This window comes from Cupressus sempervirens, chromosome 5 (genome assembly GCF_028749045.1).
Source record: "Cupressus sempervirens isolate cs-2001-9-10 chromosome 5, ASM2874904v1, whole genome shotgun sequence".
In the NCBI taxonomy this organism is placed as follows: domain Eukaryota; kingdom Viridiplantae; phylum Streptophyta; class Pinopsida; order Cupressales; family Cupressaceae; genus Cupressus; species Cupressus sempervirens.
The window spans coordinates 1,037,969,623-1,038,113,801 of NC_143122.1; the positions used below are offsets into that span (position 1 = coordinate 1,037,969,623).

A 144,179-nucleotide genomic window follows, 5' to 3' on the forward strand; every position below is an offset into this window, starting at 1 on the left:
ACTACAGTAACGAAGTTTTGTGGGTATCATCCCCACCCCAATTTTACTTTCTATTTGGAAGGTTTCTTGGTTACCAAATCACTGTGTACATGTGTTATGGATGTTTGATTTCTCATATATGTAGTAGATTAGATGAATGAATGGTGAATAGTATATATGGTTAAAGTGCTAAATTGTTTAAAGTTTTTTGAGTTACTGATTCACCCCTCCCCTCTCAGTAACCTATCATATCTTAAATATTTCTAACACAATCTCCATCCAATGATCTTCATTTCACCTTCCTCCTCTATATCTCTTTGTAGTTCTTTCCACCAAAGAGCAGCATGTCCTTTCAACTTAGTTTGTGCCAACCTTACTTTGAGCTAGCCTTACTTTGAGCAGATCTCCAATATCCTCTAGCTCAAAGTAGTCTTCTAATTCACCAATCCAAGCAATCAGATCTTCAAGAGCCAAAGTACTTGAGAAATTAGAAACCTCAATCTTATGCTTCAACTTCAATTGAGATCCATGTCTAGAAAACTAACCAACCCTAATTCCAATAGTTCTCTCCACACGATCAGTTTTGTCCTCACCACTAGATCCAGCAATTTCTCAGTCTTCAAAACCTTCCTCATAACCATATTCAGTACCCACATGCCTAGGTACACCACCTAAAGCACTCATAATTTCAAAATTCATGTCACTCTTCATCAATGCCATCTCAGATCTAAAAATGGCTTTAACCTCCTCCATTTCAGATCTTAAATCTGCTTTAACCTTCTCTGAGATCCTTTCTTCTACAACATCATTAAGATCATCAATTGCCCTAAGGTCCAATCTTCTTGGAGGCATCATTCAAGATTTTCGCAAACCCAAAGCAATAGATCCATGAATCCAGAAGATCAATCAACTCCACCAGATCAACCTTCTCTTCTAGCCTTCACCTAAGTCCTGGTGCAAACTGCCTCAGCTTTGGTGCTCAATTTACACACATAGGAACACCTTCACTTTGATACCACCTGATGGAGTGCAAGGTAAGAGAATCCCCAAAGGAGATGTCCTAACCCCCAGCAAACAACCACATAGTGGAAACACAACAACAATGCAAGATCTGTTACCTAATCATAATTGTTTACATGCAATGTGTCGAGTTGTAAGGTCTTCCTAGTTAGGGCCAAATACAACAACAAATACAAAACAATTCTACAAGATCCAACAAGATCCAACTCATTATCTTAATCCTAGCTAGTCCAGATTTGCGCTCTAGAAGAAAACCTCCAAGGAAATCTTGAGTTGCGTTGGTGAGCCTACCAAGCAATCTCCTTGTTTCCCAAGCCTCAGCTACTAGCCCTTCTCAAAGTTCACTTGATCGACTCCTCCGAATGAATGAATGCCTAAAGACTCCACAAGACCCCCCTACTTATACCCAACTAAGCCACAGGTCGGCATAGTTCATTACAAATTAAACTAAATCCTAACATTAAATATATTTTGAGCCACAAGTCGGCCTCCAACAGATATTAAATACCAAAACGCCTTAAAAGACTTACACCACAAATTAAATGCACATAAGAGAGAGAACCAAGACCCAAATAGGTCCACACAAACTCCTAGATCAATCCACGTCACAATCACACACACTACATGCATTAAATGTACCAAATCAAACAAGAAAATCTACAAGAACTCCAGTCGGCACCAACATACTGCCAAGTGTTAGCAAACTCCTAAGCATTGCCAAACAACCAACACATGTCGAGCAAAAAATAAATGCCGAGCACACAGAGAGTGCCGAGCAATAGAAGATGTCAAACTCCAACAACAACCGAGCCCCTTCAATGATCGAGCTCCTGGCCATAACTATACCCTTTAGCGACCGAGCACCCTTGTTTGACGACCAAGTCCATAACTCCCAGCCAAAATACTTCCAACATGCATGATTGTTAAAAACCCTAGGATGCTCTTGCATTAGTTTAAGTCTACTTGAACTTAATAATAATAATAATATTTTTATATAATATTATACAGTAAATAAAATTATTAGATAATAATATATTGTTACTAATAAATAATATAATAAAATGTATATGAAAAATGAAATAACTATAATATATTAATAATATATTAGTTATATAAAACCAAATATAATTAAATAAGTAAAACTTAATATTATAGTCATTAACAATAAATAATAATTTTTCTAGTTATTTGTAATATACTTAATTTTTTAATTTAGTAATTAAAAAATATCGTACATGACAAATGCATCTCTGGTTAAAATAAGTGCACCAATAGAGTGCTTGGATAGATGCCCACTTTTCCCTGGCATTTATATTTTCCCATCTTCACCATGACAGCAATTTCTCCCTTGCTTGCTTTTTTCCGTAACAAGTTTACAGCAGCTCACTTTTCCAAAACAACTTTGTCTCCTGCATTACATGCTTTCACCTCTGCAATATTTTCGATGGCACAAACAGACCAAGTGGCTTTCGTACAATTAGGCGAATTCTTTTCTGCTCTGCTTTTCTTTCACATCTCGGAATTCGTATTGGCGATCATCATTCACGGACCTTCGAGAGTAAATAGCTCATGTAAGGTGTTTTATACCATCACTTCAGATCAAAGTATGGTTTATTAAAATTTATTAGAAGAGTGATTTAGCAGACTGAAACCTTCTTATTCATTTCGCAGCTGTATTGTAAATTAAGAGTAACATTAAAATATATCTACTTGGTTTTTTTCCTAAGTTTTATATACATTTCAGGTTCTATGTGAAAAAGTTCCAACCAAAATTGTGAGCATTGTATAAAATAGGCTGTTGAAATTGTAAGCATGCTCAACTGACTGCGGATAGGGTATTTTTAGATCTCTACATCCATTGGTGTGGAGTTTGCTTATGTTTGATCGTCATATTTATGAATTTCGTTTAAGGAAGGGTGTAAAATTGAGTTTTCACGTAATTTTTTTTATCGAAATTCTGGGCACTGTATTAAAAAGCTATTTAAATTGTCAGCTTGCTCCAGAAACAGCCTGTAGGGCATTTATGGAACTCCTCATTACTGATTGAGGGGTGAGCTGACCCTCAGTTCTCGATCTTGTCTACCTTCTGAAGTTTGCTGAGTACCTAATCAAATTTATGAGTTTTCTAAGGTTTATTTTAAACTTAGGTTGAATAGGAAATAATTCCTGTCAAATTTGCAAGTTTTGTGTACAATTAGCTATAAGAATTGTGATTGTGCATGACAAACTCTATAGGGCTTTTAGGTATTTCATCCTTGCCAACTAAGGGTTTCAACTTTCACTTATACTCACTTGTGGCTGTTGTCAGGTTTCTAAACTCAGTCTCAGTGCTTAATTAAATTTACGAGTTTTCTGAGTTTCACTGTGAAGTTTAGGATTTATGTGAAAATAATTCTGCCAAATTTATGAGTACTATGTAAAAAAACTATTGAAATAGTGGGGATGCTTGATCAATGCCTGTAGAGCGTTATTTACCCCTTCATGACTGGTTAAGGAGTTTTCTTATGCTCACTCCTCAATCTCATCAACCTTCTAAAATTTTGGAATGCCTAAAGGTCATCTTCCTTCAGTTAATGTTTCTATGTTACAAGGATTGGCAAGTTTAAGGGATGTTTTATTCTTGAATAGAACTTGGTACAGATCCATGCATTGGTACGCATTGGGTTTGTATGAGAGAACTTGGAAAACAATGCATTTTCAAAGAAATGATTTTCATAACATTGAATATCTATAAATTTTCTTTTTGTAAATTTCCGTGACCTGAATCCTAATTGGTGATATACCACAGTTCCAAGCACACTACCAACACCTTTTTGCTTGAGCAAATGTCACATCCATTCAAGGAAGGTTTTATTGAGATTTCAGGCAGAGTAAACTGAAAACTGTACATAAGAAACATATTATCTTTCCAATTCATGTTTCTTCGACAATTCATATGTAAATTTATAGGAATTTGCTTAGCTATATTATAGGGGAGTTCTTATAACAGTTACCTAAATTTATGTGTTGTTTTTACCTTAAACACTATAATCTGCGAAAAATTTCAACTATACCCAATTAATCTTGAATCCTGGAGCCAGCTGATTTTTTCCCTGAACAAATCCTGATTCATTAAAAAATGTTGACCACTTGTGGACTTGAATTTCAATATATTTTGGATGTAAAATTGCTATTAAATCATGTTAACATCCCTAAAAATGGCAAAAAAGTGGAAAAATCCTTGCAATAACCTGCAAAATCTTGCAAAACTCATGAAATTGTTGAATTACTCATAAATAGGGCCAATTCCAGGACAAGGTTGAAGTCAGTGCAGAATCAGCATGAAAACTATTTGTTATTTTGTTAATAGTTTTCTTTCCAACCCTTGGGAAACCCTACTCAGAGAACTAGGAGGAGCAATGGCAATCATCAACTAAATTTGAAAGGACCTCACTTATCCTAAATTATGGGAGACATTGAGATGGTGTTGTGATCTGCTCTAAATCGTGGCTTCTATATGACTCGATCTGCACTGCCCCATTTATTCTGATACAAACATGTTTAGAACTAGCATTTGCATCAACAATGTACAGTGGTTTCACCGATAGTAAGATATGAGTAAATTACTATATTGGATTGAACAAATTGAAGAAAATGGTTTCATTAATTTGTAAGACATTTTTCATAAACATAAGTTCTCTAACATCTAAAATCAGTAGGTATTAAAAATCTTTTATAATTGTAAAGTTCTAAGAGTTACATTAATCTGTCTATGCATCCACAATTTGCACACATGTTTAATATTTTTTATTCATTTAAAATTTAAGTGAATATTAAGATTCCTTCCAATTTAGAAAAGCCTAGGGCAATCAGTAAGTCAGGAAGAGTTGTTGCAATTGAGCTTCCTCCTTTTTCCTTATGATGGTGTATAAATTGTTCTACATTTTGGAGTATCTCTCGAAGGACAACATTGGTTGCCTCACTCTAGATATGACTGTGAATGTGATCCCTTGTCTTTTTAGTTTTGCCAATGTTGATTGTCTCTTTCTACAGGGTCAGTCCTTGGGATTTTTCTATGTTTAAAGCCCACACCATTCTGAGCGGCATTTGCCTTCAACTGCCCAGTGATACAAGAACTGTTAATGTATAGATTAGTTGGAGAGTTATTCATAACTCTTATAATTATACTTATGTCATCTTATATATGTGATATTTGATAAACGTATATATATATATACTGTTATTCTAAATATAAACCAAAGACTTAAGTTATGATTATATATCTATTCACATTAAATTAGAGGTTCATCAGTATTAAATATAAACCTGACTTATCATTATCAGGTGTCAGTTTATATTAGACTCGGTATATGTTATCGAGCGCTTGCATTTGTTTTCACATATGTTATCGGGCACATATATTATATCAACTGCACTTAGTTATGAATAGCCACGACTAATAGACGTGACTCAAATATGAGTCACAGCTATTAGTCGTGACTCCTCTATATACTGCCCGTATATATATCCATCGATCTCCTCTGCTTTTAAATACAATGAACACAGAAATAATTAAGTCTTCAAGTTATTGAAAGCAGGGAAATTCTGAATATCGACTTCCAGGATATTAGAGTGCTGGAAACATTTCACACCATATTCAATCCTTCATCATATTCTGATCTTGAACAAGTGATTCAGCAAAATATAATAATTAAGTCTGATACAATAACATGGTATCAGAGCAGGCTTAAAAGAAGTATCCTGATATCAGACTATAATTTTCTAGGTTATAGAAGCATCAGATATTGTTAATAAAATGGTGAATGGCATGAGACTTGAAGATAGGCTAGAAGGTGATTTAGATTTTGCAGGCTGGAAGCTACGTCTGAAACTTATACTTAAAGAACATGGTTTAAATAAGTTTATTGAAAAATCTAACCCGTCACCTAAAGGAAATGATGAAATAGAAAAATGGGAAAGTGATAACAATAAAGCTATGAAAATTATTGTGGACGGTGTTAAAACTCATCTACTTCCTGTAATCTCAGAACTAGACACTGCACATGAGATGTACAATGCTCTTGAAAATATGTTTGAGATAAACAATACTGTTCGGATCATTACATTAAAGGATAGAATGTCAAATATTAAAATGAATAAAGGAGAGAAAATTTTCTCTTACTTCATGAGAATAACCGATCTTCGAAATCAACTTTCTTCTGTAGGACATATATGTGATGGAAAGGAGTTAACAATAATGGCTCTAAAAGGTCTTCCATCATCATGGGATACCTTTAGACAAGGGGTATGCTCTCGGTCTAAGTTACCTAAATTTGAAAGACTAAAAGCTGACTGTATACAAGAAGAGTGTATGCAAGTAGCTCGAGGTCAAAATGTTTCCTCCTCAAAAGAAGAAGTACATGCTCTATCCACTCAAGTAAATAAGAAGAAAAGAAAATTCAAAGGAAGGAAAAAGCACACCAACTTCTCCAAAATGCAATGTTATAGGTGTGATAAATTTGGACATCCAACATCTAGATGTCCTGATAGAATTAAGACTTAAGCTTCATTTGCAACCACTCAAAACTCTAATGGGAATTCTAAACATAATGCCTTCTATTCAGCACTCTCCAGTGAATCATCAAGTAGATCAAGCACTTGGGTAATTGATAGTGAAGCCTCTCAACATATCACAGGTTTTAAAGGGCAGTTAGACTCTCTACAAGAAGACTATGTTGATGAAGTAACCATTGGAGATGATACAAGCTACCCTGTAATGGGAATAGGAACATGTACCATTCATCTGAAATCAGGGAAAACAGTTGAACTTACTAAGGGTACTATATGTACCCGGCATAAAAAGAAACTTGCTTTCTATCTTTGCTCTTGAAGATGAAGGACTTAGAATTACATTTATGGAAGGAAAGGTCTTAGCTTGGCCTAATAACTCTAACATAAAAAATGCATACAAAATTGGCTCAAGACATGGATGTCTTTATCAAGTTAACTCTGTCTCTTATTCAGCTCTAATTCATGATTCCTTCAAAGAAAATGAAATCTGGCACAGGAGATTAGGTCATCTTCATTTTCGAGGACTATCTTCTATAGGAAAAATGGTAACAGGTATATCTAAGCTTAATCCATATCATGAAGGAACTTGTAAAGGTTGTGCTCTAGGAAAGAATATCAAAACTACATTCCATAATAGTCAAACCAAATCCAAAGAAATTCTAGAACTTATTCATTCAAACTTATGTGGTCATATGTCAGTTCCATCTCTAGGAGGGTCTCTATACTACATCATATTTGTGGATGATTTATCTAGGAAGACATGGCTCTATTTTCTTAAAAGTAAAGAATCTGAGGAAATCCTTTCTAAATTTAAAGAGTTTAAAGCCATTGTAGAAAACCTTTCTAGAAAGAAAATAAAAGTATTAAGAACAGACAATGGTAAAGAGTACATTTCTGATATCTTTATAGACTATTATAAAATTGTTGGGATCAAGAGGGAGTGTTCTGTTCCTTACAATCCGCAACAAAATGTAATAGCTGAGAGAAAAAAATAGATCTATAGTTCATTCTGCCAAAGCAATGCTTCATGATCAAAGTCTTGAAACTTTTCTTTGGGGTGAAGCTTCAAATATTGCTGTTTACCTTCAAAATAGATGTCCCCACTCTTATCTTGAATTTAAAATTCCTAAAGAAGTATTTACCGGGAAGAAACCTGATCGTAAGCACCTAAGAATTTTTGGTTGTCCTGTCTATGTACATATTCCTAAAGAAAAGAGAACCAAATTAGAGCCCTTAGGAAAGAAAGGAATCTTTGTAGGTTATAGTGAAACCTCAAAAGCATATCGCATCTATATCTCGGGACAAAGGAATATTGAACTAAGTCGAGATGTAATATTTGATGAAGATTTGGCCTACAAAGGATCTAAAGATGAATCAAATTCAGAAGAAACTCTAGAAGGACAAAACCCTGATAATGAGAGGGGGTCTCTAATGGAGGAAGATAAACAAATTGAACCTATGGACATTACTCACACCTCCGAGGAAAGGAAAAGACCTTTATGGGCCAAAAAGCTAATTGAAGAAAATAATTCCATTCCTTCAGATTTCATTAGGGAGAGGAAATGTCCTACTATATACTCAAGTTACATTGCATTAATGAGTGAAATTTCCAAATCTGAACCATTTGATGTAAAAGAAGCCATAAAACATCAACATTGGAAAGATGCCATGACAGAAGAATATAACTCTATACTTAAGAATGATGTTTGGGATATTGTTCCTAGACCGAAAAATAAATCAGTTGTCTCCTCCAAATGGATATTTAAAATAAAACATGCTGCAGATGAAAGTATTGACAAATACAAAGCTAGGTTTGTTGCTAGAGGATTCTCCCAAAAGGAAGAAATAGACTATGATGAAACTTTTGCTCCAGTAGCCAAATATACCTCAGTCAAAATTGTTTTAGCCATTGCTGCATCCAAGGGATGAAAAATTGATCAAATGGATGTAAAAACTGCATTTTTGAATGGTGTTATAGAAGAGGAAGTTTATCTTGAACAACCAGAAGGATTTGAAGTGTACAATAAACAAACTCATGTATGCAAATTGAAAAAGGCTTTAGATGGATTGAAACAAGCTCCCCGAGCTTGGTATGAACAGATAGATCAGCATCTAACCAAACTTGACTTCTCTAAGAATAGTGCAATCCAAATTTATATTACAAAGTAATACAGGGGGATATGTTAATTATGGTTTTATATGTTGATGATCTGTTGATTACAAGAGAAGATCATTTAATTGAAAAATGTAAACAAGCTCTCATATCTGAATTTGAAATGAAAGATCTAGGAATACTACACTATTTCTTAGGACTTGAAGTATGGCAGCATTCAAAAGAGATCTTCCTAAATCAAGGCAAGAACACTCTGGATATACTTAACAAATTTGGCATGTTGGATAGCAAGGCAATGAAAACTCCTATGGAAACAAATCTCCTGAAACTAAAAGAAGCAACTAAAGATTCTGAAAGTGTTGATCCTACTCTATATCGATAGATAATTGGTTCTTTAATGTATTTGGTGAACACAAGACCTGATATTTGTTATGCTGTAAATGTTCTTAGTCAGTTCATGTGCAAACCTAAACAAACCCATTTGGTGGCAGCAAGGCACATTCTCAGATATCTCAGTGGTACTATTGGATATGGTCTCAAATACTCTAAAACTGAATTAAATTTGAAGGGATACACAGATTCTGATTGGGCAGGAAATTCAGAGAATTGTAAGAGCATTTCAGGATGTTGTTTTACTTTGGGCTCAGCAATGATATCTTGGTTTAGTCAGAAGCAATCTTCAGTAGCACAGAGTTCTACAGAAGCCGAGTACATAGCTGCATCTATGGGAGCAAGAGAAGCTGTATGGTTGAGGAAACTTCTATTTGGATTATTTGGGAAGCCACTTCCACCTACTACTATTTATTGTGACAACCAGAGCTGCATCAAGCTATCTCTTAATCCTGTGTTTCATAACATATCAAAACATATCGAGATACCTTACCATTATGTTCGAGACATGGTTGAGAAGGATGTAATCAAGCTGGAATATATTAGTACAGAGGATCAAATTGCAGACATTCTTACCAAACCACTTGCTAAGACAAAGGTGGAATTTTTCCGTAAAGAACTTGGTATGATTGTAAAATCTGAGGACATGTCTAAGAGAAATTGATTATTGTACATTATATATATTATAAATAAAACTTGTGTTAATTCTTAAGAAGTGACGACTTCAAAAGGGTTTTCACTTGTATCAGGAGAAGTTGTTGTAAAGTGACGTCCTTACAATAACTTGTAGCATGATTCATTTTTGTGAAAGTGTTTCATGTAAGGGCTTTATCTTGTAAATCAAACAACAAGGCGGTTGATATCATTAATTTGGTTATCTACAAGTTTTTCGTATAGATATATTTTCGGTACTTGGTGTATATCATGCCCTGATATTTTGATAGGCCATTACCACAGTGAGCATTTGGCGATCATCATTAAGTTGATGTTTCTGATAGGCCATTGCTTTTGAGAGATTGGTGAATATCATGAAATTGATATTCTTGTAGGCCAAACTCTCACGTGTTACAATGTTTTATATTTGACATTGGATAAAAGAAGTCTTTTGATCAAAGACCTCTTATACGTGTTTACCCTACTAATCTAAGAGGGAGTGTTTATGTATAGATTAGTTGGAGAGTTATTCATAACTCTTATAATTATACTTATGTCATCTTATATATGTGATATTTGATAAACATATATATATATATGCTGTTATTCTAAATATAAACCAAAGACTTAAGTTATGATTATATATCTATTCACATTAAATTAGAGGTTCATCGGTATTAAATATGAACTTGACTTATCATTATTAGGTGTCAGTTTATATTAGACTCGGTATATGTTATCGAGCGCTTGCATTTGTTTTCACATATGTTATGGGGCACATATATTATATCAACTGCACTTAGTTATGAATAGCCACGACTAATAGACGTGACTCAAATATGAGTCACGGCTATTAGTCGTGGCTCCTCTACATATTGCCCGTATATATATCCATCGATCTCCTCTGCTTTTAAATACAACGAACATAGAAATAATTAAGTCTTCAAGTTATTGAAAGCAGGGAAATTCTGAATATCGACTTCCAGGATATTAGAGTGCTGGAAACATTTCACACCATATTCAATCCTTCATCATATTCTGATCCTGAACAAGTGATTCAACAAAATATAATAATTAAGTCTAATACAATAACAAGAACTATTGGTATTATGGCCTATCATTATTTTTTGATTGTTGTGGCAACATACATCATAACATTAGGTGGTCTAGAGCCAAGGCGATATTGTTAATAACTTCGTCGAGGGCTCCACTTATGGGCCTTGCTTTGTCCACATGTTTGTTAAGAGCATGATGCGTTGAACTTTGCAAAGTAGTACTTTTTGTTTCAAGTTGTTCTTTAACAGCTGCATCTTTCTTTCTGCTTCTGGTGCTTGTCTCTTTACTTGTGGCAATTGGACAGTTCAATAGTTTCAACATTCTTTATTGTCTAGGTCAACTAGATCATTGGTAGCAAATGGATGCACCAAGCTGTCAAATTCTTCCTTTTCATTTTAATGGAATTCCTTTATCTGTATGTTTCATCATGAGCTTCCAGTCTTCTTGTGTTGGTTTTGCATTTCGTATGTTATGAAACAAATGTTAAAATTGTGCCTGTGATGTACTTTCACCTCATTGTCAGAACATTATTTGTAAGGTGACAATTGTTATGAATTGTCCAATGTCTTGACAAAAGAATGGGATGTGTATATAAGCTTGCCCATTAGAGGGGGTAACTGGGCAAGATTAACAACCAATATTATGGAGACTTTGCTAAAGCATAGTTGTTGATTTAGAGGAAATGTTGAGCACAGTCTACTATCAATTTTCAGCAATAGGTTTGGCCCAATGAAGCTCAACTCATCACGAAGGATATATTTTGTATTTTGTAATTCCTCCTGGAATGTTGTCAGTGCTTGCCCTTACAATGGGTGCATTTCTTTAATAGTAATCCTGAGCACTAAACATATAGTCAATGCATGTATGTTGAATGCCACAACTCTTGTAGGAGCCAATTTGAGTAGTTTTTTTTTGCTGTTGCAAGGCCTTAGTGTTGAGAATGTTTCCCTATGCAAGCAATTAACTAGGATTTTTTTGTACCTAGTATACCCTAATCGATCATGTACAATGGTCTAGTGGACAAACATTTATTGTGGTTTGTAATTTTGTGAGTGCTAGATGTTGCTTTGTTGATAATGCATAGCTTGGAATGTCAAAGTTAGATAAGATAATTTTATGAATGTCCAACAAGAGATTGCAAATGAGTTGAAGGGACTGAAAGCGTACAACAAGACCACAACCATCAATGAGAGCACGAAACAGTGTCTATGGAAAGAACAAAACAGGAAAGCAAAAAGATGTTGAGGATCTTTTTATCTATTGCACTTCTTTTTTTTGCATTTATGAATTGTGTTGCAATTTTGTGTAGATGTTGGGATATGCCAATTGTTTACCGTACAGGGTAAACGAATAGTTTATTGCATTCAAAGACTAGAATATAACATAGAACAAGATAGTACTCTATTCATATAAGCAGAGTATACAATCACAAGTACAATGATGATTCATAGTTCCATTCGGACGATGTACATATATATTCCGAAGGGGTGACTCAACTATCATGCAACCTTTTGGACATAAACTAATCTTGTTGGTTGTGCTTAGACTTTTTTCGACAACATATCCTCCCCAAAAGAAAATTCGTCTCCAGGCGACAAAATAGAGACAACTAAGTACATCAAAACAAGACTAAGAAGAAGAAGTGTGTGTCCTTGGTGGTGCGGGTGTGGTAGCCTTCGACTGTGCCCGTAACTCGTTTAGCTATGCCTGCAACTCGTGCACCTGCTGGGTCCGGGTGTTCAGATCCACCTTAGCCTACATCTGAATTTCTAAGGCCCTCTTCATCATCTTAGCTATGTTTTGGAGCTCCACCTGTTTTGAATCCGACTCCATCTATAGCCGACTATTGGCTTGCTTTGCTTCCTCTAACTGAGATACGAAGGTTGCTTCTTTGATTCCCTCTCAGCAATGAGTGCTTCCCGCTCTGTCTCCCAAGCTAACTGTTGCGTGGCCAAGCTGACTTCTACTGCCACTAATCTGGTAGATGTCTCCTCCCAAGCCTTCTATGCTGCTACCCAATCTGCCTAACTCTTCTATAGAGCATAGTATGCATCCCGATATACCTGTACTATTTCCCACGTCAGGTTTTCCACTCGGCTCTCTACTACGGGCTCTATTGGTGGATATTTTGCAACCGACAATTTTGAGTAAAAATCTAATCATATAATAGGATGACCAGCCACAGTGTGTGAGATAGAGTCTCTCCTACCTTAAAGGGAAGGCTACCCCTTCTCACCATTCGTTGGATCAACTCAAGGTAAGCAAGAAGTCGAGAGATATTATAAAATGGGTGTTACCAATATCCTTTCTTCTTATCTTTCAAGAAAGAATCCACTTACTCGTAGAACGAATAATGGGCAGGGTGAATCTCTAATTACACTTCTATCAAGAGCTGGAAATAGTGATATCGATAAACCTTCACTAACTCAAAGACTAGCTGAAAATGTACTGGTTTTGCTCTAAGTCCCGTCGTACTTCTATATGGAAAAGCTTTAGAATTAGGGCACAAGGATGACTAAAAGTAAGAATAACTTAACTATTTTGCGAATTAAGAAAGAAATATAAGATACAAACAAAGCTTCTAGCTATATCTTTCCACAACCACTCCCAGCCAAAGCTTCGGCTCGGATTGCTTCTTAAATCACTATGCTCTTTTATTGAACACACAATAATAACATGAATCAAGAAAATAGGCACAAATTACAGTCAAAGCTTCTAATTTGCTCTATCACAATTGCTTCCAGTCAAAGCTTCGAATTCAATTGCTTCTTTTATTCACTTTTCTTCCAAATTTGTACTACACAATCAAAGTTATGCTTGCACAAATGTGGAAGAGCTTTCTTGCATACAACAAAAGATGATTTTTACAACAGGGGGGCACTCCTTTATATAGGCACAGGAGTTGCGAAAAATTGTTGTCAAAGCTTCAACATTTGTCAGATGAGATGTGAAGTGTTGTGGCATGAAAAATGGAAGTGGAATGTGATGATGCTTTCACATGAAATGGAAAGTGGAGTGAAGTGAAACGTGCTCAAGTTTTTGGGAAAGAACTTACAATCTCTTCCAAAATGGAGAAAAAACCAAAATGCAAACAAGCAAAACACAAAAGCAAACACAAAACAAACACATGCCTTGGGCAAAAGACTCATTGTCAAGATGCAATGCACTTCAACATGCAATTTCTAATTTGGAGTGTGAGGAAACTCCAAAAGTGTGAAAATGAGAGTTTTTATCATTTTAAAAGGTAAAATGCACTTTTCATGGCATATATATGGACAAATGTGCAATTTCAAGCTAAAATATGCATGGAAATAGCAAGATAAGCATGAATTGATGAGCAAGTTTTAAAATGTCCACTTGGAGGTTAAAGAGCCAAAATAGCAAGAATCATAGAATTTGAAGACCAATTCTTCCTCAAATCCGGATTTTCAAATAGCTTTTTGACTTTTTGGGTACTTGCATTTAACAAAAATTAATGAGCAACAAGGGTCGAATTTGACATGAAAGTGCCAAATACATGGTCTCCAAAGACAATATCATGCATTTAAAACTCAAAAACAATCCCTCTTGATCAAAGGTATGGGCTGAAAGCCTAGAAATGCATTTTTTTGAGTTTTTTGAACAAAAACATGACTTTTTAATGCAAAAATCTGGGCCGTTTTTTCAAAAATGTGGCCTAAAAATGCATATTTTTGACTTGTGAATGCAAAAAGACTCTCCCAAATGTATATACATGGATCAAAATGCAAAAATGTGACTCCAAAATGCAAAAATGTGGATAAAAACCCCAATTTTCTGGGCTTTTTAGCAAAAACGTGATTCTTAAAAGGCATGAAATGGAAACGTTTTTGGCTTCTAAGTGCAAAAAATGTGAGCCAAGATGTATTGCAAATTATTGAAGATGCCAACACTCCTCTTTTCCTTGTAAAAACGTGATTTAAATCACTCGAAATGGATTTATTTGAAGAATTTTCCAAAAATGTGCCCTTGGAAGGAGTTTAAATAATTGTTTTTTAGCAAGATAAATCCACTTTTGAAGTTAGAAAATCTATTGCCAAGCAAAAAGGACCCTAATGGAAAAAATTTCATGCAAAACCATTGTTGTCGGTAAATTCTAGAGTAAAACCTACGTGAGAAGTAGTTATGGAGGAAAACCCCTTGCAGGCACAGGAGGTGGAGCCGACACAGGATGAGGGACTACCGCATAGTGCTGTTGCGTGGATGGCAGAAGCAGTAGAGAGGGCTATGGGTGTGCAGCAAGAGCATCTAGTAGCGCTAGAGATAGGGATGAGAGAGGCATTCTTCGCTGAGATAGTAGCTCTAGCAACTCGGGCTCACCAGGTTGTGGCATCTACAGAGATTCAGAGTTTAGACTCACTAGTAAAGGAGCTGGAGGGAGTAGTATCCTTCATGAGAGTAGGATGCCTGACTGCCTTTACAGTCTGTTTCGAGGAACGGGGATAGTCGAGTGTAGAGATTGCAGAGATGCAACAGAATGAGGCCACGGCGGGAGGTCTTGGTATGGAGAGCCGAGTAGAGGCCTTGACTTAGGAGATAGTGGAGATATACAGGGAGGCATATAACACCCTTTGGAGGAGCCAGGCAAATGAGGTAGCAGCTAAGAGGGCTTGGGAGGAGTCAACTGCCAAGCTAGCCATGGAGAGTGTAGCCTGGGAATCCGAGAGGGTAGCCTTGTTAGACAGATAGAGTTAGCTACAGAAATTGGTAGTGGAGAATAGATAGTAGCAAAGAAAGAGAGAGTAGCAGATGAGAAGGAGAAAGAGCTGGGAGAGATTGCTGGGATGATGCAGTCAGCTTTGGAACTTCATATGGAGGTGGAAGTGGAATTGGAAGTTTTGAAGGAGCAAGTCTATAGGCTACCGGCGGAGCTAAACGAATTAAGGGCACGAACGACCACTACACCAGGGACGCATCCCTTTGCTTAGTATCTATACGATGTAATCAGTTGTTTATTTTGAGTTTTGTTGTATTGTCGTCTGGAGACAACTGTTGTTTTTGGGGGAGATGATGTTGTCGGTAAATTCTATATTGTAGCTGACAGGTAGAATTGTATCTAAATGGGCGCGTGACGGTTGAGTCACCCCTTCGGGAAAGTATATGTACACCGTTCGGAAGGGACTTTGGATCATGATCATCATTGGAATCATTGTAATGAGCATATTGCGAATATGAATAAAGTATCTGTTCTGTGTTATATCTTATTGTACTACATGCGATAGGTATCCTTTTACCCTGTACGATAAACAACCATCAAGTAAATCTCTCACAATGATCAAAATCGGGTTCTTGGGAGGCAAAGACATGTGCTTCTTCAAAAATGACTTTTTGAATGTCATTGTATATATTAAAACATGTTTTTGGATCAAAATCGGACCTTTTTGGATCACTTACATATTTTAAAATATGCATCTCATGAAAATCACACTTTTTGGGTGCTATTACATGTTTTAAAATATGCTCAAGCAAAATCGGACCTTTTGGGGGAGGATGCATGTTTTAAAATGCATTGCACTATTTAGAGGTAAAAGCATAAAACTTCACTTTTGATGTAGTAGCATCAAGAAGGTCCACTTATGATAGACTTTTGATGTAATAACATCAAAAAGGTCCACCAAAATGAACTTTATATGCAGTGACATGTAAGATGTCCACTTTTGATGGATTTTACATGTAATTGCATATAAAATGTCCACTTTTGATGACTTAAATATGCAAAGACATGGAAAAGGTTCACTTTTAATATATTAATACTTTTAAGTTGAAAATTATATGCAATGGCATGTAAAAAGTTCACTTTTGATGGATTTTACATGTAATGACATACAAAATGTCCACTTTTGATGACTTTAAGAAATTAAATAAGCACATATCAATTTAAATTCATTAAAATATTACTTAAGTGGGACATAAATTATATTTACATATCTTATTAATTATATAACATGTAAATACCATTTTAAAAGTAATATTTACTAGAGCATTTGATTTAAATGCTAAAAATTAAATTGAATTATATAGTTAAAATAGTCACTTAAGTGAAAAATAAAAAAGTAACTCAACTAAAAAATATAACATAAAGTGCACTATAGTTACTTTAAGTGAAAATTTAAAAGATAAAGTAACTTAAAAACATAACATAAAGTGAATTTAAGTTATATTTTTCAAAAAGTGAATGTCAAATTAGAAATAACATGATATTTTTAATTCGTGTTATTGCATAAAAAATGTCCACTTTTAGGCACTAAAATGGCCATATCTCTTGATTGACAACTTCGATTGAGCTCTAGGTTAGACCGAATCGAAGGGAAAACCGAAAGTCATGACTTGAGCAAGACCAAAGGATTATAAACTAACAAACACAAACCCAAAAGTAAAGAAAGGACGATGAAGGCCTCAAAAATCAAGCAAAGGCTCGACAAAAAGCAAAACGGAAAAGATTTGACAAAGGCCTTTAGTAAAAAGATTCATTATATCAATTGGTACTGATTGGTGGATCAACACTAACCAATTAAATAACGAACTAAACTCAGAGAAATGCAAAACTAAGTTGAAAAAGTTTCGTATTGTTACTTGCATTTTGTGGTGACAAAATGCAGGACAAGCAGCTCTCTAGTGGTCCACTCCTGCCGCATCTTTGGAGTCTCTGTGTTTGGCCATCCTTGTACCTCGAAGCATAATGAAAAGGCAGTTGGGCAACCAATTCGCGTGAAGGAGAGAACTTGCTCCAACTCTTGCACCACTGTCTCCAATATGCGTGTCTATGCAGAAGTCACTACTTGGCAACCTCGAGTCACCATGTCAGCCAAGTATGCCTCTACATCCTCCCTTATGGCTGTGAATGAGCTTGATGTGGGCCGCTTCTGTGTGCCCATCATTGCCTCTAACATCCTCTCAACAGTACTGCTCGACGGAGGTGGAGGTGGTAGCTCAACTGCACCAGTGGGGTGACTTCTCCTTTGGGGCTATTAGATCCATCTCCTAGGATACTTCTCTCATAGACTAGAGAATAGTACATGTTGGCGCTATTCGTCTAATGCTAAACCTCTGACTCAAGTATGCACTCAAGTCCTGCGCTGTACTTGCCCTACGAGTACCCTTATTGGTAGCCAATAACACAGTATCTATAGTGACCACAACATTTGAACCAACAACCTCTAGTTGAACTTGAGGTGCCCTTTTCAAAGTCATGTCTACCCAACATCAAGTTCGTTTAAGTTAATTTTATTTGAGGTTCCCATTTGTGAAAACAATTTCCATCCATTCATCCCTACTATTTATTGCATGTTGTTTCACCAACACTATCCTCTTCTCGTTAATCTAAAGTGGCTTTCTTTAGGATGATGTGGTTGACATGCCATACATCATATTTGGTTGCATTCATGTTCTTCCAATTTGCAATTATTGAATCTTTAGAGAGTCCTATGTCATTTCCTATATCTCGAAAATATTTATGTAAGAATAGCTCGCTCCAACAAAATATTTTGAACTGATTGGAGTCCTCATATGGAATGCTATATAACTTTGAGTAAACATTGATAATGGCTTGTACCTGTCTCTCTTTCCACTTGTATTGTTTATGACTCGCAAAGGAGGAGTAAGATCTTGTAGATTCAAGAATTGTTGTTGGTCTCAAGCTCTGAAGGTTGTTTAATGTAGGTTTGCAAGTAGGTAGAACATATTTAGCTTTCTCCTGTTGTCTTTGTTATTCGCTGAAACAGTTTTTGACTGACATTCAAAGATGTGAAAGGACGATTACAAACAAGGGGCAGTTTTTGAAGCATGTGACATGTTTCTTGTGCCCCCATGTCATGCTGAGATACAATCTTGGTTATGAACTTTCTATATGTTACAGGAGATGGGCCATTTGCTTCTTGGAATGCATATATTCTTGCTAATATATTAGTGTAAGTTTTAGATTTCCTCTCCACTTTTGATGCATACTTGGCAATGTATTTGAGTAGGAGTGCCTGTGAGCTAATAGGCTCTTAGTCTATGTTGGCTCTCCATATCAACAACATTTCTCAATTGTATATGTAAAGTCTGTCATCATTTCTTGCAGGTTCATATTTTCTATTCCCGTCATTATCAAATGCCAAGGTGGATCTATTTTTTTCTTTCCATGGAGCTTTGTGTTGACACTTTTTTACTTCTTTCATAAGCATGTGCCCTCTCTGTATTTTGTATGTCTATAAACACAATTAATTAATTATTCGAAGTCATTAGTGGGTTCTGCAGGGAATATCTCATCTATATTGAGCAAGCATGGATCATCTAGCAGAGATCGAAACATCATGTTGTTTTTACCTGATACATCATGAGGGTTCTAAGTGCTGACATACACATCAAAAAACCTTCGCGCTCTTTCAAGTTTTACAGAATTGCTCCAAACGAGTTTATCCATCTCTGGTGCATTTCAGATCCAAAGAAGCCTATGCACATACACAATACCTCTATGTTAACACTCATCTATACCGATAGTTTTCTATGTTGGGGAGTTTTTCGATCACTTATTCACAAAAGACTGTAAACCACTAGTGCAAGTACAATGCTATGGTATGAGGGTTATTGATTATGCTCTCCAAACATTTTTTTGTTTGATAACATTTAGATGGTGGTGTCATTTGAGAGTTATTGATGTAAATCTGGCTACTTTGTGTTTGTTGTAGTTAGTGTGAAGAATAGAGTGAGTGATCCTATTTGGTTGATCAGTTTCGTTCATTTGAATGACACTTGTTTCAATATGGTCCTGTACCATGGATTAAAGATCCAAAGTGCAGGAGCTCCTTAGCAAGTTGTTTATCTGGTAGATTTGGGAGGTGTGTACAGACTTTCGATGGTGGCTGGTATGTTTTATTCCAGATTTCTCTTTATGAATATAACTGGAGGTGCTTGGCTATGATGCCTCACCATGAGATCGAAGATGAAATTCAAAAGTAGGGATGCCTTCTAAACTTGTGGTTGTCAAACCTCATTAAATGTAGAGCAAACTCATGGATTTGCACTTCTTTAAGTGGTGGTTTCATGTGTTGTGTAGATCCATTTGGAAGAGATTGGGAAATGCCATATTGAGTAAACCCCCAGTGGTGTATTCGTTTACTGAAGAAGAGTCAATTTGAGACCAACTTGAAGAGCACACAAATATACAGAGAGGGGGATTGAATCAGTATATTAATGATTTTTGCCAATTTTAAAACTTTTATTCAAAACATTATTTTAGATATAGAAATCAACAATTATGCAGTTCAACACAATAACAGAATATTACGTGGAAACCCAACGTGGGAGAAAACCATGGCAAATAATTGCTCTTCTATAACTTTGAATCTTTTTACAATATGTTTGTAGGCTCTAACCTACAAGAGACTCCAACCTCGATTTTACGAGCACCAACCCGCTGGAAGCTACAACTCCCACAGTTCATACGCTTCAACCCACTGGAAGCACCTACTCCCACTTCTGATGTTAAATCTGAGACTCCACCTTTTATATGGTTGCTTACTCAACCTATTGATGGATATAATTTGTTTCTTAATTCTGAAAATATACTCCCCCTTTTGTCAGCCATTAACTCTGCAAAAATATGTCTTCTTTTATATCCCTCTTACTCCCTTAGTATTCTGATAAATATATCAGATTAAAAATCTGAATATATATTTCTTTCTTTAGGCACTTACTTCTTCTTATTCAATCTGCTGACACACTTTTCATAAATGAAATAATCTCTTACTTATATTTGATGTTGTTATCTTTCAGGAGTCACCTCTCCTCCCTTTATTTATTTTAAACAAACTAAATTAAGAGCTTGTAATATACATTTTATAATCATAGTACTCATCACAATGTTTTGGTGAAATATGCTTCATCTAGAAACTCACGATATTAATTCCTCTGCAGGTACCACTTTTATAATTTATATTACAACTTCAATGTTTGTTTGAGGGCATCATTATATTCTTTGTGTCTGGATACTTTCGTGGTGTCTCCTTTCAATATGAATTTGAGACGAATTTTTTCTTTTCATACTCACGTTATTTTATGATGTGTGGCTCTGTTTGCTTTATCCACCTCTACTGAAGATACATATCCCGCTTTCATTAGAAACACTCTTATCGGAGATATATGGCGAATCTTCAATGTCGGATGTTCTGCCACTGGGATTTCACCTTGCTACCGTTCTGTACAGATACATCTTCTGTCGGGCTCCATAGACATGTTTGATACAAGGACCTTTGCTCTGTCACTCTTCTTAACAACCAACAACGATACCTGAATCGATGTTTTTATTCCAACGCTATTAACATGTCCATCCATGTTGGACTTCTCTTTGAATCTATATCACTGCATATTCTTTGACACAAACTATATTTGTCAATACCTTTGTCTATTATGTGCGACCAAGATTCCCACGTTAAATAGTACTGCCCAAATTTGTAATTATTATATGTGGAGATTTTGATTGGTAAATATCTTTTGTCTTTTTATATGTGATGGCTCATATTGCTGCTTCCTTCGAATTCATCTGCTGCTTTCATTTCATGTCATCTATACTTGGCCATTGTAGTTAATTATATTTTCAATTCTATCGGGGCCTAAAAGATATATTGCTTCTGCTCTTTACTGCTGCTCTTCATTGTATTTTGTGATTGCCGTGAAACTCTGTTGACTCGAATTTCAATCTCCTTTAAACTCTACTACCTTCGATATCCTTGTATGCTGTGACTCTGATCAAACTAATAGACTTGATGTTATAAATTGCCATTGTATTGCTGAAGAAGCTATCTCTGCATTTTGAATGTATATAGACAGGTGTATGTCGGGCTCTGTTTGTCTTGCACATATATTGACATTCCTCACCATCATATGCGATTAAATACAATTTGAGGCTCCTTCACGAACTCACAGGGAATGATACTCAAAAATTTCCATATCTTCTGAGATTTTTACAGTACAGATTTTCATTGATATTAATACCAACGTATGACTTGACAAGGCTAATAAAGTGGCTGACATAGAACTCTCCATGCTGACTATACCATCTTAAATGACTTCACTCCTGTTCACTTGTTTATATTTTGACTAATACCAACGTATGACTTGACAAGGCTAATAAAGTGGCTGACATAGAACTCTCGATGCTGACTATACCATCTTAAATGACTTCGCTCCTGTGCACTTGTTTATATTTTGACTTTGTGTTAGTCTGATGCAGAGATCTTTCAATTGCAGAAGATGCTTTAATGTTTTTATCGAAAACTTCCCAAATTCAATGGGCTTAAGCAAATATCTTTCACTGAACCTTTTGTCTTTGTCATACTGAGCACCATGGTTACCACACATAGATTATGGTTGCTGTAGAAACTTCAGACTTGACTGAAAATGTCTTATAGAAAGGATCATCTTTTTTTTGTGTGTATATACTATAGACAGGTTTGTCTTCATAAAACTTATTACTATTTGCATCTATAGCTGTCTTCTTTACTTCATGAAAAACCATCCTGAAACTTTTGATATCAATTTGACAAACTTCCAACATAAGTATCCTGACATCAATGACAATCTTTTCATCACAACTAATGATGTTGTCTCTGTTATCACCAAGTTCCAGTGTTTGCTTAATAATTTCTATCTCACGACATCTTTTTTGTTGTCTAGACATAAATGATGATGTGTAGATGTACTGTTTTCATTTGGGTCTTCATTAAGTCTATTTTGTTGTTTGGTGCCACCATGCCTTCATCTGTTTTAATGCTATTAAGCATGCTTGAAATGTTTGTTCTTGTTTCAGGATCTTTGCTAGATATTCAACATTAATGGTAACATTGTTATAGTATGGGTCATATTTGATCTTGTAGTGCAATGCATCTTTGATGCGGCTTCCGCTGACATAACAGTCGTAATAATAGCCTTGTGTATGCAATCTCCAAACTACGAGTACATTTAATTCTTCTATTCTACATGGAAGCACCTTTGCAATGTTTTTATATTCTTTGCAATGCTTATTGTGTGACCCCGATATTTGTACTGGCTTTCAAAGTTCTGAGTCGCAATAGTGGGTTCACTCTTGTAATGAGTATTTTTTCCACCGTGGTTAGTCTTTTCAATAAATGTTGTTCTCCTGGGTCCACGTGTTTAGGGATGAGAATTGGTTCATGCCTTTCTCGTTGAAGCATCTTTTGGAAGTGGGAGTATCATTTGATGATTGAAAGAGCATGCTTGGGTAACAATCTTTGCATGTAGTGCAGTTTCACAAGTTGGTTGTTGGGTCCCTTTGAATGCTGGTAACACTAGTAGGTTGTGGCCACAGTTGACAAAAAATGGCCGATAAAGAACAATGGAAGAAGATAAGAATATAAGCGGTGATCCAAGATTCTTTGTCTTTTGCTAATCTTGTTAAGCCTGACAAATGTTGGAGTACATTCTCATCTACTTCTTCAGAGTCTTATAGATCCAAGCTCTTCTTCAAGAAGGAAACCAGAAAGCCAACACGTCGTTGTGGCTGTTGGCGACAGTCATAGTTTCTCAGGTGAGCCTAGTCGCAGGTTGCAGGACAAGCCAAGGAATGAATGAAGAAAACCTACCTTGGTCGCAGGTCACAGGGATGGAGAAAGTCAGAAGATTCTTGAGGCTTCAAAAGCTGCAATCATAACTGCAAGTCAATCACAATTGGGGTGATTGGTTTTATTTTGTAAATGTTACTGCCATTAGGATATATGGATTTGAAAGTGCTCACCATGTATCGAAAAAAAATACCAAAAAGGATTTCTTTTTTAGAGATTATGTGGCAAATGAATGAGTCTTGTAAGACTTATTTCAGGAATTTTTAGAAGATTTATTTTCTGCCTTTTACTGTCTCATTCTCTTATTCTCAAATCACTGCAAAAGAAGGTTTTGAGCTTCTATCTTCAAAGTTGGCACCTTACAGGCTGAAAATAGATGTGGGAGGATGTGTGATCTTAAAAGATTCATTCATAATTCTAGAGTAGCTAACAAGTCATGTGGATGTGAACATGATTTCTGCCCAATTAAGGACCTAAGAAGAAATTGTGGTACTGAGGCTGAGGTGGCAAGGAGGAGAGAGATGTGGGAAAAAAGTCAAGTTGCTGAAGAAAAGAGTTTGAGGGAAAACCTCTCAGATAAAGTAGGTGCCTATATGGAAATTGAAGATCTGGTTCATAAAATTAGGGTAATGTTCTAGAACAAGACACAATTGCTCACCAATGTACCTAAATTTCCAAGGAGTTCTTTGACCTCATCAACATCTGCCCCTTCCACATTGCAACAAATAATCAGGCTAGATAGCCTAACTTGTGATACACCTTTGCATCAAGTGTCACCTCTTCCTTCACCAACTCTGGTTATCCCCTCATCGATGATAATTTATTGCAGTTGCCAAAAATAAGGGATATTGTAAACCCTCTTCCCAGGGTTGAGATAGAATATCCCCTTGAAGAAATGATGGTTTTAACTTTTAACTCTTAAGCTTTGAAACTTCAGATCAGCTCTTAGATGATGTGAGACCATTGGCTAGTGATAAGTTTATGACAAATGATCAATTTGTGTCTACAAAAGAGTTTAGGAACTTTGTCCTTAAGATTTAAAGAGAACAAATCAGAAAACAAGTCAAAGAAATCACCCCTGAAAAAAAGGATAAAGCCATCTCAGATTTTTGGGCTAAAGTTAAAAAGGATATGGAAAGAGACTCCGGAGAAAGGCAGACAATTTGTTAGGAAGGGTGGCTGTCTACTCTTATCAGTTTGGGATGTGTCATCTGTCATTGCATTTGACACTTGCAGGAGGCATGAGGGTTGTGACTCATTGATCAATGAGGAACAAGCTAATGATATGTATTTTGACCCAAATGCCTTGCCCATATGGGCAATTTCTCCAGCTACAGATCAACCTATGGGCATCTAGAGCTCAACTCAGTTGAGTGGAGAAGCCTCACTGTCGAGAGGTTGGGAGACACAAGTGCCACTCAAGCTGCTAGTTTAGCAGTACATTCTGTAATGTTTATAGAGGCAGCAGTTAAAAAGTTGCAAGCTGATCTTGACAAGGCAATAGATGGAATATGGGATTACATGAAAGATTAAATGTTGCAATGAGTGCTCTTCCCCCAGTCTCACTCCCTTTACCCAGAAGAGAAAAAAGGAGTCTTGCAAATGAGTTGGAAGAAGCTAAAGATAGGGAGGAAAAGCTATAGAACAATTGAAGTAAGTAAAGCCTGGCTTTTTTACAGGTCTGCTAAGCAGAAAATTGTATAAAATTATGGAACATGTTGATAAAACCTAGGAAAGTTACCATGCTTTAAGGAGCATATTTGTGGAACATCGTGGGGTGGAAATTAAGTTCAAATGCTGGGAGAAGCATATGGCCCTCAAGATTAAGGTTTTCAACATTTTTTTGAGTTATAATGCCTTGATGCAGATTCTTTGCACATTTAAAGAACATATGCGGTAATTTTAAGTTGGCTAAAAGTTTGTTCATACATCATAATAAATTGCATGATTTTACATCCAGAAAATTAAATTATTTTGAAAGTCTAGAGGGTTCCCCTATGCCATCATTTTGGAAAGAGGATGGGACATTAAAAAGCCATGCAGAGTAGAAAAATGAGTTTTCACAAATTACTGCCTCCTTGATTCTTTCTATTAATGAAGATGAAGACAGATTGCTTGATAACTCTTGTGCAGCCTTGGATGGGTTATCAGAATTAGATTTTGGTGTCACAGTCGCTACGTCAACTAGCCAAGTCACTGGTAAGGAATATGATCACAAGGCCAGTGTTAACCAAATCGTCTCCATAAATGTAAACGGAGAAAAGTGAAATGCAATATTATTTGCATTTTAATGAGTTACCAGGTTACCAATGACACATCTTAATCAATGATGACATATCAGGAGGAATATTCTTTTGAATTGCACACCATCTTGGCTGTTTTGTTGTTTTGGGTCCATTGCGCAACAAGCTGGTATGAGCAGGTCATCATCAAGGCAAGTTCAAACAGTTTTAACATCTTCAAGGACCTTAATAGTCTGCAGCAAGCATGAAGTGCTGTTGTTTATTCTAGTGGTTGGTTATGCCTTGCTGGCATGTTCACTTTTGTCATCTGCATTTTGGCTTTAGGTATGTTCACCCCCCTTTTGTTTTAAAATGGGATCGCAAGCCAATGCAAAGGGTTCTTAATTGTACTTTAGGGTCGGAAATTCTCATATTATATCTAGAGTCTAGAGTCTATAGATGACAGTTACTATCTGTATAGCAATTTCAAATCAGACCATAAATGTAAATGGAATTGTTATTGCAAAATCGTCTAGATGATGTACACTTAAAAATTTACATGAATACAAAGAATATTTTGAATTCTTCTTTGCAGTATTTATGTACTTTATTTTGTTTATGGCCTTCTTCCAAGGAAAGAATCAAACAAACAGATTACAATAATTTTGAGTTGTATGTCGTGGATCTAAAAAAGAATTTCTGTGATTTCGATACCGAGGATTCATTAATGTAAGCATCCACTGATTTGAGTTAATTTGCTAGAAGGATACATTTGTTTTCTGCAATTTGTCTCTGAAACTTAGAATAGGAACAGATCTATTAATTAATCCGTACATTTGTTCAAAAACAATCTTCAAATGTTGAATCGTTTTTAGCATTTATGTTGTTTTAAGAGTAGATTAAATAAGTAGCATCCTCAAAGTTAACAAACCTTTGGTTTCCAAGAATGAAGCCAATTTAGATAAGATAAGATGAATTTAGTACTGTTGAACAAGAGACCACAAGGGTCTAAGGGACTGAAAAACGTACAACCAAGGCAACAACCAACAAAGGGAGCACCAAATGATGTCTGTGGAAAGAGCAAACAGGAAAGCAAAAGAGTAGAACAAGAAAAGACTAGATACTTCTCATAGGTGAGTAGTAGTCCAGAACTGAGGGTCATCTGAGAGAACCACTAGAGATGTGATGATGTTGCCAATAGTACCCCTTGCGAGGCCTCAAAGATCTAGTGGCCCTTGAAGAATGACCAAGTGACAGCTTTGCCACCCGTGTAGGAGACCCAAGAGCGAAGGAGGTGATTAGCTGGTCAGAAGTTTGTCTTGATGGGAATTGAAGCTGCAGAGCGCGGTCTTGAAGCCGCATGGCTTCCTGGATATAAAGGACAAGACACTGCTGATCAGTGTATCAAAAAAATAAAGAGAGGATTTGTACTTTCTGAACAAGCATTAGAATCTCCCCTTGATCTTGTATTAGATGGGGTAATGAAAAACAAAATGAGTCTCTGTCTCCACCTCTTCCAAGGGACAAGTACAAAAAATTCTATCCTCCTTGTCAATTTGGTGGTCAGTCTGTATGTGTAGCCAATGGGAGCCAACTATAAAAGATGCCGAGATGAGGAGGGCATGAGTCCAATGGTGAGTGAGGTACGAAGGGCACACAATAACCCTTATCTATGTAGTGCTCAACATAGAAGGCCATCCTCAAATGAAGCCCCCCAGGAGGTTTACTCCATGTCATGATAATATATTGTCTATAGATGTCAAGCTTGACATGCTCATTCAGCTCCTGCTGGGAAGGAAGGAGGCGAGGGGGGCGTCTAGAGAGAATTGAAGGGGGGAAGGTGGTCCATCGTGATCCCAACAAAGTCAAGTGGAAGATATGTTACATTTCCTTGATATATTTTCATTGAGAAGCTGTCTATTATTAATAATATTAAGTCATAATATGATGAAATCCATATATATTGTTAAAGAGAACCCACCCAGGTTTTCCAACACTTGACTAGTAGAAGTTAACAATCCTGGGATCATTTTTTGTTAAAATGTCCTTGAACTGAGGTTGCATAGAGCCCTCAATTAGTAAATTACGTGCAGCTATTCATGTGTCATGAATCTGGGACATCTCATTTAGTCTAACTAAATGATGTTAATGAACTCCACTTAACTGGAATCCTTTCAACAAATCTAATGTATAGCAGTTGGTAAGATAATTACGATGAAAATGTTATTTACCGGAGACGGGGTTGCTATGAGAATGATTATCATCAGTGTGTGTGGTTAAGGGTTGTTTAAATACAAGGGTGCTAGGTAGCACATTCCTTCATTGTGATCATTATTTATCTAAGTATTTTGGTGACATTTATTTTCTTTTATTTGTCATATTTATTGAACCATTGTCATTAGTATTTTTTCACACAAACCCATCTCTAATGAGGATGATTCGCCTACTTAGCACATATTGCATCTAGGTAATGCTCACAATGATGAAACATTGTAGCAAACTAAGTGAGCTTGACCTTGGGGGAACTTCGTGGTAAGTGTGAGTTGGAGTAGTGCTAGGATGAGTGACCTTCTGGGAAGTCCCGATAGTTGACACCTGTAAGCATCGCTTAGATTCAATAGATGCTAAGTAGGCCATTCATTTGAGATGGATTTGTGTGAACCACCACTCATGAAATCTAGGTCAATGTGTCTGACTAAAAAAATTACATAGTTTAACCAGAAATAAATTTCATAATTTGACATGCTTTGGAAAATACCTTCTTCACACTCGAATTTTTATTTTATTTTCATTCTCTTTTCTGAACATCTGCAGAAAATAATTATACACAGACATGCCTTACTGTTGAAAGTTTGATTCCTATCATAGGTGAAAAATTCAAAAATGTGGTATTTAATTATATTTCTTTTTCCCGTTTCGGAATTTCATTTTTGTTTGAAAATGTGCAGTTGACATTTTTTAACTTTGACTGCAGCATTACTTATCAGCAAGCCTTACGTGATTGCTATGATTTGTGGGCTGATAGAATATTCAATAGAAACTATTTTTGTACCAAAGATGAAGACACATTGGTGGGTAAACTACACAGGCCTCGTAATGGTTGTGACTGGAGAAGTTATCAGAAAAAGTGGTATACTTACTGCTCGGAGCAGTTTTACCCATGATATTAAAAAATATCTTCGACATGACCATGAGCTAGTCACTTACGGGATTTATAGGTAAATTTCTATCTAGATAAGAAATTCCAGCAGTTTAACTAAAATGTTATCTAGTCATATGAGAATAATTTAGCTTTATGGAAATTAAATTTTCTTAATCTTATTAAAATGGAGGCCATTTTTTACCAAACTTATTATACGCCTGTTCTTCTAGTTGAGTATGTCTTTTGTGTATGTCAAGGGCGAGGGTGAGGAATAAAATACATGGAAAGGGTATACATCTCTTACTTTTGACTATGAAAACTTGATTCTTTTCCATATATCTCAATCTTCCGGGTTTGGTTCTGCTCAGTGATGTCTTCATAAATGCAGTTGTGTTGTTAACTCAATGTGAAGAATAGTGTGGTTTCACAAATAAAAAGTTTCCTTGTTTCAATTTTATATGCAAAAGTTTTGTCCATTGAAATAACTAGATCAGAAATAGTCGTGAAGTGGCAAATGTGTATTCATTAGTGGTGAGTTGTCAAGATGGTGGCGAACTCTTTGTTGATCCTATCAAACTTGCCAGAAAGCGGCAAACTCATTGTGATACAAGGTAGTCACTAGATGAAGAGTTTTCAGATTTTATATAGCTTGGACCAATGTCTTTAGGCTTTCCCATGGTCATGGAAGGCTGAGAGGAGTCTATATTTGATCTTTTCACTTACGTGCATGGATTGGCTCTTTGAACAAACACCTAGTTTTGTGGCTTTGTCGATTCTTATATTGGATCACGTTTCATTTGTGGAAGAAAATTTAAGCTTTATTAGGTTTAGAAAACTGTGATTTGAGGTCAGGCTCTTTTTATGATAAATAGAACAAAAACCACCATAAGATTCACAGTTCTACTTTGATGTCAATTTAACAAACTGGAATTTCATGATAGATCTTCATTATTCAACATTAAAATTAATAATATCAGCAATCAATATTATACGGGTCTTAGCAAAGTTCAACCTTCTAGTTATTGTCATTAGATTGTATTGGTAGAATAGACATTTCACAAGGAGTGTGATTGGTTCTCTCACTAAATGTATGCTAGCTATATAAATCAAGGAATGAAGAATTTTGGGTAGTGGAAGCATCCAACTCATCTTGTTTTGAGTCTATATCCCATTGTTCCTTATAGTCATTTTGTTTGCATGAAAGAAGATGCAAATTGGAATGTACCTAATTTAACTCCATTGCCTTTTGTGTTGCCAATCTGTTGTGCTTTATTGGGACAAAGTTAGAGAGTGAGAGTTACAAAATTATAATGAAACTTCAAACTTGGAAAAAAATTACTATCTAAATAATGAAAGTAAATCTAAAATGAGTTTCAACAAATAGGTGCTACCTATTGATGCGAGTTTTATAACCACTCAACATGCAGAATAAAATGCCAAGTATTCTATCCTCTCTTGAACAATGAAATATCATATGCTAAACAATCTGTCGATAATGTGATCAAATAAGGTAACCCCATGGTTCACACTGCGAACTAGCGACTTTGTGTTGGATATAACATAGTTTTGTAATGTGATTTGATATAACCATATAGGGACTTATGTTATTCATTCAATGGACATAAAATTTCTAGATGTGAATGATTTGGAAATTTGAGCTCTTTGACCATGTCGAATGAAACAAACTGTAAAAAGAATTGAGTTTTAGGAATCTAAGCTAATCTTAACAATGCAAGAAACTATTGATGGGGTGAAACTAAAATAGTCCTTGCTTCACCAAATCAACTATGCGATGGAGGGTGCAATCTTATAAGAATGTGTGGATGAATTTCATATTGTTAACCCTCACTAAAACATCCAAAACCTATGTTTGCCCCTTTGGGTAAGAGTTTAATGCATATGAGAATATATAGTAACAAAAAGAAATGTAATTCAATGCAAAGTATCAGAGGACTCATCAAGCAATTTTCATTAATATTAGAAAATGTTTACAACCATATATCAGACATACTCATAATGATTGCACCACAATCATTATTCTCGGACCCTAGTACATCATATCTAAGTGTCAAGGGTTGCGCCTACCAACTGTCAAGGTCAGCTAATATTAATAATATCTAATTTTATAGACATCACCCCCCCCGCCTCCCCCAAAAAAAGAAAAAAAGAAAAAGAAGGAAATGTCTCACGATGACACAGAATAAAATGGGAGAATCATCCCTAAGGAGGTGGTTTGGAAGCTGCCAACTGCTCTCTAAGTCAGCATACCTACTCAGTCCAATACTTCTGGTTACTCTCTACTACCAAATGATGTTCCCGTGTTCTGAATTCACCATGTAGATTTGGTTTCACATTGGATGATATTGAGTTGAATGAGTAGTCATCGCTAGTACCAAGAGAAGCTAGAGGTGGAGCTACATCTAGGATGGAGAATGAGCCACAGACCGAGTTAGACATACTGAGCAAGGATGCATAGTCATGCCTAGTACAGACTTCTAGGATTAGACCCTCTAGATCTACCTCTCTTAGTTTTTAATAGAGATGAGCAAAGGAAAATGCAATTGGAATGATGTATTTACTTTGACTTTTACATAAATGTTTAATTGTTTTACTTCCAGCCATCAAAATAAAGAGCACACAATTATATTGAGAAGGGGGGTGAATTAGTAGAATAACAACTTTTGCAATTTAAACATTTATCCAAACAATAACGTCAAATGCTGAAATAAACAATTGTGCTCGTGAACACCGTGACACAATGATTTACGTGGAAACCCAATGCGGGAGAAAACCACGACAAATAAATGCTTTCTTATATAAACTGTTCTTTTACAATGTTTTGTAGGCTATGACCTACTAGAGGCCCCAACCCCTAAGTTTATGAGCACTGACTCACTGGAAGCTTCAACTCCCACACTTCGCAGGCACTGACCTACTGGAAGCACCAACTTCCTCTGCTTGTCTTCGTGAGCACCAACCTATTGCAAGTAAACTTCATTTCCCACCTTGATACTGTTGCTTGCTTCAATTGATGATGGACACTCTCTTAGCACAATTTCTTCTCTTCAAGTCAATATGTATATTTGCATCAAGACTACATTCACTTCTACAAATATCTCCCCTTTTTATATTGTCTTTAATAGAGCAGCAATCTTTCGTGTGTGTGTGTGTGTGTGTGTATATATATATATATATCAGATTTAACAAATCTGAATATATATTAAACTATATTCCTTACTTTATCAATTTGCTCCACACATTTTCCTAATTTTTCAAGTATATCTTTACATACTTTCACTCTTCAGCATAAATTATTTTTATGTTCTTAATTTTCTTCACGTTCTTTTATTTCCTATGTCCACTTTCACATTCTCACTTCTCCACAGCTTACTCTTTCATGCTTTTTATCTGCATTATATATATATTTCAAATTTTATTCTTAATTCGTATTATCCATTTGCTTTCTTATATTCCCTCTTTCACACTTTTGTGAAATGATTTTGATTTTCAATATAGCTTTTGATTCTAAAGGTCATGCCTTTTAGAATGAAAAGGCATTTCTTATTTTTCTTAAAATGTCATTTATTCTTTTAATCACTTTTTATGAAAAAGTCTCTAAATACAAACTATAATCTTTTTGGCCATCCTTTATCTTTAATGTGATATTATCTAGTACTATTTGTTTCATTCACGATAATCTCCTATTGGCTGCCTAGCGCATATATGTTATAATGAACCATGGTTTATCTTTGTCTCTGCTCTGTCTTTAAATTGCTGCATACATATTAATAAATTTTAATGTTTCTTGGAGTCCCCTATTCAACATCTAGCAAGGCAATTCTAGATATATCTTGGATAGTCATATCCAAGTCAAAAGTCTCGGGTAGTACATCCCACAACTTCTTTGGTCCTTTCTTATATCCTAGATCCTTGTGTGATAGGAGGTGCTAGTTGTTGTGAATAAATACCAAGTCCTCTACTTTCTTCGAACCCAATCGGTTACACTTCACTGAGTGGATAAAGGAGTATGTACTCTAATTTCGCTTAGCAGCAGAAGAGCTCGCAACCTAGAGAGACAACCAACACAATTTAAAAAAATTAGAAATTGTAATTTTACAATTCAATAGGAATTTAAGAGTGCTAATTCGGCAAGCTAAGTGGCCATAAGAAAAGGACAAAAAACTTAAATACATACTTGTGACAAGATATTAATGGCAAGAGGTTGGAGGTATATGTAACTTTGCCCATGTAAGTACCACCATCCAATGGCTTCCATTCTACTTTGGTCATTGATTGCATTAGGGTTTGCATTTTTGCCTGAGACAAAATCTACAAACTCTCTCCTAACATTCAATGCCACATCAGGATCACTAAAGAGCCTGCTAAATGCCCTCTTATACCCAGTAGCAACTTCAGGATCTCTATATGGTGCCACTCTACTAGGAATAGGAAGTATCTCACTACAATAATATCTTGGAGAAAGTGCATATGCCAAGAGGTGTAAAGGTGTAGTCATCTTGTTCCAGCGATGTAGAACAATTTTCTTCACCTTATTGTACAAGGTATCCTCAGGATCTTGCTCTCTCCTTTGAATGACCTGGGATGTCAAATGATGTACATGTAAGTTCTCTTGATGTAGTGTTAATAACTTAATTAAAATCAAAAATCAAAATCTCTCAATAAACAAGGATAGAGTATTGTATAAAAATTTAAACTTACTGATTTCATTCTTTCTAGCATGGAGTCTATGGCATCATATATGTCCCCCAAACAAGACTCATCAGTGTCGGCATACCAAAGCATAGACTTGATGGGCTCGGTGAGTTCTAATGCATATTCCACCCTATTCCAAAAATCATCACTCAAGATCAAATCCTTTATAGTTTTAGCCTTTTGTGTATTAGCTTGCTTCCATCCACCCCATTTGTTGCTAATAACCATTTGACACAATGCTTCTTTCACCCTCACAAGTCGTCTAAGGATGATTGTGTGTGAAGCAAACCTTGTTTCAGCAACCAATTATCATGTTAATTCAAATTGTAAGTTAATATAATAACACAAAAATTTAAAAATATGTATTAAATTATGTAAAGTATGACACAAAAATTAAAATGATAAATGAAGCTAAATAAAGTTTAAAATTTACCTTCAATAATTCCAAGCGGGAGAAAGTTTTGAAAATTGCTTGTGACATATGGTGGTTTGTCACAAACATTTGGATCTGCTCACCCTCCTCGTACACTTTTTTCATCCATTCAATTTGGGTGCCAATTGCTTTCATCACCAAGTTTAAGGAGTGGACAGTGCATGGTGTCCAAAAGATATGCTCATATCGTGCTTCTACCAAAGCACCTGTAGCCTTACAAACTTCAGCATTATCTATTATTACTTGGACAACATTGTCAACTCCCACGGACTTTATGGATTCAATGAGAAGTTTGGCAATAAAATTTGCATCCTTTACCTGCCCTTCACAATCAACCGCCCTCAAAAACATCGCCCCCTTGGGGCAAACAGCAATCACATTTATTAATGGATGGTTTTTGCAATGTTTCCATCCATCAGAGACAATGCTCAACACTGAGTTACAACAAGTTGCTAGTAAGATGATGTTGGAGCACTTTGATGGTATTGGGAGAGTTACAACTCAAGTTTGGATTCATAAGCTTGACACATATTTGGCTTTGCGTCCTATGTCAGAGGTGGACGCTATTAGATTTGGAGTGCTGCATCTAGATGGAGCTGCCCATGACTGGTGGTACTATGGATTAGTTTCTTTGCAACATGATCAAATCACTTCCTATTAGAAGTTCATGGATCGCCTGATCGAGAGATTTGATAGGAAGGATCCGAAGGTGTACTTCCATGAGTTGGCTCAACTAAAGCAGTTTGGTGGATTGGAGAGCTACATTAGTGAGTTCAAGAGCTTTCAGTCATGGTTTATGATATTTCGGAGCGCAAACGAGCGATGTTATTTATGGAGGGATTGACTGAGCCACTTTGTGGATGGGTGAAGTCTTTGGACTCATTTTCTCTATAGGTAGCGATGAGGAAGGCACAAGACTTGGAGTCCTCTTCTCGAAGCAAGGTTGCTTGGCAATCTTTTGTTCTTCTGCTCGATTAGTCCCCACCAGTTGTTGAGGACAAGGGTAAGTTAGTGGGGAGGTCCGATGATATTTCTAGAGAGGATTTAAGGAGGCCTCAGCTTTGCTGTTGGTACAAGGGGCCTTTCTCTAAAAGTCATATTTGTGCGTTGAGGCCGAAGGGAGCAGCGAATCGTGGTATGTGGGTTTACACTGACATGATTGAGGATGAGTCATCACAATAGCATGAGGATGCCGATGGAGATGATCATACTGATGATAGTGTTTATACTACGATGAGTATTTATAGTTTGGTATTAGACTTACACGTTCAGGATTTGCATCGGGTACAAAGTTGGTCTGAGCTTAAGCTGGATTGCCTGCAGGATGATTGGGTAGGTATAATGGAGAGTATGTTGAGATCTATTGATTTGTCTATTAGTGATGTTCCGACTTTTACATCACCAACACAGGTAGTCGATGCTATGTTGCAGGTCATGTTATTAGGTTTGATGGTGTTATTGGCATTCAATTGGTTTAATGAGGACAGGGACATCATTTGATTCTTATGGGATCCCGATGGAGGTTTTTGTATGTCGGATTGCTTGAGGGCAAGCAATTTCAAGGAGGGAGGATTGTAATGTCCTTGTTTTTGGCAAGTCTATGCAGTTGATGGAGTTAGCTCATCATAGCGACCCTTGTGAGCTGACAGGGTGTTTTGGGGGTCCTAGTTGTGGACTTGCTATTTTTGGCAGTTGCTATTTATGGCAGTGAAGTGGGTGGCTTTGGTCGTTGGTCGTCACCCGCAATAAATAAGGTTAATAATTGCATGAGCTCTTATTTATTCATTAATTATTGAGTTGCATTATTATAATAATATTTATGTTATTATAATAATGTCATTAAGAGATTTCTAAAAAGTGTGTTGGAAAGTCTCAAGTGTTGAGTTCTTTTGGGAAACTTCCACAAGTTTTGAAGTGAAGTTTTTTAGGAAACTTTGGCCGACAAAGGATTATAAATTGGAGCTCATTTTATTGGGAAATGCACGCTTGAAAATTAATTTGCTTTTGTTGCCTTTGTGGCTTTTTCCTATGTTCTGATTTCTTCGCCCTTGCTGTGGTATAAGGGTCTGAAGTTGAGTGGGCAATTCGCTGCTGAGATATAGTGATTGGTTCCGAATATTTATTATATCTCCCTAACTGTGTTTCTTGTGGCTGGGAGTTATTGTCTTGTTGAAAGATTGAATTTTGAAAGTGGTTTAAGAATTGCATTTGCAAATATATTCGATCTTTTCTCCTACTGTAACTACTATGGCTAAGGAGACCAATTTACTGAAGGAAGTTAATTGTGTTTGCACATCCAATGATGGCAATTGAAGTTGGGGTGCTATTTGGAGAATTTTGATGCTGTCGTTTTAACCCTAAGATCACGTATGGACTCACTAATATTCAAAAATTCATATCAGAGAGGGAACACCCATATTCAAGGCTGGGCGGATTGTCTGAGAGCAAAATTTTGTGATACGAGGATCACGTTTACAGGCCCAGCAGCCCGAATGCTTCACTTGCGTTTTGTTTGAGTGTTTGCATTTTGATTGGGAGGTTCGGCAATTATCTGAATTGTCTGGGGTCAACAATTGGGAACTGAAATACAGTTGCAGACCTGTGCGATTTATTTCTTGGGGCTGGAAATTGAAATAAGAGGCGGCTAGGGCAGTGGAAGGGAGCTGCACTGACATCCCAGTCTGGCAACTTCATTATTCTAGTGGTTTTACTATCCCACAAGGTAGTGCAAGGGACTGGCATTATATGATCAGGTTCTTGGCGTTAAATAAATCATTGTTGTGCATATTGTTAGAGCAAAATCATATTAAATGAACTTAGAAATTAAATGTAAAACCTTGCCATTCCAAAGATTATTAATTTGCAAGACATTCATAGGGAAAAATCATATGTCGAAATGGCATTCATCTAATTTCTTGTGAGCATTGATTGCATTATGTAGCTTGAATTTGGAACTTTATTTTTTGTGATATCCAAGAAGCCTACCAAGTGTTTGACGAAATGTCAAAGCCATAAGTTAGTAGGAAGAAGTTGTTGTTTAAGTTAGGTATAACCAAACAGGGTTACTACAGATATGGTGCCTAGAGACGAGCTATGGAAAAGAATGGAAGAATTAGGCATCCCGAATGTGTACAGAGCAGCAGTGCATAGACTTTATAAGGAAGTTAGAGAAAAAATTAGAACTAAAGAGGGAATGTTCGAGTGTGTTGTGAGTGATATTGGTGTGAAGCAAGGATGCCCATTATCCCCCACTTTGTTTGGCTTATATATTGATAAACCAAAAATTTAGCTAGATGCAATTGATGGCGAAGGGGTTTAATTAGCTGGCTATGTGGTGAAGCTTCTTCTTTATGCAGATGATCTAATCTTAATATCAACAATTTCGTAGGGATTAAAAGATCACTTAAAAGCCTTAGAGCACTTCTGTCAGGAAGTGGGAATGCAGGTGAATAATTCCAAGAGGAAAATCATAATTTTTTCTTTGAAAAGAAAGGAGGATCATTTGGGTTTTTGTTTTGAAGGCAGCCCATTAGAAAAGGTGAAAGAATACAAATATTTAGGGATTGACTTCAACCATAGGCTTCGTTGGGAGGCTTGTAGAGTTAAAAAGATATAGGGGGGATGGAAAATGCTATATCTGTTGCACAACAGATGTAGGAATACCGAGCTATGGGACTAGAAGACCAAGAAAACTCTATTTGGTTTGCTGGTCACTCCAGTAGTTCTTTATGGTTGTGAGGTTTGGGGGGGCAACATGACAAAGTGTGGGTGGAGACAACTAGAGAGGATCCAGAAACACCTAATCACTACTAATATCAAGGTCAAAGCCTTTGTATCTTATGAAATCCTGTTAGCGGAAATTAGTATGTACCCATTGGAGGCGGCTGCCATAACTCAGCTAATAAGTTATTTAAGGAAACTTGATAGCATGGATAGCTAATGTTGGCCCAAAATTGCAATGAAAGAGGATTTGGCTCGTAGGAAGAAGACTTGGATGAAACAAAACATAAAGTGGTTGAACACGTGGAATATCAAGTTGCAAGAGTGTCCTAACACCAACATGGAAATAAAGAAGTTTGTCATGGGAAGATTTCAAATTGTCATGTGGTCTCTTAACATGGGTCAGAAAAAGACACACTATATTAAAGTTTTCAATCCTTCTAGGGGGCATGGGGATCAAGCATATCTGGGGTTAGCTATTAATAGTAAGGCTAGGATGTTAATTGCTCAGTTGAGGACTGAATCACATCTCAGATGCGAGACTGGTACATGGGAGAAGCCTAAAGAGGAGTGGGAGGGAGGATCTAGAGGTTGTACGAAAAAGGGGCGGTTGACATGGAATGTCACTTTCTTACTGATTGCAAGGCATATGAGGATATTCGGGGCCAATACAGGGTCATCTTAGGGGATGGCATAAGCTTACACAGTTTGTTCGATGATGATAAGATATGACAGATTGCTGGTTTGATTGTCAAGATTCATAGCAGGAGGTTGGATCTGGAAAAGAATCAGGATTAATGCTTCTGATTTGTGGTCCCTTAGACTGATGGTCTTGTGGACATCATTAAAATCCTTCATTCATTCATTCATTCTTAGCATTGACTTAGACAACTTCACCTTCTTCTCTTCATCCACATCCTCCAACTCAAAATGATTCTCTAGTGCCTCTATCCATCCAAGCACTTCCTCATTGTCCATTCTACCTTGGTATATAGGTAGATCCATACTTCCTCTTCTGCCCGTCCCTTGTACTGCTTTGACCAATCTAACAAGCCAACTTTCCTCAACATCATCCTCTTCATGCCTAGGCTGCTCATGCTCTTTCCTTTCTTCATGTTCCTCATCATTAGTTTGATCCACTTCTCTTCTTGGTTCTTCTCTTTCTTTTTTTGAGGCCTCTATCCTTGCAAGTAGTTGAAGCCTCTCCCTTCTATTCCATCTATCCTCTTGCCCTTGCAGCTTCTAATTCCCTTCTCTCCCTTTACAAGATTTCTTCTAATTCCTCTATCATTCTTGCCATTTGATTTTTAGGTGCCATCTCTCTCAAACTCTTAACTTCTCTTCCCTCAAAGATTTACTCACTGCTCTGATACCACTTGATGCAAAGGGTATGGGGCTTTAAGGCTCTAAGGACAAATTTGTTAATTAAATATCAAATGTCCCTATGCTCCCTTGCTTTGTAATAATGACACTTTAAAGCTATAAAAGGGAAAACTTCAAATTATCACTTGTCTATGACTCCCAATGATCCCAAACACCTATTCCAACCTAACAAGGTTTGATTGAAGTGGTTTAAAGGTTCTAGCCCTCTATCTTGCATACAAACTCCAAATTCCTCTTTTTAGGCCTAGTAGCCCAATTAAGCCTTCATTTTCTGTTTTTGGCTGTTTTCTTGAAATCTTCCCAAAACACTTGGCAAACGAATCAGCTTTTTGGATACCCTTTTCAGAGTATTACGACATATCCAAAGCTTGCATACTGTTGTTTTGGACCATACCCTGTTGTCCACACACCTGACACTATTTTTAGGGGTAAAATAACCCACTTTTACAAAGGAAGTACCCCTGAAACTTATTCTCAAACCTTTTGGCTTTGTACAGAGTCGTAATATGATTGCAATTAGAGATTTATCAAGCAATTTGGTTCTATGAGTTCATTGCATATAAAATCTTTCTAATTGGATGCCCTCCAAACACTTCTGTGATCAAATGTATGGCCCCACCTTCTCCTTGATCGTATAAGACTATTCCAATCATTAAAACACTACCTTATTAAGGCAGATCTCCTGCTGCTGTAAGGTAGCTACCAAAACCATGCACTTTCCTTCACTCAAACTATGGGATATCCCTGCAACAGTCAACTCTTCTGCAATTTTTGTGTGAGAAATATATAATACATGTTAATAAGAGTCCATCCTATGATTTTCAGGCCTTCATTCATAGAATGGACCAAGTTCTAATTGATTCTATCAAAACTGTTGTTAGAAAACCTCAAATCATTATGGCACAATCAGCACACAATGGAAACTTTGATTCAAACTGATCTAATAAACATACTGTTTACCGCATAGATTAATTGATTGATGCACACAGACAATAGATGGAAATAGCAGAACTTCTTCCGTAATTCGCCTCTGCCAAAACATTACATTATGCTCGATGATATTTGATGATTACAATGCTTCCCGAAGGGGGTATAAATACTTATCGAAGGGCCTTTCAGAAGGTTCCCGAAGGAACTCGTCAGGCACAAGTCGGCTACATAACAAATAATACATACTATCCTACCCGTCGGCTCATTCACAATTATTTACTGACTACATCATCCCCCCCAAAAAAAAAGTCCTCTCCTGACGACGATACAACAAAATTGTGCAAGTAATGACCAAGATGCTACGTAGGGGGACGGGTCCGTGCTCTTAGATCGCTCAACTCAACCCGAAGCTTGTAGACCTGTTCCTTCCGAACCTTTAGCTCCGCTTTTGCTTCCATCTGAAGCTCCAACACGGACTGCATCATCGCTCCAACTTTACCCTCTCCTCCTTGTCCGCTGCTGTCTGCACCTTCTCTGCTGCCAATTGCTCCTTCTCTGCTAATAGGGCTTGTCTCTTGGATTGCCAGGCCGCCCTCTCGGATTCCCAGGCTGCTCTCTGTGAAGCCAACCTGGCAGCTAACTCCTCCTAAGCTCTCTCAGCTGCTACTCGATTCGCCTGCACCTTCCAAAGAGTGTAGTATGCCTGCTTGTGCAACCTCACTATCTCTTGGAACAAAACCTCAACACGGCTGTCCACACCAAAACTTGCCATGGTGGCCCAGTCTTGAAGCATCTCATCAGTCTCTACATCCGGCCAACCTCGCTCTTCAAAACAGACCGTGAAGGCAGCTGGGCATCCAAGTCGCACGAATGAGATGACTCCCTCCAACTCCTTCACAATTGAATCCAATGCCTGAGTCTCCATGGAATCCAACACCTGATGAGCCCATGAGGCTAGAGCTGCGAAGTTGGCAAGAAATGCCTCCTTCATTCCTACCTCCCATGCTGATGAATGTCCCTGCATCACCATCTCCACGGCGTCGGCCATACACTCAACAGTACAATGCGACGGTCCAATATCCGGAACGGGCTATGCTACTTGTGGCTGAGTGTCTACCTCGGAAATATCATCTCGTGTAGGAGTCGGTACATAAGTCATCCAAGGAGTCGGAGCACGGTGGAACTGCATGCTCAAAAAAGCATTGACCTCCCGAATACGACTCTATCACGCTGTGGTGATGCCAAAAGTGCTGCATCACCCGTCACCATTGCATCATATCCTACGACATCCAAGTGTACACCCAAAGTACTCTATCTGTTTGCTAACTCCGGTGCTAGAAGACCGGCTACCTCCATGGCCATCTCCTCCCCTCTATCCGGTACGTTCTCTATTGAAGGTTCCTGAACTCCTGCTGGTTGTGCCTCGGAAACTCTTGCTTGTTGTGCTATAGGAACTTCTGCTGGTTGCGCTATAGCAACATCGGCTGCTGGCTGAGATACATCAGGTGCCATGGGTGCTGCTATCGGAAGTGCTTCAATAGGGGCTGAAAAAGTCCCTCAGCTGACGGGTGCTATCGTCTGAGCAGACCCTACGGCAAATCCAACTCTCGGCCAGATAGGAGAAGGTCTTACTCCGTGCTGCCATGGTGTTGCTATTGTGACTGCCTGCTGGGTTGCACCGGTCATCAGTACCAGCCGCCTTGCTTGTCCAAACCCTGGAATGTGAGCCATGCGCAGACCTGCTGGCACCAAACAGGGAGTAACAGGCACTGTACTGTGCGAAAACAACAAGGGGGTAGCTGTGACAACCTGAACCTCCTCATCATCATCTTCTTCCCCTTCTTCGTCCCCTACACTGTTCTCCTACGAAGATGTCTCCTGACGGCCGCTGTCCGTATCACCACCCCCCGTGTCCAATCGAGGCCTCTTCTGTCTTGCAGCGCCTTTCTGCCCCGTGGTTGTATCCAAGTGCTTCTACCGCATGATCGGGGGTTTTCCAGGAGCAAGTGGTCCCAGTTTTGCCTCCAACTCGTCTGCTGGAATCATCCGTGCAGCCACATCAAGGAAGAGGCCAGTGGCATAGTGAGGCATATAGAATGTCTTATGCTGGAGGGTCATGAACTCATACATACGCTCGGCTAGCACGGACGCCCAATCGTACACCTTTCAACTCATTATTCCATTCATCGTAGACACCTGTGGAAATGAAGTATTGGATGTCTTAGGTGATCCTGTAAGCCTGCTTTTGACCAAGTCCATTAGGCATCGCCATGGTCCTTCCTGAATGTCTGTTTTCTTTAAACCCCTCCCCTTTGTTGTCGCAGCCAATGCCACCTGCTCTGGTTCCGTCATATCTCCACATACCAGTCTAATAAAAAATAGCTTTACCTCCTTAGAAATTTTCTTCGGTTGAACCTTTTTGCCCTGTGGCCCTGGAATACCAAAGACTTGCGTGAAATCAACTGCCTTGAATGAGACCACCAAGTACCTGTCTAAATACTCAAATGTGCTCCTTCGTGAAGCTTTGCCATAGGTCTCAATCATGGCATGGAGGAACCCTTCATAGTCTCGAATGCAAAAAATAGGCATTCGAATAGCCCATTCTATTTGTGCTCTTTTGATGCTGGCTTTTACTGGATGCATATCAGGGGTTTCTTGCCACCATCTTCTGCAGTCTATTCCACTCAACCCCTCAAATTTTATAGTTTGTGGTGTGATTTCCGCTGTTATAGGTGTCGTAGGCTTACGCTTCTGCTTGCTACTGCTTGTGCCTTCATTTTGATTACTTGCACATGACATATTCATGCCCTCCTCAACTTCAGACTGTTCTAGTTGCCTTCTCCACTTTCGTTTGCCTGTAGACTCCATATTCCTGTAGGTCAGTTATTATACTCTTCTTCCTCCAAACGTACGGAACCGTATGGCAATGTGCGGCAATAATATTTTAATTCAATATGGTGGTAATTTCCCTACACTCCAAGGCCAACTGAGGTTGCAATCCGTTTGCTGAAATGGTACACTAAAATCCATACAGCAAGGAAATGGCTCTCAAGTTTGTATGTTGGTGCTAAAATACATATAGTAGGATGTTGCAAAAAGCCGTATTCCAATCTTGCAAGGCAAATCCGTACATTGAAGAAGTTAAAAAATTAAATAACAAAACCGTACATCAGAAGGATAACAAATCCGTATAGTGGCTTTCCTCAAAAATCTGTATGGTGAGTCATACGAATTTTGTGGTTGCTCTCTGAACTCGTACGGCAGACTGCAAGGTGTGCAATTGAATCAAGTTGGAATCCGTACGGCAACTTGAATCTGTGTGACTGGACTTAAGAGTCGTACAGTAACTTTCACCATAGAAATCCGTCATAGAAATCCGTACATTAGCTGATGAAATCCATACGGTCACTATATTGAAAAATCCGTACAATAACTGTTTAAAAAAATCCGTATTGAGATCTCTAAATGCCATACGGCAATTGATGTGTACCCAATGAAATCCGTATGGTTAATATAGTTGTGGAAGCCGTACGACTTCAATGAGACTAGAAAGTTTGTACGCTAGCAAAAAAAAATCCATATGCTCTTGTGCAAAAAAATCCGTACGGTCTTGTACCAAATTCAGACTTTATAATATGAATCCTCCAAAAACCATACGGTGAGCAAGGTTAAAAATCCGTACGGTTCCATTTTTTTTCAATTTAAAATTTTTTTTTTCGATACAATACTATTACTCCTTCACAGTTCGGGGTGGCGAAGGCGTGCGATAAATTTTTAACTTGCACCTATTGACTATGTCGGGAACTTCTTGTCCATCGAGTGTCCATAACTTGATCGCTTCATTGTCGCCTACCTCCCGGATCTGATACAGCTTGATCCACTTAACCTTGAACTTGCTTAGTTTGATCTCATTTCGGCCATCGTACTTCAACACCCATTGTCCGGGTTGAAACCTATTCAGTTTCAAGTGCTTATCGTGCCATGCCTTTTGCCTGTTTTGTGTTACCTGAGTCGTCCACTGCACCAATAATCGCTTCTCCTCCAGCCTGTTCAATTTGTATAGCCGCTCCCTTAAGCTTTCCATGTCTCCCAACTTGTTTTCCGGTGCAATCCTCAAGCTTGGTATCATGAATTCCGTTGGTACTACGGTCTCCTGTCCGAACATCAGTTGAAACGACATGTGCCCCATTGTAACTTTATACGCCGTGCGGTAAGCCCAAAGGGCGGAGGGTAATTTTTCCTCCCAGTCCTCGCCTTCAATCGCGTAGGATTTGTATATAATCGAGACCAGGACTTTATTGGTAGCCTCGGCCTGTCCGTTTGCTCTTGGGTAGTACGGGCTTGATAACGAATGATAAATTTTGAACTCCGTGGTGAGCAGACGGATAACATGGTTTACAAAATGTCCTCTATCACTCGTTAACTGCAATGGGATCCCATACCTAGTAATAATTTGATCATAAATAAACTTTGTTGTGCTTACCGCTAAGTTGTCTGGTAGTGCGTGTGCCTCCACCCATTTGGTCAAGTACTCCGTCGCAACGACGACGTAACGACACCTTCTGGTTCTACTCGTCTTCAAAGCTCCGATGAAGTCCAAACCCCATCATTCAAAGAGCTCCTGAGCACGAGAGGGATTTAGAGGCATGAAGTCTCTCTTCAAAGGTTTCCCAACTTGCTGACATGTATTGCATGCAATGACCCACTCCCTGGCATCGTTGTGTACCGTTGGCCACCATAGTCTTGCTAAGAGTATCTTCTGTGCAGTTGTGTCTGGCCCCATGTGTCCTCCTGCCAGTCCTTCATGTGCTTCCTTTAGTACCCGTGGGATCTCTTCCTCTAAGACACATCGCCTCAAGATCTGATCGGGTCCCATTTTATACAACAGCTCATTAATTAGCTGAAATGTTTGGCTCCGTATCACCAACTTTCGTCTTTCATTCGGTGGCATGCTACTTGGAAATTGTCCTATTGACAAGTACTCACTGATGCCTGTGTACCACTTCGATAGTGCAGCAATCTGAAACAACTGTGTATCGGGAAAGGCATCATTCACACCGTCTGCCAATTCTCCTGTTCTGATACGTGACAGATGATCTACGCTTATGTGTTTCTTCCCTGGCCGTACGATGATCTTGAAGGTAAACTCCTGCAACAGGAGTAACCAGCGGCTGATCCTTCCTTGAATGACAGGTTTGTTGATCATATACAGTAGAACCTGATGGTCGACATAGAAGACGAACGGTGTTGCCAACAAGTAATGACGAAATTTTTGTACTACGTAGACCATCCCCAAAGCTTCCCGTTCGGTCGTACTGTAATTCTGTTCAGCTTTTGATAGTAGTCGACTGGCAAAGTAGATCGAGTGATCCAGCTTGTGGGTACCTGTTTGCGCCAGGGTTGCTCCAATTGCATAGTTGGACGCGTCGACATGTACATGAAATTCTTTGCTCCAATTCGGATACGCCAGGATGGGTGTCGTAGCCAACCGCACTTTGAGCCCTTCAAATGCTTCATCTTGATCCTTTTCCCATCGGAATGATTCTCCCTTGCACGTTAACTTGTCCAACGGATATGCTACCTTGGCAAAAATTTTGATGAAGCGTCTGTAATAGCCTATATGTCCGAGGAAAGATTTTACCTCCGTTACATTGGTAGACGGCTGCATCTCCAATATCACTCTCACCTTATTTGGATCTATCACAGTGTAATAACCCCAACAGGTTATAACTCCTTCAAACACCAAAAATCTTTATACTTCAGTTGTTTGACATTTTGTCAAACACTTTGCAAGCAAGCTCTGATACCACTGTAATAACCCTCCTCAAATCTGCTTTCAAAAATGCTAATGAAAGCTCAAGGAATTTCATCAAACAATTCACATGCAAGGGACGTATGACTGATATAGTTTTTCAACTGGCTTTAAATGACTTTTTTTTTTCAATTTGCATTAATGAGATTCTTATGCTAGAAGACTCCAAATGGACTACACAATGGCCTAACATGAGTGTGCTACTAATTTTGACAATATTCAGTGCATATATGTGATCTAAGCATGAGAAATGAACACCTACAGCCAACTGACATTTTTACAAACAGTTGGTATGGAAACTAACCTGCTGATAAATAATGATATTGTATTGCTTAAATGACACCAGCAACTATTATCTTATTAATTTGCAATGAAATTTTCTAATACAATGCTCATGAAATATGGCCAAGACTTTTGGCATTTACATGGATTTCAAAATGATAATGCTGGTGTAATGCACACTTACAGCTGAAACTTATAACACCCTAAAAAGCAATATTAACAAAGGAACCTGGTTGTAGATGGCTGTAATAATTTCCTTCAATGCTGCCCCTTCTGTTTTGCTTTTTCGGATCCGCTTTTTGAACTGCTTTTACGGATTGCTTTTTCCGCCTGCTTTTTCGGTTCCGCTTTTTCGGGCTGCTTTTTCGTATCTGCTTTTTTCAAACTGCTACCATGTTGAATCTCAAGACCATATCTTTCAATGGCGTCAAGATTTCTAGCTTGAAGGGATTTCGTCCTTTAAACTATTGAGACAATCTCTAGAAAATTTCCCAATTTCTTTGATATTTCCAAGTATGCATAAAAGAAGCTCTTTCATTTCTTTTATAGTGTTCTCACAAGAGCTCCATCCTTCGTTTTCTCAATGTGGGATAAAACATAACTCCCTTTATGTAACTTACGTCTCCAATGTGTTATAAAATAAAGGGGACTGTTTTAATTTAAATATTTCCCACAAACTATAGTCTATGCATTAATAAAGTTAAATATTTAAATTTAACTTTATAAAATAGTTTTATCAATGCATAACAAATCTTATTAATGATTAAACAAGTCTTCTTGTCGATTTTAAACAATTACCATCGACATACTGCTGCCATTGGATGTCCGACCATGTCCAAGATGACTTACTATAAATAGTAAGTATGCCCAAAGTTGCCTCAAAACCCATCAGAAAGACCTGCAACTAAAACTATCTAGGCCAAATGGCCTCGAAGTCCCTTTAATGTCCTGGTTAGCCTACAGGACAGTGGGGAAATAGGCCAACGACAACAACATGCTATGAATGCTAAAAAAGGAACATTACACACAGACTATGGAAAAACCATCCATAAATGAGTAGATCTTGTGTCCCACTACCTCCTCCAGGATGCTGTCTGTGAATGGGATTGGGAATGGATCCTTGATGGTGATTACATTCAAGCATCTGAAATCAACGCATATCCGGATCTGAGTGGTATCCTTCTTTAGTGAGATTACTATCAGGGACACCCATTCGTTGGTCTGCACCTTGAAGATAATGCCGGCCTCCAGCATCCGGTTGATTTCTTCCGTAACCCGTGCCGCATAGTTCTTGTTCATCCTGTAGGGCCGCTGCCGTACAGGTACAGCGCCTTCGATCAACAGGATGTGGTGCACACATAGTTCTGGGGGTACTCCTTTCAGGTCCTTGTATGTCCATGCAAACACATCATTATACTCCAAAAATATCCTAAATGCTGTTGCCTTTAGTACTGGGTCCTAGTTATCTCCCACCAATATGTTCCGTGGTTCGGCTTCATCTCCTAAATTCATGGTTTGTAGCGTGGCTTCATTATATTTGATGGGTTCCCCTTCAGTGAACTTATGTGCGGGTGTCACATCCAATGGCGCATCTCCTTCCTTCATCTTGGTGAATTCCTTTGGAAATTCATCAGCACTGTGTCCTTCTATCATCAGTACGTTGCAACTCTGAAACAGTTCATAGTCCTCTATCTGCCAATGGTAAAGACCATTTACTGAATCCAAATCGTCATCTCCTTCCAATCGTAGGACTCCCTGCTAATCTGGTTCCTTACTCTGCCTCCTCTCATCCTCTTCTCCTTCAGAATTTGACGATAGAGCTTCTTCGCCAACCATTTGAGTGTGTAGATTGATGACATACTTCCGACCTTTGCTTTCAAGTGATAAAGTATTTTTCTTCCAATTGTGCTTTGCCTTGGCTTTTATCAGCCACCCCCGACCCAGAATAGCATGGTATCCTTTCCGCTTTAGTGGGATCACGACAAAGTCCAATAGGAACGGTTGTGTTCCAATCGTCACTGGTTGGGCTGTGAGTACTCCCAATGGCTTGATTCCATGTTGAGTGGCTGTTAGCAACTGGAAAGTAGGTGGCCACAATTTCGGCTGTCCTAACTTTTTCCAGGTATCCTCTGGCAGCACATTGACACCAGATCCTCCGTCCACAATCGTGTTTGTTAGCACAGTCCCAAGAATGCCCATTTCGACAACCGCCAAATAGCGTCCGGATGAAAGAGCTAATAGCATCGAGTCTTCTACACTTGCGCCCCCCTATTTCTCCTTTTCTTGCTCCACTGGTTGCTTAGTATTTGGGACTATATTCGTGAGTGCCGTACAGAGTTGAGGCATAGTGAGTAATAGGTCATTTATCTTGACAGGTACCTCAGCTTGCAATATTTGCCGTACGATGTTTTATTGTGCATAGTTCCGTACGGAGGTACCAGGCGTGTCCTTCAGGTGTGTCGTTTCTACCTGCGTTGCTGTCTGGATCTCTGTCCGTGCTTCCTCCAGTCTCTTCTTTTCCTCTGTCAAATTAGGGTAGAGCCTCGCCTACTTCGGAGTGATTGCCAGAACTTCTTCCTTATCAATCCCAATAGTAATCAAGTTTATTTCGGACTTCGGGCACTTAGCATCGTCATGATCGCTAGGTCCACACCATCGGCATAGCAACTTCGGTGTGTTCGCCGTTGTGCACTCTCGGGCAAAGTGATGCAGGAGCATCCAGAGGTATAAGGGCAATCCTGTGTCACCCAAAAAATGTACTTAGACTTAGTTTCTGTTTCATGTGTTTTCATTTTTGGACACCCATTTGGGTCAAATAAAGATTTCAACTCTCACAGTTCAACTATCAGTGTGCTAGAAAATCCCGAAAAAATAGGAGCATGCAATTTGGCCATCATTTTGGTGACCTAGAAGGTGTGAATTGGCCAAATGAATGTAATTGTGATTTAGAGCATTCCAGAAAAAGAATCAGGTCAAAAGGCCCCACGGTTTGAAAGTTATTGCAGTTTTTCGAGTTTTGGAGACCTCCTAAGAATGCTTCAAAGTCAGGTTAGGGGCATTAAATGACCTTGAAAAGGGCCGAAAAATGGGGGACGAGCGAAGCTGGTCCATAGGGTTATAGAGCGCTTCGAGAGCTTTTCGAAAATGTAAACGGTTCGTCAATCGAAGCTACGGTTCAAAAGTTATGCCTCCCGGAAGTTCGGTTACCATTTTTGGATTCTTCTAGATTTGCACCGACTTCTAACGCAGCTTCTGGAACCTTCTATTTGGTCGGTGGATGCCTACTAGCACTTTCTAGAATATACTCCTAGTCCTTAACCCTCCGGGGTCTATTTAAGGAGATTTCTGGCATTGTAAAAGGCAGTTCGGAGTGGAGTTTGAGAGGGGGTACTGAAAGGAGAAATTATCTCCAGATTTATGCTATTGTAAGCCCTTAGGGCATGTTTTGAAGTTTATTTTCTCTGTACTATTTGTACTAGCTTATTTTCTCAGTTAATATAATTTTCCCCTTTCAGTTGTGTCTATTTTGTTCTTGGGTTGTGTCTCCATCAAGTGGTATCAGAGCAGGTTTTCCTGAGTGTGTAGACAGAGTGCCGATTGTGAGGCAGTTTGCACCAGGACTGTGTGGTTGTGGGATCGAGTTAGAAGATGCCTCCACGAAGAGAGCGTGGCGAAAGGGCCAGAGCTATTAATCCTGAGCAGGTTAGAGCCCTCCAAAGGCAGGTGCAGGCATTGCAAGAGGAGCTCCGTAGAGGAGCAAATGTTGCCGCAGGTGACGACAGTGAGGATGACATTGAAGAAGAAGTAATGGAACCAGAAGGGGAATTTGACGGGGAAGTTCTGAATCATGCAGAGGAAAGGCTTTTTAGGGCCATTACTAAGTTTGGGAAAAGACCCACAATTGAAGTGGGTGTATTTTCAGGAAATCTGAAACCAAATGAGTTGATCGATTGGATCAATGAACTGGAAGAATACTTTGAGTATGAGGATATAAGGGACCCAGATAGGGTTAAGTTTGCAAAGGCCAAAATGAAAGGCCATGCCAAAATCTGGTGGCAAGAGGTTCAATTGGAAAGAAACAGAAGAGGAAAGGAGAAGATCACAAGATGAGATCGCATGGTGGACAAATTGAAGAAGTAGTTCATTCATGTGGACTACGAGCTTGATTTGTTTAAGAAGATGCATGGGTTAAAGCAAGCAGGAAGATCAGTCCAAGAATATACAGAGGAATTTTATCGACTCTTGATTAGAGCGGGGCATGCAGAAGCAAATAAGGAGAAGGTTGCTCGTTATATCAATGGGTTGCGACCTAGCATCCAGGAGGAATTAAGTTTGGTAAGAATGACTAGCGTTGAAAAGGCATACCAGTTTGCCCTACGAGTTGAAGAGAAGCTGAATAAAAGGTTTGAAGGAAGACAAAGAGGGCGCGGTCAAGGAGGAAGGGGAAGCGGTAGATCATCTGGAGGCCGCAATGAAACCCAAAAGAAAAATGAAGATGTGGGTACTAGCAGGAACCAGAGGAATGAGGGTTTCAACCGCTCTCATGATGAAGACTTTGGAAATCAAAGAGGAAGAGGTAGAGGACGTGGACAAGGAAAGATCTGATTCCAGGAGCTAGTTTGCCTAACAAGGCTGCTCACAGGATGACTCCTACTGAGATAGAGAAGCTAAATAGACAGGTTCAGGAGCTGTTGAGGAAGGGCTTGATTCGAGAGAGCCTGAGTCCATGTGCAGTACCTGCACTACTCGCACCAAAGAAGGATGGAGAGTGGAGGATGTGTACAGATTCTCGAGCTATAAATAGGATAACCATCAAGTACCGGTTTCCTTTGCCAAGGATGGATGATCTTATGGACTGCTTGAGTGGAGCTCAGTACTTCACAAAGATAGATCTGAAGAGTGGTTATCACCAGATACGGATTCGAGAAGGAGACGAGTGGAAAACAGCCTTCAAAACCAAGGAGGGTCTTTATGAGTGGTTAGTCATGTCCTTTGGATTGACGAACGACCCAAGCACCTTCATGCGGCTCATGAATGAGGTACTTAAAAAGTTCTTGGAAAAATTTGTTATTGTCTATTTGGATGATATTTTAATTTTCAGCAAGACTTTGGAAGAACATTTACTGCATATTCGTAGTGTCCTTGAAAGGCTAAGGGAAGAGAAACTGTTAATTAATCTGAAGAAGTGTATCTTTGCAAAAAGGGAGTTAGTCTATTTGGGGTTTGTTATATCACCTGAAGGTCTCAAAATGGATCCAGAGAAGGTAAAAGCCATCTTGGAATGGCCTACTCCAAGGCCTGCTACTGAGGTAAGATCATTTCATGGTCTGGTTAGTTTTTACAGGAAGTTTATTAAGAATTTCAGTGGCATATGTGCACCCCTAACTGATACAATAAGAGGGGATAGAAAAGAGTTCAAATGGACTGCAGCAGCTGCGAGAAGTTTTGAATTGCTGAAGAAGAAGGTGACAAAACAGCCTGTGTTGGCACTTCCAGATTTTAGAAAGGTTTTCCAGGTGGATTGTGATGCCAATGGCAGCGCTATTGGGGCTGTATTAAGCCTATTGCATATTTTAGTGAAAAATTGAATGATGCAAAGAAGAAGTATTCTGTTTATGATCAAGAGTTTTATGCAATAGTTCAGGCCTTAAAGAAACGTAGGCGTTATTTATTGCCAAAGGAATTTGTTTTGTATACTGATCATCAGGCATTACAGTACCTAAATAGCCAAGGTAAATTGAATTAGAGGCATATGAAGTGGGTAGAGTTCTTGCAGAGCTATACATTTGTGTTGAAGCATAGAAGTGGAAAATCTAACAGGGTTGCAGATGCACTAAGTAGGAGACAGTTGTTACTTACAGTAATGCAGGTTGAAGTAGTTGGGTTTGATGAACTCAAGAATTTGTACCCCGAGGATCCTGATTTTGCTGAAGCATGGAAACCTTGTAAAGAGCCTGTTGCTGTAGATAGAACCAAGTGGTTAGATTATTTGATTCAGGATGGCATGTTGTTCAAGGGTAGTCAATTGTGCATTCCAAGGAGTTCCATGAGGGAAAATCTGATTAAGAAGAAACATAGTGGAGGGATGGCAGGACATTTTGGTCGAGATAAGACCATTGCCATTCTTAGAGAACATTATTTTTGGCCTCAAATTTCACAGGATGTGAAGAAGTTTGTACAGAGTTGCTAGGTTTGTCAAGTTGCCAAGGGGTTTAGTCACAATACTGGCCTATATCAGCCATTGCCTGTTCCATCAAGGCCATGGGAGGACATAAGTATGGATTTTGTTCTTGGATTGCCAAGGACACAAAGGGGTAATGACTCAGTATTCGTGGTGGTTGATAGGTTCTCCAAAATGGCACATTTCATTCCATGTCACAAAACTCATGATGCTGTCCATATTGCAGACTTGTTTTTCAAAGAGGTGGTAAGACTACATGGTCTTCCAAGGAGCATAGTTTCTAACAGAGATACTAAATTTGTGGGGTATTTCTTGAGGACATTGTGGAAAAAGTTGAGAACAGACTTGAAATTCAGTTCCATGCATCACCCACAAACTGATGGCCAAACAGAAGTGGTAAACAGAAGTCTGGGCAATTTGCTGAGATGTTTAGTTGGGGATAAGCCCAAGGGATGGGATTTGATTCTACCACAAGCAGAGTTTGCTTACAATAACTCTATAAATAGGAGTACTGGAAAATCACCATTCCAAATTGTATATGGGAATAGCCCAAGGACTGCAGCAGAATTAAAGAAGATAGAGCAAGGGGAGACGACAAGTGCTGAAGCGGAAGAATTTGCTGAACATATCAAGCATCTACATGAGGAGGTTCAGGCACACATTACCAAGATGAATCAAGAGTATAAAGCTAGGGCTAATCAAAGGAGAAGACATAAGGAATTCCAAGTAGGGGATCTAGTCATGGTGCACTTACGAAAAGAAAGATTTCCAGTCGGTACTTACAACAAGCTGAAAATGAAAAAATTTGGCCCCTGCAAAGTTTTGAAGAAACATGACTTAGGAAATGCATATGAGGTGGAGCTGCCAGATGGTATTCACATTTCTCCCATTTTCAACATTGCAGATTTAACAGAGTATCATGATGATGGTGCAGATGAGGAGCTGGTGTTAGAGCCATGTCCAATTCCTGCTTCTAAGAAGGAGATAGAAGACATTCTAGATCATCGTGTGGGTAGGAGTACCAGAAACAGGCAGTATGAAGAGTATTTGGTCAAATGAAAAGGACGACCGATCGAGGATTCAACTTGGATTTCAGCAGCTGAGGTTTCCCATTTGGGATTTCCTCTACCATTCATAAAGTGACAGGGTCACTTTTCAATCTACCCTAGGTGTCTGATGCAGGAGCATCTAGAGGTATAAGGGCAATCCTGTGTCACCCAAAAAATGTACTTAGACTTAGTTTCTGTTTCATGTGTTTTCATTTTTCGACACCCATTTGGGTCAAATAAAGGTTCTAACTCTCACAGTTCAACTATCAGTGTGCTAGAAAATCCCGAAAAAATAGGAGCATGCAATTTGGCCATCATTTTGGTGACCTAGAAGGTGTGAATTGGCCAGATGAATGTAATTGTGATTTAGAGCATTCCAAAAAAAGAATCAGGTCAAAAGGCCCCACGGTTTGAAAGTTATTGCAGTTTTTCGGGTTTTGGAGACCTCCTAAGAATGCTTCAAAGTTAGGTTAGGGGCATTAAATGATCTCGAAAAGGGCCGAAAAATGGGGGACGAGCGAAGCTGGTCCATAGGGCTATAGAGCGCTTCGAGAGCTTTCCGAAAATGTAAACGGTTCGTCAATCGAAGCTACGGTTCAAAAGTTATGCCTCTCGGAAGTTCGGTTACCATTTCTGGATTCTTCTAGATTTGCACCGACTTCTAATGCAGCTTCTGGAACCTTCTATTTGGTCGGTGGATGCCTACTAGCACTTTCTAGAATGTACTCCTAGTCCTTAACCCTCCGGGGTCTATTTAAGGAGATTTCTGGCATTGTAAAAGGCAGTTCGGAGTGGAGTTTGAGGGGGTACTGAAAGGAGAAATTATCTCCAGATTTATGCTATTGTAAGCCCTTAGGGCATGTTTTGAAGTTTATTTTCTCTGTACTATTTGTACTAGCTTATTTTCTCAGTTAATATAATTTTCCCCTTTCAGTTGTGTCTATTCTGTTCTTGGGGTGTGTCTCCATCACAAAGTGACCCCACAAGTTGCATGCGCAACATTGAACTATTGGCTGGCCATTTGCATCATATTGAATTCGACTCCTCTCGCCATTATTGTTGTTGTCGGTATTGTTGTTGTTTTTTTTATCGTGCCGGTTGTTTCTGTATCCGCCTGTTGTGGCACCTTCCGTACTGGTGTTCCCGCTCCCTCCTGACGCGGACGCTTCTTGCATGAGGAACACTTGCTGTGTTGCTCTTGATTTCAGGTTGAAAGGGCATTCCTTTATCGAGTGTCCCAGAATCTGGCAAATCTCACAAAATTGATCTTTCAGGCAGGATCCCTTCGTATGGCCTTCTTTCTTGCACTCCGTGCACCATAGCTCATTGCCCTTAGTCTCCTTGTTCATGTCCGTGAACTCCTTCATCATCCGAATCATGTCCTTCTGGAGGGCACGGACCTTCTTGCTGCTGCCCTCATCATCGCTGCTATCTTCTCCTGAAGATGCGTCGTCATCTGAATCAGATGAGTTGCTCTTCTTCTTCTTCTTTCTCTTCTGCTCACTTTCGAGGTTCATTGCCCGATTGTACGCTTCAATATATGTCGATGGTGGCATGATCTTCATCCTCTTTCGCAGCTTCGGGTGAAGGCCTTCAATGAACCATCTCTTTTGTAGCCCATCAACCAGCTTATTTTCCATCTTATTGATCAGGTCTTTCAACTTCTTGGCGAAGACTCTGACTGTTTTATTCTTCCCTTGCTTTTTATTGAATATCTCTACTACAATCTCATTATCGTCGCGCAATATTTGAAATTCTACAATAAATTCCTTCTTAATATTATCTCAACTGTTTAACTTTTGTAGATCTATCTCAGTAAACCAATCAATCGCAACACCTCGTAGGGTAGTGGGAAACTGTTGGATCCATTCGTTTGTATCTGTTATGCCATTCGCCCTCCAGATTGTTTCACATGTTTTATAATGTCGGATTAGATTGGGAGTTCCTTCACCATCAAATTTAGGCAACTTTTCTTTTGGTCCTGCCATTATTACTAGATGTTGTGGGTTTTGTTGTGTACCTATGCTGTTTTGTACTCCCGTGTTGTTTTGCACTCCTGCGTTGTTTTGCATTCCCGCGTTGTTCTGCACACTTGTGCTATTTTCTACACCTGCGTTGTTCTGCACACCCGTGCTATTCTGCACACCCTCGCTATTTTCAATACCCGCACTGTTTTTCACACCTGCGTTGTTTTCCACACCCGCACTGTTTTCGATACCCGTGCTGTTTTGTGAAGGGTTTTCGTCAACTGAAACTGTCTGTTCCGGAAGTATATCTCGGACGAAGAGTTCACTCCACGCTCATGCTCCCTCGGCACTTCGAGCCGTGCGAGTCGATCTCCTTCCATTTGGATTCTCTTCCCTCGACGTATACAGGTTCAGAAACTCTTCCCTTGCTTCTTCCACCAAATTGAGCCGCTGTTGAGTCTCTTCCAACAATTTTTCAGTGCTTCTGTGTCCGTTGGTAATTTGCTGAAATCTCCGTTTGCGTTCAGCCTGTTGTGCCAAAATTAAATTTTCCTGCGCTGCGCGTAATTCATCCTTTTCCTTCTACTTATTCTTATTCTTGTTCAACTGATTCGGCATTTAGTCTTCATTTGCTTGCCTTTCCAGGTCCATCGGGCAATGGCGCCAAATGTTTACCGCATAGATTAATTGATTGATGCACACAGACAATAGATGGAAATAGCAGAACTTCTTCCGTTATTCGCCTATGCCAGAACATTACATTATGCTTGATGATATTTGATGATTACAATGCTTCCCAAAGGGGGTTATAAATACTCACCGAAGGAACCCGTCGGGCACAAGTTGGCTACATAACAAATAATACATACTATCCTACCCGTCGGCTCATTTACAATTATTTACTGACTACACATATAAGGACTTAAAGGATGTAAGAAATGATGTAATCAAACAATTTATGCAATTAGAGCAATCACCAAATTCAAATGATCACCAAACTTGCAAGAAGTATTATTTTATTGCCAAAACCCTTGAACAGTCTGTACAGTCACATGTATTATTGTTTCCTTGACCTTCCAACACCTTGTTCATACTTAAATAGGTGTAATTCAACCTCCCAAACTGTCTCCAATTGGTTGGAAATCATTAAACACAAAAACAAACTCAAAACTTAAATTCCCTCCTAAAAGGCTAAATGTAACTAACCATTTCAATTCGAAATTTTGAATTTGTAACTTTATTTTAAATGACTTCTTCTGGCTTCTAGCCTATCAAATCAAGGTGTTTGATTCTTCTAGGATCATTTTACATCTCTATTGACCTTATACATCATATTTGACTCTTTGGGGCACTATTGGCCCATTTTACATCAAGTTTTGGGATCCTTATTAGGACCTTTAGGACAATTAACAATTACATCTTTCTCATTGCTTCCAAAGGCCATTATTGGCTCTAATAGGCCCCAATTGACCCTTACACCTTCAAAATCTCCTCCATGGTTTTAAAAAGTCTTCTTGTTCCATATCAGTGTTACCTCGGCGTGGGGGTGCGGGGGGACATTGGGACGAGTTTCGGGTGCGGGAAAAAAATAGCCTCAATTTGGGGACGGCGGGGGTGCAGCGGCGAGGGAGGGGAGGGGGGGTTCGGGGGGGGGGGGGGAGGAGAGGGAGTGGGGAGAGGGGGTTGCATAGTATATATATAATATTATTAATATATATGATTGAAAATGCTAATTATGAAATGATACTTCAATATATTATATAACAATGTAACATTAACATACCAAATATGGTTGACTACAATGAATAGAGAATTAAAATGCGATTCACAAACCATAAGTTCAAACTTGATTTTTGAAACTTGAAATTTGAAATTTCATAACCATTACTATTACTAATGACCATTTGACAAATTAACTTAGTTCAAGATGCAAGATTCAAAATTCATTGTTCAAATATGATTTTATGAATATCATATATCATAAAGATGCTCATGATGACAATGAGCCGAATAGCATGAAATAGTGAAATAATAATAATGTATCATAGCCATATCAAAGTGAGTATAATCAACAAAATGACAAAATGCCAATAATGAGAATGGAATCATGATATCATCTCAAGTGCTCTATAATCATCCCCTATGCCGAAGTCCTCATCACTGGAACTACTAGACTCCTCGTGGGTAAGATCCTGATCCTCTAAAGGAACACCAACTAGCCCTACAGTGGCTTCTGCATCGGCATCCTCATCAATCTGAGCTGGATCCATTGGCTCCACATCCCATCTTGCTGTAGGGCTCTCCTTGTACTCGCGTGTCTTGCGATCTTTGAGCCGCAAGTGACCATGTACAGCAACCAGCTTCTCCGCTCTCTTAGAGGTAAGTCTGTTCCTCTTAAGAGACTGAATGAAGCTATAGGTGGACCAATTCCTCTCTACAGCTGAGGAGCTAGACACCTGAGATAACAAAGTTGAAAGTTACAACTTACAAGTTACAAACAAATGTTCATACAATTTGTAACAAATGATAAATGGTAAATCGATGATTAGTAATTATTGAATCAATGAATCATAAATTAAAATCAACAAGGTAAAACTCTTCAAGTTAAGATTATAAAGGGCTGGAATTAGTTATTAGTATTACAAACCTGAGAAAGCAGTCGAATAGCTAGTGAGGTGATCTTTAACTTTTGTGACCCATGACATTTCCACCACAAAATGGGATTCTTTTGTGCCATGGTTTTGAGATCCACCTTTGCAATATCCGAGTATCCTACAAGTTACAAGTTTTAAAGTTTACAACATAATATTAAAATTATAAATAACTTAAATAAAGTTATAACTTATAAGTAAAGTTACAATTAATTATTAAAAAAACTTATAATTATAAAGAGTTTAGAGCACTGAATCAAGATTTAAGGATTACCTGAAAGACTAGCAAATTCGGACCACTCGGTGCGAATCTCACTAGCAGTCTCAGTATCATACATTTTGGCAATGCATCGAAAGAACCCATTCTTCACCTCATCATCCCGAAGTGGTGTGACTCTACCAGGCCTAGGTATGTACCACTTCGGGTTCAATGCATAGGCAGCCATGTGCAAAGGAGTGTTCAACTTCTCCCACCTGCGGTGAATGATAGGCTCAATGTGCTCCATATAGAATGCTACAGTGGGGTCTCTCTCACGCACAGCAGCCCTCATCTGCCCAAGCATGGAATCAATGCACTCATAAACCTCTCCAAGGCTAGGTGAATCTGCATCTCCATATCTGATCACCTGAAACACTGGAGTAATGATGGAGACTATGTATTTTGCATCACTCCAAAACTGATCACTCTTCACTGTCTCCTTTACCCTCTTCCCCTGCTCTGTTCTAAACTCCGGTCATCGATTCCATTCTTGTGTAATAACCATGAGTTGCAATGGCTCTTGCAACTCAATCATTCTCTCCAAGAGAATATAATATGATGCATACTTGGTCTCAATTGGTTTTAGGAATTGCTTCTTTGCGAAGCTCTTGAAAAGTGCATGTGATGTATGGTGATTGCAGATAAACATCTGCACCGCTCTCCCATCATTGACCACCTTTCTAATCCACTCTATTTTTCCCATGTCTTTGAGTGCATTGTTCATGGCATGCACACGACATGGAGTCCACCAAATATGCCTATAAGCTGCCTCAACAAGCCTCCCTGCAGCTTTGCACACATTTGCTGCATCTGTCACAACTTGGACCACATTTTGTGGTCCAACCTCCTCAATGGCTTCCCTAAGCACATGAAACTGAAAATCAGCATCTTTACGATGCCCTGAACAATCAACTGCCTTCAAAAAGTATGGGCCCTCCGTGCATGTAACCATAATGTTGATGAGTGGACGATGACTAATGTCCGTCCACCCATCCATGATAATGCTGCAACCTGACTCCATCTAACATGCTTTCATTTGCTCCATCAAGATCCCAACCTTGTCATAAGCTCTATCCAACACTGTAGTCTTCAGCTTGTGGTCACCTAGTGGCAAATATGATGGCTCTCCCTCATTCACTGCCATGGTCATCATCCTCACAAAATAGGGAGATCGAGCCACATGTGTAGAGATGCCATTGGAAAAGAAGAAATCACCAACAGCATCATCTAACCGGTCCCTTGCATGCATGTTAAATAAATGAGCAATGGGGTTACTATCACTACGACTTGTAGTTGCTTTCCGTTTCCTCCTACTGCTGTCCCCTCTTGAATTGTGTGTAGGTGAGGAGAATGATGGTGTAGGTGACATAGTCCCTACTCTCTGATGCAAGATATGAGTAGATGTATCTCGCTGCCCCTGTAACTGCTGTATATGCTGTACCTGTTGCCTAGCAGACAAAGATCTAGGCACTGGAACTTCACTATCATCAGGAATGCCCCATAACTTATTCACTTCAATTCTGTATTTGACATTCTCAGGATATGACAAGAATATGCATGGGTTCACACCATAGCCACTCCAAAAAAGGAGGTGTGAATTAACTCTTGTAATGCTGCCAAACCATTCTGCTCCACATATATTGCACTTCCATTTGCGTGTGCCACCTCCTGAAAGTGTAGGACGTGTAATTTTTGTAGCAAACTGTTTAAGAGGGGACTTTGGGTCATAAGGACCCCTAGCATACTTCCTCAAAGTCGCTGAAGGGCAATCAATAGAAGGCACCGCTGGTGCAACATAAGGAGTCTCAGGCACCTACATCAGCCCCATGATCACTTCCTTCAGGCTCAGGTTCAGGCTCATAATCAGATGCACTTGGCTCATTAATTTCCATGTCTTCTGCACTTTGGTCGGATTTAGAAGTCATTTATAAAACTGCATTTCACAAAATGAAAATAAAATTATAAAAATGATCATGATACATTTCAGCCCAAGTAAAAATAATTTAAAACTTAAAACTTTACATATGCTGAAACGTTTTACTAAGTTACTTTCAAGTTTCAAGTTTCATTCTTGAATCTTGTTAATAGTTGATAGTTCTTAGTTCTATGATTCAGATTTTTTAAATTTTTATTTTTATCTATATTAATTTTTAATTTTTTTTATTGTTCTTAAAATAAAATAATGGCAATATGGCATATGCTGAAACGTATTTAGTAAAAGACGTTTCAGCATATGCCATATTGATATTTTTATTTTAAGAACAATGAAAAAAATTAAAATTTAATATAGATAATAAAATAAAAACTCATAGAACTAAGAACTATCAAGATTCAACTATCAACAAGATTCAAGAATGAAACTTGAAAGTAACTTAGTAAAACTAAATACTAAATACTAAATTTAAAAATTATAAATTGATTTTTGAAACAAAAAAAACTAAGTAAAATTAAAAAACCCTACCTTGAAAGCTTGAACTTGAGGAGACACTTGCCAAATCAAACCTTCTTGCTCCTCTTGCTCTTGCAATCCCTTGCAAAAACACCCACTAATCTCTCACAAGCTCCTCCAAACAATCTTTCTCACTTAGCTCCTTGCTGCTCCAAAATGGTGAAATGAAAATGAGATCTATTGGTCTTATTAAGCCTTCAAATAGACCACATGGGACCCACACCCAATTAGGGTAAGCAAACTTAAAAAACAATAACAAAAAAAATTGCAAACACATTTTTTAAAACTTTTTTGGGCCTCTTCTCGGAGCACCCCGCGAGCACCCGAGAAGCACCCGCGCACCCGCGCACCTGGGAAGCACCCGAGCACCACATCCCACCCGAGTGCTCGACGGGTGTGGCGGCAGAAAAGGTGTTGGCGGGGGTGCTCGGGTGCGTGACGCACCCGCACCGGGTGCGCCGGGGTTTTGACCCGGGTGCGCGCACCCGGGTAACACTGTTCCATATTGATGCATTGGGTGCTCCTGCACCACAAAGACTCTGATTTGTGCACATCTGGTGTCTGATCTGTTTTTAATTTACTTACTATTCAAATTGCAAGAGCCTCCACGCAACCCTGCTCTCAGCCTCCACACAAGGAAAAGGCCGCTCATCGCAGTAGACTCCATTTGTGAACAGGGGTGAAGCCTCGAAAAACAGAAGGGAGGGCATAAGTGACAGGGAATCAGGCGCCACTAGACAAGCCCGACTCGTCCCAAACAGAGAATCAAGCTGCTGCAACACAGAGAAGGGAGCTCCAGAAAAGCTAAAGAACTCCCCAACTGGCTGCTCCCAAATATAGAAAAACAAAAATTGAGTGCAACACAAAACAACAAACCGAGAGGGGATCATCACCTCTCAATCGTCGTCTTCCTGATCACCAGATCCAAGTTTTGCACGTTTTCAAAACACCAGAAACCCTAGCAAGGCCTCATTTCCTGCCTCTCTTTCACATCCCTCTCTTAGAGCAAACCCAAACCATCATGAATATTACAACTTGCCCATCAATCATCTAAGTCAACTTGTTATTCAAAAATAGTTTCTCTTTTATTGATTGATTGCATCTTAATTTGGATAATATATTCTTTGAAGATTCCTACTTGAAATTTTTATAGTGATATATTTACTTTTTTCTTTATCATACTGAGATGAAAATATGTTAATCGTAGTTGTTTTGAGGTCTTATTAACTTTTCAAAGTTTTAAAGTTTTTATAGTTATCATATTGCAGTCTCTATGAGTAGACATTCTTTTGATTTTAAGCTCCTTAGAGGACCTAAGTTCCAGTCCCGTTTGGTACGAGTTCAAGGTTGGGGTCTGGTTCTCCATCAATGTAGCCAAGGCTCGTTATTTGGCCATAGATTTGTCCTGGACGAATTGGGAGAACCTGCATTGAATTTCTCATTCTTTCTTCACTTTGTCATAGGTTTCGATGCCCACTTTCACTGGGTGGCTTCTCTTCTTGTCCAACATCTTTTGACAATGGTGTTAGATATTGCTTTAGGCCTTTGGCCTGCATTTTGGATGCATAGACAACATTTAACCTCTTGTTGCATCCCCTTTCCAACACACAACTGACATTTTGTCTACATCAATTGGCATGTGCAGTGCCCTTTCTCCCACTAGAAAGAACAATGGCGAACCCTATTTGCCTATATCATATTTTATATTTTATTAAACCATATTTATATATAATAATATGAATAAACTAATTATTAATCTTAAAAGTTTAATGTTAATATTAATATAAATATTCATGTTAATGTGTTTAATATGTATATATTTTATATTAATATTTTTTATATTTCATAAATTATATTTGTATATTAAATTTTAATAAACCAAATAAAATTTAATTATTATGTTAATAGATAAACTTTATAAAATTAATGTTAATGTATTTTACATTTATATATTTTTCAGACTGAGCCTGAACCAGGACCGGAATTGCAATATTGTTGGTGACCTATATTTAGGCAAGGAACTACTGTTCCCAGTTGCCAACACAATTAATTTTTATATTCAGAATTGATGACCTAAGGTTAAAAAACAGTTTTAATTTTAATTTAATTTTTAATCATTTATTTGATAGTTCTCTGTTTTGATCGACCCATATGAATTTTAGTGGGGTAATATTGATTTATTGAGACACAAAATAAATAAATAAAAAGTTTTGGAAACTTCCCCCACTGAGAGTGTCACTAGAGGAGCAGTTTTAGATCATTGGCTGCAGAGGACCTTTCATACTGCAGATGTTACTACATTAGTTTTCATTAATAAAGTTCTGAGAGCAAAGTGCATGATGAATTCTTTAAGGCCTCCTATGTAGTAGCATCCCTTACAGAATTCTATTATAGCACCCCTTACAGATGCTACTATGTTAGGTTTCATTTTTAACATTCCCATGGTCCCCAGCCATGTACTACTGCGTAGCACTCAGCCTCACTTTTACTCCTAACTTTGGCTTATCATCCTTCCTAATTAGTGCTCAATTTTCTGTCTGAATTTGTCATATTTATTTTATTTAATTTCAATTGCTATGTATTGTTGCATACGTGTAGATTTGTTGAAAAGACATAACAACTTCCTTAAAATAGTGTATGGATTCAAGCCCATATCCCTCTCCGAGCTGATTGATGTGATGAACCCTTTCATCCTCTCATCTGAGCTTTGATGTGATGAAATGCTTTAAGCTGAAGCTCAGAGCACAGGAGGAGCAGAAGGGGGAATGGCTTCATGGGCCAGTGCCTCAGCAGGAGTGGGACTAGAAGAAGGTGCCATTTCAGGGGTAGGAGCAGGTGCAGGAGGCACACCCAAGATCTTAGTGGGCAGAAAAAGTTTGTTAATGGTGTACAAAGCAATGGGCTGATCATCCTTCAGAGTATTTGTAACAGTACTCTTGGTAAGCCCACTACTCAGAGTTACTGTATTGCCAGCAGAAGAGATCGACTATGCATACTTCACCGCTCCACTGGTAGCCAGAGTGCTGACCTGTCCGTTGGATGTCTTGAGAGTTTCCATGGAACTATACTCAGGCAGAGCATGGTATTCCATAGCATCAATCTGCTGGGCACTGGAAAGTTTCTTCAACTTAGACATTACGGGCCCACTGAATGCCTCATTTGTGAGGGCAAACAAAGTGAATCCATTGGCAAAGGCATCCTCATTGGTATTCAAAACCCCAGTACTGGTTATCAGCTGCACAAAAATCTTACATCCAGCCTTGTCAAGCACTTGGGTAATGCTAAGATTGGACGCAGAAGAAGCAGGGGCTGTTAGTTTGTGGTGACTGATCAGGAAAGTACTGTATATACTTAATAAAAATTTTGGGCCCTATTTTATCGGGATTTTGGACCGACATGTAATTATTAATTATAACCTCTTGGCAAAGGCATCCTCATAGGTATTCAGAACCCCAATACTGGTTATAATGCTAAGATTGGACGCAAAAGAAGCAGGGGCTGTTAGTTTGTGGTGACTGATCAAGAAAGTACTGTACATACTTCATAATTTTTTTGGTCCCTATTTTATTGGGATTTTGGGCCGACATGTAATTATTAATTATAACCCTAAAGTGGTAAAAATACTTGTATAAAAAGGCTTAGTGTTGGGAATTGTTTCATAGTAGTGATGTGAAAATTGGTTTTTGCAGTGGTATTGAGCTATAAGAGATTACAGATTGTAATCAAGTTGTAATTACTGGATCATAATAATATCGGACTTGCTGTTTGATGGACATAGCCCAGGGATTGGGTGAACCACATTAAATCTTGGTGTCTTGTGTTCTTTTCTGTGTGATCTATTATTTTCTAATATTGGTTATATTTGCATGTAATTGTTATTTCTGTCTGTGGTTTAATCCTAACAGGGGCAGCCAGATCAGAGGGCAAAATTGCCTTGCTGATCTTGATAACGTATATATTGTAGGGCACCTCCTTTGAGGACTTCACAGGTTGAATCCAACTACACCTTGGAACCAGGGGTAATTGCCCCAAATCCCACTTTGTCACCCTTCATGTCGGTTATGTTCAAAAACCCACTATTTCCCTCTGCATTCTCCGTCATCTGGTGCAATGTAGTCGAAAGTACCAACCCATTGTTGATATCAAGCAACTTGTGGGGATCAAAGTAGTCCAACAGAACATTTTAACTAACAACGTTCTTGATGGCTGGCAGACCTAGATTCTTGCTGGTGATGGCCGACATGGCATCATTGTTCAGCGCCAGGACTGTGATGGTCATCCTACTATTTATCTCATCGACAAGCTTCGTCTGGGTCAGATACCGATTGAAAACACTGCAATCTGGAATGCCATTCAGAATCTTGGTTATGTTGTGTGCATCCCCACAAGCACAGAAATGTTCATAGGAATGAAATTCCCCTGTGATGAATAGAAATAAAATGAATGAAGTGCAATACACTCCAGAAACCCTAATGCCCAATCCAGAGCCAAGAAGACAGGCAGAGCAGTATCTGAAACAGGCAACCAATTACCTAGTAGTGGAGGAGCAAGTTAGACAGGCGGTCACAGTGGATTTCAAGAACTATGTAAGATACAGATGGGCATTGCAGGCTGCGGATTCATCTCAGTGCACCATATAATATCCATTTTTTGACTTTAGTCTGATCATTATTTTACCGTTTGTTCTGAAGTTTGTAGTTTACACATGGTGGTGAAGAGAAGATAATTCTTTTGTTTTGTATAATCGGTGGGAAGATAAAAATAAGGTCACTTTCTTTATACATGAACAAATACTAAGCTTTTAAGTCCATCCACATGATTCAAAAATAGCTTATGCTTATCAAACTGTAATGGATACACATTGGAGCAAATTATTAATTAAATGAGTTCAATTAATTTAATTGTATTTGGTTTAATTAGTTTTAATAAGAGTCAATGCTCACTGAAAATCTAGTTTAAATATTAGTTGGTGATTTATTTAAAACTGTAATATAAGATTATTTAACTTAATTTAATAGTATAATAAAACAAACTTATCAAAAGAAAATAATATAATATTTATTATTATTAGGAGTTGGAATACAATATCAAAATGGCTTAATATAATTAAATTAAGATTTTTTAGCTTAATTTAATAGTATAATAAAATAATAATATAGTATTTGTTAATTTTCAAGGAATTTGAATACAATATCAAATTCGTTTAATATAATTAAAAAATGATTTTCATATAAAATGATTTTAAAATAATATATAGGTTATATTTATTGATGTAAATTTTCAAATTGATTTAACAATCTTTCTAATAGACTATTACAAGAAATAATCTTTTGATTTCACAGCAATTTTAATATCTTCAAATACTATAAATTGAAACTCTATTTGTCGCATCTATCTCCTAATCCTTCTAAAAGGCAGGAACAAACTCTTCCAGAGCTCTTCACATGATTGAACAGAGCTAGATCCTATCATTCAATGGACTGTTTTATAATTTATTGTTAAACTAATAATAACTTTTTTAAGTTAATACGGAAGTGACCAAAAAAATCAATTAGTAGCAAAGCTTGGATATTTTTAGAAAATGGGCTCTCTATTTTGCTCTTTATATCTCCAAGCTTACCAAAGAATCATTTTATCTTTTGAATGTAAAGCATGTTCCCTTCAGAATTACGTACCTTAAATATCAGTATTTGTATGATCTTAACCACCTGCCTTTCTCTTTTTTTGATCTTAGCGTATGATAAAATGATGCATATTTTCTTGATAGGTATATGCGGCATCCTGGGTATTCTGGATTTTTCATCTGGTCCATTGGAACACAAGTGACACTTTGTAACCCTTTCTGCATAGTTGCCTATGCAGTGGTTACATGGCGTTTCTTTCGGAATCGAATTCTGTATCCAAACACACTGCAATGTTATATTCTGTTCATAAAATAATTTTTCTTTCCCCTTTGTCATCTTTGATATATACCTGCTTTTACTTTAGAGACATTTTATTTATACTGAAGAAACTTCCCGTCTTTCCTTGACTCCAATGGAAAAGATACGAAGAGTTCTTCTTGCGACAGTTCTTTGGTCATCGGTACATCGAATATGCAGGGAGAGTACCTTCTGGAATACCTTTTATGAGATGATTTGCCCAACCTTGTGAGTAATTTAAGACCCATGTTTTTATATATTTTCAATATTATCGGTCTATGATTGGCTAAGATGAAACCTCTATTAGACAGAATATTTTACCATTCTTACTAAACTTGACATTGATGACTTTAGGGTATGACTATGAAATCACTACTTCTAGGAGGACATGAATGTACAGGTGCAATCCTCTTTTTGACGTGGCTTTACGTTCAACACACCTGGAAGAGACCCACTGCATACTCCCAAGGTGACAATCATGTTATGCTTCTCAACAGTGGATTATAACTGTCACGTACATAAGGGCATCTTTGGAATTTATATCATAACTCCTGATAGTTAGATACAGATATCTAGTTGAGGGATCAATTGAATTCCGCTTCTTATCATAAGCCTTGGAAGAGTTCTTTAATATAATTTCCTTTTTCTATTTTTTTTAAAGAAAATATGGATTGGGGAAGACCACGTATAGGGCAATGGCCAAAAAACAGAATCTTGAATCTGAAGTGTGAAATGAAATTCTATGACAGCAGCTTTCATTAGCTAGGACTTTCATGTGTATATGACATTCTACTCTTTTTGGTACTTGTATAACAATTGGTTCCTCTTCAATTACAGATTGTCGTCTTGTAAAATGCAAACAACATATCAGAAAGACCAGAAAGACCACGTATAAATATTATGGCTTCTAGAGTAGTTTATTTAACTGACTAGTACCATCGTATCATACAATAAGTTTGCGTCCCTTTCAGACTGTGTCACTCTTGCAAGTTGATCCTTTGCTTTACACAAACCCTGTATTAGTGGACACTGGTTTTTGGGGAAGGCCTCAAATTACATCTTTAAACTAATGTTTCCATGGGTTGCTACTTTTTAATTAACTTAAACCATTTTTTAATGGCCTCTCTGATCTAGTCTTTCCATGAGTGCTGCTTTTTAATTAATTAGATTTTTTTTTTTATAAAAGGCTATTCATTCCAGGATGTCGAGCTTTTGTCTCAGGTTTACAGGGCTCAAGTCTAATGGGCTTTGAGCCTAGGTTATTTGGATGGGGATGCCCCATCTCAACTATCTGACGCGGATCGTTACAAATGTTTGATCTCCATGTACCGGCCTCTCTCGAATATTTACTATGTCCTCATATGTTGTTATTTTCATTGTAATATTTTGGTGTGATATATTTCATTTTTTTGCAGGAGTTTAGCACTTCAACAGTCTTAGAGGTCGCTATTCCCAGTTGGATGTAGCAGTGATAAAATTAATACTAAGGAATCAATAGATTATATTATATCTCCTAGTTAATTCTAAAGCTTCGTTAATTCTGAGGGTGATTCGAAACACGGAATATTTGCATTAGTCACTAGCAGAATAGAGTTGTTCATTTCAAGATCTATTATCCTTTTATATTGCAGAATCATCATTTTTTATCTCATTACAAATTAAAAGTCTTTGAGTGTGAAAATAGATATATTATAAGCCACACTTACTTGTTTTTAACTAATTAATTAAGTATTTTGTGAATGAGCATTCATTTATATTAATTAATAAAAATAGAATACATCAGTTCACAAATAAAGTTAATGGAATGCCATCACACTTTAGTAAGTGTGTGGTTTTATGGAGCGTTGCTTCCTAAAAAAATTCATTAGGTGCTACTGAGACATTTTAGGATTGTTTTCCAGTGGGAGGTCCCATGAATTTTGTAGTGGATAAGAGTTTAACCTACACAATTTATGGAAGTTAGTAGTTTCATGAATTATTAAATTTGACATTTTCAATTTACATGACTAAATAATTAAAAAGAATATATCATTGACAAGTGGCAAAAATTGGTCAGGGAATTTCTAGCCCCCACCTCCTCAAATTTGTACCCTAAAAAGTAGGGGCTGCTATTTTTGAGGCAAGGATTCCAGTTAATCTTGTAGCTTTATTTTTTCACAGCATGGGACCTTACACTCCATAAAAATAGATCCAAACCCCCTCATGGGATTGCATCCTAAGAGAGAAGAGTGGTCAAGTTTGTAAGCAACAAGTGTTACTGAAGTGAAAGGACGTGGTGGATCTCTTGAAGAGGATCTTGCTAAGCACGAAGGTCCTAAATATTTGGAAATCTCTTGCTATGTTATCATACCTGCATTGTTTTAATAAGGCTTAGCCATGGGAATTCACCATAGTTAGGCTTGACACAAGCTTGAGAAGCAATAGACCAACCAAGTGTTAATTATAGTGAACCATATCCTTTATGTTGAATAGAGCTAGGTGAGAATTGCTAGATTTATTATAATAGCTATAACAATGTTCATGACCTCCTAGAGAGGATGCCTTGCTTAATAGGAAGGAGACCACGAGTAATATATAGAGAACTTTTCGTTATGCTCAACAAGATACTAGGGCAACTATGTTTACACCCAAAAATTGTAGCAATGCATTAAAGCAAATCAATGTTTTTAATACAATGATAAATACAAATGCATAGAAATTCTAAAAAACGTAGTTGAACTTTTTGTCTTTTCAAATATTGAAAAGAATTGACTCCTTGAAATCATGCTAAATGTGGGTGAATTTCATTGGAATTTTTAGTCAATGACTTGTAAGAATCACATGGTTGAAAAAGGGTCCAGTCAAAATATGAATCTAATCCATGCACTTGAGTCCATGGTAAAACTAAATAAGTTATTCAAGAGTTTGGATAACAACAAAAAAGAAGGATTAGAAAAATATCTAAATGAATCAAATGAGATCCAACAAGGATATGTTAGTGTTGAGGTATTGGGCAAAACAACCTTAGCAATGAGGTACCAAGCAAAATGAACAAGATTTGGGTGTAGAATAGTAGACCAAATTTAATGAAATTTGTGTTGAGAATGATTGGCATTGACTTGAAAGCCCCATTTATCTTAGAGTTATGAAATTATTTGTAGATTTAGTGAAAGCTAGAATAGCTTTTATGAGCCTTGTGATTGCAGAAAAAGATAAATTTGAATCCATTCATGAGGGTTTGGTACATCTAGTCTAGCTTGAAAGCATTTTAGGAGGAATAGATTACATAGAGATTTAAAAAGACTGATGATCCCAACCAACTCCTAATGTCTATCTTGGCAAGTGAGCACGAGAGACCACCAAAGAGATTGTTCTAATTTATTCTTATTTTGGAGCAATTAAGGTTTAGACTTGTAGTACAACACTTCATTGTACGTATGAATAATTTTCAATCCTTCCATATATTTGTGGCAACACAAGTGGCCTAAGTTTGAATTTTCTCTGTAAAAAGAATTCTATGAAGCCTAAAGCATGTTTTTGAGCGAAAAACGTTAGTAATCAACACATAAAGAGTAGGAGAGTGTAGGCAACCTTGATGAATATAATTGAGGAGCCCTAAAAATAAAAATTCTCTCTATTAATGGTGAGTTAGAATGAGACATTTGTAAACAACCCTTGAATGGACTAAAGAGATTTGGTACCAAACTGAAGACTCTAGAGTATGATGGGAATAAAATACCATAAAATATGACCATAAGTTAAAGACAGCCAGTTCTGATGAAAATGGGTGGTTTTGAGAGTGATGAGAGCATTCCATAGATTCATAGACCATAATGGTATTGTCTAGGATGTACTTGCTTGTAATGATAAACATTCATTCCATAAGGAACTAGTAAATTTGGACCTATTTTTCTACGCGTTTCCATTGAAATTTTGACTCATAAACATCAAAAACTATTGTCGCTAAACTGGAGTCGAAAGTTCGACACATTAGATAGGTGTCGATAAATCGACAACAAATTTTGTTGAAAATTATTGCCATCATTGTCACATGGTGGCATCAGACAACTAGTTCAAAACATTGAAATATTGACGACCGAGAGATGGTTCGACGGGTATTGCACATCATTGACGACTAGATTCATTGAACTATGGATGACCGCAAGAGATGTTTCGACGAGTCTATCATACTCTCAATGACAAGATGCGTCAAAATAGAGATGACTTGTAGAGATGTTTTCATGGGTTGCTTATATTGTTGATGGTAGTAAGCGTTGAAATATCGACAATAGTTAGAGTTTTTAAAAAAAATTAAAAAAATCTTACCCTTTGACACTAATCGATTTGATTGTCGTTGACGGGCCATATCTTTGAATGAGAAACCAAAGTCAGTTGTGTGCTCAAGGGCCAATTTTATGATTGCATTTTCCAAGTCCAATAGTGGCGAAATGACAGTGGCAAGTTACTTCGTAGGGTCATTCCATGCCAAATAATTAAATGTTTTCATGACATACAACACCATCGTGGCAAACAAAAATAAACATCATTATATATCATTGCCACTAGTTATGACAATAACTAAAATAAAGTAATGATGCACACTTTTTGCATACTAACAAAGGCATGTTGTTGTCTTCACAACCTATAGAATTCTTGACATTTTTCTCTCAATATAGACATAAATTTTGCTATGACGGACTTTAAGGAGTTTGAAGAGAACAGGGATCTCGGGGTTTCTTTTTTATTTTTGCTAAAATAAGGATGATAATAAATTAAAATTTGGAAGAAACTCTTAGTATCAACTAAATAAACTTTATGGTCTGTGGTGTCTAATACTCTCATACCCCTCCAATCTCGGAGTCATCTTTCATTGTACGATCTACATTCATTCACCTTCATTTGACTTTTACAGATTCATAGCTCATACTTGTAGAGAGTCTCATAAGATATTGATAGTAACAAAGATAGTATAACAAACCTGAAGCTAGTAAACTTAGAAGATTAATAAACCTCAATATTGACAATCAAATACTTTCTCCTCCTTGGTGGACAAGTGTGATACACAATTTCTTGCGAGAGTAGCTCCATGTTTGTGTACAACTTATAGAGAAAGCAACATGTCCATTTCTACCAAAGAAGCAATTGGTAATCAACAATAAATCATAATCTACATACAACTTATAGAGAAAGCAACATGTTGTAATTCATAGTACTTATGTTAAGGCCATTTTAAGGCATTCACCTGAAACTTACTATGTTCACCCACTAAAAGAAAGTACCATGTTGGAGACTTCAAAGTTCGAGCATCCCCATGATCTACAATAATGACAATAATGCATGTGAGAGACAATAATGACACGATACAAAAATAAGTTGTAACTAAAATGCTTTTAACAAGTTTAGTTTGAGCTTCACTTGGTTTCGAGAATCCTTTCATATTCTCTACTTAACAAGGACAACCACGTGCAGGTGGAAACTCATTTGGCCTCTCCCCCCACCCCCCCACCATAATCACTCTAAATTGCCCATTAACAGTTAAGTAAATATTTCATTTATTCATTTTAGAAGTATATCATTGAATCATTATAATCACATAACATACATTAAAATGACATACAATTAATTAATACTTATAAAGATTCATCAATAATTTGTGAACACATCAATCATTATAATCACATAACATTCATTGACATGACATATAATTTATTAATATGTATAAACAGTTATCCATAATTCGTGAACACGTCAATCATTATAATCACATAATAATATTCAATAACATGACATAAAATTCAACAACATTCATCATCAATAAGCAACATTCATAAAAATCCATCACCACATTCATCATCAAACAAGGTTTTTAATATTCATTTCTTCTTTTTTTGTTTTGTTTTTTTTTTAAAGATAAAGGCTAATAGGCACATCTTGACTATCATTGGCATCATGTGGCTCTTATGGTTCTAATCTTATGACATGAGGCTTCCTCTTCTTTCGTTGAGGACAAGGCTGATGCGCCCCTGCAATAAGAAATAAATGAGTTAAATTATTTTTATTTTTAAAATGTTATAAGTATTTCATTAATCTAAAGAACATAACATGGATTTTTCTTTACCTAATAGTGCCACATCATCTACTGTCACATTTTGTTCAGCCACAACCTTAACATGCTCAACACTAACATCACACTTTGCATACTCAAAAATTAACACATAAAGGTTACACCAATTGCAATTCAAGATGTTAAATTTTATTAACAATTACAAGATTTATTTTCAATAGAAATTGAATATGTGCCTATATCATTGTAATGCACATTGAGGTCTTCGTCATGTGTAGGATCCGTGCCTTCGTCATCATGAGTAAGATCTATGTCAGGAGTAGTAGGCTGTAGTGAAATGTCATGTGTGCATTGTTATCATTGTTCAAAATTAACATCAAATAGATTATTTGTCATGAAGTTCTCAATTACTGTTATTATTCTGTTAGCCTATTTTCCTGTGTCAGCCGCTGCACTAGAATCTTCTACACCTGTTTGGCCATTAGAATTTTTGGGATGACGAGCAACCACTACTTTATAGCCTTACTTGAAGCTAATTTTTTTGTCCTCTTCTATGGGCGCTAGATTAAATTCAATGCCCTACATTTTTTGCATAATATCGTCAATAATTAATGTAATGCTTATTTGTAATTTTATATATAAAACAATTGATATGAAATTTCATTTAATGCTACTTACAAGGCATGAGTGAATTTTCATATATCCACCATAACCAAGATGGTGTTGACCAACCTTCTTTTTTCTAGCTTGTGTCGCCTTCGATGTGTCCTGCAAATTGTATATGTAAACTTTGAAATATGTTAGAAATATGTTAAGATTATATAAATCCACAATCACACTTCTAGAAATATGTTAGATTATATAAATCCACAAATGAATTAAACATGTAAATTGTTAAAAAAAAAAGTAATGGCTCTGTCCTCTCTTAGTATGAAATCATCATGATATTATTTCATGCCTTAATGATTGGCTATGATACATGATCTTTCTCTCCTATGCTATATTCTAGCACTGCTATGAAACTTCAGCGATTGTTCCTTCACTCCATACCTTTGACTCCTACAACATTCCTCAAACACGCTTACGAGTCATGTGAAAAGGCTTAAAAAATGATCAAGAACCTCCTTGGGATGTTGGAGAAGTTCTTATAGGACAATGCACTAATCTTCTTATCAATAACATGTAATGGCAAAAGGCCTCACTGCTCATTGTTAGACAATAATTACTGTGCAAATTCAGAATGAAGAATACATTGATTGTATGATTCTCATTGTATGGGGATTAGGGAAGTTGTTAATTGTTTCTTGGTTGTCTTGATAGTTATCTTATGGGTTTGAATGATAACCATTGCTCCTTGTGAAGAGTTGACCGCAAATCAACATGTTAACTCATGTTGTTGCAAGCAAAAATGGTGAATCAACATTCTTGAAAAAAACATGACAGAGGCCTGATTATGGTGTGCATGTGTGTTTGAAGGTTGGTACGCATTCATGAGATGTTGAAGATTCTCTTGGAAGGATGGAATAGATGAGAGACTAAAGTTTATGAGACACGTACTTATTTTTGTCGGGTGGCAGGTTAATTCCTTATCCCTTAGTCTCTTCTCTTTTGCATCTTCAATAATTTCATTCCACTCTAGTTGTGGCACCATAGGAGGACGCTCGTACTTTAGGTTGAGCTTTTGAGCCCTTTTGTACTAGTCTCTCACATTCTTTAGATGTTTGCAAGCTTTTTTTTAGAAGAGGGGCTCTATTCAAAATATATTGACCAAAGAACTCCTCCATAGTTTTTATGAGATGATCTTTTAATTCAGGGGCTTGGTCAATCCAACTTTTAACAAAAAACAAAATTGCTAGATAAAAAAATTAGTTCAATCTATGTACGTTGAATATATTACAACAAATGGATGAACGGAAAAATGTAGCAACCAATTGTATCAAGCTACATATCTTTTATGTAATGTGGGCCCAAATATCTTCAATATTGAATCATAAATATCGTTTCTTGCAAAATCATCATTACATCATTAGTAAAAACTGAGTTATGAATAAGTAAACTACAATTACGCTCTAAATAATTACAATTTTAAAGTACTTGGAGGCTTAGGCAATTTTAAAGAAATCATATCTTTCTCAGCCATCAACAATGATGCCTCCAACGATCCAGTACAAGTAACACATGCTACTCTAGGAAAGGCTAGTAAATTATCAGTAGTACTAGTATCAGTTCTATCATCACCATGAGAAGGTGTACCTATCCCTGCACAAAGTTAATCAATGTCATAATATACTGAAATGAACAAGAAAGTACAAATATTATTATATTTAACACATAACAAAGTGTAGCAAAACAAGGTTTTACCAGCTTTAGTTGTAGCAGGTGTGGATGTTTGCATGCTCCTTGTTGTCGATCCTACAGTCGGCAGTCTTAGAGTGTTGGTCGGCCTCGTGGAAGTAGGTGTATGGAAATCATCAACACCTAAAATATATATATATATATATATATATATTGCAGTTGGCAATCTCGAAGTGTTGGCCAGCCTTGTGGAAGTAGGCTTATGGAAATCATCAGCACCTGAAAAAGAATCATATATATATATATATATATATACAATGTATTTGTCATGTCCCCTAATGGGGGAAACTCCCCACCCATAAGTCATTTCAAATAAATATTATCAAGTCAAGGGTAAGCATTATACCACTATAAATAGACCCAAACCTATAGCAATATATTAGGAGCATTAGATCATCATATCACAATAAGAAATATTTGAAAGATAATTGCATATGTTTAAAGATCAAAATCAGACACATCAATAGTATCATTGAGAACACTTGCAATTTTTCATCAACAGATGAAGAATAACAAATGCATCACTATGAGCAATAGTAATTATAGTGAGAGTAGGAATGGATTGTAGCTTGCTTACACTGTCATATTAGAGACAACTACCAATCCCATTAGTTGCACAATTCATATTAAAGATCATCCTTGCATAATTGTTATCAGTCGTATCATAAACAATAGATATAGTCTTAACATTGTTGCATTTGACTAAGTGTATCAGAGATAGTAGTGGCATTGTTCTCATATATCATATCAATTGTATAACATAAGAACAATCATTTAAAAGTGGTACCATAGACTATTTTTCTTACATCAATCATCATCAGTTTTAAGTGTTATTTGAGACTTTAAGGAAAGAAGTCTCTTGCAATTGAGTTTTGTAAGTTTTTTTTTAAGGAAAACAAGTTTTGAAGGGTTCTTGAGACCCTTTGCAAATCAAAAAAATTTCAATGAAGCCCAAACCAAACAAAACAACAACCCAAAGGTGAAACAGGTCAACAACCAAGACGTTGTGACCAGGGTGGCCACGCAAAACATCAGCCACCCATATAAACAGGTTTTTAACGGGCACCTAAAACCCCATGGTAAAAAGGAGGATTAGACAATAAGCCCCTTACCATGTTAGACTATAAAGAACAACATGTCAAAAGTGCCAGGAGAGCCAAAAACGGGATAGCCACAACAGGGACTTGAGCTTTCCTTTTCGGTCTCGTCTTGTGAGATCGTAATGCCATATCAAAAGGAGTGGAGGGTTTGACCTTTTTACCTTTTACTGTGGTCCATCTATTCTCCACCAAACCATCAACCTTTTGCCACGCAAAGTCAGTAGCATCACAACTAGCCCCCAAATTCGGGGAATGGACCACGACATAAGTGGGGACAACAACATCCTGAGACAGGGCAACAACATCCAGAAATGGAGCCACAAAAGGGGCAACAGTCAGATCGCCAAAGACAGAATTTGAAAGATGGTGAGCAGAGGAGGTCACCATCAGAGGGGTAGCAGTCATACCATCAGAGACAATAGTCGAGTCTGCCACCAAAGTGTCCTGAGAAGAGTCATCATCCCTAGTAGAGGGGACATTCTGAACCGTGTAGTGCTCATCTGGAACCCCCTTCCACCAATAAGGAGACTTCTTCGATCTAGATTTTTCAGAGGAGCATCGGGCTGCAAGGTGGTCAGTCTTGTGGCATTTCCTGCAATGGAAGGGGATACCCTCATAATCAAGTAACTGGATCCAAGATCCAATCAGAGAGGCCAACTTAATCTTTTCAGGGAGTCCCTTGGAGATGTCGATCTCAACCAAGATGTGGCATACATCATTCGAAACACTTTGGAAGATGCGATATCAACAAACGAGAAGTCTCTGAGGGCATCCCCCACCACTTCCAGGGCAGAGTCCAACCATAGGTGAAGGGGAGATTTGGCAGCCTAACCCATAGAGGGATCTTATTAAAGGATTTTGTCGAGGGGTCAAAATCCTTATACCAAGGTTTAGCCAACAAGGAATTGAGTTTTGTAAGTTATTTGTAACTATTTCCCATATTTTAATAAAATGAGACATTACATCAAGGGCATTATCAATAAAAAAAGGAAAGGAAAGTTTGTTTTCTAGTCCACGACACCAGCCATAGATGTATGGGTTAACATATGGTGACAATGTATGGGACTACCTCGTACTCCTTGCGAGAGGTACCTAACTGCACTACAAATGAGGTGTACATACCCTACCCCCCCAATGGGATTTGAACTTGTGACCTCCCTTTTGAGAATACAATGACTCACCACTAGACCAACTCAGGCCAACTCAATGAGGAGCTTGCAATGAAAAAGACATTCATAAACGAATTTATATGGATTTGTAAGTTTTTATGACAATGACAACAAAATCATATTAGAGGGAATGATAGAAAGTTTCAGACCGACTGTTATTTACAACATAGCTATCATAGTCATATCATCACAAGCTCATGGACATTGGATTGGTTAAGAGGATATATTTAAGACTATATCATCATAGAGGTTCAACAATTATAATTAGAAAAGATATATGAGTTTTCCACATACAACTAAGATAACATATTAGGAATGAGTATCAATTATAGAGTATGGATAATGGATTGTATCAATCTTAACTATTGAAGAATGAATACAAGTGGTAAAGTAAAGGAGAAGAGTAAACATGACAACAGTAATATAAAACTGTTAATAATAATCATGCAAAAAATAATGTCCCTTCTGATAATTGAGAATTGAAATCACATACCTGTAGGACGTACACTAGTACCCTCGTCAAGTGGAAGAACTTGGTGTGGTCTCAAAAAATCCTGTGACAAAACATACATATTGTGGTTCATGATCCATAAATTAGTATAAAACATAAAGCTTTATTGAACTATTGTCCTAGCAAAAGACTCATTGTTGTTACTTCCTAGCATTATACCTTAGCATATGTGAGATTGCTACATTGGATACCATTTATAACCTTGAAGTTTACCAACAATAATACAACGGAGAGAAGTGTTGTTTGGGAGCCTTGGTACAAGGGCTCATATGCCTTTTCAATTATAGGTATATCAAGGTTCTCTTCATCATCATCATTAGATGCACGACTATCATTATCTTCATCATCTTCATCAGTCCAGTAAAATCTTCTTCAATCCTGTTCTCTGGCACATTATCAGTTGCACCAATACCAACATCTTCAATTTTGTTCTCTGCCTCAAGATCATCTTCTTCCATGGGAGTATTACCTTCTGCTTCGATATTCACACCTCCATGTTCCACCAATTTGAATCTACATTCACCAAAGGACGAAAATCCTTTCCCCCTTCAATGTGATCTTGCCTACAATGTCTCTGAGCTGATGTGATTAGAATTGTTCGATTCTTTAAACCCTTGCATTTTTTGCAAGGACAATAACATTTTCCGTCACCGTTTCTTTTGAATTGAGACCACAATCTAGCAATTGTTGCTTTATTTTGTTTTGAGTTCATATTGTTAGGTGTGGACTTTCTTCACAAGCAAATATTCGGGCTATAAAATTATAACAAAAATAAACATACAAGCATTAGTAGTATCTTGTATATAATTGATAATAATTAAATAATTAAATATTACTATCTCTTCAGTACATATGGCATCTAAAGAAATCAAATGAATTATACAATAAAAATATTGGCATTGATTTTGAACAAATATAGCATTAGCATTGATTCTAGACTTCATTCAACTTGGTAGAAAGCTTTTGAACTATTACATCCATGAGGTAAGGGAGAAAGTGCATGCTACATTGTGGTGATCCATGCTATCTAACTATGTCCAAAGCATTTGTAAATTGGAGGCATACTCCACCTACCAAGCTGCCTACATACTCGTATACATGGGATCAAGACCCTTGAACTACTCATTTTAACAAATATGTAGTTCTAGTTTATAATTGCTTTGATGTAGTTGTATTCCTAAAACCACAGGTTAGCTTTACTCACCTACTATAGCTCTTCACCATCATACACCCACTTGAGAGAATCAGGCGGTTTTCTATAATTACAATCATGTAATACCCTAGTGCAACCTTTGTGTTGTAGTTTACAGTTAATGTAAGGTTAACCTATATATGTCCTAACTCACTCCTTATATAGTTATGTTTTAAAGCTTGTGACAATAATCAATGGGTCTAAATAGACTAGTCAAGTTAATGCTAGCTAGAAACAATTGATTGTTCATTTTATTGTACCTAATCTGATGATAGTTCTACAAGAATTTGTAATCAACCCAACTAATCAACAACTAGACCAATTGACCTATATACATCCTAACTCATTCCTTATATAGTTATGTTTAAAAACTTGTGGCCATGCTACCTATTGAGTGAGTTTTATTAGTCCTTACCTATATATAGGCAGGGAACTAATGTTTTCAGTTGCCCTCTATCAATTAATTTTACAACTAATATTATTTGATTTCTAAGGTTTTAAAATGGTTTTTTTTTTTTAAATTAATTGTTAAACACTAATTCTTCTTTTTTGATTGGCTGATAACAATTTAAGTAGGGCTAAATTTAATTTATTGGCAAAAATATTCCAAAAAATAGATTTCTCCAATCTTTGAACGTCTTCTTCCAGTCACCAAAAGTATGAGTAGCACCACCTCTGCACATGATTTTTTGTCAAAATTGATTTTAGCGTATTTCTCTTCTCCAGCATTCACAATCTCAGTTTGGCAAAATGGCTCCCAAAAAATCTCAATAGTCTTTGTAACCCTTGTCACATATGAGCAACACAATTTGTGGCATCATTTTTTTCGGATGAAAATTTTGAGTGACTGGAAGGTAAAAGTGTTGGACTAACTACTAGCATTCCCCTTCGGGATTCGTGACATGGTTTAACAACCTCCTATGTTCTATAAGTCGAGTGGTTGTATCGGGCATTAACAGGTCATTCTTTTGGTGCAACGACAACTCTAGCTTGTAACAAGTGGTATCAAAGCTTGGTCATAGGTTCAAATCTCCTCAGGTAATGCTGAGGGGGGAATTGTTGGACTAACTACCAGCCTTCCCTTTCGAGATTCGTGACATGGTTTAACCCCCTCTTGTGTTCTAATAGGTCGATCTTTTGCAACTCTAGCTTGTAACAAAAAGAGATATAGAAGCTTTATAGTCACAAGCAAAGGCTCACACTCCCCTTTCAATCTCAGCCAAATTTTGTATTTTGAGGATCAATAAGCAATGAAAAGAGACATAAAGCAACAATTATTTTTTAAATGTGTGCATAACTAAGTTGCCGCACAAATGAAATCACAAATTGGTCGACCATGTGGACAGTAGTCACCACAATGAAATGAACCTGTCAAATGCTTGAAACTCTCCATCAACAATTGCTTAAGATTTATTTGGCGTATTTGAAACAACTCTAATTGATTTCTTTGGCAAAAATCATAGCTATACATTCAAGCAGCAAATCTCGTCAATTTAATTTTAAAACTCCTAGCCATAGGCATCATTTCAATGCAAAGATTCAAATGTAGGGTTAGCTTATCACACTTGGTTTATTCTCAAATAACTCGGTATCCATAGCTGGAGGAGTGTGAGGATTCAAATCTACAATTAACTTATCACGCTTGGATTTTTCATGGACAGATAAATGAGAAGTGTAGCCATAAATCATATTGATTGGCTTTCTCATAAATGCATGAGTCCATGACTTAGGGTTTGGCCTCGTCAAAGAGAGATCTTCATTTTGTGGGGCACTCCTTTCAATTTCCTTAGGTAGGGGGAAATAAATTTATCTTAGCATTTTGGCCTCTCAGAGCTCTTGTGGCCTTGTCATACTATTAAAAATTAGACTTATAATACTAAATATTACTGGAATTTATATTGTATATATTTTTTACTTATAAAATTAATAATCAATGCTAAATATAAAATCAATAACCAATTTTGAAAATAACTTAAGGTTATGTCAATTTAGGACCACCAATTTTATTATTAATTTATATACAGATAGAATAAAATTTTTAATATTAAACATAAAATATGCACAGAATTCATCAAATAATACAAAAGACGGAATTGAAAGGAATCAAGATCAAGTTGACAAACTGCAACATATTATGGAAGAAGTTAAAAAAATTATTGGACAGATTGTTTTTATGGCAAACTTGTTCCAAACCAAAGCAAATTTGTCATTGTTAAATAATGGTATTTTGACGTAGGAGCATGATAGAGCATGATTTGACTATGTATTTAAAAAAGAATATAAAAATAAAGTTGATGGTTGATGTTTGGATGTGCATTATTTATTATTTATATTTTTATTTATTTTTAGTTCAAGCCAATATATTTGTGAAGTGTAATAAGTTATTTTTCTAGTTTCTTTGGATAGGCCATATATCTTATTTGATGAATTTTTGTTTTCATTTTTATTCAGTAATTTCTTCTTGCAAGTCTAGCATATCATTTAGACAATTTAGACTTTCATGATTTTTTTTCTTATTTTAGAAACTATTTTTGTAATTTTTGAACATTTCAATTGTTTTAACTAACTCATTTATATTGAAATGATGTAGTTAGTCCACTAAAAATACACACACATAGAATATACCTTTATATTTAAAATATCTAATATAAATAATCTAAAAACAAATCTAATATAAATTATTTTACATTTTATATGTTCTTTTATATCTTTAATCATTTTATAGTTTTAATTCAAATTTTATATAAATGAATCTGAACTAGCTTATATATATAATGTTGAGAGTAATCGTTCTTGAGGCGCCTATTTTTATTAAATCCAAAGGTTATTTTAATCACAGTTGAGATTTATGAAAATAGGCACCTCGAGAACAATTACTCATATATACATATACATATACATATACATATACATATACATATACATATACATATACATATATACATATATATATATATATATATATATATATATATATATATATATATATATATATATATATATATATATATATATATATATACGTGTATATGTCTACATATGTATATGTATATGTATGTATACATATGTATATGTATATGTATACATATGTATATGTATATGTATACATATACATATGTGTGTGTGTGTGTGTGTGTGTGTGTATAAGCTAGTGGCAGTTGCGACGCAATAGGAAAAATATTTATTTTTTATTTATATTTTGATAAGGTTATTATAAAATTGTTAATTAATTTTTAGTTAGAGTTGTATAAAACTATAAAATTATGCTTGAAAACATTTTTTTTAAATTTTATATATGGAGTTTAATTTATATATATATATATATATATGTATACATATATATATATATATATATATGTACATATATATATATATATATATGTACATATATATATATATATATGTACACATATATATATATATGTACATATATATATATATATATCTATATATATATATATATATGTACATATGTACATATATATATATATGTACATATGTACATATATATGTACATATGTACATATATATATATGTACATATATATATATATGTATACATATATATATATATATATATATATATATATATATATATATGTATATGTATACATATATATCTATATGTATATATATATACATATAGATATATATGTATATATATACATATACATACATATATATATATATATATATATATATATATATATATATATATATATATATATATATATATATATATATATATACATATATATATATATGTATGTATATGTATATATATACATATATATCTATATGTATATATATATACATATAGATATATATGTATATATATACATATATATATATATATTATTTATTATTTATTTAATTAATTAATTTTTTTGGCATATTGTAATGTAAAATGTTACAGACAAAGTTACCATTACCGTTAATGTTAACTTTAGGGATAGAATTGGGGTTAGGGTTAGGATTAGGGTTAGGGTTGGAGTTAGGGTTAGGGTTAGATTTAGGGTTAAGGTTAGGGTTAGGGTTAGGGTTAGCATTAGAGTTAGGGTTAGATTTTGAGTCAGGATTAAAGTTAGGGTTAGGGTTAGGGTTAGGGTCTAATTATGGTAGAGTTAGATTTAGGGTTAGAGTTAGAAGTAGAGTTATGTTTATGGTTAAGGTTAGGGTTAGAGTTATGCTCATGGTTAAGGTTAGGGTTAGAATTATGATTATAGTTAGGGTTAGGGTTAGGGTTATTGTAGGGCTAGGGTTAGGGCTTAAGTCAAGGTTAAGGTGAGAATTAGGGTTAGGGTTAGGGTTTGAGTTAGGATTAAAGTTAGGGTTAGGGTTAGGGTGAGAGTCCAATTATGGTAGAGTTAGATTTAGGGTTAGAGTTAGAGCTAGAGTTATATTTATGGCTAAGGTTAGGGTTAGAGTTATGGTTAAGGTTAGGGTTAATGTTATGGTTATAGTATGGGTTAGGGTTATAATAGGGCTAGGGCTAGGGTTAGGGTTTGGATTAGGGTTTGAGCCAGGGTTAAGGTTAGAGTTATTGTTAGGATTAGGGTTTGTGTCGGGATTAAAGTTAGGGTTGGAGTTAGGGGTAGAGTTAGATTTATGGCTAAGGTTAGGGTTATATTTATGACTAAGGTTAGAGTTATATTTATGGCTAAGGTGAGAGTCCAATTATGGTAGAGTTAGATTTAGGGTTAGAGTTAGGGGTAGAGTTATATTTATGGCTAAGGTTAGGGTTAGAGTTATGGTTAAGGTTAGGGTTACAGTTATGGTTATAGTATGGGTTAGGGTTATAATAGGGCTAGGGTTAGGGTTAGGGTTTGAGCCAGGGTTAAGGTTAGAGTTACAGTTAGGATTATGGTTTGTGTTGGGATTAAAGTTAGGGTTAGGGTTATGGTTAGAGTCCAATTATGGTAGAGTTAGATTTAGGGTTAGAGTTAGGGTAGAGTTATGTTTATGGTTAAGGTTAGTGTTAACGTAAGGGTTAGAATTAGAGTTAGAGTTAGGTCAGGGTTAAGGTTAGAATTAGGTTTAGGGTTAGTGTTAAGGTTAGGGTTAGGGTTAGAGTTAGGGTTAGGGTTAGCATTAGGATTAAAATTAGGGTGAGGGATGTAGAAGTTGGTGAAAGCCAACTTCACAGCTTGCCAAGATCAGCTGCATGCAAATAACCTGTTGAAGGGAAACCAAAGAAGGAAGAGGTGGAGCTTGGAGAAACTAAACGGACTGCAAGAGAAGATATTGCAAACAAAAAAAAATGTATTGCTATACAATATGCCTTGAAAATGAGTTGAGTTATGAAATACAATGAGAGAGCCCAAATATAAAGGCCTCAAGGAGACTTCTAGAACAAGCTAGAAGGTGCTAGGAGATCAGGTTGACAACTAAGCATACATCCACAAAAGGTGGGATATCCTCGATCAAGGTGAAGAGATAAGTATGACTTAGATAGGAACAAACTCTCGTGTTGTCAACAACTCATCAACTACAACTTATAAATAAATGCATTAACCTAAGTAAACTTAAGTAAAAGCGTAAATAATAATTATTTACTCTAACAAGGGATAGGGTTTGAATTAGAGTTAGGGTTAGATTTAGGGTTATTGTTAAGGTTAGGGTTATAATTAGAGCTAGAGCTAGGGTTAGAGTTAGGGTTAGGGTTAGGTTTAGAATTAAAGTTAGAGTGAGGATTAGGGTTAGGGTTAGAATTAGGATTCCAAATACAGTTAGGATTAGAGTTAGAGTTAGGGTTAGGGAAAGGGTAAGAATTTTAGAACAAGAGTTAGGGTTTAAGTTTGAGCTAGAGTTAGAATTAGATTTAGAATAAGGGTTAGAGTTAGAGTTAGAGTTAGAGTTAGGGTTATTTAGGGTTAGAATTAAGGATAGGGTTAGAATTAGAGTTATAGTTAGAGTTAGGGTTAGTGTTAGGGTTATAGTTAGGATTAGGGTTAGGGTTACAATTAGAGTTAGAGTTAAAATTAGAGGTAGTGTTAGTGTTAGTATAAGAGTTAGAGTTAGAGTTGGGGATAGGGTTAGGGTTAGGGTTAGGGTTAGAATTAGAGTTAGAGTTAGGGTTCAAGTTAGAGTTAGAGTTAAAGTTAGAGATAGACTTGGGGTTAGGGTTAGATTTAGGGTTAGGGTTAGAGTTAGGGTTGGGATTAGGATTAGAATTAGGGTTAGGGTTACGGTTGGAGTTATATATAGTAATAGGGTTAAGATTATGGGTAGGTTTAATGTTAGGGTTAGGGTTAGGGTTAATGTTAGGGTTAGGGTTACAATTAGAGTTAGAGTTAGGGTTAGAATTAGGGGTAGGATTAGAATTAGAGATAAAGTTAGAGCTAGAGTTAGAGTTAGGGTTAGAGTAAGAGTTAGATTTAGGGTTAGAATTTATGAAGCCCAAACCAAACAAAACTTCTGCCCAAAGGTGAAACAAGTCACCCAACAAGACACAATGACCAGGGTGGCGTTGTAGATAACACAATACTTATCAACCACACAAACAGGTTTTGTATGGGCACCTGAAACCCCATGGTAAAAAAGAGGAATAGACAATAAGACCCTTACCATGTCAAACAACAAAGAACAATAGGCCAAAAGAGCCAAGAAAACCAAAGAAAGGGGCAACCACAACTCAAGCTTTCCCTTTTGGTCCCAACATTTGAGAACGTAATGCAATATCAAAGAAGTGGAGGGCTTGACCTTTTTACCTTTTACTGTGGTTCATCCATCCTCCACCAAACCAGCTACCTTCTGTCATGCAAAGTCAGCAACACCACAACCATCCCCTAAAACCCCCACGGTGGGGGAATAGACCACAACAGAAGAAGGATCAACAACATTCAAAGATTGGGCAGCAATATCCAGAGACGAAGTCGCAGTAGGGGCAACAATCTAATCGCCAAAGACAGAATCCAAAAGAGGGTGATTAGAAGAGGTCACCATCATAGGGACAACATCGTAGGGACAGTCGTGCCATCACCATCGTAGGGACAGTCGTGCCATTTGAAACAATAGTCGATTCTGCCACCAAAGTGTCTTAAGAAGAGTCGCCATTCCCAATAGAGGAAGCTTTCTGAATCGTGTACTGATCATCTGAAACCCCCTTCCACCAAGGAGACTTCTTCAGTCTAGATTTTTCAGAGCAGTGGGCAGTAAGGTGGTCAGTCTTGTGGCATACCCTGCATTGAAACGGGATGCCCTCATAATCAAGAAGTTGGATCCAAGGGCCATGTGGAGGATTCAACTCAATCATTTCAGGGAATCCCTTGGAGACGTCGATCTCAACCAAGATATGGGCATACGCCATCCTAAACACATTGGAAGATGCAGTATCTACCATCAAGAAGTCCCTGTGGGCATCCCCCACTACCTCCAAGACAGAATCCACCCAAAGGTGAAGGGGGAGATTCGACAACCTAACTCACAGAGGAATCTTATTAAAAGATTTTGTCGACCAGTCAAACTCCTTATATCGAGGTTTAGCCATCAAGGGAAACTTCTCCCCCCATGAGAAACCACAACGTAGGATGGCATTTCTGTCTTCAATAGTTTCAAATTTCACAATGAAAAAACCCCTTGTCGCAGGGTATATATGAGTTGTACCTAAAATGAAGGGCTTCCAAACACGAGTTATCTAGTTAGTATTAGAGTTATAGTTGGGGTTAGGGCTAGAATTGGGGTTAGGGTTAGAATTAGGATTAGAGTTAGGGTTAGGGTTAGGGGTAGAATTAGAGTTACAGTTAGAGTTAGAGTTATGATTAGGGTTTGCGTTAAAATTAGGGTTACAATTATAATTAGGGTTAGAGATTGAGTTAGAGTTAGGGTTAGGGCTAGAATGAGGGTTACAAATATAGTTAGGGTTAGAATTAGGGTTAGATTTAGAGTTAGGGTTTGAGATAGAGTTAGAGTTAGAATTAGAGTTAGAACAAGGGTTAGAGTTAGGGTTAGGATTAGCGTTAGCACGAGGGTTATGGTTAGAGTTAGGGTTAGCATTAGGGTTAGGGTTACAATTAATTATAGTGTTAGTGTTAGTGTTAGTGTTAGTGTTAGCATTAGTGTTAGTGTTAGGGTTAGAATTGGAGCTAGAATTGAGGCTAGGGTTAGGGTTAGGGTTAGGGTTAGGGTTAGAGTTAGAATTAGAATTAGAATTAGAATTAGGGATCAAGTTAGAGTTATAGTTAAAATTGGAGATAGAGTTGGGGTTAGGGTTAGATTTAGGGTTAGGGTTAGATTTAGGTTTAGGGTTGGAGTTAGAGATAGATTTAGGGTTAGAGTTAGAGTTAGGGTTAGAATTAGGGTTTGGGTTAGGAGAAGAATTAGGGTTAGGGTTAGAGTTAGAGTTACATATAGTTTTAGGGTTATGATTAGTGATATATAGTGTTAGGGTTAGGGTTAGAGTTAGGGTTAGGGTTAGAGTTAGTGTTAGGATTAGGGTTATAATTAGAGTTAGAGTTATAGTTAGGGTTAGAGTTAGGGTTAGGGTTAGGGTTAGGGTTAGGGTTAGGGATAGAGATAGAGTTGGAGTTAGAGTTACGGTTAGAGTTAGAATATGGGTTAAAATTAGGATTAGGGTTAGGGTTATAATTAGCATTAGAGTTATAATTAGAGTTAATATTATAGTTATACTAAGGCTTAGGGTTAGGGCTAGAATTAGGATTAGAGTTAGGGTTATAAAGGGTTAAGTTTAGGGTTAGGGTTAGAATTAGAATTAGGATTATGGTTAGAGTTAGAGTTAGAGATAGAGTTCGAGTTAGAATTAGAGTTAGAGTTAGGGTTTGTGTTATTATTGTTGTTAAGGTTATTGTTGGGTTGCTAATCATTTTATAGTTGATGCTAGTGTTATTATTACACTTTACCTTAGTGTTAGGGTAACTTTTAGGTTAAATTTTTATGTGGGTTAGTTCTATTATAGAGCCCATGACTAGTGTTATTGTGATACAAGTTATTAAGCTTCTTAATAATGTAATCCCTCCCTTTCCCATCCTCTCTCTCTCTCCCTCTCCCTCTCTAACTTCACCCAGTAATATCTCCCCCCATCTAAATACACCCTCTAATATCTCTCTCTAGTGTGTAGATACACCCCATAATCCCTCTCTCTAATATCTAGATACACCCCCTTATCTCTCTCACCCTGCTCTCTAGATAGACCTAATATCTCTCTCCCTCTATGCTCTCTGGATACACCCCTAATCTCTCTCTCTCTCTCTCTCTCTCTCTCTCTCTCTCTCTCTCTCTCTCTCTCTCTCCCATGACATTAAATCACATTTAAATCTAATCTAAAACTAAGTCCATCAATTAACACATCCATATGAAAGACTAATGAAAAGTCCAATGTCCATTTAATGTACATTTCTTCCAAATGCCTCTTGGCAAATTAATTTGAAATGCTCATTCATCCACTGTACAAGTCACAGGGTATGAAAGGCTTAAAAGAATATACATATGTAAAAATAGATATACATCATCCTCTTCGGATCCATGATACACGTGCAATAAAATAAATAAAATCATCTACCATACATAATACGTCCATACATCAAAAGATATAACATCCATCATAACATGTTACAACATCCATCATAAAATATAACCATCCATCATAATGATCCATGAACAGAATGAAGGTAAATGTCAACAAGAATGCTCCAGCCTCGGTGACCACGGACGGATCTCAATGGCAAGAGTCAAAAGCACTACCACCCAACCGCATGGAACCTAAATGGTCCACTCCCACTGCGCTGAGGAGATAGTCTCAAGTCCCAAACAGGATATCAACACACATAACACAAGAACTCTCTAAGTCCAGGAAATCCTAAAAGTATGCTAACTCAAAGGTTCCAACACATAGATTGACATCAAAACCCAGAGGCAAACAAAGACATGTAGGTATCTACTATGTAAGCGGAAAAGTGTCATCGCACAAATCACGTTTGGAGTTACTCGATCAGTCCCTTAGGACTCTCAGGTCCCTAGTGATCCCTATGACCACTAGTATCCTCTCACACTAACAAGGCATACTACAGAATGCAAGGTCATAACTAAGCATTCTCTCTACTCCCATCCTAGTCTCTATTAGCACTCGAGGCATAGGCGAGAACATACAATTATCTCTTATTAGGTTCATTTAAGTTAGTATTAAGTGTAAAGTTATCATGTATTAAACAACTTACAATGGGTTACCCCCAGGACCACTTAGGGTCCCCGGCCCCCATTGCAAGCCACTTCCCGACACTGCATATAGATAACCTACCCTAAGCTCATGAAATCACAAATCATAGAATCATAGTAAAATCACCTCAGTCCTATACAAGTGACTAGGAAGCATAATAAAGATAATCATAGTAATCACATCAGTTCTCTATGAGCAACTAGAAAGCAACAAGATAAATCACAATATCCATCGGTTCTCAACAAGCAACCAGAAAGTAACCAAGAATACTGATCAATGACTCAGAATGGTTAAATCAGGTATCTTATAGCATATATTCTGCTATCCTACAAAGACACTGAAAGATAGTAACCAACAATTAAAACATACTCATCATAAGCATACCATCACATACATGGTTGAGCAATAATGATCGAAATCGAGTCAACATGATACCACACTCACAAAACCCCCCGAGCCTCTGGTAGATGTCTTATAACTGGTCAACAATCTAGTCAACCCAAAATCCCCAAACATAAATAGCATAAAGCAAACAAGATACAAGCACATGTTTCAGTTTGTTGAAAGCACATAGCTAAGTTAAATGTGGAATTTCAATTTCCATTTTTCAGAGTTTGCTAACACGTGAAGAAATATTTCCATTGTTTTTCTTATAATAAATTCAATTATTAGCTTAAGTAAAACAAATATTTACCCCGTGATTTAAAAATAAATTTTCTAAATTTACTAAGGTAAATATTATATTTGCTTTTAAGTTTGCTAATGGTAAGATTCTCATTGATTCACATTAATCAAGACTTAAATTAAATATTATCATAATTTAAAAAAATTAATTAATTTAATAATAATAATTTATTAAAACATAATTTTAAATTATTATAATAACTCATCATTATTTAATAATTTAAAAAAAATTGATTAACACATATTAATTAGTATTTTCATAATTATTAAATAACATATATAATAAATTATATATATATATATAATTTAATAAAAACTATTAACAAACTTACTAACATTTAAACTTTATAAAAAAAAATTAAAACAAACAAAGCGATTTTAATTATCGCTGAGGCTTATTCAAAAAGTCGTGCAGCCCTGCAGTTGCAGTACCTGCGACAACGGGTACGGCTGCCGCCGGTGCAGTATAATGGGGATGGGGTGGGATAAAACCCCCCCTCCCAATAATATATTTTTTAATTTTTTTTTTAAAAAAATTAAAACCAACGCCCCTTTTTTAAAACAAACATTTCTTCTTTCCTTGCAAATATCAATTTTTTTTTAAATAGTCTTGAGATAATGAATTTTGGTTTTAAACTAAATTTATTTTAAATGAATATATATATATATATATATATATATATATATATATATATATATAAACTCAGAAATAAATCTGATAGACGAATACTAGATACCCATTCTTTATTTCTTTATTATATATATATATATATAAAGAAGATTTTCCAATAAAATTCAACCCTTCTTGGTAAGTTTTCTCAAACTATAATCTACTGGACAGAAATTATATTGTGCAATTAAAACATTCCATGTACAAAATAATTTCCCAATATCTAGAATCCACAACATGATAAATATTTTTCACCAAAATTATCCAAACAATCATCTAACAAACACAAAGAAGACAGGAATTAAAAGAACGTATTTAAATTATGCAAATTTTCACAAGCGTCTACTTGGACACTGATGCTAATTCGCTACGCTCTAGAAATCTAAAGAGAACAATTCCCCTTTCAAAATTTTCTCCTTCTTTGAAAATTTTTTCCTTCTCCAAAATTTTCAGTTCCTTGAAAAATGAACCCCCAAATTGTGAAAAGAAGTTCTCTCTCTAAAATCAGGGCACTAATTGTGTGTTCACCCTAGAGAACTCTTTGCTCACACCTTTTAACTCTTTATTAACTTTTATTTGTCTTTCTTTTATCTTTTCCATGCACATACAATAATCCATTAAATTACTTTATTTAATTTAGTCTCATGCACGTATTATGCAATCATGAAACTTTTAATAAATTAATTTCTTTTCCCACTTCTAAATTTGAACATTAATTTTGATAACTATCTATTAATTTAAATAATATTATTATTTAGCATTTATTTAAAATGCACTCCATATATATATATATATATATATATATATATATATATATATATATATATATATATAATTAACTAAATATTATTACGTTGAAATTTAAACTTATAGATTTATTCTCAAATTTAATTCTTTTATTTGACTCTTTTTCATATAGTTAATTTCTCAATTAATTAAATAAAGTATTAACATAACATATAATTTTCCATTAAATTAAATCATTAATTAAATCTTTTTAATTAGACTTAATTAACAGAAAATTCACCAAAAACTCAAAGTAAAATACGAAAACTCATCATAGTAAAACACATACAAAATCAAACTAAGGGTTTAAAATCACGAATTAACGTCATCCGACGCATTCGAAAGGTACATGACTTAGATACTTGTCCTAATTGTCAATTAGGATGAATGGCTCAAAGGTTTAGGATTTGGACTTAAGAAATTATCTCCCCTCTCTTACCATTGAGATAATGTGATAGGGTACGCTTATCCTGGCAATTCAGGGAAGTTGATACCCAGTACGTGCAACCTGCATAAAATCCACGCATGTACATACACAATATATACTAAGCTAAACAAGCAATGGCAGGAAGTGGTGCATCGTGTAGATCCTGACTAGCAAGTGACTACAACTCCCTTCCTTAACCACATCATAAACACCATACATAAAGAAAACAAGCACGCACACCATACACATGCAGTATGGGGTAAGTATCCATAAGAAAACACATGATAATCCATCTAACTAAACATCATCAATAATTTAACAACATTGTAATAATCATCATGCACACATTAAGTATAGAGTACTAAGTAATCTCATCATATATCAACTGAGTCTGAAACAATATCTAATAATCTCAAGATAATGCTACTAATCATCAAACATAAAACTAGCCTAAAAGAGTTTGGCAATAATAGCAGAAATGTAAACTAGGAAAATGTAGACTAGGGGTAGGCACTACACTGACTATCTTGGACTGCAACCTCATTCACAACATAAATTGTCCTCCCAATCAGACATTCAAAAGATCTATGCCCTTCTTGACCACACTTGAAACAATTACCTCTGAACACACCTCCACCTATCCTTCTTTTCTATTCAACAGATTTTGGTTCACCTTCTACTTTTGGTTTAGCTTGTGTCGAACTATCATGCTTCTCCTTCCCTCGGGAACTACCTTGATTCTTCCTCTTTAGTTTCTCCTCTACTCTCAAAGCATATTGATAAGCATCCTCAACTAATGAAATATTCAACATACCAACCTCATCCTGGGTATTGAATCTCAAACCATTAATATATCAAGCTACCTTCTCTTTTGACAATTCTCTATGCCAAGATCGAATAGTCAACTTGTAGAACTCCTCTGTATAATCTTTCATAGTGATATCCTTTTGCTTCAAATTCTACAACCTTTTAAACAACTCAAGTTCATAATCAGTAGGAATGAACTTAGCCTTCAACTTAGTCACCATCAATTTCCATATGGTGATCTTCATTTCACCTTCCTCTTCTCTATCTCTTTGTAGTTCTTTCCACCAAATAACAAAATGTCCCTTCAACTTAGTTTGTGCCAACCTTACTGTAAGTGGATCCTCAATATCCTCAAGCTCAAAGTAGTCTTCTACTCTACCAATTCAATCAATCAGGTGTTCAAGATTCAAAGTACCTAAAATTTTAGAAACTTCCATCTTATACTTCAGCTTCAACTGAGATCCAAGTCGAGCAAACTGACCAGCCCTAGTTCCAATACGTCTCTCCACATGATTAGTTTTATCCTCACCACTAGATCCAGTAGCTTCAACATCTTCAACAACTTCCTTATAACTTCCTTCAGTACCCACATGTCTAGGTACACCACCTAAAACACTTACAATTTGAACAATCATGTCACTCTTCATCAATGCAATATCAGATTTGAATTTTGCTCTCATCTTCTTTGAGATTTGTTCTTCTACAACATCACTAAGATCATTAATTTCCCTAGGGTCCAATCTTCTTGGAGGCATCTTCCAAAATTTTAGCAAAACTAAGCAACAAATCCACCAATCAAGAAGATCAATCAGCCACAAGGTCAACCTTCTTCAACCTAAGTCTTGGTGCAAACTACCTCAGCTTCGGCGATCTATCTACACACTCAAGAACAACCTTCACTCTGATACCTCCTAACGTAGTGCAAGGTAGGAGAATCCCCAAAGGAGATGTCCTATCCCCCAGCAATATAACTACACAGTAGAAACACAACAACAAAAAACAACAATGCAAGATCTAATACCAAATTATAATTCTTGATTCATAGATATACAACTAATTACATTTAATATGCCCGGTTGTAAGGCTTTTTGGATTAGGGCCAAATAAAAATAGCAATTAAAAAATTGGTTCTACAAGATTCAACAAGATCCAACTTACAACCAATCTTAGCTAGTCTAGATACACAACTAGAAAAGAACACCAAGAAGATTCCACACTTGTACCCGCAAGTTCACAAAGAGATCCTCTAGTTCCTAAGTTGCAACTCTAGCTCCTCAATTTCACATCTATCCTTCATTCCAAAACTAAATTATGACTAAAAGACTCCACAAGACCCCTACTTATACCAATCTAAGCCACAAGTCAGCCCATAACATAAATTAAATACAAATATGTAAATTAAATGCCACAAGTCGGCCTTCAACAGCAATTAAATGTCTAGAAATCGATATCTAAGTAAAATCGTTATATCTCCTAGCTCTAATTGAATTAGAACTTGTGCTTCGAACTGTAGGTAGTAACTTAGGTACTCTACAACCCCTTAAATGCGCAAATGCTGATTCCCCAAGGAAAAGTGTGCATCCATCCTAAAAGTCATGTACAACAAATTATCACAGGAAACTGTTAGAAATTGATACTTTAGGAGAATTTCTATATCCCCCAACCTATAATGAATTAGAACTTGTGCTCTTGACACAAGGAATTAATCTAGGCTCTCTTCAATCCCTGAAGTGTGCAGCCACTCATTCATTAAGGATAATTAGTTATATGGTTTGCAACACGCACCTAGAAACCAGAAAAACATAGTTCTAGTAGCAAGTTAAAAACAGTTCAAACTTTAACCCGATCCATCTAATCTCTATGCAATCATGAGGAAAGGTTTTCCAATGTGTCTCCAACACATCCCCAACCATGAAAATATAACTCCACCAAAATCCAAGCTCAATTCTCCTCAACACTTGACCAAAATCCCTCCAAACATGCACAATTGCAAGAAAGCCTAGGATGCTCCTACATCAAAAAAATAGAAATCTCACCAACAAAAAAATTACTCCAAAACTTCAATCAACTCCTGTTCAAAAACTCCAATCTAGTCTTCCAATAATCTCCACCTCTTCCTACCTGCAAAACCATAAAATGAAAATGAAATGAGGAGTTTTTGTTTTATAACTTGTGAGAGGCTCCTTATATCCCCCAATGGATGTCTCTTCACATTCCATGAATTTGTTTCAAATTCTCTCACTCCCCACAAAAAATAAGTATTAATGTGCATACAAAATTATATTTAACAAAAAAGTAAATCATATTGAAATTTTTTCGGCCCCTATTTTTTAGGGACATTTTTTTTGGTCCTACTTTGTTAAGCCCTATTTTTTCATCCTCCATTTGGCTTCCTATTAGTTCGGCCAACTATTATTTTGAAAGTGTTTTTTGTATTTTATTATTTAAAAATTTGTAACCGCTCCAAGTTCTTTCTTATTGATGAAGAATTTTTTTTGGCATATTCTTGTGTTAGGCATTCGTGCTACCATTGTATAGAACTCCTCTTAGCGTAATTACATTTATTTTAAATTTTATTTGAACAAACATACACTCAATAGTTTCAATTTCTGGTCTGGAATGATTTCAACATGAATTCAATGTTCTAATTTAATTTCCCTCAAGAAAACCTTAGGATGACTTCACACTAATCAGAGTCTTGTACATAATTATTCAACACCTCAAGTTTGTTTTCTACGTATGAATTGTAATTAGCACAATGCAGGGACTCATGCTCTCTTAGAGCTCTTATTGTTTATACACACGCGCGCACACACACACACACATATACATATATATTTATCTACATACATACATACATATACATCGATCAAAAGGGCACAACAACAAAATCCTAGATCTTGGTGCAGGGGCCCTAGGTCCTAAATAAGGTGGTCAAACACTAGGTAGGATAGTATAGAAGGTCAATCAGGGTCCAAGTTGACACAAGATAGTTTAGGCAATCTCAAACATGCATTTCGGCAAGTTGTTTACATGTAATAAGGTTATAGGCAAGTCAAAGGTTGGTCAATGATTGATCAAAGATTGTGAGTTGACCAAAAATGTCCATTTTTTATGTTTTATAATTTTTTTGCATGTTGTGGTATAGTTGTGAAGGCATGACAAGTCTTTTATTTGAAGTTTGTGTAAAAGTTGTAAAAGTTGTAAAAATTGCAAAAATTGCAATAAAAGTTGTCATGCAACTTTTTGCAATTTTTCTTATAATTTGGAAGTCTAACAGTTAGATCATTATTTTGATCGAACATGGAAAGATGAAGTTGTAAGGTCAAGAGTTGTGACCTATAAATTGATTATCTTCAACCTAGTCTGGGGTTGGAATAGTATTGTACGGATTTGGAATGAAATAACAATCCTTTTGGTGGGAAAATTATGCACAATCAAATTAAATCTTTTTGAAATCTATTTGCAAAGTGATAATCAGTTGTTGTTATGTTTTTAGAAAGCGTAGTTATTGAGGATTGAGTAATGCAATAAATTTTTTTTGTCAAATAGGACATGCTGACAGACTATGATTACATTGCAGAGATCATATACAGACTGCACATAGATTTAATAAGAAAACCTCTAGATTTTGCAAGATTTATGAGTTTTATTCATTGTTTTGGTTATCTTTGAAGGTAATTTGATCTTGAATGAAACAAGGATATAAACCTATGATCTAATCTTCCACTTTCATGCTTTCATTGAAGGTTTCCAAAAGTGTTTCCATTCATATTTTGTTGACTGCCATTTCTAGGCAGTTTTGATGACTAAATTATGAAATAGTCATTTCATGAATGTAATTTCCTAATTCTCATGAAATGGCTTGTTTCCAATATGTATTATAGAAACTAACCATTATATATGCATTTGTGAAGGAGGGAATGAATTATTTTGGTGATCACCATAACTAATTTAAGGAATTTTACATTGAAAGTGTTGAGTATGCTACATCAGTAGCACATTGACCTTAAGGGGTGGCTAATTTTATCTTGGATTGTATCTACATATGGTAAGGACAAGGTGTTCCATCCATTACTTATTGAAGAAAGTGTTGGGAAAGTATAGATTGAGGAAGCCCTAGTCTTTAAGGATTTTGAAACACAAATTGGGGCTTTTGCACTTGCAGGGTCTATAAACTCAAATTGATTGCAAATTCCTTTAATTCAAGTCATTTTATGAGACCGTGGAGAATCTTGAAGTTTGGGGGTAAGTTTCACTTATAGTTGCTTTGCAAATCCATCATCTAGGAGGCTTAAATTGTCAATCAAGCATTAAAATAGAGATTGTTTTCCAAAGTAACCCTATCTATCATTTTTGGCATGTTGAAGTATTTAATAAAGGGTATAATTGATGTAACCCTACAATCGAATGATCATAATTTTCCTATTGTTGTTGTATGCATGAGTGCATAACTAATGTAGAGTTGTAGCTTCACTAAGTTTATGCATATAAATTTGAATAAATAGACCACTTTTTCTTTTTCTTTGATTTTATCTAACCTAATGGTCTAATAGATTTGTAAGATGGCACTTGTTGCAACTTTTGAAGAATAAAATTTTGTGAGAAATAAATTGTATTTAATATTGAATGCTAGATTTTTTTTCAAAGCTCTTAACATGGAGCTTGCTTTAGCCAACGATTCAAAAATTATGCTTTAGAACTTGCATTAGCTATGCAACTTCAAAGGAGTTGAGAAAAAAATGTTATTTAAATCTTTTTAGTAAAACCCATGTTCCTATTTTTAACTTTTTGTTTTCTTGCCCAAAAATATGTATATCATATGAATAAGAGAAAATGGCTCACAAATTCACACTCTGTATTTAAACAAGAATCATAGATTTCTTGATAAATTGGCCTTAATGTTCACACTGATACTAGTTATCTGAAAAGAATGCTTCAAGAAAAATAGAAAGAGTATGTCTGCAAAAAAAAAAATCAAACTAAGGTATATCCCTGTACTATCCAACCCAATGACTCCATACATCTCTGGCAGGTAGTTTTCAATGGGTACATTACAATGAAACAAATGAGTTTTAGCTATGAATCAAAAGGAAACAAAATAGAACCATTTTCCTAATTGGCAGGGCTACTAGGCCTATCTTGTGCATTTTCTAGTTTATGACCACAATGAGTTTATGGAAGGGAAGAACTAGTTCAATCACCTTGTAGTTGATATTTTAATACCATTCAAATCATAGTATAGGTCTTGGACAGTCATTTAGGTGTTTAAGGCATTAAAGGTCATTTCATTACATTGAAACTTGTGGGTTTTTGTTTTTTCCTTACTCTTGTTGGTCTAGTCTTCATCCCGCCATAATATATACATACATACATACATAATACATACATACATATACATACACATACATACATACATCCATTTGCATATGCAATTTTATCACCTCATTTAACTAACTTTACTTTCAAATGAAAATTTAGGAAGTAAAACATTTAGGTACATTTTTAAAAAGAAATTGATATTTTTAATGGAGAGAGTCTTGTGCAGAGAATATGGCTTTATTTTATACCATAAAGGTATAGACCCATTTTATTATCATGGTCAAGGGAACTTTTTTGGTTTAGTAAACACGCTTTTCATATTGAGTTTCTACACTCCACAATTTCACAATCCTGCTTAACTTAAAAATCTTAGATGGCTAGGTCTTTACAGAATCCAATCGAGAATTGGGCGAGATCTTCTAAGGGATTTATCATACCAGTTGTATTACTCTAACAAAAGAAGGTAAGAATGTGAATGTAATTCAAATGAGGTATTCAATGTCATTTGTAAAAATGTTTTCCCATTTCCTAATTTTTAGCCTGAACTACTTTCTATGCTTTGTGCTCGATGCATGAATGATGTTTTAGAGGGCGATTTGATCGATTCAGCAAGTTACAAACAAAAATTACCTTGAACCCTTGCAACAAAAATGAAAATTACCTTGAACCTTTACAACCTTGAAATTAAGGAAGTTGCAAATAGAAGAGGATGAGAACAAAAATGAAAATTACCTTGAACCCTTATAGCCTTGAAATTAAGGAAGCTCCAAACAAAGAGGGTGTGGGAAATGAAAATTAATCCATCAACCTTACCTTGATGATGTTGAAAAGCTCTTAATTGGTCATGCCCGAAGCCTCCCACCCGCACTTTGCCACACGAATAAATGAAGTTTTATTTTTCATTTTTTTGTTTATATCCCTAATAACGTCTAAATTTTGATGCCAAATGTAACTTTCGTCAAAAATTCAACACTAAACTTAACTTCCGTCAAAATTTTAACGTTATCAAGATCAAAAATAAATAAAATGAATCTGACAAGCCAAATTGGCTTGCCATCGAAAATTAATATCGAAATGTCCCCCTAATGTACTAGTGAGAGTGATGGAAAGCATATGATGCAAATACAAGGTGCAAGCTTTGAAAATGGTTTGTTTTCAATTATAGATATCTTTTAGGTTACCAACTTTTGGTATGACTAATTGTTTCATTTGTTAGTTGTATTTTTGTAGGAGTAAAACATGTATGCTTCCAAAAAGAAAAAGGTTGAGACTAATATTGTTCTATAAAGCCTTGTAGAAATCAAATCTTTGTCATAAATCATAGTAAAAATTACTTCATAAAGATCAACATGCTCCTACATTCGATCATAGATGGCTTGTTGAAAAGTGGAGAGATGACAAAGGACAATGGTTGGTAGAGGGCACATTCAACCTTGGGAGAAGTTTCTTAAGCTATAGATGCTTGTATATATGCTTATTTTTTTGCTCAACTAGAATATAATGCTCCTCTGACTAATCTTTCCAAAATTTCTAAAAGTTTGGACAATGTGTTATCCATGTGTATCTAACAATTTACTTTTCCTAACCACAAAAATAAGCTTTTCACTAAGAAACTTCCCATGGACCCTTTGCCTAATTCTTCATTAGTTGCTATAGAGTGCTCATGAATGATTTTTTTAATAACTTTTTAATCATCCACTTAGAACATATTTTAATACATTCATGCAATAAGAAAGTACATGAGAAGAGATGGTCATCAATCATAGCCATTTAAATCTAATTGTTTGGCTATCAACTTTGTCCATCTAAATCTACCATCCAAAGACATCTAAATCTATTATAATAAAGTAAAATATTTAAGTATACCACCTCAATCTATTCAATGAGAACTATGCTACAAGAAGGCAAGGACATGAAGAAGAATGCTAAAAAATTTACTTCCCATTTATACCAAAATGTATGGATACACAAAATTGTTGCCCAAAATTGCAAACCAAATACAAATCCTTCTCCTCCCACTTTTTATGGGCTACATGTATACATAATCTACCATGTCCTTATCATCTACTTGCATCCGCTATTTTGACTAGCACACATTTCTAGTTTTTGTAAGTTGACCAAATTAAATGTATAAATGAGCATATTTAAAGGATAATTCTTAACCCCTTATAGTGGACAAACAAAACTAAATTTATGTAAACTAATACCTAGAAATAGTTTTGTTATATTGATTTTTATATCTCTTTTATAATATTTTCATTCATTATTTTTGAATTGTTTCTTTACTCATTGTAATGAGTTTTTTGGCCCACGATGGTGAATTTGGGAAACATTTTTCAATTTGGTTTGACATGTTAATCAATGTGTTATTTTTGCTAAAATTATCAACAAAGTTATTAGATTAAAGAAAATGGAAATGCCAATAAAATTAATGATAAAGATTTCTCTTTTTAAAGATTATAGGCACAATGCACACTCAATTTAAGTGATTAATCCATTATTGTTGAGAACATGTGTCTCAACCTTGCAATCTCTTTCTAGAAAATTCCAAAATTTGTTTGTGGAAGTTTTCCATTTGTTTATGTCTTGGAAAAGAGTGTGTAAAATACCAAAAGGCGCCCTGTCCATAGTAGAATATAGAAGGGTCATTTTCGGAGCATAGTTAGCTTGTTTTATGACTTTTATGGGGGTCTAAACTAAGAGACAAAATTATGGACGGGATTACTATTTTAATCTGGTTGTTTTTCCATCTTGGAAATGTAAATGTCAAAAATGAGTAACATGTGGCATGGTAGTTTTGCTCATGGTTTTGTAAAACCACAAGTGGTTTCCAAGTTGTAAAATCACTATAAAAGGAGGGCTTGGGGAGGTGTTTGGGTCATTGACTTTTGCAAGGCTGGTGCTAGAAGGAGTCTCTTTGAGTTTGAGTTGTGGTGATGCGCTCCTATAAGAACTTGCATTGCAAGTGTATTGTAATCATCTTGGTTTGATAATACATTGTGCGGGTTTTGGAGAGTGGGGTTTTTTTCCCATAAGGGTTTCCCCATGGTAATCGTTGTGTTATGTGTTCATTGTTATTTTGATTATGCTTTATTATGCATTTCTTGAGATCTTTGTGATATTTAAGTTGAAATTTGCATAATCATCCTCTCAAGATTAGTGTAGAAAGCATTTTCGCATTCCTTTGCTTCCTTACAAGTGGTATCAGAGCCTAGCCAATTTTGGTTCTATTTGTTGGGTACAAGGTTTTTTGAGCTAATCAAGGTTTGCATGGGAGCTTGTGCAAAGTATTTCATTTCTATGTTGCAAGATTGAAAAGATGGCAAGCATGTCGAGGAGAATTGATGTTGAAAAGTTTTATGGCACAAACTTTGAAATGTGGAAGCTAAAGATGGAAGATCTATTGATTGATCGAGATCTACGGGATGCGATTGATGAGAAGAAGTCAAGGCCCATAAATCCAACTTTAGCCACATAGTATGATGTGACAGACAAAAATGCTAAAGGTCTCATCAGATTGTGTCTTGCAGACTCAATTTTGATTAATGTCCATGACGAACCTACTGCAAAGAAGCTCTGGAAGAAGCCAAGTGAGATCTATTAAATGAAATCACCTATGAACAAGATTTTCTTGAGGAAGAAGTTGTATTCCTTGAGAATGGAAGAAGGTGGATGGATTTTTGAGCATCTGGAGAGCTTTAATATGTTGGTGACTCAGTTGACCTCAGTAGGGGTGTCAATGGATGAAGAAGAAAGGTGTCAAATCTTGCTATGTCCATTGCTAGACTCATGGGATGGTGTTGTGATGGCTATAGGGAGCACTTCAGTTGTCTTGAAAATGGAGGACATTGTCGATTCTCTACTTTTTGAGGAGATGAGAAGGAAGGTCTCTCCAAATGCTAAAGAGGCTTTGAGTGTTCAAGGAAGACCAAAAGAAAGAGGAAAGAACAAAAAGAAGCATGGCCATTTTAAGTCCAAGAATAAGTGGAGATCAAAATCTCCGAGTAAGTCTAAGGAAATTTGCTAGTACTATGGCAAACCCAAACACTTCTGAAAAGGACTATAAAGAGGAGAAGAAAAACAAGAAGAAGAAGCAAGATTTTGATTCTAAGTCCGAGAAGAAAGATGGAGATTCTTTCATCATAGCCTTGGCCACTCACGTAGGTGAAAATGCATGGTTAATAGGCTTAGGTACATCTTTCGACATGACTGCTAATAGAAACTTGTTTAGTAAGTATAAAAAAATTGATGGTGGTAAGGTATATTTGGGTGATAACTCAGTTCTTGATATTGTTGGTCGTAGAAGTATTCATGTGAAATTTTCTCATGGTATAATTAGAAGATTTGACGGTGTCTTGCATATCCCAAGACTAGCAAGAAATTTGTTATCTGTTAGCAAACTAATAGATGTGAGTGTGCATGTACAGTTTTTTGAAGCAAGTGTAAAAATGGTGAGAGGTGCTATGGTAATAGAAAGAGGAAGCAGATTGGGTACATTGTACCAACTTGATACATGCAGAGTTGAGTGCAATAGTACTTTTGATAAGATTATAAAAAAGACTACTCAGTTGGAAAAGGAGAGGGTTTCTCTTTCAATAGATGGTCGTAGTTTCTGGGTACCCAACGGTGCTCTGTCTACTGAATCAAAGTTTCCTATAGAGAAGACCATGTTATGGCACCAGAGACTCAACCACATAGGTGAGAAGGGTCTACGGACCTTAAAAAATAAGAACCTTGTTGATGTGTTGAATGACTGCATTCTTGAATTTTATATTTGTGAGCATTGTATTTATGATAAACAAAACCGCATTAAATTTTACTCGAGTTCTCATAAGTCATCATGTATTTTGGATTTAATCCATTCGGATGTATTTGGTCCAGTTGATGTTCCTTCTATTAGTAGATCAGTTTATTATGTTTCTTTCATTGATGGTTTTAGTAGAAGAACATGGGTTTATTTTCTAAGGAGTAAAGTTGAAGTTTTCAATCATTTCAAAGAATTTAAAACAATGGTTGAGTTTCAGACTAGAAAGAAAATAAAATGTTTGAGAACTGAAAATGGTGGTGAATTTTGCTCTAATGATTTTGACACATTTTCTAATGATTGTGGTATTAAAAGAGAGAAGACAACTCTATATTCTCCACAACAGAATGGAGTTGCAGAAAGAATGAACAGGACCTTGATGGAGAAGGCTAGGAGTATGTTGAGTGGTGCTAGATTAGAACAAAAGTTCTAGGCCGAAGCCACTACCTGCTACTTGATAAACATGTCTCCTATATCAATTCTTGTTGATAAGACACCATTAGAAGCATGATCGGGCCACAAGCCTTCACTTAGACATCTGAGAGTTTTTGGTTGTGAGGCATATGCTCATGTGGCAAAGGATAAGTGGACAAAATTGGACAACAAAGCTATCAAATGTATCTTTATTAGATATAGTTATGGTGTGAAAGGATACAAGATTTTGGATCTTGTTGCACAAAAGGTATTTTATTCTAGAAGTTTTATATTTAGAGAAACTAAGCCTTCTTCTATTACAGTGTAGCCAAAAAAAATAGAAGAAAAGAAAGATGTGATTCAACTACCTGCTACACTGGAGAAAGTTGAATTGAGGCCTTTAGAAAGAGAAGAAATTGAAGAGAGCTCTATAAGTTCTAAATCATTAGAGGAAGAAGAGGTACCTGAAGCTAAACCTAAACCAGATCTTGCTCGAAGATCTACTAGACAAAGGAGACCACCTGAAAGGTATGGGTGTTCTCCTAATGATTGGAGATGCATATTTGCATTGAATGCTAATATTGATGAATCAAGATTTGTATAAGAGGCTCTTAGTATGAATGATTCAGAGTCCTGGAAAATAGCCATGGATGAGGAAATGGAAACTCTTAAGAGGAATGGCACATGTGACCTTGTACCATTGCTTGCAGGATGAAAGCTTGTTGGATGTAAATGGGTGTTTAAAAGGAAGATGGGTTCAGATGGAAGCATTGAGAATTATAAAGCACATTTAGTTGCAAAAGGTTACTCTTAGGTTGAGGGAGTATATTATGGTGAGATTTTTTATCCTGTATTGCAGTAGCCTATGATCTAGAGATTGAGCAAATGGATGTGAAAATTGCTTTCCTTCACGAAGATTTGGAGGAAGAAATTAACATGTCACAGCTAGAGCACTATGTGGTGAAAGTAAAAGTCATTGGTCTATAAATTGAAGAAATCCTTGTATGGTTTTAAAAAAAGTCCTACAATGTGGTACCAGAATTTGGATACATATGTGTTTAGATTGGGATTTGTGCAATCCAAATCTGATCACTATATATATTTCAAATCTAATGGTGATGGTTTCCTGGTTATTGCCTTGTATGTTGATCAGATGTTGCAAAATTAAAATCTCAACTCTTAGAAAAGTTTGAAAATGAAAGATCTTGGTGTAGCTAGGCACATTTTAGGAATAGAGATTATAAGAGATAGACAGAACAAAAACCTTTGGCTAGGCCAGAGTAAGTATGCTGGTATTATTTTGAGAAGATTGAATATACAGGATTCTAGACCATTGAGTGTTCCTATTACAATGGGAACAAAGCTTTCTAGTTCACAGTGTCCTATATCCCCTTTGAATATGGAAGAGATGAGTCGAGTACCATATCAGAATGTTGTTGCAAGTTTGATGTATGCCATGGTTTGTACAAGACCAAACATTTCCCAAGCAATGGGAGTACTTTTCCGTTATATGTCTAATCCAAGAAGAACACATTGGGATGTAGTAAAAAGAGTTTTCAAATACTTGTGGGGTACCTCAGAGTACTCGATATGTTTTCATGGAATAGGAAATGAGCACTCCTTAGATATTTGAGGCTGTGTGGATTCAGACTAGGTCGATGATGTTGATAGTAGATCCACCAGTGCATATGTGTTTACATTATTTGGTGGTGCAATTAGTTGGATGAGCAAGCGACAAGTTGTGGTTGCTTTGTCCACTACTGAGGCAAAGTATATGGTAGCTACTCATGCCTGCAAGGAAGTCATCTGGCTAAAGAGATTGTGTTTAGATATAGAGTTCAAATAGGGTGCAGTGACAATTTATAGTGACAGTCAGAGTGCAATCTGCCTAGTGAAGAACCTGACATTTCATGCTAGGACCAAGCACATTGATGTACAATATCATTTTGTGAGAGCTATGGTTGAGGATGGCAAGGTGAAGCTAGAGAAGGTAGAGACTTTGGTGAATGTTTTTGATGTATTAACTAAGTCCATAAGCATAGAGAAGTTCAAATGGTGTTCAGAGTCTATGGGCCTCTTGGCCCCTAGCAATTAAGTCCATGATATTTTGGATCCCTTGACTCTTGCAAGGTGTTCGACAAGTGGGAGAATATTGAGAACATGTGTCTCAACCTTGCAATCTCTTTCTGAAAAATTCCAAAATTTGTTTGTAGAAGTTTTCCACTTGTTTATATCTTGGAAAAGAGTGTATAAAATACCAAAAAGTGCCCTATCCATAATAGAATATAGGATGGCCATTTTTAGAGCATAGTTAGCTTGTTTTATGACTTTTATGGGGGTCCAAACTAAGAGACAAAATTATGGACGAGATTACTATTTTAACCTAGTTGTTTTTCCATCTTGGAAATGTAAATGTCACAAATGAGTAACATGTGGCATGGTAGTTTTGCCCATGGTTTTGTAAAACCACAAGTTGTTTCCAAGTTGTAAAATCACTATAAAAGGAGGGCTAGGGGAGGTGTTTGGGTCATTGAGTTTTGCAAGACTGGTGCTAGAAGGAGTCTCTCTGAGTTCAAGTTGTGGTGATACGCTCCTATAAGAACTTGCATTGCAAATGTATTGTAATCATCTTGGTTTGATAATACATTGTGCAGGTTTTGAAGGGTGGGGTTTTTTTTTGGAAGGGTTTCCCCACGGTAGTCACTGTGTTATGTGTTCATTGTTATTTTGATTATGCTTTATTATGCATTTCTTGAGATCTTCATGATATTTAAGTTGAAATTTACATAACCATCCTCTCAAGAATAGCATAGGAAGTGTTTTCGCATACCTTTTCTTCTTTACAATTATGACAATACAATAGAACCCACTATTTACAAACATGGTCAAAATTAATTTATAAAAAATTGACAACCCCAAAAAGAGGACAAATAATTGAAGAACATCCTTCATGCAGTCATGAGATGCAATATAGTTGTGCAATTGAGTATTTTTTTCTCTCTAATATATTATTCTCAAGGCTCTTCTCTTCTTCTTTGATTGTTATCATTGGCTATGTATAATAGGGTTGTACATCTCCAACTTCACATATTTTACCATCACCAATCAAACCATGCTCATATCTTAAGAGTTTATAAAAAAATTGTAAGAAGAAGCACTAAAAGAGCTCAAAGGAAAGTGTGGAATAAAAATGTGTGTTGTCTAAGTTTAGCCCTTTGTCTTTTTTCCATAACTTTTGGATTCAGTGTTAAAATTAGGCAAATGAGATATTTTTAGAAACATACTTGTGAGCTCTTTCCAATGGTGTAGATTTTGTTTAGCACTTTGTTGTTGTAACTATTTATTGCATTTCAAAGTAACATGCATTATTTCCACACCTGAGCTAGTATTGCTTTGTTATTTCCCCTATTTTTAATAGAAATTTGAAAGTAAAACCAAACAACTAGTCATGCTCTCACACTTCTTCCCAACTGTGAAAGAAAATGATATAGCAATTTAACTATGTCTTCATAGGTCATCTTATAGTTTTTCCATTTTTGTTTATAAACATTATTAAAAAATGAGAAAAGGTTTTCTACACTTTAAGCTTACACTAAAAGCATGCAATGCAAAGCCTTATTCCATTGTCAATTTGTTTCTCAAAACATATGAATTCTTTCTAGTATTGATGGCCTCTAATATATCCAAAATGAAATTGTTCACTATATTGAATAAGTATGTTAGAAGGCACTAAAGGTACATATTATTAATGCAATTATCAAAATATTAAAATATTTGAAGATACTATATTTGCCCTTCTCATGTGCATCTAATAGAAAAAATTGGATTGAACTTATTTGAATGAAATAAGACTGTTAGCTAGTCTAGCATAATCTTTCCAGGAAGCTTTTTAAGACAACGTACCTCCTTCACTCTACATAAAAAATTGTAAAAATAATTTATTACTTAGAGTAAAATAACATATTTAACACAACTGATTCATTACTAGAGTTCAATGATGCTTTTTCAACCATTGTATTAGAATAAGTCGTTGGTCACTACACAACAATAAGTATTAAGCATTGCAACACTTGTCCTATTCATTTTTCTCAAGTACGCAAGAGAACAACATGTGGGGAAAATACTTCACAAACAAAGAGAAGCAACAAAAAATGTTGTTTTACCATAAGTGAATAAATGGATTGAGATTGTGATATGACAACCAATCTTTCTTCTTCCCCAAGCTCTCTCATGGTCTCCTTAGGCCATACACTAGACCCACTAGAGCTTCTATTCACCCTAGGCTCCTTAGGACTCTATACAATAGATCCTAACTCTTCAATTGGTGCATATCAATAAGCTAGATCAACTTGCTTGCTAATCTCCATCAACTCAAATGATCCCAAATGCCCATTTGTGACAATTGGCTTTGTGTAGTGATGTAATTTTTGTCATTAATGGCAACACATGATGTACATGTTGTAGAAAACCTTAGAAATAAAGATACTTAGCTTTTGGTACTCAAAAAATTGTCTAAGTATGAAACTAGTATCAGTGTATTGTTTTAATGAATAACTTGTTTATATGATGTTATCTATGATAGAGAGGTCAAATGGAATCAGAAAATATATTGATGATGATGTGTATAACCTCAGACATTAGTACAAACAGTACAGAAAAGAGATATTCCTAATTTACCAGTGAATAGAATAGCGGAATTAAAGGTAAAGGAATTATTTTGTTTACAAAATAATTACTTGACCAATTAGGGTCGACATCCTAGATGTTTACTCTAAGCTGGAAAAGTATATTGTGGTCCTAGCTGACCTGGCAAAAATTTATGAAAAGGCATGGTATTTATACAAAGGATATCTTGCGAGATTAAGTGTGCATTGTAATGTGAAAAGTGATATGCAAACTTCTTGTAAAGCAATATATGCGAAGTTTTGAGAACCTGGTTTTGTGATCCGAGATCAAGCTAAGGTCAGAGATCAACTGAAAAAGGTACAACATCTATATACTTGAGGATTAATTACTTGTTTGACCAGTGAGCTCTTCTTGTAATTAGAAATGCATGTTTGGGAAGTGAGCTCTTCTTGCATCCACTGTACTACAACTCCTAATAGGGTTGGGATATTCTAATAAGGATTCAAAGTCTCCTAACAAGAACTCCTATGTACTGAATGATTTCATAGACTCCTAACAAGGTACATCCTCTAACAGGGAATATTTATATTAGTACATCATCTAGTGGGTATCATCCCCACTAGTGTTTTTCCTTGGCTAAGGTTTCCCTAGTTAACAAAATATGGTGTTATGAGTTCTCTTTGTGCATGGTTATTATTATTGTTCAATGTTACTTGTTTACTTTCTTATGCATGATTCAAAGTAATAAATAATATCTAGTTGGTGACAAAAGTTTGTAGAATACTGGTTCAAACCCCCCCCCCCCGCTCAGTATTCCCTATTTCTAATAATTAGTATCAGAGGATAGTTACTCAGAAGAGGCTTAACAGCTTAAGTAAGATCCCTATAGATAGGAACAATTGATGAAGAACCTTGAAGAGGCACTTGAACAAATTGATCTCCTCACTAAAGAAAGAGATAAGATGAAAGATAGATATGAAGACTCCAAAGTATACATTAGACAATTGAAGGACAAGATTGAACATCTCAAATCCAACCCTGAATCTACTTAATCTGAAACTGGTGATGATGAATATTCAAAACTAAAACTAGAGTACAAGATCTTGAAGCATTAATTGAAGATTACCAATCTAAAGTTGAGTTTGAAGAATGTTCGTAGCAAATTGAATCTGATTTGAAGACTAAAAATTTAGATCTTAGAGAGAGTCTATCGAAGAAGACATCTGAATTTGAAACATTGAAAGAAGATCATGAAGAACTTCATAACTACAACACTATTGTGAAAGGTGAACTAACTCAGTGCAAGCTATAGCTTGAAAAGCTTTATACTAGCAAAGAAAAACTTGATGAATCAATGTCAATACAAAGACCTACCTATGATAAGACTAGTCTTGGTTATCTATTTAACATGTCTACAAAGAAACCTAAAAGTAAATCAGATTTGAAAGAGAGATAAATATGATGATAAGATTGAATCCAATCAAGCTTCTAATAAATCCAAATAAGTTAGAAAAGATAAGGAAACTGAGAAATTGGATGAACCTAAGCAAGTGGAATCTCCTAAGGAAACCAGGTATGAATTTAGAGGTAAGTGTATTTCATGTAATGAAATAGGTCATATGAAAAGAGATTGTACAAATAAGTCATTTAATCATGTTACTAAATTTTACTGTCATAATTGTCATGGTATTGGTCATAATGCAATTGATTGTAGGAATGCTAAATATGATAATGATAGAAGAAATAGTAGAATGTCTAGAAACATTAACCCTGCAGATAGAAGAAGATCTAATGAAAGGACATCAAGAGAAAGTAGACTTTATGAAGAAAGGAAGCAGATTGTGTGTTATAAGTGTAACAACTTTGGACACATAGCCTAGAATTGTCAAGCATCTATTGATCAGTAGAATCCTAGAAGTAGAACCCTGGTATGTTAGTTGTACAACAACTTCAGACATAAAACAAAGTATTTCAAAATGGACAAAAGAAACAATGGAAGGAACTATAAAAATGACAGAAATAATCATGGAAGAAACTTCGGAAACAAAAGCAACAATGGAACAAACTTCAAAAATGACACGAAAACTGCAAAATTGGGGATAGTCAAGGAGTCGACGAATCTCCAAGTGATGGAAGACAACGATGGAAAAGCCCACTTTGATGAACTCATTGACCCTTCACTGGTCATTATCTCTGATAATGCAAGGGAAATTGGGCTTAATCTTTTGAACAATGCAAAGAAAAACATGATAGACAATTTTTGGTCTATCAAATGGTTGTTCCATGAAATTGAAGACCTTAAGGGGAAAAGAAGCCAGGAAGGAAGCCAAAGAATCAGAAATGACCAAGGGCACAATGAAGAGAAGAGAAGCTAGGATAGAAGCCAACGACACTGCAACATCTAGGGACACAATGCTGACCAGGAGGATAGAATCGCTAAGGTTGAACAAAGAGTCCAAAGGATGGAGTTCTCCCATCAGAACCTAGCTAATCAGGTGATTGGTACATTGAGCACCTTGAATGAGAATATTAACAATCTGGGTGAATCACTGATGAGTGTTGGATTTGGAAGGGAAAAGATGGAGAAGGTTAGCTTGGACATTGGGTAGGCTGAGGATGATTTGAAAGAAACCAAGGATCCGGTGGATGCTTAGAACTAGGACGAGGAGGACACAGACAACCGGAAGACCAATGAAGCTACAGAGACCCTACAAGTTCTTGATAGGGAGAACTAATAGTTAGTGCTTTCTTTTTGTCTTGTCTTTTTCTAGTGTAGCTGGTTTTTTGTATCCTGGTTGTGGGCTTCTCATTTGGGTTTGAATTTTGATAAGCAGATGCATTGTAGCTAGACTTTACTTAATATTTCTATTTCATATATGTTGTAAAAACTTTTGGGTTTCAAGATCCCTATAAAACCTATTTTACTTAATCAAAGACTTCAAAAATGACAGAAGGAATCATGAAAGTAACTTTTGGACTAAGAAATACAATAAAGATCAAAGAAATGTAATTAGTGAACTTCGAGAAGAACTTAATGAGGCATTTGTAAAGGGATTAGATATTTCAAAGGAAAAGTTAGATGATGTTGCGATAGGAAAATCGAAGTCAACAATCGAGTTTGATTCACCCAAGTTGAATTAAGCTTGTTTACAACACCATAATTGGAAACTTCAATTAGAAATTGATCTATGAGTAGTGAGGTTGAGAGAATATGTATCTTGATGAGTTTGGATTGTAGTTAAGCTTGCTTGTGATTTGGAGCTTATTGAAACAAGTTACGAAGGAAATAAAAGTTATTGGTATAACAAAGAAAGTTTATTCTTTGACAAAAGATGAAATCTATGTTTCTACAACAAATTTCATAGAGCAAAGTTTTGTGGAGCATTATCATGATGAAAGGAAGCTATGGTGAACCTCAGATAGCATTTAAAGATTAGGCAAATGATCTTGAATAGATATTTGATTTTAGAGCAAAATAAATAGCTTTTTTGAGTTAGCGAAGTACACAATTAATGCAAGTTCCAGTAGAATAAATAGAGTATGAACTTGATTATTTCCACATTGTGATCATCTCAGAAGCTTAAAGCACCTAGAAGTGAATTGGCAAAGTGACTTTGAGAAAAACCCTACTTCAAAAAAAGGTATTTTATCATTTTCTGCATAAAAATTCTTTGATAAAATTCAATTTGGTGTAATCATGGATATGTTTGTACTTCAAAATGTTGAGAATGTTGAGAGACCCAAATTAAAGGTTGTTTCAATGAAAACTCTTGAGGAAAACCCTAATTCAGCTTTATCAATTACTTTGGACAATGTAGATTATTTTGAAGACATAGGAAGCTACTTGTATAGTAATTTTGAAACTATTGGAAGTGAGTTTATGAACAAAGATATGGAAATTGTTTTCAATCATGATATCACTATTAAGCCTAGATATGAGCATCTGAAGGATTTAGACTTAGTCAAATATCACTTTAATCATGAACTTGATACTAAAGAGTGGACTCATATTATATTAAGTAGAATTGATAACAGAAAGATTTGGATGGGAGAAGATGTAGTTAACATCTCTGTCAACCTTATTCATGAGGTCACTAGTCTTAGAAAATAAAGTAGTGTACCTATTGGTGAGAAACTAGTTAAGAAAAAGGTTGAAAGTTATACTAAGGCAATTTACAATGGTAAGGCAATGGTGATCAGCACCATCAAACAACATGATGTGAAATTTTTGAGTAGAATTATTGCATTCTATTTGTGCAAATTCTAAGAGTGATGAGTTGTCAGCAAGTTTTATCTATGCATCCTATAAGATTTTCATTGAGAAGGAGCAAGTAAATTTAAGTGAGATTCTAAGAGTACAACTTCTTGAGAATTTGGAGAAGGTTAAGAGAACTAAGAATGGTGTATTCAAATTCCAATCTCTAATTAATCATATTTTCTTTCATATACTTAGAGATTTCCATTTCTATTAGTTACTGATATTATGAGCATTGAAAGATGCACTATGGACAAGATAACAAATATGTGCAGAAGGCATCCAATGGAGAAAATCTTGGACAACAGAATTTTGATTATAAGGACATTTCTGAATGAGATGAAAAAGAGATTTAGAATTGCCCCTGCAATTGTTGACAGATTTAAGAATGGTATATGTTTTATGGTGGAACAAACCTAACCTATATTGAAGTAGTAGAACCTCAGGAAACATTTCTTGAGCACTTAGGTTATGAGTTAAGTGATGATGTAGTTGTTGGTTATATTGATTTAATGTTGAAATCTGATATAGATCAAGCATCATATAGATTTGGAATGTATGAGGAAATAACTCAGTCATCCTACCAAGCATCATTAGAGAAAGCATCTCATAAGAAGATTGCAAATATAATGAAGAAAGCAATATTTGAGGCCGGCATGTCAGAAGAAGAATCACAGGAAGTTAGACAATCTCCAGACTGAAACAAACTGGTGAACAAGGTGTAATGTATGTGACACCTCTGTTAGTTGGCCAAGCATCCAGTGTATCCATTGTAGAAACTTGTACAGAACAGAGTATATGTTTTTATATCAATTGAGCAGGCAAGTGGATCTAAAAGAAGTCAAAAAGAGTTAAGTAGCAAGCTACTGGACAAGAGAAAATAAAGAAGACATTGTTGAGAATTGAGGACTCTAGTGATGAAGAAGTAGAGGAACAAGAAGACAAACAACCAGAGAAAGTTATTGTTTCCAAGTAGCCAGCAGGAAAAACAAGGCAACCCTGGAAACCAAAGATAGAAAAAATTAACACAACCATTGTTAATGAAGGGGACTTTGTGTAGATGAATAAGTTTTATGATTTGTACAATGATATTGAGAAAGAATAGAATGATATCTCTACAATGAGATATATGATTCTTAATAACTTGAAACTTAAAGACATTAGAGGTTTTGTCAATTAGAAAGTCTATGACAAACTTATAGCAAAGAAGACACCAATTCAGGAAGAAGATATGGAACTTCGAAAATCAATGATAAGAACTATGTGCAAGACTGAAGATGAAGAAGAAATAAAGAAATTGATGGGTAAACTAGCACCCTATCTACGGAACAAAATGGGGCATATTATATTTATGGGAGGTGATAAGAGCACAATAAGTAGTGAAACTATTGCAGCTATCAACAAAATGATGATTGTGGTAGAGGTAGCTCCTACCATTGTAGAGAAAACTTTGGAAATATCAATAAGTGGTGATACTGTGCAAATTGATCAAACAAGTGTTACAATTAACATTGATGATAATCCTTTTGTAAGTTTAGATCAGCGTGAGCCCCATTTCGAAGATAATCAGGATCAGTTGAGATTAACTGAAGAAGAGAAAAGATAGCTAGAAGAAGATTGAAGAAGCCAAGCTAAAATTGATTGAAGAGGAGAAGAAGAAAATGAAAAGAAAGAAAAAGTAAGAAAAGAAAGTGAGGAGAAGGAAGAAGAAGAGAGAAAATCAAAGCAAGCAGCAAAGAAGAAACAAGAGGAAGATGAGGTGAAAGCATCCAGCTCATCCACTCCTATATCTCTTGCTAACCTTGCAGGTGATCATGGTGATCAATCTAACTTGATTTAATCCTTGACAAAATTGATTGAGAAGAACAAAAAAGTCAAGAGTTCGAAGAGAACATTAATGGAGGTGATTGATAGATTGCATGGCACCCTCATAGCCAAACATATAGAAGTAGACCTCGAACAGAGAGCTCAAGCACTTGTAAAATCATTTGATGATGATTTTACAAATTTTTTAAATGTTGTTGAGTTTAAGGCTCAAATTTCACATGATGCTAATCCTTTTAGCACCATTTGTCAGAATATTTAGAATGATATGTTGAGTCTTGATACTTGTATCGAGGAACTCTGAAGATGTCAACAAATTGGCAAGGTACTGTACATCAAATGTACTTTATCTCATAAGTTGACCAAAGATTTGGATAGTAAGATTCAAGGGAAGCTGAGTGAGCTGGAAGCTCTAAGTAGTCAGATACAACAACCCTCTTGCAGAGTTAATGAGTTTGAAGGATAAGTTGCTGGTGTTCACACTAACATCAGGAAATTGCAACTTAAAAAAGAGAAAATTTTAAGAAGATTATCAAAATTCAGAGAATCTATTGCTTTGAAGATATCAGCCATTAATAGACAGTTGGAAGAATGTGTCAAAGCAAATGACACTTCTACAAACTTCACCTACTCTGACGTTAATGCAATTGAGATTGCATTGTATGCCTTATGTGTTGGAAATATAGATGGAGTAACTGAGAGGGGGGGTGAATCAATTACCACAAAAACAAATCCACAAATCCCTTAGATGTCTTAAATAACTAGTTACTGTTGTCACTCAGTAGCCATACAGAAAAATGTTGTAACTCAATAGATGAATTATATATTAACTTATTACTGATCTTTAAGCATTCACAATTATTAGCATGCATGCAAAAGGAAATAACATGAACCCAAGAGACACCAGATTTAACATGGAAACCCAATATGGAAAAAACCACCAAGTAACTAGCTACCAATTTTCACTCCTCTGAAGTGACCCCTGTTAGGAGCCAACCCTGTTAAAGGTTACAAAACACACTATTAGGTGTGAACTTGTTAGAGGATTTAATCACCCTACTAGGAGTGGCCTTGCTAGAGGACTTTAGAACAATTCAGTAGAATTGTCCACCTTGTTAGAGGATTTACAAAAATGGTTGCTAAACCAACTTTGTTAAGAGATTTAAAATTCACTACTACAATTGTGAGAAAGTAACAATGAGTGACCTGGATGAGATGAAACTGATCTTTGCTGATACAAATCTTTGTTCTGCTTCACTAGATCCTTATTGATCGAATACACCTTTGCTGCTCCTCAAGGATATCTGATCCTTCTTCAAAATTCGCTCACACTTCCTCTTCACACAATCAACTCACTTCCATACTTGCTCATTCATACTTTAGAATTCATAACTTGACCTTTTATTTATACATTACAAATTGTCAAGTCGGCTCATTTACAAGTTATATTTACTAATAAACAATACATCAGTTGGCTACAGTCATTACATGAAACAATTAAACTTTATTTCCCAAAACAATGAAATCCCTCATTGGCCGATCCTGCTCAGTAAACATTGCTCCAGAATGATTTCTAGTGTTAACCAAGTGAAGTTCGGTAAACATTGCAAACTCTACAAAATCCTTTGGAGACCGATTGAACTTAGTAAACACTAACTTTCCTTTGTTGACCTTGTGATCTTGGTAGAAACTTTCTTTTGTTAACCTTGGGAGCTTGGTTAACACTAACCTCTATCACAAAATCCTTTGATGCCTGAGTGATCTCGAAGAAACTGTCTTCACAGTGTAATATTCAAGAATGCTTAGTAGACTTTGCAATTTACTTTGCTAGCCATCTGAGCTCAATAGACTATCTTTTGCTTTTCTTACCAACTGAACTCGGTAGACTTTGTCTGGTAACTGAAATGACATTTGTGTAACATCAAAGACAACACATAATTGATCAATTGTATCAAAAAATCTCCCTCTTTGGCATTTATGGCAACACAACATGTCATAGCATAATGAAATTTGAGAACGAGTATTTTTCTAACATAATGTTTTTCCCTCTTAGATTTAATTCTAAAAACTTCTCAAACACAATAATCTTCCTCTATGAATGAATTACATAGCTTCTTTTCAAATAGTAGATTTTCCACAATCAAATTCAAATTTCAGAAAGATATGATAGTATACTCTCCCTCTTTGACAACACATGCCAAAGATAGAAAAAACCAAATGAATAGAAATGTACCTTATGTACTGATTCATATGCAATGTTCTCTTGATTATTCTGCATCAACTGAAAGATCTTCAACTTGATACCTGTTGATGCATCACTAAAATTTCATTTTAGTGAGCTTCAAATAGGGAATGACCCCTAACTTACCTCTTAGATATAAGAATGCATCCTTAGGTAAAGGCTTGGTGAATATGTTAGCAATTTGTTCTTTTGTATGGACATATTCCAATCTAATCTCCTTATCCTGCACCAATTCTCTAACAAAGTGATTTTTTATTGCAATGTGCTTTTTTTTTAAGTGCATCACTAGATTTTTAGATATATTAATTGCACTTGTATTGTCACAAAACCTAACAACGGGTTCTTTGATTTCCTCCTTCATGTCTTCCAATAATTGTTTGAACCAAACAATATTAGAACAGTTTGCTACTACTGCAACATACTCTGCTTCTATTGTGGATTAGGATGTACAATTTTGCTTTTTACTTGTCATAGTACCTTCAGATTTGTCTCCAATAATCTGATATGGTGCATGATGTCTCCTGACATACTTGGCTAATATAGGTTCCTTTCCTTTTGAACGAATTGCTCTATCATCTTCTTGCACTTCAACTTCAGGTTCTGGCTATTTTTTCTACTACTTGGGTCCTTCAGACTTAGTACGCATTGGCTCGGTAACATCTAACTATGACTTGGTTTCCTTCAACTCGGTTTGAACTTCCTACAACTCGGTTACTGAAGATCCAAGAGTAGAAGATTCTTGATTGATAGATGTATCTGAAACTGTATCAGGTTCAATCAAAACAAATCTCTTGTAATCTTCTAGTTCCTTTTTGCTTTCTTCTTCAGTCCTTTCTACAAACTCATCAACTTTCACATGTGCACTTTCTATGACTTTGTGAGAGAAGAAGTTCAAACATCTCTATGCTTTACTCTTGCAAGAATATCCCAAAAATACTCCTTCATCACCTTTCACATCAAATTTACCTTTTCTAGATTCTTTCAAAATGTAACATTTACTTCCAAATACTTTTAGGTAACTTACATTGGGTTTATAGCCATACCATAACTCATAGGGGGTTTTGAATGAGTCTTTCTTCAGCTATACTCGGTTCAAGGTATGAACTGCAATGCTGATAGCTTCCTTCCAATATTTGATAGCAATGTTCTTTTCAATCATTAAAGTTCTTACACAGTCCATGATAGATCTGTTCCTCCTTTCCATTTTTCTCGAGAGCGCCAAGGGTTGATACTTGTCTTTTGATTCCCCTTTCAATGAAAAAGTTATTAAACTCATGGTAGATGAATTCACCACCTCTGTTTGACCTCAAGCATTTCAGTCTTTTGCCTATTTCCTTTTCTACTTTAGCCAAATATCACTTGAACTTTTCAAAAGCTTTTGATTTCTCTCTCAGATACATGACAGTCATTATTCTTGAGTAATCATCAACAAAAAGAATAAAGAACTTTTCTCTTGTATAGCTTTCAATTCTAGTAGGTCCACACAAATCAATATGCACAATTTCCAAAACTTCTTCAGACTAATAGTTCTTACTTTTAAAGCTAGTCTCTTACCAATCTAACAATTCTTGCATAGACCAACATCAAGTTTATTTATACTAGGAATGCCTCTAACTTTCCTGAATTTGTTTATCTTCACCAGATTATCAAAGTTCACATGACATAATCTTCTATGCCATAACCAACTTTCTTCAACCTGAGCAATAAAACATGAACATTCACCAAGTTCAAGATAGAACAAGTTACCTTTTGTTTGTATGCCTGATCCAATCGGCTTTCCCTTGTCATCCAGCAGTCTTGCTTTTCCATGCATGAATTCCACTTTGAATCCATTATTGAGTAGTTGTGCCACACTCAATAGATTGTGTTTTAGACCTTCAACCCAATAGGCATTATCACATACAAGCTCTTTGGTTAGTGAGATTCTTCCTCTTCCTTTTATGCAACAAGGTTCATTATTACCAAACCTCACACTACCACCATCATAGTCTTCAAATTGTTCAAACTTAGTTTTATCACCAGTCATATAATGAGAGCAACCACTATCTTTGATCCATGTATCATTCTTGCTTACATGAGAGATAAGTGTCATTTTATCTTCTTAATCATTATCAGATTTATCTTTCACAGCAATATAAAGAATTTCATCTTCTTCGTCATTAGAATCATTAGAATCCTTAGCCATTAAACATGTTTTCTTACCTTTTTCCTTAAGTGATTTGAAATCTTTCTTGCCATTGTATTTGTGACCTTTTTTCTCATCTAATTTTTCTTGTTTGGGCACCTAGCAGTAATATGACCAATTTCCTCATATGAAAAATAGATTAGAGAAACCTTACCTTTGTATTTCCCTCTACCTCTAGAATATTTCCTTGCAAGCAGAGCTTCAACTACCTCAAGATCACTGTCTGAACTCTATTCAGATTTTTTCTTCACTTTCTGACTGAGAATCCTTGATCTTCTTGTCTTTTTCTTTGAGTGAAAGCTTGGCTTCAAATGTTGATTCAATGTTCTTGGAAGCTGTAACATAGTTATCATAGTTATCTAGCTCAAATGCAGTCAATCTTCCTACTATGGCCTCTAAATTTATCTTATGATTTGCTTCACATCTTCTTTCTTGAATTGCAGAAACTCTAATTGCATAAATGGGAAGTAATGTTCTAAGAACTTTACTTACAACTGTTTCATCCTCAATGTCTCCTCCAGAAGTCATGATTGCACTGACAACTAGTTTGACTCTTTCAACATATTTGGCAATGTTTTCATCCTCTCTCATCCTCATCTGATCAAATTGTCCTCTTAGACTTTCTACTTTGGCTCTTCTCACATTATCATCACCTCCATAGATATCTTTCAGCTTGTTCCACATTTCAAAGGCAATTTTGCAGTCCTTAACATCATCAAATTATTCATAGCTTAGGGCAGATGCAATATCTATCATCATGGTGTTATGAGTCTTTTTCTCAGCAATGTCATTAGCAGATAATGTACCAAAAGGAGTTACATACACTTCATCAAGATATTTCAATCCTGTATCTCTAATGGAAGCCAAATGGAGTCTCATGAGGCCTTGCCATGCTGAAAAGTTATCCTTGTTAAGCCTTGGAACTTTCCTCCTGTAAGACATCCTGATCTTTAGCTTAGATCCTTGAAATCCTTCTTACAAGCACCAAAAGCTCTGATACCAATTGTTGAAAATATAGATGGAGTAACTGAGAGGGGGGGTGCATCAGTTACCACAAAAACAAATCCACATATCCCTTAGATGTCTTAAATAACTAGTTATTGTTGTCACTCAATAGGCAGACAGAAAAATGTTGTAACTTGGTAGATGAGCTATGTATTAACTTATTATTGATCTTTAAGCATTCACAATTATTAACATGCATGCAAAAGGAAATAATATGAACACAAGAGACACCAGATTTAACATGGAAATCCAATATGAGAAAAACCACCAAGTCACTAGCTACCAATTTTCACTCTTCTGAAGTGAGCCCTATTAGGAGCCAACCCTGTTAAAGGTTACAAAACACACTTTTAGGTGTGACCTTGTTAGAAGATTTAATCACCCTGCTAGGAGTGGTCTTGCTAGAGGACTTTAGAACAATTTAGTAAAACTATCCACCTTGTTAGAGGATTTACAAAAATGGCTGCTAAACCAACTATGTTAAGAGATTTAAAATTTACTACTACAATTGTGAGAAAGTAACAATGAGTGACCTAAATGAGATGCAACTGATCTTTGCTGATACAAATCTCTGTTCTGCTTCACTAGATCCTTACTAGTTGAATACACCTTTGTTGCTCCTCAAGGATATCTTATCCTTCTTCAAAATTTGCTCACACTTCCTCTTCACACAATCAACTCACTTGCATACTTGCTCATTCATACATCCATTCATACTTTAGAATTCACAACTTGACCTTTTATTTATACATTACAAATTGTCAAGTCGGCTCATTTAAAAGTTAAATTTACCAATAAACAATACATCAATCGGCTACATTCATTACATGAAACAATTAAACTTTATTTTCCAAAATAATGAAATCCTTCATTGGCTGACCCCGCTCAGTAAACACTGCTTTAGAAATGATTTCCAGTGTTAACCAAGTGAAGCTTGATAAACATTACAAACTCTACAAAATCCTTTAGAGACCGAGTGAAATCGATAAACACTTTCCTTCACTAACCTTGTGAGCTCGGTAGAAACTAACTTTTCTTTGTTAACCTTGGAAGCTTGGTTAACACTAACCTCTATCATAGAATCCTTTGACGTCTAAGTGAGCTTGGTAGAAACTCTCTTCATAGTGTAATATTCAAGAATGCTTGGTAGACTCTGTAATTTACTTTCCTAGCCATCTAAGCTCAGTAGACTCTGTCTTTTTCTTTGCTTACCAATTGAGCTCGGTAGACTCTATCTAATAACTGATATGACATTAGTGTAACATCAAAGACAACACACAATTGATCAATTTCATCCAACACTTATGTGTAATGCTCACTACTGCCAAAGAAACAAAGGACACATACGAGAAAGATATGAATAGTATGAAGGAAAATTTTGATGATTGTATGAAGATAATAGCAGTGTGAGGCAACAAGGCAGAAAAATTTGATAGTTTTTTGACTTTCTAACCTTTTTCATTGATCTCAAAGGGGGATAAGTGTAGAAGATAATTGTATAGTAAGTTATGTACGTAGTAATCATATCAAAAGGAGGAGCAATTGTCATTTGAAGTATATGTAATGTAATAGATGATAAGTACTGTAACTTTTGGTAAATTTTTGTCACTTAGCCAATTTTCTTTACTTTGTTGCCATCAATGCCAAATGGGGAGATTGTTGACAATTGGCTTTGTGTAGTGATGTAATTATTGTCATTAATGACAACACATGATCTATAATATTGTAGAGAACATCAGAAATAAAGATACTTAGCTTTTGGTACTCAGAAAATTGTCTAAGTATGAAAGTGGTTTATAGTAGTGTATTTTTTTGATGAATAACTTGTTTATATGATGTTATCTATGAGAAAGAGGTCAAGTGGAATCAGTATACATATTGATGATGACGTGTATAACCTCAGACATTTGTATGGATGGTATGGAAAAGAGATATTGTGGATTATCGGTGAATAGAACAACGAAATTAAAGGTAAAGGAATTATTTTGTTTACAAAATAATTACTTGACCAATTAGGGCCAAGATCCTAGATGTTTACTCTAAGTTATAAAATTATATTGTGGTCCTAGCCGACCTAGCAGCAATTTATGAGAAGGCATGGTATTTATACAAAGGATATCTTGTGAGATTAAGTGTGCATTGCAATGTGAAAAGTGATATGTTGTTTTTGTGAAGCGATATATGCAAAGTTTTGAGAACCTAATTTTGTGATCTAAGAGCTAGCTAAGGTCAACGATCAGCTAAAAAAGGTACAATATCTATATACTTAAGGATTAATTACTTGTTTGGGTAGTGAGCTCTTTTTCTAATTATAAATGCATGTTTGGGTAGTGAGCTCTTCTTGCATCCACTGTACTACAACTTCTAATAGGGTTGGAATCTTCTAACAAGGATTCAAAGTCTCCTAACAGGGACTCCCATGTACTAAATGCTTTCATTGACTCCTAACAAGGTCCATCCTCTAACAAGGAACATTTATATTAGTACATCATCTAGTAGGTATCATCCCCACCGGTGTTTTCCCTTGGCCAGGTTTTCCCTAGTTAACAAAATACGGTGTTATGAGTTCTCTTTATGCATGGTTATTATTGTTGTTCAGCATTACTTGTTTACTTTCTTATGCATGGTTCAAAGTAATAAATAATATCTAGTTGGTGAAAAAAGTTTGTAGAATACTGATTCACCCCCCTTCTTAGTATTCCCTATTTCTAACACCATTTTTACCTCCAAATGGTCAGATGGTCACCTTGGAATGTTTTTGGACTCCCTTCAAGCTTCCAAACCAAAAACTACACTGAAAACCTAATCAAGTTCCAATCTAGAAGTGAAAATGCATTCAAGTGCTTGTAAAAAGGTTACTAGAATTATCCCTCCAAATGCGCTAAAACCACCATATCTTGAAAACCCTCTTAACATAGGATCAAACAATGCACCATTCCAAATACCCTTTTCAGAGACCTGTAGGTTTCCAAATTGTCTGTATTGTAGGGGTACAATTTTAGCCTAAAATCAAGGGGTTCAAGGATTTGTATGTTGTCAGGTGCAAAAACTTGATTTCCACACCTTAGGGCATCCACCAAAACTTCCCACTTGGCTTGGAGTTACATCACTCCTTCCTTCAACACATTTCATGCCTAGGTTGAAGCATCCATACATCCAACCACATCTATCTGCTCTGTAATAGCCTACGATGCCTAACCAAGTTTGTTAGGACTTGCCTAGGGCATCACTGCAATAGAAGTTCTTTAGTGTTCTAGGACCCCACCTCCGTTGTATAGAATTTGCATGGATTAATGTTCCAAATTCCAAGAGACCATACTGCAGCTATGGTGGGAAATTGTCCCATGACTCCATTTATGCAAACAATCTGTCTCAAGACATCAGAGTGATGAGAATCAAAATAATTAATCAAGCACACCAAACTCTATATTACTAACACTTCCAACACAAAAAGTACTAATCTAATCCATGCACATGCCAAGAACACTAGGCTAATTAAGCAACATTGAGCAACTATGACTAGGCTAATTGAGCAACATTGAGAAACTTTTCCTATACAGCCCTATCTTAGGGTGAGATTACTTTATTGTTCACCTAGTGATGTGGCTAGCACCACTACAAGCCAAAAACTCAAAGGGAACCCTAGGTCTTCCTTAGCCCACCTTGGTGCCCCTGCACCAGATCATAATACAAACTATTTAAACACTATATCTAAATAGAAGAGGTGTGAAGATGCAATGATAACTATTATCAAAAATAGTAGATACACAAAATTTAAATTCACTGTAAACAATATTAAATAAAGTGCAAGTAATAGGAGCTAATATCTAACAGAGTATCATGTCCATTATCTAGTAAAAATTTGTGCCTATGCCAACAACCACACCCCCCCCCCACAATTGCAACTTTGAGAAATTGTTATACAAGATGAGTCCAAAAAAATGTAATAAATAGAAGAGGTTTTTAGAATATATAGTCCACCAATATAACTGAGAGGGGGGTGGGTGAATCATTTATATAACTATTTTCACAAAAATCAACCTTAATAAATCTTAACCATGTGAGCAATATAAACAGAAACCACAACAAGATACTCATGCACAATAACACTAGATATGTTAACTAGGGAAACCTTGATCAGAGGGTAAACCCCGGTGAGGATGGTACTCACAAGATGATGTACTAATATAAATAGTCCTATAATGAAATCTACACTTATATCTACCAACTTCAGCCTATCAATGGAATGATGAGTGCAAGAAGAAAATAAGGGAAACAAAACAAGCAAGAATAAGGAATAGAATCCACCTTTTATACCAATCTTCACCTCTAAAAATGAATAGAATTTTACCTTAAATATGTCTTTACCAATAACTGGGTCCTCTTCTAGTTTGGATCAAATCTTAGAAATTTTAATCATCCTTGAAAATAATGATGACCGAAAAAAAATTAGAATTTTGACTTCCTTGAAATTGTCTACACTTGCCAAAAATCAAACTTTAAATCACATTGTCCTTTCACCAAATAAAATCGCCAAATTCTAGAAGGAGAAATCACTACTAAAGATGGAGAAATCAGACTTCAAAAAAATTGCCCAAGCTAAAAAAAATCAAATTTGCTCCAAAATCACCTTAGGGTAGAAATTTGTCCAAGCTAGATGGAAAAAAATGTCGCCAAGAAATGGAAAAATCTATCCTAAAAATTGCCCAAGCAAGAAATTCACCTCCCTTTGAAGGAAATCGAAAATCACACATCTAAGGAGGAGGAAAAAGGAATGGGAAAACAAGAGGAGGGGAAGCCCCTCTTATACCACACTTTTTGCCTCTCCAAGTGGGCTGACCTATCTGGAGGGAAAACAAAATTAAATTAGTCCCTTAATTAATGGCCCAGATTTAAATGCAACATTAAATTTACTTAGCCCATAGTGAAATTGGCCCATTTAGTTGCTAGTTTTGATCAAAAAATTGCAAAATAGAAACAAGGTAAGCCTAGGAGATATCAAAATTTTTATTTAATAATATTTTGGCAATTAAAATATTATTAAAATCAAATCTAGCAAGCCAAAATCAATTTTCAATTCCAATTTACCAATTTCCTTTAATATTTCTAAAAAATCCTCTAGGCAAAATTTTAACCCAATTAATGCAATTTTGCAATTTTATTCAATTTTATTTTGCAATGCAATTTTATTTTTATTTTTTTACAAACTAAATCCTTTTCCTAGCAAGCAAAATTCAAACTCCAATTTCAATTTCACTATCAAAATTTTCACTTTTCACCAAAAAATTCAAGATTTTCCAAAATAACTAAATCTAACAATTTTGTTTTGAAAGTGCTCAAGCTTATACAATTATTTCAAATTTTCAAAAATATCTAAGTTGAAAACTTTACAATTTTATCCTGCTAGGTATTCGTTTTAACCATCAAAAAAAATATTATTTTTTGAATTCTATTTGGCCTAAGGATAAAATTACGTGTTCCAAAAAAACAAGTTTCACACCGAGTGAAAAACAAACCAAATCAAATCCCTCCTGGCTCAAAGGCGTCCAAGATGTAAAATTTTCAAACTGAAAACCCCTGGGCAATTCCAAAAAATTTGCTAAGGCAATTGAAAGAGGGGGTCCCCAAAATTTTTGGGGCGATGATGTGAAAAACCTCACAACAAAATTCTGTAACAACATTCAATACATATCAATCCCTATTAGGAGACTTGAATCCCCTTTAGGAGAGTCCAACCTTGTTAAGAGTTGTGTCAACCCTGTTAGGAGTTGTGGAAGACAAATGGACAATGAACCCACTGTCCAAATGATCTTTTTATTATTCCTTGCAGAATAATAGAATTGAATTGTACTTCCTTCCTTTTTCTCTATCCTATCAACTAGACTTCTCCTTCTTCTGATCTTGATACTAGATCATGAACTTTGCACCTAATAATCCCTTGGATCACTGACTCACGTTTACCACAACACTCTACTCTAATTCGCACTTCCTTGATCGCATTTCATACTTCATTCATATTCCATATGTTACAAAGAAAGAAAACATCATTCCTTTATACCCTATCTTCAAAATAATTCCTTGAGTCGACCTTGAGGCTTTCTTAATTAATTATAATAAAATAATTAATTAATTCACAATTATAATAGCACTGTTGGCTCACAATCTATACAAAAATTCAAATGTGTGACTTCAAGACTTACACACTTACTGACATCACCATCAAGCTATCCTCAAACACTTTATAACTGTGCATCACCAAATTATATCTCTGCTAGAAGATATAATAGGATCATCAAAAATTGCTTTCCATGCACTCTATATCTGCATTGCTCTCTGTAAATCACTTATAGCTTTTGTACATCTTTGACTTTCACTATGCATATTTATCCTCATCATCGGGACATAGAGTGAAAAAATTTCTTAACCATGCTTCATCTGGACATCGAAACTCTATTAGTACAAGTATGATCTATGTCTGCTATTCTGCTAGTCTTCACAAAATTATTACTATGTTGACATCAATGACAAATATAGTCATGAATGCAACATGTCAATGCTCTCCAATGCTTAGGATACTCCCCCAAAGGAATACCATTAGCATTCATGCTAACAAAGGTATGAAGAGGTAATGATATGTATTATCAAAATAGTAGATACACAAAATTTAAATGCACTTCAAACAATATTAAATAAAGTGCAAGTAATAGGAGCTAATCTCTAACAAAGTTTCATATCCATTGCCTAGTAAAAATTTGTGCCTATGCCAACACCCCCCCCACCTTTACTACAACTTAGAGAAATTATTATACAAGATGAGTCCAACAAAAATGTCATGTGAGGCACCCACATACGACTACAATGTATTTCTATGCAATATATTGCTAGTGGAGAAAAGGAGAAAAACTATATGGAAGAACACTACTGTCTAATGTTGCACAAGTGTAAAATTGAAAGGCCTATATTAGGCACACACTAGGGGTGTAACTGATAGTCACCAATCCCTCCATGTGACTATTATTTATTTTAGGATGAAAAGTTTTGGCCGTTTGGTTTGAGTGGGTTTGGATACATGAGATTGTTGTGGGTTACTTCTATTACAAAAGCTCTTTTAAGGTGATGGTACCAAGTCATCACTTCATAAGATTGAGTATACTAGCCACCATGTTAAGTCACTTTAGGCATGCATGTGGTTATAGGTCTCCCACAAGCCAAAAAAATCTTGTGGAAGCACTCAAGATAGATGATGGAGAATTGTGCTACTGTGATGTTCCCAAATTTTATTGTAAAAATTAAATTAAAATAATTAATTAATTCATCCCAAAATTCAAATTATATAATAAAAAGGACCTTTAATTAAATACTTAAATAAATAAATATGGGGTCCAAATTATTAAAATAAAATTATTTTTATTTGGGTTTTGATTGATTTATACATAGCTCATGTCAATAATTTATTTTGGTCATAGATATTTGTTATGTACCAACTCTTATTGTGCACATTAGGAGTTTTACTCTGATGGGGAATTTATGATTGATAGGTAGGATTCTTTTGGTATGCTACTTGAACTATTTTATTATTTTACAAATTCTAGTTGGAGTTCTACTTGTTGTGCCATTTTAGAAGTGAAAGACCTTACTTATTTGGTTGGTACCAGTTTTAGTCAGTGTCATCCCCACCCTATTATGTTCTTTTATTTGTTTGGATCTAGGAAACTATGCACCGTCATTGTTGCAAGTATAATTTCTTGCTCAAATGTCTTGTTTAATATCCTCCAAGTTTATGTGTTTGTGCTTTGGTGAATTATAATACCATTTATGTGTACTATACTAAGGAAAAATATATTTGGTTCAACATAGAAATTACACCGGTTGTGCCAAGAGTATCCTATACAAGAGTTTGCAATCACCATCACCCTATCTTATATCCAATAGACATTGAGCTTCTTGTTCATACAACCTATTCCTCCACCCTCCACACATAAACCAACCAAATCTTGTACGAACTTTTCATTACCATGTACACCAGTCTCCCCCACTACTATGACAACCAACTCTAACCACCATACAGACTACTCAAGCTTCCACTATACAATCGCCACCCAACTTACCCTCTTAGCATATGCCCTCCATCTGTCACCATACAACTAGCTACATTTTGTACAAACAACCCTTTCATACCATAGGACCTATTTGACCATATTGTTGGAAATATAAGAGGAGTAACTAAGAGGGAAGGGTGAATCAGTTACAACAAAAATAAATCCAAGATCCCTTAAGATGTCAATACAATACAAAACCAAAACTTTGTTGAAATTGAAATGGTGTTGTAACTTGGTTAACACAAGAACACTCGGTTTACACTAAGAATTATTATTACTCGGTAAACACTAAAATAATCACTTCTTAAGATGCTTAGTTTATTTAACCTTGATTAACTTAGTTGCAAAATCATAAAGAAAATAACATGAACACAAGAGACACCAAGATTTAACGTGGAAATTGTTAGAATGGGGTTGTCATTGCACCAAAAGACAGATCTTTCAATGCCCGATACAACCACTCAATTTATAGTACACAGGAGGTAGTTAAGCCTTTATCACGAATCCCAAGGGGAGTGCTAAACAAATTTCCAAAAATATCCCCCCTAGTGTTACCCAAGGGTCTAAGGATTCGAACCTGTGACCAAGCTCTGATACCAATTATTGTTAGAAATTGAAATTACTGAGAGGAGGGGTGAATTAGTAATCTACAAAATTTAGTCACCAACTGGATATTATTTGTTACTTTAAACCATACATAACAAAGTAATAAAATAATGTTGAATAGTAATAGTAACCATGCACAAAGATAACTCATAACACCATATTTTGTTAGTTAGGGAAACCCTGGCCAAGGGAAAACCCCGGTGGGGATGATACCCACTAAATAATATACTGATATATAAGTTTCTTATTAAAGGATGGACCTTGTTAGGATTCAATGAGAAAATTATGTATAGAGAGTCCCTATTAGGAGACTTTGAATCCTTATTAGGAGATTCTAGCCCTTTTAGGAGTTGTGCCAACCCTGTTAGGAGTTGCAGTACAGTAGATGCAAGATCAGCCCACTACCCAACATGCACTTCCAATTACAAGAAGAGCTCACTGCCTAAAAAAATTTTAGTAATTAGATTTCTGGAATATAGATTTTGTAACTTCTTTCTTAACTGATCTCAGATCTTCAGCTTGATCTCAGATCACAAAATAGCTTTACAAAACCTCGCATATATCGCTTTCACAAAAGTTTGCATACAATTGCTCAACACATCACAATTTCTACATTTGAATTCATAAGATGTCCTTTGCATAAATAGCATTCCTTTACACAAATTGTTGGTAGGTTAGCTAAGACCATAATAAAAACTTCCAAGTTAGAGTAAACATCTAGGATGTCTGCCCTAATTGGTCAAGTAATTATTTTGTAAACAAAATAATTCTTTTCGTTTATTTTTGTTGTCTTGCTTCATTGGTAAAACATGAATATCTCTTTTTCATACATTTTTTATTGAATTTCGAGGTTATACACGTCATCATCAACATGTATAAAATCTTCATCTAACTTCGCTAGTCATAATATGATATTAGTAACAAGTTACATACAAAATAATACATTGTTGTATACCAAATTCATACTTAGACAATTTCTGAGTACCAAAAGCTAAGTATATTTATTTCTAAAATTTCTTGTAAGCATGTACATCATGTTTTTCCATAAATGACAACAATTACATATCTTCATTAGCCAATTGTCAAAAATCTCCCCTTTTGGCATTGATGGCAACAAAATAGGGAAGATTGGCTAAGTATCAAAAACTTGTCAAAAACAATATAGTAACAATACATTAATCAACTATTACAACTTGTCCATATTACATATACTCCCCCTTACAATATGATTTCATAATTTACAATATTATCTTCTCTTCTACCTAATTTTAAAAAAAATTATGCATTTTCTCCCCCTTTGACATCAATGAAAAAAGTTCAAATGTCAAAAAATGTCAAAAACTATTGTAAAAAACTTTGTTCTGCTGCCTTAAGCTAATAGTATCTTCATGCAATCATCAAAAATTGCCTTAATATTGTTCATGCCTTTTGTCCATGTATCTTTGGTTGATTCAACAGAGGTGAGAATTGCACATAGGGCATATGATGCAATCTTAACTACATTAAGATTAGAATATAGAAAGTAAGAATAAGTGTCCTTGGCCTTGACAGATTCCTTGAATTGTCTCTTAATAATAGATATTTTCATAGCAATAGATTCTCTAAAATCTAAAAATCTTTTCAAAATTTGTTCTTTCTGAAGTTCTAGTTTCCTGATATTACAATGAATACTAACCACTTGTACTTCACAATCATCAACTTTGTTGAGAGGTTGATGTACCTAGTTAGATAGAGCCTCTAGCTCACTCATCTTACCTTCAATCTGACTATCAATATTCTTAGTCAACTTATGAGATAAGGTACATTTAATGTACAATACCTTTCCATCCTATTGACATTTTCAAAGTTCCTCGACACAAGTATCAAGACTGATCAAATTGTTCTTGATATTCTGACAAATAGTGCTAAACAAGTTAGCATCATGTGTGATATGTGCCTTAGATTATGAAACATTCAATAAATTTGTGAATTCCTCATCAAAACATTTTAGCACTTCCTATGCCCTTTGTTTAGGATCTGCCTCTATATGTTGGACTGCCAAAGTACTATGTAATCTATCAGTAACCTCCATCAAGGTTCTCTACAGGCTTTTCACTATCTTGTTCTTCTCAATAAGTTTTGACAAAGATAACATCAATTCAGTTCGATCATCATCATCAGTTGTCAAGCTAGCAAGTGAAAGCAGAGTAGATGAACTAGAATGTTTAGTGTCATCTTTCCTTTGCTTCTTTTCAGCTGCCTCTTTGACTCTTCTTTCTTCTTCCTCTTTCTCTTCTCTTTCTATTCTTTCTTTTTCTCTCTTTACTTCCTCCTCTAATCTCTTCTTCTTATCTTCTTCTAACTTGCTCTCCTTTTCTTCTTCAACTAATCTTTTCATCTCATCTTCAAGTGATTTATGCTTGGCCTCTTCTATTTTCCTTTTCTCTTCCTCTAATAGCCTCTTTTCCTCTTCAATTTGTTTCAATTGTTCTTCAATATCCTCAATGTGAGATTCATTCTATTTCAAACTCTCAAAAGGGTTGGTATCATCAATGTTAAGAGTAACATTGGTCTGATCTATCTGCATTCTGTCACCACTAATTGACACTTCTGAGGTTTTGGGTGCTGGTGAAGATGCTACTTTGGACTTTGTCGTCATCTGACTTATAGTTATCATAGTTTCACTTCTTATCTTATCTTTCTCACCCACCATAAAAATAAATGGTCGTACTTTGTTTCTCAAGTAAGGTGCTAGATTGTTCAACAATCTCTTGACTTCTTCTTCATCATTAATCTTGCATATTGTTCTTATCATAGACTTCTGAAGTTCTATGTCCTCTTCTCGGGTTGGTGCCTTCTTTTCAACGAGTCTATCATAGACTTTCTTGTTTACCATGCCTTCAATATCTTTAAGTTTCAAATTTTTGGCTATTATGTATCTCACAGTAGAGATATCAATCTTATCTTTCTGAAAATTATTATACAAGTTGTACATCTACACAAAGTTGCTTTCATTAGCAATGGCTAAATTTATCTTCTCTATCTTCGGCTTCTAGGATTTCTAAGCTTTTCCTATTGACTATTTAGAAGTAGTTACCTTCTCTGTCTATTTAGCTTCTTGTTCTTGTTCTTGTTCTTGTTCTTCACTAGACTCAACAATTTTCAACAATGTCTTTTGTCTCTTTCTTGGTCTAATGGTTTGTTGCTTGACCATTTTTGTCTTGGTGGTCACAACTTCCACTAATCTCTCTAATTTCCTCTTTGGTTCACTTGGTTGTACATCAAATACTGCTTCATAAGGAATGTTCTATTCTGAAGATATCTCTGCAATAGAAACTAACAAAGGTTGCACATTCAATATACCTTGTTTCATAGTTTGCCTAACTGCCTGTGACTCACTCTCAGTCATACCAGCCTTTAATAAAGCTTTCTTCATTATTGTTTCTATCTTTTTATGAGATGCCTTCTCTAAGGATGCCCAATGAATTGATTGGGTAATCTCATCATAAGTTCCAAATCTATACTCAGCTTGGTCCTTCACAAATAAATCAATGTATCCAATTGTTATTTCATCACTCAATTCATAACCTAGGGGATCAAGAAATGTTTCCCAAGGTCCTACTACTTGAATATAAGTAAAATTTGTATCAACCATAACACATATCTTCTTTAAATTTGTCTACAATTGCAGGTGCAATTTTGAATCTTTGTCTCACCTCATTCTGAAATGTTTTCATTATCAAGTTCCCACTATCCAATATTTTATCTGTTGGATTTCTTCTACACACTTCTATAATCTTCTCCGTTGTACATCTCTCGCTACTCATAATTTTTGTGACTAACAAATATGGAAATCTCTTAAGTACATGAAAAAATATAGGATTGATCAGTGACTAAAATCTAAATGCACCATTCTTAGTCCTCTTGATTTTCTCTAAGTTCTCAAGAAGTTGCATTCTTAGAATTTCACTGAGGTTAACTTGTTCCTTCTCAACACATATCTTGTAGGTTGCATAGATGAATTCGGATGATAATTCATCAATCTTTGAACTTGCACATATAGAGTAGGTAATGATTCTACTCAGGAATCTTACATCATCTTGTTTAATGGTGTTGATCACCATGGCCTTTCCATTATAAACTACTTTTGTATAGCTCTCAACTTTCTTCTTATCCAATTTCTCACCTATAGGTACACTACCTTGTCTACTAAGACCTATTACCTCATGAATAAGGTCGGCTAAAATATCAACTACACTATCTTCCATCCATAGTTTTCCATCATGTATTCTACTTAGTATGATTTGTGTCCACTCATTGGTGTCCAATTCTCAGTAGAAATGATATTTGAATAGGTCTAGTTCCTTCAAATGTCCAAATTCAAGTTTCATAGTCATATTGTGATTAAAGACTACTTCCATATTCTTGTTCATATACTCACTTTCAATAGATTCAAACCTACTAGTAAGATAACTTCCTATATCTTCCAAATACACTACGTTGTTTGGAGTAATCGATAATGTTGAATTAGGGTTTCCTTCTACGGGTTTCATGGAAATAGCCTTCAATTTCAATCTCTCCTCATTCTCAACATTGTGAACTACTGACATATCCATGATTCTATTAAATATAAACTTTTATCAAATAAATTCTATAGATAAATGATAAAAGACCTCTTTCTAAAAATAGGGTTTGCTTTGAAATCGTCTTGTCAAGTCAAGTGCTCTATGCTTCTGATGTAATTGCAATAAAGTGGTAATCAAGTCTATACTCCATTTTATTCCTTCAACTTGAACTTGCATTAATTATGTACTTTGCAAACATGAAAAAGTTGTCAATTACATTTTGAAATCAAATATCTACTCAAGATCTTATATCATATCTTTAGATGTTTCCCGAGGTTTACCATAGCTTTCTTCTATCATAACAATGCTCCACAAAACTTCGCTCAACAAAATTCTTAGTAAGAACATAGTTTTCATATTTTTCTATAGAATTAACTTTCTCTGCAATAATAGTAGCTCTTAATTCCTTTGAAACTAGTTTAGATAAGCTCCAAATTATAAGTGAGCTTAGGTAACATCTAAACTTATCTTGATACACCTTTTCCCAACTTCGCTACCTCTAGTTTGATCTCTAGAATGAAGTTTTCAAATTATGGTGTTGTGAACAAGCTTAATTCAACTTAATTGAATCAAAATCAATAACTGACTTTGATCTTCCTGTCTCATCATCTTCTAAATTTTCTTTTGAAATGTCTAATCCTTTTAAAAATTCCTCATTGAATTCTTCTCAAAGTTCACTGACTACATTTCTTTGTTCCTTATTGTCTTTGTTAGTTCTGAAGTTCCTCTCATGGTTCCTTTTGTCATTTCCAACATTTCTTCCATCATTCCTTTTGTTTTTGAAGTTTCTTCCATTGTTTCTTCTATCTCTGAAGTTTCTGTCCATTCTACAATACTTTGTTGTATGTCCAATGTTGTTGCATAACTGACATACTGGAGTTCTACCTCTAGGATTCTATTGATCATTAGGTGCATAACAATTATGAGCTATTTTCAAAATTGTTACACTTATAACACATGATTTTTCTTCTTTCTTCATAAGGTTTTCCTTCTCTTGATGTCCCTTTATTAGATCTTCTTCTATTTGCAGGGTTAGTATTTCTAGACATTCTATTGTTCTTTTTATCAGTATCATATTTAGGTTTCCTACAATCAATTGCTTTATGATCCATACCATGACAATTATGACAATAAAAGACTTTAACATGAATAAATGACTTATTTGTACAATCTCTTTTCATATGACCTATTTTATTACATGAAAAGTACTTACCTCTAAATTCATACATGGTTTCTTAGGAGATTCCACTTACTTTGGTTCATCCAATATCTCAAATACCTTGTCTTGCCCAACTTCTTCAGATTTATAAGAAGATTGATTGGATTCAATCTTATCATCAGATTTATCTTTTTCTTTCGGATCTAATCTAATCTCAGGTTTCTTTGCAGACATGTTGAATAGATAACCAAGACCAGTCTTATCATAAGTAGGTCTATGTATTGACATTGAATCATCAAGCTTTTCTCTACTAGAATAAAGCTTCTCAAGTTGTTGATTGCACTGAGTTAATTCACCTTTCACAATAGTGTTGTACTTATGAAATTCTTCATGATCTTCTTTCAATATTTCAAGCTCAAATGTCTTCTTTGCCAGACTTGCTCCAAGATCTGTATTCTCAGTCTTTAAATTAGTTTCAACTTTTTTAGGATCACTCCTTAAAGTCAACTTCAAATTTTTAATCTTCAATTCATCCTTCAAGATCTTGTACTCTATTTTCAATTTTGAATAATCATCACTACAAGTTTCAGATTAAGTAGATTTGGGCTTGGATTTGAGATGTTTAATCTTATCCTTCAATTTTCCAATGTATACTTTGGAGTCTTCATATTTGTCCTTCAACTTATCTCTTTCTTCAGTAAGGAGATCAATTTGTTCAAGTGCCTCTTCAAGGTTCTTCATCAACTGTTTCATATCCTTAGGGATCTTACTCAAGCTATTAAGCCTCTTCTGAGTAAATGTGGTGTGATACCAATTATTGGAGTGGGGTTGTCGTTACACCGAAAGAACAATCTTTCAATGCCCAATACAACCGCTCAACTTATAGTACATAGGAGGCAATTAAGCCCTTGTCACAAATCCCAAGGGGAGTGTTGAAAACAATTCCAAAAAAAACCCAATTTGGGAAAACCACCAATTGCAACTAGTTACTATTTTTCACTCTTTTGAAGTGAGCCCTATTAGAAGCCAACCCTGTTAAAGGTTACAAAACACGCTGTTAGGTGTGACCTTGTTAAAAGATTTAGTTCACCCTATTAGGAGTGGCCTTGTTAGATGTCCTTAGAAACTTCAATCTAGAAATGCCACCTTGCTCAAGGATTTGTCAAATAACTATTAAGCTAACTCTGTTAGGAGATTTGATTCACTACTACAATTATTAGAGAGTAACAATGACTTGATCTAATTTCTGATGCAATTATCTTTATTGATTTTATATCTTTTTTTGGGCTTGAATACTTGATCCTCCTTAATCAAAATGTTCTTTGTAGCTTGGCCAACTTGGATACTCTGATATCCTTCCAATTCGCTTCTTTGATTTATCTTTTCAATCCCATGCTTCTTACATTTTAATCCTCAACTTGACCTTATATTTATATATTTTACCTAGTCAAGTCAGCTTGAATACACTTTCAAACAAATAAAACTCATCCCATGAGTCGGCTAGAACTAACCAACAAAATTGTCAAATCCAATATGCTGATACAGGAAAATTATTCAGCCGACCCAACATGGTCAACACTAACTTAGAAAATACTTTCCTTTAGACTTCCTTTAGTAATCAAGTGAGCTCAGTTAACACTGGTTTCATGCCAACTTCCTTTGGTAACCGAGTGAACTAGGTTAACATTGGTTTTGTGTTGTCTTTCCTGGGATGCTCGACATACACGAGAAACTTCCTTCATTGCCAGAGTGAGCTCGACTGACATTGATTGCTCGATAAAGACTTGACATTTGTGTAATATCAAAGACAACATACAATTGCATAATTATTTTCAACAATCTCCCTCTTTGGCATTGATGCAACACAACATGTCGTGATACAAAGAAATTTTTTGGGAGCAAAATAGGAGTAAGGGTAATATACTTAGTTTCATCCTTATTCTCATCCATGAGAACTCCCTCTATTAATGTGAACTCCCTCTGATATCAATCTCTTTGATTTCTCTGATTGCAATGATTGGAATTTCTCCTTTTGATAGCAAACTCTCCTCTTTGACATTTGACTCAAAATTTATGATTTCTAATATGAAAAAATCTCCCTCTCTATAGACACAAAAAAAATCTCTTATATGATGAACTCTCCCTCTTTGACATAATCTAAGGTCGATATTTGGTGAAAACATAGATTGTTCAAGAAGTTTCAAAGATAAGGATGAACTTAGTTATGAGATCAATGAATGGAGAAATTCAAAAAAGATCGGATGAAGGAGATTTGATGATTTGAACTAAAGCACAAATTTCAAGGTGAAGGTGTAATACCCGAGTGTCTAGATTCTATGAATCTTGGTTGGATAAAGATTTGAGAATTGTGATTAAGCGAAAAAACCTAGAAGATTCTAGAGGAGTGACAAAAAAAAATTGTTTAAGGGATAAATGCATAGTTCATTTTTTTTTATCAAGTTAAAGAAGAGGAGCGATAGCCAAAAGGATAACTAAGAAGAACTACATTCTAAAGATCAAGGGAAGTGTTAACTTGATGTGTTAGTGTGTGGATCAAATAGAAGGGAGTAGAAGGAATAAAGAGCAAAGAGATTGAGTAAAATAGAGATCCAAACAATCAAGGTTGTACTAAACCTAACAAATCATTTCACTATTGCACTAACCATTATAGTAGAAAATAACTTAACTAAATGGACCTAACAGTCTTATTTGTAAATCCATCGTATGGTGACATTTTGTTGAATTTTTTGCAAGTCCTTTAAATAAGGCCACTCTATAGATACTCAAGGTTGATAAGGTCTAGATGATATTTGGTGAAAATCCTCTAACAAGGTCTCATTAATAATGTGTTTGTAATATTTAACAAGACAGGCTCCTAACTAAGCTCACTTTATAAGAGTGAAATTTTTGGGTTGTCAATTCCTAGGTAGTTTTTCCCTTAATAAGGTTTCTATGTTAAATACTTGTGTGACTGTTTATTGTGTTGCATGTTTATTTCAAGTTTACTATTTATTGTTGCAACTCGATATACACAAGAAAGTTTACTCTGATGCTTGATATATGAAGTTAACAATTTTTTGGGTGATTAAGTTGAATGTTAGATCTAGTTACTGAGCTATTGATATGGAAGTTTTTGGAGTTTTTGGAAAAGTAATTTAAGGCCTATAGGATAATTGGTTATATCTAATTCACCTCCTCCCCCCAAGTTATCTAACAATCCATTCACCCAAATCATTGATCATGATCATTAATGTCATGCAACTACATTCAAATGCTTTGGTAAGTAGAGTTAGCTTTGTTGGAGAAAGATAACACAATGTAACATCAACTTGTGCAAAACAAATAGTTTTCCCATTGATTTGATAGTTAGAATATTTACAATAACTAAGAGGGGGGTGAATTGATTATCCAAGGTCTAGATGTACCAACTGAACAAACAAATACTTAAACTACTTTAGATCTTAACATCCATTAACTTGGCCTCTATAGTGAACTTTTAGTAACATAAACTAGTAGTCCACTATCCTAAATATCACAAACTTGTAGAATGTAGACATTAACAACAAATCATCACAAATAAAATTCACACAAGTTTGATACTAGGATTTAATGTGGAAACCCAATTTGGGAAAAACCACCGATAACATGTCACCAATATTTTCACTCTTATTAAGTGAGATCTATTAGGAGCCAACCCTGTTAAAGGTTACAAAACACATTGTTAAATGTGACCTTGTTAAATGATTTAATCACCCTATTAGGAGTGGCCTTGTTAGAGGACTTTAGAACATTCCATTATAATGCTACCTTGAATAAAGGATTTACATAGGAGTGTTAAGTCCACCTTGATTAAAGGATTTCAAAAACCATTCAATAGCATGTTTTGATCTGAATAAGTACAACTCATTTTGCAAATACATATCATAATTTGGTCCACTAATTGGCCTTCATGTCGATCTTTGTCTTTGATTTTCTTTGCTACCCTTCAAGCAACCATCCTTCACAACTTTGTTCAGCCTCCTGCTTAGGTTCACCAGTCAATAACATCAATAATTGCTCCAACCTTGCTAGGCCTTTACATTCATTGGCACACACACATGAGCTTAACTCTTATGCCTCATTAAATAGGTAATTCTAGTCTTTTTCCACTTAAACATCATCGTAGATCTTTGGTTTAGGTCAGATTTATCAAATTGTTCCATCACTTTGTCTACTCCTTTTGTTCTAGAAACTTCTCCAAACTTCTTCATTAATCCTTACATAGAAATGCACAAACACATTTTTCCTTGAGTTAAATGTTCCAAGTCACCCATCCTTATCTTCAACATGCTTTACATATTCCAAGAAATGAACTGTCTACTAGAAATCATGATTTTCTCATAAACTATCAAAATGTTGTCCCTCGTCCAACATTGTGTTCTGACACTCGGTCATCACTGGGTTACTTGATCACTACTAACTTTCTATTCGGCACATATACTAACACTTGGTCAATATTGATGCTTGATCAACACTATTTTTTCTTAGCACATACTGTGGCTCTATCAACCTAGCATCACTCAACATAAACTTCAAGTTCCTTAATCTTCTACTTTGTTGCTTGGTCAAGCCTATGCATTTGGTCAATCTCTGATTACTTCTTCAAGGCTTTAGTATAATTGTCTTCATTATTTGTAACATGATTAAATAATTAATTTATCTTGCCAATGTGTAACTAATCAAGTGCCCACTATAATTTCTTCTCATAACTCAACCTTTCTTCTAGGTGCTTTTGTTATGACCAACTTCTCAAATCCTCTTCATCAATCATCTAGATATGGCACTCAAATCAACTAGAAAATTGTCTTATCAATAAGGTTTGACATCAATGGCAACATAAGAATTGTTCCAATTGTAGTTTCCAACAATCTATCTCTTTGGCATTGATGGCAACACCTCTAGTTATCATACAATCGAAAACATGTACTACATCAAGACAACTCCCTCTATGTATAGTATGAGAAAATCCATTCATATCCTTAGTTTCATATCATATCATGAAATCAATCAAATTGTTTTGTATTCATGGCAACATCTCATTTCAATTCTACTATGAAAAAATTCTTCGTCTAACACACTGGTGCAGGAGCACCACATGCAACCAAGCCAAAGTTGAAGTTTATGGAGACATCAAAGACCCTCAAAACAAATCAGGAGGATGGAGTGTATAAGCAATGTCATCAAATCAAAATGAGGAACTTAAGACTTATAATGAAACTAAAACAATGCAATTCCTCAATCATTTTGTAAGTACTCAAAAGGACTAATAGTTGGTTGTAATGGACCAACGTTGTCCAAGTTTCAATAATGTTCTTAATAAGGTTTCTAGGAGTCTAAGATAGGTTGGGGGTGAGTCTAGGACTTTAGGAAACAATTAGGAAGGAGTCACATATTCAAATAAAGCCATTTATGGTTTTAAAAATTCAAATCTTTAAATAATGATGGCTATCTCAGGGAACTATTGTTTTGTTAAGTTTTGGTTTAAACATTCAACTCAACGCTAAGAGTTGGTTGGATTAGTTTTGGGAGTTATATTGGAGTTCTTTTAATAGCAAGGGAGTCTTTGTTATGGGACAGAGACAATGAGAGTGTTATATAGATTGGTGAAATACAACAATAAAACTCTTCATGTCTGCAAGTTTTTTTATTCTTGAGAATCTCAACTCAATTTATTTTTATATGTCAATGAATCAATAAGGTTATTCATTCAGTATCACTATTTTGAATGTGTTTATCCTTCATTAAATTTGTTGTCACACCAGTTTGTAGGACATTAAGCTTTCTTTGTCTATTACTATTATTGTAGTAGAGTTTAAGGAATGGAAGTCATTCCATGAATAATATAGGGCCTAATATTCATGGGATGACCAAACTAACTTGTACTATTAAGTGCTAACTGAGCATATGCAGGAATAAGCAAGACAGTGTGAGTTTGGTTAGAACAGTGAAGGAAAAATTAGTGAAATGGTGGATCAAGTATAGCAGTAAGCTTTATATCCAAGAAAGGAGTAGTTTTTATTATTTTAATCACCCTAGGAGGTTGGATTGAAGGTGATTTGATCATCAATTTTGTTCACAAGTGTGTAGAACCAAAACATTGAGAAAGCCCTAAGTAGTAAGGGCTTAGGGTTCCAATTTAGGGATTTCTATGTTGCAGAACCCATGGAGTAAATTCCTTTTGGATTTGGTCATTTTAAGGCATAACTAGACACTCTCTAGGATTTGGAATCGTTAGGAGACCGTTGAGTGACACTTCTTTTGAAAAATTAGTGATTTCCATGCATTGAAAACAAGGATACAATCATATATGATGTTATTGATCCAAAAAAAGCATACGAAAGTTTTTGATATGTCATAGAACATTGAAAAGGGTATCCATGAATACCATCACCTTGTCAGGTGTCTTGGAAGAAGTATGAGTTATTTAGGTTCTTGTTCTACTGTCAGTCTACTAAACAACCTACTAGGCTTTTTGAATAGTTTGATGAAGAGTTGTGTGGATTAGGGGTATTTGAATTAAATTAGAACCTTAGAACCCTTGAGTTCAAGTGTTTTAAAGTTTATAAAACCAAATCCTTCATTTAGGAGTCTTGAACATAGTCTTAACAAATAAGATTCTTGAAGTATTTGATATGATTGATAGGCTAGAGTGCCTAAACCTCTAAAATTTCTAACTTGCATTGTGTTTTGAATATCACCACCCTTCCTTCTACATCACACACTCTCCCTCCTTATTTTCAGACTCTCCTTCTTTCTTATCGTCTCATGGTACTCGTGGTAACTACTTCACAAAATCTCCCTCTTTAACAACAATTTCAGAGACACTTTATGTATCTCATGCATCTTGATCATGTAGATATCTTCATGTCAATACTAAATCGATCCTTTGTCATTTGTGTATGACTGATACAATATTTTGTCCTTCTTCCTTCACTGCTTTAGGTAGCTCCTAAAGAATGATTGTCTACATCAACTTCTAAGATATTTTGATCAATCAATTTGATGCAGAGCTCCATCTTAGCTTAAGTAGCCTTCTCTAAAAGATATGCCCCTAATCTACCTCTTAGATATTCATGAACATCCTTAGGTAATTCTTTGGTGAAAGTATAAGTTATCTGCTTCCTAGTATTTACATACTCCAATCTTACTTTTGTTGGTCTTTAATGCCTATTAGTGTCCAACACTTAGTCATTTTCTAAGCATCATTAGTTAGTCATCACTATGATCGAGCCATCCTAAGAAGGCCAAGTTACATGGACTTTTTTATATTTCACTAGATGTCAAACAAGTCAAAGGTTGCCAAGACCGAGCTACAATACATTTCAAGTGAAACATATGGAGACTGAGAAATGTAAAGATAACTTATGTTAGGTGAGTCAGTACATGTTGATCCTATAGAAGTTGAGGGATGGTATGAATGTTAGTTATGACCAAGCATCAGAACATTCAATTTCTAAGTAAAATCATTTTTGCATATATGTTTGTAATGACACAAACACTTATGTAAATCATTTTAGTCGACTTCTACATGATATTTTTGGATTTTAGAGATAGCTAAGAATCTAATTACACATTTTGTCAGAGGACATCGATCCTTGGAAAGGCAGAGTAACCAATAAAAAAAATAGAAAGACTAAATGGAAAAATAATGAATTTTGGATCATTGATGATGATCTAGAGCCTTCCATAATTATCTATTTAAGAGGGGATCAAACCCTAAATCATGAGAAATGGGAAGGAAGATCATGAATGCATGAAAAGGATAAGGACAAAGAAAGGAAGAAAAGGTTTGATAAGGAAATCAGACAGAGCAACCTAGCAGTGAAGGGAAGAACATAGAAAATTAGATAAGGAAATTAGTTTTAGACATTGAAGAGAGAAGATCTATAATCAACTTTGTGAGAGAAAACCAAAGGATCATGTACTAAGAGATTATAACTAGTGCATTAGGGAAAATATCTTAACATAGTGGTTTTAACAGACCCGGTTAAATCTCCTAACAGAGTGCTTACTTCATTATAAGTTTAAATCCTTTAATCAAGGTAGACTTAACAATCTTGTAATTATTTTCATTGAGCAGATCCCTCATAGGGTATGATCTAATTAGGATCTAGGACTATTATAGAAGAATGCTAACTAATTACATAAATTTAATTATAATGGTTTAAATGGAGCAATTAATGTAATTGAAAAGAAAGAACAACACAAAATTAAATGATAGAATGAGAAATGAGAGATAGGGACACAACACATTTGATCTCAGAGTTCGTCTGATATGGACTACATCTCCGAGTCCTACTCCAATAGGGGGACCAGTCTGATTAACTCCAAAATTAGGTATAATGTTACAAATCACTCCCTCAAAAGTACGAAAACATCACTCTAATGTATGAGACTGACAAAATGTCCTCATAGAAAAATCTCCAACTTTTAGAATTTCTGAATCATCCACTTCGTCTAGAAAGGCCCCTAACCCCCCTTTGTAAACAAAAAAAATTAGCCAAAATAAGGCTATAACAAAAATTTTCAATAATAGGCCCTTCAATTAATTTCCCCCTCAGAATAACCCTTTAGCCCTTTTTAAAAGATTTGGCTTATGACAATTTTAAAGTAACAAATTAACCATAAACCTTATTTAACATTAGGTTGGCGAGGTTTGTTACAAGTTAAATAGTAATTGTGCTATCCATATGTTTGAGTGCGCAAATGGTGCATTGGTAGTTACTGATATTGTTTTGGCTGTTGGTTGGGGGTTCCAACCCTATCGGTAGCCCTTTTATCTCTAATTTTTATGTGACAAACATTAACAATTAATGGTAACGATTATGCTTTGAAGACCCACTGATAAACCAATGGCCACCAGTTGGGTTTTAGGGACTAGAGGTTGGGGTTCGACCCCACCAGCTACCACCAACTTTTCTTTTCTTTTGGTTTTTATTTTGTTTTTTATAATTATTTTTCTTTTACGACTTCATCATCCAAACTTCAATTCGACATATCTTTTGTGTACGGGCTACGTTTTCGACGAAATGAACATCGTCGAAAAGCTCTCAATGAGACCTTTGATCTAATGCTGACTTTGACCGATTTTGGGGAGTTCAAAATTTTGCCTTTCTGACGACCTCTGAACTAGGGTTTGACCAACCTTTAATTGACCATAACTCGAGCATACAGACTTTGTTTTCATCTATTCAAGTTGTGCTGGAATCAAAATTTTGAGAACTTTAAAATGGTGCTGAATTTTGGAGTTTTTGAGATATTTCAATTTTTTGGTGAAAATATCCTCTAGATCAGGGTAGATCATCAGAAGTGATCAAATTTTATCCCTAACAGGTGAACTTTGTTGTTGCAGCAGTGAGTATTTGTGGGTGTTATCCCCAACCCAATTTTACCTTCACCTTGGAGGGTTGTTGTGTTACCAAAATCTTTGTGTTATGAGTTTACATTTCCATGTCGATGGATGTCATGCATAGTTAGGTTTATTTTAGTTTTACAGTTCATGATTAGATGGTATGAGATCTAGATATGTGATGGATTAGGAGTGAATGTGGTTAACCAGTTATTTTGTTAAAGAAGTGAAATGTTTTATAGATCCTGATTCACCTCCTCCCCTCACTCAGTATCTTGTTTCCAAATAAGACTTCCAACAATTGGTATCATAGCTTAGTTCTCTTGAAAGAAGTCTAATAGCTTGATAGTTCAGATCTTGGAGATGGAGGTTTACAAATTAGGAAAGATTATTGAGAATCAGATGATTGATATCCATATCATACTAGAGCAACTTGAAGTAACAAAAGAAGCGTTAAGAAAATACTTAAATAAAATGAAAGATATGGTCATTTAGCAGAATAATACACTTTATAAAGAAGTAGATACCAAAGGATTATTTAATAGTGGAAATTCTACTGAAACTGATGTAGCAATAGCAAACCTATTGGAGAAGAATAGCATTATGAGTGAGGAAGTCAAAGGATTGAAGAGAGAACGTGAAATCCAATTAGTAATCCAATTAGTAAGACTAAGTGAAGTGACTGAACAAAAGAAGAAAGTTGAAGAATATAAAATCATGGTTGAAGAAGACAAAAGATAAATGGCTTCTAGACTTGAAGAAAGGTCATCTGATGTGCAGAAGCTTATAAACAATCAGTTGGACATGATGAATCAATTGTTACTTGTAAATCAAGAGCTGAACATGAAGGACATGGAGATTACAAATTTGAGATCACAAAGTGATCTACTAAGGAATGAATTAAGATCTGAGAAAGAACTTCTAGAAATAATGAATAAGCCAAGTGAAGCTATAAGGTACTTTAAAGAACTGATTAGGTCACCAAGGTCATCTAGTGATACTTATGGTCTAGGACATATCAAGCACTCTTCATCTATTAAAGAAGGAGAGTTGTCCAAGAGTGGAGAACAAAGAAATGTAAACCCTAAAGGTAAACCCACATGTCATCATTGTGGAAAAGTAGGACATACATCAAACATTTGTAAAAGCAAGAATAGTAAGCAATATCCTAAATCTAAGTTTACTAGTACTTGTTTTAATTGCAGGAAATAGGGACATCAAGCACATGAGTGCAGGTCCACCTAGATTTAAGGGATATTGTTATATCTGTCAAAAATA

At 35.8% G+C, this 144,179-nt stretch overlaps 1 protein-coding gene and 1 pseudogene across 2 annotated transcripts; one reads left to right on the forward strand and one right to left on the reverse strand.

Annotated features, from left to right (window-relative positions):
* Positions 1-2,225: 2,225 nt before the first annotated feature.
* Positions 2,226-67,288, forward strand: LOC149559482 (protein-S-isoprenylcysteine O-methyltransferase B-like). 2 transcript variants are annotated; one of them, XM_089833402.1, is made up of 5 exons: positions 2,226-2,570; positions 28,537-28,780; positions 66,301-66,429; positions 66,579-66,682; positions 66,809-67,288. In XM_089833402.1, the coding sequence occupies exons 1-4, from the start codon at positions 2,288-2,290 to the stop codon at positions 66,667-66,669; spliced, it is 747 nt and encodes a 248-aa protein (XP_089689528.1). In that variant the 5' UTR covers positions 2,226-2,287; the 3' UTR covers positions 66,670-66,682; positions 66,809-67,288. The 2 variants fall into 2 exon arrangements, with proteins under 2 accessions (XP_089689528.1, XP_089689527.1); XM_089833401.1 differs by lacking the exons at positions 66,301-66,429; positions 66,579-66,682; positions 66,809-67,288 and adding an exon at positions 63,270-63,992 and having other exon boundaries at positions 2,265-2,570.
* LOC149559483 (fasciclin-like arabinogalactan protein 8 pseudogene) lies at positions 63,943-65,180 on the reverse strand (annotated as a pseudogene).
* Positions 67,289-144,179: the final 76,891 nt, after the last annotated feature.

Coding starts and splice junctions, on each gene's coding strand:
- LOC149559482 (XM_089833401.1), top strand. CDS start 2,288: ATGCCCACTTTTCCCTGGCATTTATATTTTCCCATCTTCACCATGACA. Junction 2,571..28,536: donor TTCGAGAGTAAATAGCTCAT/GTAAGGTGTTTT, acceptor CTTTGACTGCAG/CATTACTTATCAGCAAGCCT. Junction 28,781..63,269: donor GTCACTTACGGGATTTATAG/GTAAATTTCTAT, acceptor TTTAAGCTGAAG/CTCAGAGCACAGGAGGAGCA.